Below are 144,179 nucleotides of genomic sequence, written 5' to 3'. Positions count from 1 at the left end.
TGAGGGGGCAGAACAAAGGAGAGAATCACGTCGACTCAGAGATGGAGAGTAGAAAGAAGTCCATTATTTTACTGTTCGCAATTTCTGGCAGCTTCATACTTCTGTGGTTGACAGATGTTACAGGATTCTTATATTATATCACAGCAGAAACAATTCTCTTCGAATTTCACTCATTAAATACTTTTCGTCGCGTTGGTTATATGCTGCAGAATTTAAGCTCCTGCACAAATACCTTTATTTATGTGCTGACTCAGGGCAAGTTCAGACAGCAGTTCAAGAGCGTGATGAAATATCCTATTATCATGACATTTAAATTAGTTGGCAAAAATTAACAATGAGCTCAATGCAGTGGCAGTGCTGACTGTTTCCAGTCCGAATTATAGAATGTAACAGAAGTATTAGGACATAGAAATCATGTTTAGTGTCAGGTGACCTTCTTGGTTTGCGCGTCATTATTGGTTCAGGTTCAGAACAGTCATTTTGATGAGATGCAGCTAAATTCTTCTGTTCATCAGTTCATCAATTGTGTGCAACAAAATATGTGTCACATCCAGAGTGATGCCTCACCAAAAAGTAGACAAACAGATCTGGGCAGCAGTTTAGAGATTATTTTTTGTAACAGATCATCAGTTTAATTTCCATATGAAGAAAAGCTGCCATGAATCTTGAAATTGTATTACTTAAACATGACAAATTCTTGAACAGTTTTATTTTTTCTTTACTTCTCAACTGGCACTTTTCAATTCTCATTTCGTTAGAAACGACTGTGCTAATGTTTTCTACACTATGAGGTCATACTGCCTCCAAGCTCTACCCGCAATCGGTGATTTTCTCTCTCTATTTTCTAAATGCAATTTCACTTGTTATCGAGTTCATACAGTCTAAGAGTCACAGAATCATTTATGGTACAGAAGGAGGCTATTCATCCCATGGAGATTTTGCCGGCATTCCAAGGAGCAGTCTGGTCAGTCCTTCTCCTGCCCTTGATGCCGGTATTCCCACAAGTCTACTTCCCTCAAGTGGTCATACAACTTCTTTTTCAAGTCATTGAATGTCACTGACTACACTACAGCTGTGTTTATGTATCTTTTCTGTAAAGTCAGTCTGCACAAGAGTGAAGGGACGTTTAAAAGATCCTTCCATGTAATTTACTTTCTAATCAATGTTTGGGTGACTTTCCATTAAAGCAAAATTGCAGCAATATTGCAAAGAGCTTACACTGCAATTTGACATGTTACCCTGAATGACGTGTATTCTCTTTAATGATATTTAATATGGAGGTTGAGCGAAACTCAGTATTATGATTAATTTACTTTTCAGGACTGTATCTGGTCCTGAAAACCGTGCTTTCATGCATATGGCACAGTAGGATAACTTCAAAATAACATATGCTATTTGATAGCAGATGGTGCAACATATTTTATGGATTAAACCTGTGAGGTGGAAACATATTTCTATTGGGCTGTTGTTATGCATTCTTACATAAGAAGGCGCAACACAGGGAACACCAAAGAAAAGTCAGGCTCCATTCCCAGGCCACGTGCAGAGCAGGAAGGTTATGCTGGAACTGCATAAATCATTGGTTACGCCACAGCTTCTGTTCTGCGTGTGGTCCTGGTCACCTCATTACAGAAAGGATGTAATTGCACGAGAAAGGGTACAGAGGGGATTTACAAGCAGGTTGCCAGGAATTTAAAAATGCAGCTCGGAGGAAAGCTTGGATAGGCTGGGGTTGTTCCCCTTGGAACAGATAAGGCTGAGGAGAGATCTGGTTGAAATGTACAAAATGTTGAGGTGTCTGGATTGAGTGGAGGTGAAAGGCCTCTTTACCTTTGCAGAAAAGTCAGTGAAGTCAGTGACCAGGATGCATAGATTTAAAGTGACTGGTAAAGAGATTAAAGCGGAGATGAGGAAAGGTTCTGCGATCGAGATGAAGGTGGGGGTCTGGAACCCACTGACTGAAAGGATAATTGAGGCAGAAACCCTCAATTTCTTCAAAAAATTCTGGACATGTAACTCGAGTGCCGTAATCTTCAGGACCACAGACCAAATGCTGGAAGGTGGGATTAGAATGGGCGGAACGTTACCCGGATGACACAGACACTATGGGCCAAGTGGCCTCATTCTGTGCCGTAAATTTTCTATGATTCTATGATTCCCATAGGCAGTTCAGAAGGACCTATGCCCCACTCCAACTATGTATAGGGAGAGGATGTTATTCAATATGATGCTAGAGAAATTGCGAGTGAGGCAACTGCACTTCAGTAAGGAGGCAATCGGCTGCATCTGTGATATATTTCAGGGGGACCTGAAGCCACGTTCCACAGGTCGCACTGCCTTGTAACTGACAATTAAGGTCAGCACGACAGATATTTTTATACATGCGGGACATTGCAGTCAGGTAATGGTGACATGTGATATATTTCCCAGAGCTCTGCGATGCCCTCCATTCACCAGGTCACAGAAGCCATTTTCCGCAGGGCTACTGATTTCATTAACTTTGGCACATCCCCAGCACAAGTGAAGGAGTGATCTGTCGCATTTCACAGGATCAATGCCTTCCCAAACTGCTCAGGGCCAGCTATGGGACACATATTACATTGAAGGCACTGAAAGGTGAACCTGTTTCACGCATTAACAGGAAAGAGTTCAAATCATTGAATGTCATGATCATTTGTGATGCCCAATTAAGCATCCTGAATCTGAATGCAGATCACCAGCAAGTGCTCATGATGCTTGCCTTGTCGGTATCTCAAGTTTGCAGAAGTCTATGAGCACATTAACACGAAGATTAGAATGGCCATTAGGTGACAAGTGCTATCCACTAAACATGTGGCTGAAGACACATTACCACAGGACCAATGGTACAGCACGAGAAAGGTGCAATCGTGTGCGTGTGTTAACATGTCGAATAGGTGGAGAAGATAATCGGGATGCTGAAATCACCTTCACGTGCCTGAACAGGTGACAGCATTCGCTTGCTAATGTGTCCAACATTGTGATGGCCTGTTGCCGATACCACAACTTTGCCTGTGAGAAGTACTGACCCTTCAATCGAAAGACGGGATTGTTCCAGAAATCAATGAATTCGTGGATTGCAGCATAGATGGCGTTGCAGCCATACCTCATGGAACAGTTGAGGAATCTCTGGTTGCAAACAACAGGATGGCTAGAAAGAAGCTAGTCGCTGATGCAGTTGAGATTGAAAATCACGGAATTCTTCTCTCTCTCCCAGAAATCAGATAAAAGTGTTTTCTGAAAGATAAACAATTGACATTTCATTTTATCAGGAAAGACTACTTGAAAGACATTTGACGTAATAAGTGCTGAAGAAGGTCAACTTCAGCTGCATAGTGCAAATCATTTTAGTGCAAATTGTGTTAATTAGCTATTGTTCTACCTCGTAAAAGTTTAATCGCTGAATTTTTTCATGTTAATGTAACTATTTGGAACAGTTTACATTGACTACAGCACAATGCGTTATAAGAATAGCAGTGTCGAATAGAGCACACACAGCACATTATTGATATAAGCCATAATAACTAACACCACATAAACCTGTCCTCAAAAACAAAAGACTAAATGACTTTGCCCTTGCATCTATGCCTGTGGTTCGATATCACAAAATGGATGGGGCTGGGTGGGTTTACTTAATGTATCCTATGTCATACGGATTCCTGCCCTGTGGCAGAGACATAAGCAACAACAGATTACTCGTCGTTGGAGTTTGGCTAGCCAGAAGCTGTATCCAGTAAAGGTACAGCTGCAGGCTCGTGGGCCTGCATTCTCTCTGCACTTGTACCTCCCAGGAGCGGTTCTTCTTGTGACCTATTCCCAGCAGCTGCATATCACCTCAGGTACAGTGCGATCCCTTAGCCCTGCCAACGACATCCACCCCCGCCCTAAACCCCCGTTCCGAGTCATAGAGCTCTCCAGGAGCCGTGGGGCAAATTCATTTAAATCGAGGAGACAGAATAAACTATCTACATGTTTGTCCTTGATGTTTTGCGGTGGACCTGTGCATACAGGGTTGCAAAAATTAAAAACAAATTCACTACTCTGCTTTCTTGCATGCAGATAAAAAGATAAGTGCTCATCTCTTCATCAGCCCTTTGTCCAAGGCAAATATGTTTTATGATAATTGCAAGAAACAACCTCCCACATTTCACCACCATGTGCACTTTTAGATGAATAATAAATTAAACAGTAAAAACAAGCATTGTATCTGTTCATGGCGAATAATTAGATGGCGCTCTGTTTCTGAGGTTAATTTGAGGGGGACCTGTTCACTGGGGCGAATTACATGGGGGTCTGTCACAGGTAGTAATCAGATGAGGGTCTGTTCACAGGTGTACTTATATAGGGGTCTGTCACAGGTAGTAATCAGATGAGTGTCTGTTCACTGGGGCTAAATAGATTGGGGTGTGTCACAGGTAGTAATCAGATGAGGGTCTGTTCACTGGGGCTAATTAGATTGGGGTCTATCACAGGTAGTAATCAGATGAGGGTCTATACACAGGAGGTAATTAGATGGGGGTCTGTCACAGGTAGTAATCAGATGAGGGTCTGTTCACAAGAGGTAATTAGATGGGGGTCTGTCACAGGTAGTAATCAGATGAGGGTCTGTTCACAGGAGGTAATTAGATGGGGGTCTGTCACAGGTAGTAATCAGATGAGTGTCTGTTCACTCAGGCTAATTAGATGGGGGTCTGTCACAGGTAGTATTCAGATGAATGTCTGTTCACAGGAGGAAATTAGATGGGGGTCTGTCACAGGTAGTATTCAGATGAGGGTCTGTTCACAGGTGTACTTATATAGGGGTCTGTCACAGGTAGTAATCAGATGAGTGTCTGTTCACTGGGGCTAAATAGATTGGGGTGTGTCACAGGTAGTAATCAGATGAGGGTCTGTTCACTGGGGCTAATTAGATTGGGGTCTATCACAGGTAGTAATCAGATGAGGGTCTATACACAGGAGGTAATTAGATGGGGGTCTGTCACAGGTAGTAATCAGATGAGGGTCTGTTCACAAGAGGTAATTAGATGGGGGTCTGTCACAGGTAGTAATCAGATGAGGGTCTGTTCACAGGAGGTAATTAGATGGGGGTCTGTCACAGGTAGTAATCAGATGAGTGTCTGTTCACTCAGGCTAATTAGATGGGGGTCTGTCACAGGTAGTATTCAGATGAATGTCTGTTCACAGGAGGAAATTAGATGGGGGTCTGTCACAGGTAGTATTCAGATGAGGGTCTGTTCACAGGAGGTAATTAGATGGGGGTCTGTCACAGGTAGCAATCAGATGAGTGTCTGTTTACTGGGGCTAATTAGATTGGGCTCTGTCACAGGCAGTAATCAGATGAGGGTGTGTTCACTGGGGCTAATTAGATGGGGGTCTGTCAGAGGTAGCAATCAGATGAGAGTCTGTTCACTGGGGCTAATCAGATGAGGGTCTGTTCACAGGAGGTAATTAGATGGGGGTCTGTCACAGGTAGTAATCAGATGAGGGTCTGTTCACAAGAGGTATTTAGATGGGGGTCTGTCACAGGTAGTAATCAGATGAGGGTCTGTTCACAAGAGGTATTTAGATGGGGGTCTGTTCACAGGGAGTAATTAAATGGGGGTCTGCTCACAGGGGAAAATTAGAGGGGAATCTGTTCACAGGGCCTGAATAGATGGTAGTCTGCTCCCGGGGTTTGGAATCAGTTGAGGGTTCTTTCACGGTGGGTAATTGGATTTGGGTCTGTTCACAGGGGGCAATTTGAATGGGCTTTGCTCATGGCGTGAAGTAAATAGTTGCGGGTCTGTTCAAAAGGTGGAGTAATAAGATGGCGATCTGTTCAGAGGGGGTTATTAGATTGGGGTCTGTTCACAGGGCTATGTAATAAGATGGGGTTCTGTTCACATGGGGAAATTAGATGGGTGTCTGCTGAAAGGTGGGTTATTGAAAGGGGATCTATTCACAAGGGCGTTATTAGATGGGGGTCTGTTCACGGGGGGAAGTTAGATTGGGTTCTGTTCACAAGGGGGAAATTAGACCGGAACTGCTGAAACCAGGGTGTGGATTATTAAATGGGGATCTGTTCCCAAGGGAGTAATTAGGTGGGTGTCTGTTCACGGGGGGATATTTAGATGGCGGACTTGCCAGGGGGTAATTAGATTGGCGTATGTTCCCGGGGTGTGGAGTTATTGGATGGGGCCTGTTCACAGGGAGGGAATTACATTGGGTTCTCTTAACAGGAGTGAAATTAGATTGGGTATGTTCACGGACGATAATTAAATGGGTGTGTTCACATGGGCTCATGAGATGGGGGTCTGTTCATAGGGAACAGTTAAATGGGATCTGTTGGGTGGGGTATTTAAATAGGTGACTGTTCACCTGGTGGTAATTAGATGGGGTTCTGTTCACGGGGGGAAATTAGATAGGGGTCGGTTCACAGGGGTTAATTAGATGGTTCTGTCACCCATACTCTCCGTGTCAAATAAAAATCGATCAATCTCAGTTTAGACATTTTCAGCTCAGCCCCAGCCTCACCAGCCGGCGAATTGTCACAGGGAGAACCAGATTAGAAGTCGAAATTTCGAATGTGAAAGTGTGGCGTGAGAGGTACGGGTGCCACTTCCTGAGCTATTGGTACCAGTACTGGGGAAAGAAGGAGCTGTTCAGCTGGGGCGGGCTCCACCTAAACCGAGCTGGGACCAGTATCCTGGTGAATTGAATAACTAGGGCACTGGGTCAACATCCTGGAACTCCCTCCCTGACCGCACTGTGGGTGTACCTAGCCCACATGGATTGCAGCGGTTCAAGCAGGCAGCTCGCCACAATCTTCTCAATGGCAATGAGAGATGGGCAATAAATGCGAGGCATTGCTAGCGATGCCCACACAACCGCAGAATAGATGATTCAAAAAATTCAAAAAATCCCCATTCCACTGTCAAGAAAAGACACCAGCAGCAAAAATGAAAGCTGAATGATGTGCTCATGGAATCTTCCTGCGCATCAACGTAGTCAGTAAGAACAGAGAAGAGGGTAAAAGAGGGGGTAGTGTGGCATTGTTAATTAAGGAAAGTATTACAGCGGCAGAAAGGACGTTTGAGGACTCGTCTACGGAGGTAGTATGGGCCGAGGTTAGAAACAGGAGAGGAGAGGTCACCCTGTTGGGAGTTTTCTATAGACCTCCGAATACTTCCAGAGATGTCGAGGAAAGGATAGCGAAGATGATTCTCGACAGGAGCGAGAGCAACAGGGGAGTGGTTATGGGGGACTTTAACTTTCCAAATATTGACTGGAAATACTATAGTTCGAGTACTTTAGATGGGTCTGTTTTTGTCCAGTGTGTGCAGGAGGGTTTTCTGACACAGTATGTGGACAGGCCAACCAGGGGCGATGCCACATTGGATTTGGTACTGGGTAATGAGCCCGGCCAGGTGTTCGATTTAGATGTAGGTGAGCACTTTGGCGACAGTGATCACAATTCGGTTAGGTTTACCTTAGCGATGGGCAGGGACAGGTATATACCGCAGGGCAAGAATTGTAGCTGGGGGAAAGGAAATTATGACGCGATTAGGCAAGATTTAAGATGTGTAGGATGGGGAAGGAAACTGCAGGGGATGGGCACAAACGAAATGTGGAGCTTATTCAAGGAGCAGCTAATGCGTGTCCTTGATAAGTATGTACCTGTCAGTCAGGGAGGAAGTTGTCGAGCGAGGGAGCCGTGGCTTACTCAAGAGGTTGAAGCACTTGTCAAGAGGAAGAGGGCGGCTTATGTTAGGATGAGACGTGAAGGCTCAGTTTGGGCGCTTGAGAGTTACAAGCTAGCCAGGAAGGATCTAAAGGGAGAGCTACGAAGAGCAAGGAGAGGACACGAGAAGTCATTGGCGGATAGGATCAAAGAAAACCCTAAGGCTTTCTATAGGTATATCAGGAATAAAAGAATGATAAGCGTTAGAGCAGGGCCAATCAAGGATAGTAGTGGGAAGTTGTGTGCGGAATCAGAGGAGATAGGGGAAGCGTTAAATGAATATTTTTCGTCAGTATTTACATTGGAGAAAGAAAATGTTGCCGAGGAGATTACTGAGATACAGCCGACTAGGCTAGATGGGATTGAGATTCACAAGGAGGAGGTGTTTGCAATTTTGGAAAGAGTGAAAATAGATAAGTCCCCTGGGCCATATGGGATTTATCCTAGGATTCTCTGGGAAGCCAGGGAGGAGATTGCAGAGCCGTCGTTGTTGATCTTTATGTCGTCATTGTCGACAGGAGTAGTGCCGGAGGACTGGAGGAGAGCAAATGTTGTCCCCTTGTTCAAGAAGGGGAGTAGAGACAGCCCTGGTAATTATAGACCTGTGAGCCTTACTTCAGTTGTCGGTAAAATGTTGGAAAAGATTATAAGAGATAGGATTTATAATCATCTTGAAAAGAATAAGTTCATTTGAGATAGTCAGCACGGTTTTGTGAAAGGTAGGTCGTGCCTCAAAAACCTTATTGAGTTTTTCGAGAAGGTGACCAAACAGGTGGATGAGGGTAAAGCTGTGGATGTGGTGTATATGGATTTCAGTGAGGCGTTTGATAAGGTTCCCCACGGTAGGCTATTGCAGAAAATACGGAAGTATGGGGTTGAAGGTGAGTTAGAGCTTTGGATCAGAAATTGGCTAGCTGAAAGAAGACAGAGGGTGGTGGTTGATGGCAAATGTTCATCCTGGAGTTTAGTTACTAGTGGTGTACCGCAAGGTTCTGTTTTGGGGCCACTGCTGTTTGTCATTTTTATAAATGGGGGCGGCACAGTGGCGCAGTGGTTAGCACCGCAGCCTCACAGCTCTAAGGACCCGGGTTCAATTCTGGGTACTGCCTGTGTGGAGTTTGCAAGTTCTCCCTGTGTCTGCGTGGGTTTCCTCCGGGTGCTCCGGTTTCCTCCCACATGCCAAAGACTTGCAGGTTGATAGGTTAATTGGCCATTATAAATTGCCCCTAGTATAGGTAGGTGGTAGGGAAATATATAGGTGGGGATGTGGTAGGAATATGGGATTAGTGTAGGATTAGAATAAATGGGTGGTTGATGGTCGGCACAGACTCGGTGGGCCGAAGGGCCTGTTTCAGTGCTGTATCTCTAAACTAAACTAAACTAAACTAAATGACCTGGAAGAGGGTGTAGAAGGGTGGGTTAGTAAATTTGCGGATGACACGAAGGTCGGTGGAGTTGTGGATAGTGTCGAAGGGTGTTGTAGGGTACAGAGAGACATAGATAGGCTGCAGAGCTGGGCTGAGAGATGGCAAATGGAGTTTAATGCGGAGAAGTGTGAGGTGATTCACTTTGGAAGGAGTAACAGCAATGCAGAGTACTGGGCTCATGGGAAGATTCTTGGTAGTGTAGATGAGCAGAGAGATCTTGGTGTCCAGGTACATAAATCCCTGAAAGTTGCTACCCAGGTTAATAGGCCTGTTAAGAAGGCATATGGTGTGTTAGCTTTTATTAGTAGGGGGATCGAGTTTCGGAGCCACGAGGTCATGATGCAGCTGTACAAAACTCTGGTGAGGTCGCACCTTGAGTATTGCGTGCAGTTCTGGTCACCGCATTATAGGAAGGATGTGGAAGCTTTGGAAAGGGTGCAGAGGAGATTTACTAGGATGTTGCCTGGTATGGAGGGAAGGTCTTACGAGGAAAGGCTGAGGGACTTGGGGTTGTTTTCGTTAGAGAGAAGGAGGAGGAGAGGTTAATAAATAGAGACAGACAAGATAATCAGAGGGTTAGATAGGGTGGATAGTGAGAATATTTTTCCTCAGATGATGATGGCAAACACGAGGGGACATAGCTTTAAGTTGAGGGGTGAAAGATAAAGGACAGATGTCAGAGGTAGTTTCTTTATGCAGAGAGTAGTAGGGGCGTGGAACGCCCTGCCTGCAACAGTAGTAGACTCGCCAACTTTAAGGGCATTTAAGTGGTCATTGGATAGACATATGGATGAAAATGGAATAGTGTAGGTCAGATGGTCGGCGCAACATCGAGGGCCGAAGGGCCTGTACTGCGCTGTAATGTTCTAATGTTCTAATGTAGCTCCGCCTCCATGCATCACACCTTGTTCAAGCCGCCGCCCCCACCCCCCACTACCCCCACCGCCAGATAGTCCTGTGGCAATGAGGAAGCTATTTGACTGCAGTAGCAGTCTCAATTAAAGAATTCTGGAACTTTTACTTCCTATTCTTTCGTTCGACTGCTGGGGCACATGGTGGGGAGGAGGGAGGGGGTGAGGGGGTGTTGCTAGGGGAATCGCATTAACCAGGGCTCCTTTCACTGCCTCGGCGGGTGGGTGTGGGTGGGTGCTGGAGTGGACAGCTCAGCTAGGTGTGAATATTCCACAGCTGGTACAGCTTTTAATTAACTGCTCTCTGGGTCCCGAATATTCCGCTCGCAGGATGAACGACGAACCTTTGGAAGGATGAGAGAATTCATGGCGTGCAAAGTGGATATTCAATATTGGAGGGCTGCACTCCAGCTCGCTCTTAAACTGGAGCAGTCTCCTTCAAACACATTTCCCTCCCCTACCTCTTCCGCACTCACTCTCTTGGTCCTTATCAGTGATTAGTTTTGTACTAAAGGATGAGTTTCTGAACTAACCAAGGATAATTTTCTGATGGTTGCTAACATTTTGGATTGTGCATGTAGTACCCCTTTGTGTTAACGACTTTATCTCAATGCATTCATATTTCGAGATTCTTCATCTCATTACAAGGCAAATCAAAACTGAAGCTGTTTTCGTTGCCTGCTCTCAAGGTCTCACCCTTGTCCTGCCAGTGAGCATTCTAAACCTTGAAATAATCTCTCAGAGTCTCTTCACCTTGACATACTGTATATACTCTGCCCTATTTTGTAAGTTGTCCCAATTTAACATATTACTAAGAAGGGTTCTAATAAAGCGAAATGTTGGTTTATAGTAATGAATTTGTTAGTTTATAATAACTAGAATTTAACAATGACTACTCTAGTTAGTAACTTTTGGTCACCTAATAATCTTACACAGATGAGTGACTGAGTGCTGTCAGTACCCGATGGACTGAGCCAGGGACAGAGGTCGGAGATGTTGTGGAGGTAGAAGGGACGTCATTTCTGATGGAGAAGACATCAGGTCAGAAAGTCAGGTCAGGGATGACTACGGATCATATTTTACTCAACACCGTATTCAGTCCGATGCAACGGCGAGGAATGGCAATGGAATCAATGGCAAGATTGTGGAGTTTGTGCTGAAGCCAAAGGTGGAGGATTCGCTCTGTCCCATTTTTAATTGGAGGAAATTGGAGCTCATGGAAAGATTACTGTTCGAGCGTGATAACACAGAGGCAGTGGAGGGTGAAGAGAGATGATGGCAAGCTGGAGCTGGGTGTTGTCAGCACACATGTGGAAACTAACATAATATCTGTAGATGATTTTGCCAGCGGGCAGTGGGTAGATGAGGAAGAGGAGGGGGCAAGAATAGAAAGTTTCGGGACTCCAAGGGTAATAGTGCTGGTGTGGGAAGAGAGGCCATTACTGAGATGCTCTGGTTACAATCAGATCAGTAATATTGGAACCAGATGGGGGCAGTCCCACTGAAAGGTACCAAAGTCAGAGATATGGGGAGATCATGGATTGGTTTGCTGCAGGTTTTGAGGAGTAGATGGAGATGTAGAGTAGTGAGGACATGAAAGAACCTTTAGCCAATGGTAAGAATCATAAATGTAAGTACTTAGAGGACTTGAAGTTATTGCAGATCAGTTAGGCTGAAGGTCTTGGGCGAGATGGACTTGGTGAGGGTTGGACATGGATGAAAGGATTTGGAACACTTGATCGTGAAGGAAGGTAGAATTTGGGTGTCTGCTCAGCAGTTAACGGGAGGAAAGGAGTCAGGAGTTGACACAGTTGTAATTTTACCAGAGCCAATATTTGCTGTAGAATAAACAGGAAAAAATCTGCAGTGATATAGCTGTGAGAGGGTTTACCTTTATTCTTTCATGTGATGTGAGCTCCGCAGGTATGGTCAGTATTGTTGCTCGTGAAAGCAGCAGGGCCGTTTCAGAGGGCAGTTAAGAGTCAGCCATATTGTTCTGGGTCTGTAACCATTTGTAGGCCAGACCAGATAAGGATGGCAGATTTCCTTCCTTGAAAGAAATTAGTGAACCATATTTTTTTACAGCAATCAATGATAATTTCATGGCGCCATTACAGAGACCAGCTTTCAATTGCAGACTTTTGTTAATTAATTGAATTTAAATTCCAGCAACTGCCATCGTAGGATTAGAACTCCAGTCACAAGACCATTGGGTTGAGCCTCTGGATTACTAGTCCAGTGATATTATCACGATGGGACTGCCTCTCCAATGGATGTGCACAGAGTTCGTCCTCTAATATCACCCTGAACATGGTTCCATAACAGAGACTCAAAGTTCACATTTTAACTGGAAAAATGCAGGTAAAGAGTGAAACAGCATTGCTTTTGTCCATGAATTTAGTGTCTACTGCAGACAGATCAGTTACATTTACAATAGAAAAGCCAGGAATGAACAAGGTCAATACAATGATGTGGAAAATGTAAATGATGCCACTCATAATTGTAGCAGCCGTCCAGTATGAGTACAGATTTCAGGTTTATTCCCGAGAGAGGTTTTACTAAGAAAGTGTCATTGACATTTAAATGATTGTGTTTTACCCACCACTTTATTTACATCAGAGGCAATGTAGCTGTTCAGGTGAGTGTAACTAGCAATGATCGGGGTATAACTGCGTCATGGAGACTAATCCCCTGTATATGAGGGAGTGTCCAGATGGAGGAAGCTGCGAGCTGTTTGGACAAGCTGTACTTTGGGTGGACTGGGTGTCTGAGTGACAGCTTCTGGGATATATTCGTTCAACATCAGTCACCATTCTTTATTTCAGTGCAACTGGCGTGCAAAGGTGAGTTTCTGTGTCTCAGTCTCTGTGTCTCTGTGTCCAGGCTAATTGGAATTGATTACAGTGTGTGTGTGTCTGTGTGTATGTGTGTGTGTGTGTTTGTATGTATGTGGGCGTGGGTGTATGTGTCTGTGTGTGTATGTTGGTGAATGTTGTGAGAGTCCATCCTAAATCTCTCTCTATCTCTCTCTCTCTGTCCCAGCCCTGACCCTGTTCTCCAATTCCCACCCAATTGCCCCCGTCCAGGAGCTTTTCCCCATGGGCGATCTGATGGAAGGTAGGTGTTCAGGTCCAACGATGGAGCGCTGACCGTGTGGGATGGTGAGTATCTCATCTTTATTGTTTCTCTCTGCCTTTCTCCCTCCTTCTGACTCAATCTCTCTCTTTCAGTGTTTCCGTCTCTCTCTCTGTTGCTCTATGTCTGATTCTCTGTATGTCTTTCTCTCTCACTGGCTTTCTTTCATTCATTCTTTCTCTCAAACTCTGTCTATCATTCTCCCTAAATCTCAATCTCTGTCTGTCTCTCAATCTGTCTCTCTCAATGACTCTTTCTTTTTTTTGTTTCTCACTCTCTCTATGTTTCTTTGTATGTGATTATCTTTGTGTGTCTCTCACTGGCTTTCGGTCTGTTCCTCTGGTGCCTGCAATTTTCTGGGAGTCTGTTTCTTTCCCTCCACTTTTAACACTGTCTTTCTGCCATTTCTGTGACTATTCTGTCTTTCTCCATTTCTATGACATTTTCTGCCTTTTCTCTGTTTCCCTGACTAGTTCTGTCTTTTCCCTTTTTCTTTGACTTTTTTCTGTCCTTTCACAGTTTCTTTGCCCTTTCTGTCTTTTCGCGATGTATCTGACGTTTCTGTCTTCTCTTTGTTTCTCTACTTCGTTTCCTGCCGTTTATCTATTTATCTGACTTCTTCTGCCATTTCTCATTTTCTCTGTCTTTTTACTGTTACTGACTTTTTCTGGCTTTTCTCTATTTCTCTGAATTTTTCTGCCTTTTCCTACAGGGTCTGGGAGCTTGGCAGTGACTAAACACTGCAGAACCCCCAGAGCCTGTGTGTCTCCCTTTGTGCTAATCCTGTTATTTCCAGCTTGTTCTCTCTCTGTCTCATCCTCCATTTATCTGTGTGTCTCTCTACATCTGTTTCTGCCTCATTGTAAAGCACACACAAACGCTGGTGACCCCCATCCCCTCTCCGGTAGAACGATAGAGAGATAAGACCACATTCTGATCCCTGAAAATCTGAATTGAAATGTCCCCACCCCCTTCCAGGTGTTGCATTCACTATCAATTTAAGACCACAGTCTAAAACACCAGCATTATTCGGGAATGGTCACAAACCTTTGCAAACCTTCATATTTCGGCCATTTATTTGCTGATTCACATTACACTCAACACATACGGTACCTTTATGATTTAACAAGCTAACATAGATTCTATTCATCCCAATGGGGCAAAATTTCACTGGATCAACATTCCCATCAAACATTAAAATATTCCAAAATTCAAGGCTCACAAATTCAACACAAGTTTTCCTTTTTAAATTTCTCCCTCGTTTCTCTGTCTGTCTCTCTCCACCTTCCTCTCTTCATCTTTCTCTCCCTCCATCTCTGACCCATTTCTCTCTCCCACTCTCTCTCTCTCTCTCTCTATCTCTCTCTCTCCCTCTCCCACCCTCTCTCTGACTCTCTCTCCTTCCCTCCCAGTCACTGTCTCTTTCCCTTCGTCTATCTGTTTCTGTCACTTTCTCACTCCATACATCTCTCTGTTTCCCTCTTCTACTCTCTCTGTCTCCCTTGCTCTGTCTCCCTCTCTCTCGGTCCCCCTCTCTTCTCCCTCTCTGACATTTCCCTCTCTCCCTCCCTCTCTCTGTTTATGTCACTCTCACTCCAGGCGTCTCTCTGTCTCCCTCTCTTACTCTTTCTGTCTCCCTTGCTCTTTGTCTGTCTCTTTTTCTGTCTGTTTGTCTGTCTCTCTCTGTCCCTCTCTCCTCTTCTCCCTCTCTTCTCCCTCTCTGACCACTCTCTCCCTTTCCCACCCCTCTCTCTCTCTGTCTATCGATTTCCCATCCACTCTCTGTCTCTCTATGCTTCTTCTCACTCTCTCTCTAGCTCCCTCGCTCTCACTGTCTCTCTTTCTCTCCCTTCCTCTCACTGTCTCTCTATGCCTCTCTCAATTCGTCACCTTCTCCCCCTCTCCGTCTCTCTCCCTTTCTGTCCCTCTTTCTTTCCCTCTTTACCTCCATCCCTCTCTCTGTCTCTCTGTCTCCCCCTCCCTCTCTCTGTCTCCCTCTCTCTCCCTCCCTCTCTATGTCTCTCAATGCCTCCCTCACTTCATCTCCTTCTCCGTCTCTCTGTCTTCCTGTGCCTCTCTCTCTGTCTCTCTCTCTTCCCCTCCCTCCCTCTGTCTCTCTAAACCTTTCTATCCCTCTCTCTATTACTCCCTCTGTCTCACTTGCTCTGTCTCCGTCTGTCTGTCTGTCTGTCTCTCTCTCAGTCTGTGGCCATCTCTTCTCCCTCTCTGACCTCTCTCTCTCCCACTCTCTGTCTCTCTCTGTCTCTCTGTCTCTCTCTCTCTCTCTCCCATTCTCTGCCACCCTCTCTCTGTCTGTCTCGCTCGATCTCAGTCTCCCTCTCTCTGAGTCTCTATGCCGCTCCCTCTCTCTCGCTCTGTCGCTACCTCGCGCTCTCTATCCCTCTTCTTCACCCTCCCTCCCTCTGTGTCCCTATGCCTCTCTCTCTTCCTCTTCATCTCGCTCTCCCTCTCCCTCTCCCTCTCCCTCTCTCTGTCTCCCTCTCTCCCCCTCCCTCTCTCCAATTCTCCCTCACTTCGTCTCCCTCTACCTCATTCTTTCTCTCTGTCTGCCTGCCTCTCTCCCTTGTTCTCTCTGCCTCCCTATGCCTCCTTATCTGTCTCTGTCTCTGTCTCTGTCTCTGTCTCTCTCTATCTCTCTCTCTCTGCCTCTCTCTCTCTATCTCTCTCTCTCCCTCTCCCTGTATCTCCCTCTTTCACTTTTTCTCCTTTTCCTTCCTTCTCTGTCTCTCTGTATGCCTCTTTCTCTCTCCCCCACTCTCTAGCTCACACCCCCAGTGTTTCTATCACTCCCCCAGGCTCTCTCTATCACTCCCCCACGCTCTGTCTTTCTCACTCCCCTGCTCTCTCTATCTCACCCCCTCACTCTCTCTATCACTCTCCTGCTCTCTCCCTCTCTCTTACTCCCCCCATCTCTTTCTCTCTCTCACGCCCAGCTATCTCTCTCTCACCTGTTGTCTCTCTCTCAATTCCCTGCTCTCTCTCTCTCACTCCCTGTCTCTCTCTCTCTCTCAGTCCCCGCTCTCCCTCTCTTGGCTGCTGTCTCTCCATTCCATTTCTCTCTCACAAACTCCCCGTGCTCTCTCTCTCTCCCTTTCTCTCTCTCCCTCTATCTTTGAGACTGAGTGAGACAGCAGGAGACAGTGTGAAACAGAAAGGCAGCGAGATTAAAAGCAAAATACTGTGGATGCTGGAAATCTGAAATAAAAACAAGAAATGCTGGAACCACTCAGCAGGTTTGGCAACATCTGTAGAAAGAGAAGCAGAGTTAACGTTTCGGGTCAGTGACCCTTCTTCGGAACAGGCTTCCGAGGAAGGGTCACTGATCCGAAACGTTAACTCTGTTTCTCTTTCCACAGATGCTGCCAGACCTTCTGAGTGGTTCCAGCATTTCTTGTTTTTATTTAAGGCAGGGAGATTGCTTGAGTCAGAAAGGGACAAAATGTTGTTGAGTGATTGTTAGGATGGATAGAAATGGAGAATGTAAATCCAATCATAATTTGATGTAATCTTGTGTAAACAGATATACAAGGGACAGGGTAAAGAGTGTTAAACATCAGGAGAGGGGGATAAATATAGATGGAGACAGAGTAACAGAGGAAAGGAGTGATAAACATTAAAAGAGAGTGCTGGAAATTTACTCTTGCTGGTAATCTCTCCATCTCTAACTCTCCTTCCTCTATCTCGAATTCTCTCAAGCCCTGTTTCACCTCTCTGTTCCTCTGTTCCATGTGTTATGGACGCTGCACTTTCATTCTCTTCTGTCTTCCCTCTTCATCTATATTTCTCCCTTCGTTACCCTCTGAATCCCAGTCTCTCTAACTCAGTGTTACCCTCTGAATCCCAGTTGCTCCCTCTCTGTTACCCACTGAATCCCAGTCTCTCTCTCTTGTTTTCCATATGGGTGAAGGAAATAGAGAGAGAGAGAGAGACAGGGTGACACAGATAGTGAGACATAGGGAGAGTTATGGACAGAGGAGGTGAGAAGGTGGTATATGTAGACAGAGCTTCACTGCATCTAATCTGTGCTTACAGGCGCTGTCAGTTTTAAGGACCGGTTAGACAACGCTTTACTCTGTATTTGTTCTGTGCTGCAGCTGCCCTGTGCATGTTTGATGGGACACTGTAGAGGCACCTTTATTTTCTACCATAACCCATGCAATACCTGCCTTGGGGATTTTGATGGGACAGTGTAAAGTAGAGGTCTGGGACAAATTTCCTCACGCGGAGGTCATAATGGCCCTCATAATTGACTAGTTCACAAAATGAATACCCATGGAATGAACGGGACAGTGACAGAGCAGATGCGACATTGGCAAAGGTACAGAATACAGAGAGTAGTGGTGAATGGTTGTTTCAGACTGGAGGGTGGTAGCTGTACAGGAAATAATTTTGTACACTTCTATTCAATCTCCCCTCAATCTCCTTTGTTCTAATGAGCACACACTCAGATTTTCCAACCGAACCCTGTAGCTAAAATCCACTATCCCTGGAACCACTCTGGTAAATCTCCTTTGCAACCGCTCCAGGACTGTTACCTCCTTCCTAAAGTTTGGCGACCAGAACTGGACACAATTCTCCAGTTGGGGGTCTAACCAGAGCTTTATGTACATTTAGCATAATCTCCCTGCTTTTGTACTCATGTATGCAGTGTGCTTTCCGCTACAGTGGTGTTCCCAGGGGTTTAGATTAGGAGCAATGATCTTTCCGAAATATATTAAGAACTTAGACTTGGGGTTACAGGCCATAACTTCAACATTGTGTCATTTTCAATGCAATAAACAGGATAGGGAATAGTAGCAGACTTCAGGAGGATAGAGGCAGTCTGGTGGAATGGACAGATGCATGGCAGGCGAATTTCAATGCAGAAAAATGTGCACTGATGCATTTTTGAAGGAAGACTGAGGAGAAGCGATATTAACTAAATGGTGCAAACTTAAAATGGGTGCAGGGAAAGAGAGACTTGGGAGCTCGTTTCTGTGTTATTTTTTCTTTTTAAAGATTCAATTTTGGGCTTAGAATCTGTCAATTAAATCTAGTGATAGCAAATGTGCTGGAAAATGTGTCAAAAGCTGTTTCCATTGAGACATGTCTGCATTGTGGAAGTGGGAGCTATCTTTGCAGAGATATGAAATAGCGGTGTTTGAATGGACTTGCATGTTTTGGTTGATGAAATTAGTTAAGAACGTAAATTGTGTCCGTTGCATATACACAGATTTGAAGGTATTTACAGGACACCACATGAAGGGAACAATATACAAATCCTCAGCCAGGCAGGCAATAGCAGTAGGAAAGTGAATCTCTTTTAATGGTTTTAATCTGAAGGCCTGAGCTGATGATTGTGAAAGCAGGAGTTCAATTCCCACACTGGGCTGTTGTGAATTTGAATTCTGTTCTTTCAGGAAAAAAAAGCATAAATCTGGAATAAAACAACTCCAGGATGGAATGATTCACTCCCGTCTGCTACTCCAAAACCTGTGTGTATCTCAGTTTTGCTACATTTATTAATGATTTAAGATGATGAGGCAGAATTAAGCATACCCCAGTTTGCCAATGACACAAAAATATGCAGCATTGTATAGTGTTGCAGGAGACATACATTTACAAAGAGATATTAATATCTTAAGTAATTGGACAGAACTGTGGTGAATAGATTTCAATGTTGGCAAAAAAAATACTAGAACAGAGTACATTATAAATGCTGAAAAACTGGGAACAGGGGAGGTCCAAAGAGGTTTTTTTGGGGGGCGGGGTGAGAAATGTCTATTGTAGTGCAGCGTAGACTTACCATAATGATAACTACACACCAATGGTTAAATTACGAGGTCATATTACACAAAATATGGACGTATTCCCTAGAATTTAGGAGGATCGGATGATTTTTTCATCGTTGTTAATGTTAAGGGAACTTGATGGGGTAATTTGGGATAAACTATTTCGGCAGGTTGGGGAGTTGAAAAACGTCTAAAATTTAGAGGCAGACCTTTCAGGAGTGAATTTAGGAAACACTTCTACACACAAAAGGTGGTATACGATTTGAACTGTCATCTGCAAGCACACACTGATGTTAAATCGATTGTTCATTTTTCAATGTAAGATTGACCTCATCAAATGCCTTTTGGAAATTTAAATATACTTCTCTCACGCTCTGTCCCTTAGTCATTCTGTTTCTGTGTGTGTGTTACTGTGTGTGTGTTACTGTGTGTGTGTGTGTGTGTGTGTGTGTGTGTGTGTGTGTGTGTGTGTGTGTGTGTGTGTTTTTCTCTCTCCTATCTCAGAAGCTCAGTAAAACTACGTATACATCTCTTTGCCATTTTAAATCGGCTACTTTATGGTGACACAACTGCAAAGGGTACACTTGCTTATGCTGGCTGGTCAGAAACCTACATCCGCAGCTGGGTCCAATGTTCCCGTGAAAATGTAGTTGTTGTTCGTGGCCTCTTTTTTTGTTTTCATGAGCAGTCCCTTGAAACATTTCAAGATTCTTGGCAGACGTGTGTAATTTATCACGGACAAGGATCTGCGTGGTACCTTCCAGGCTGCTCCATGCAGCTTTGTAGGAGCACTGACCGACAGTCTCCATGCCAGTACCTTCCAATTTCTCTCTTCCCTCTCTCTGTTATTCTCTTCCAATCTCTATCCTTGTTCTTTCTCACGGTTATTCTCTCCATCTGGAGGGAGGATGAAAAATAGAGGCATATATATAGGCATCTTTACTCTCTATCTATCCACACACTGTGCATGCCCCGGGAGTGTTTGATAGAACAGAGAAGACAGAGATTTAGTCTGTAGCTTACTCCAGGCTGTACTCGGCTTGGCAGCATTTGATGGGACAGCGGAGACGGAGCTTTACTCTGCATCCCTGGAGTTTAGAAGGGTAAGGGGTGAATTGATCAAATTTTATAAGATAAGAATGGAAACTCTTCTCACTGGATGGGGAGTCTCAGACGAGGGGCACAGTCGTTAATCGGACATTATAGAGCATATAACATAGAACATTACAGCGCAGTACAGGCCCTTCAGCCCTCGATGTTGCGCCGACCTGTGAAGCCATCTGACCTACACTATTCCATTTTCATCCATATGTCTATCCAAAGACCACCTAAATGCCCTTAAATTTGGCGAGTCCACTCCTGTTGCAGGCAGGGCGTTCCACGCCCCAACTACTCTCTGTGCAAAGAAACTACCTCTGCCATCTGTCCTATATCTATCACCCCTCAACTTAAAGCTATGTCCCCTCGTGTTTGCCATCACCATCCGAGGAAAAAGGCTCTCACTATCCACCCTGTCCAACCCTCTGATTATCTTATATGTCTCTATTAAGTCACCTCTTCTCCTCCTTCTCTCTAACGAAAACAACCTCAAATCTCTCAGCCTTTCCTCGTAAGACCTTCCCTCCATACCAGGCAACATCCTAGTAAATCTCCTCTGCACCTTTTCCAAAGCTTCCACATCCTTCCTATAATGTGGTGACCAGAACTGGACGCAATACTCCAGGTGCGGCCGCACCAGAGTTCTGTACAGCTGCAGCATGACCTTGTGGCTCCTAAACCCGATCCCCCTACTAATAAAAGCTAACACACCATATGCCTTCTTAACAGCTCTATTAACCTGGGTGGCAACTTTCAGGGATTTATGTACCTGGACACCAAGATCTCTCTGCTCATCTACACTACCAAGAATCTTCCCATTAGCCCAGTATTCTGCAATCCTGTTACTCCTTCCGAAGTGAATCACCTCACACATTTCCGCATTAAACTCCATTTGCCATCTCTCAGCCCAGCTCTGCAGCCTATCTATGTCCCTCTTTACCTACAACATCCTTCGGCACTATCCACAACTCCACCGACCTTCGTGTCATCCGCAAATTTACTAACCCACCCTTCTACACCCTCATCCATGTCATTTATAAAAATGACAAATAGCAGTGGCCCCAAAACAGATCCTTGCGGTCCACCACGAGTAACTATACTCCAGGATGAACATTTACCATCAACCACCACCCTCTGTCTTCTTTCAGCTAGCCAATTTCTGATCCAAAGCACTAATTCACCTTCAATCCCATGCTTCTGTATTTTCTGCAATAGACTACCGTGGGGAACTTTATCAAACGCCTTACTGAAATCCATATAGACCACATCCACGGATTTACCCTCATCCACCTGTTTGGTCACCTTCTCAAAAAACTCAATAAGGTTTGTGAGGCACGACCTGCCCTTCACAAAACCGTGCTGACGTTCTCTAATGAACTTATTCTTTTCAAGATGATTATAAATCCCGTCTCTTATAACATTTTCCAACATTTTACCCACAACCGAAGTAAGGCTCACAGGTCTATAATTACCAGGGCTGTCTCTACTCCACTTCTTGAACAAGGGGACAACATTTGCTATCCTCCAGTCTTCCGGCACTATTCCTGTCGACAATGACGACATAAAAAACAAGGACAAGGGCTCTGCAATCTCCTCCCTGGCTTCCCAGAGAATCCTAGGGTAAATCCCATCTGGCCCAGGGGACTTATCTATTTTCACACTTTCCAAAATTGCTAACACCTCCTCCTTGTGAACCTCAATCCCATCTAGCCTAGTAGTCTGTATCTCAGTATTCTCCTGGACAACATTTTCTTTCTCCACTGTAAATACTGACGAAAAATATTCATTTAATACTTCCCCTATCTCCTCCGATTCCACACACAACTTCCCACTACTATCCTTGATTGGCCCTAACCTATCTCTAGTCATTCTTTTATTCCTGATATACCTATAGACAGACTTAGGGTTTTCTTTGATCCTATCCGCCAATGACTTCTCGTGTCCTCTCCTTGCTCTTCTTATCTCTCCCTTTAGATCCTTCCTGGCTAGCTTGTAACTCTCAAGCGCCCTAACTGAGCCTTCACGTCTCATCCTAACATAAGCCTTCTTCTTCCTCTTGACAAGCTCTTCAGCTTCTTTAGTAAACCACGGCTCCCTCGCTCGACAACTTCATCCCTGCCTGACAGGTACATACTTATCAAGGACACGCAGTAGCTGCTCCTTGAATAAGCTCCACATTTCGATTGTGCCCATCCCCTGCAGTTTCCTTCCCCATCCTACGCATCCTGAATCTTGCCTAATCGCATCATAATTTCCTTTCCCCCAGCTATAATTCTTGCCCTGCTGTATATGCCTGTCCCTGCCCATCGCTAAGGTAAACCTAACCGAATTGTGATCACTATCACCAAAGTGCTCACCAACTTCTAAATCTCACACCTGGCCCTGTTCATTACCCAGTGCCAAATCCAATGTGGCATCGCCCCTGGTTGGCCTGTCCACATACTGTGTCAGAAAACCCTCCTGCACACACTGGACAAAAACAGACCCATCTAAAGTACTCAAACTATAGTATTTCCATTCAATATTCGTCTGAAAGACGTTCAAGAGTGAAATTAAGAAACACTTCTACACATAAAGGGGAGTAGAAATTTGGAACTGTCGTCCACCAATGACCCCTCCCTATCTCTGCAATCTCCTCCAGCTCAACAATCTTACAATTTCTGCGATCCTGTAATTCTGGCCTCTTGAGCATCCCCCATTTGAATCGTACCAGCATTGGTGGCCGTACCTTCACGTTGCCAAACCCTAACTCTGGAATCCCTTTCTGAAAGCTCTCCGTCTCACCACCTCTCATTCCTCTTTGAAGACGCTTCATAAATGCAGCCTCTTTGACCAGGATTTTGGTCTGCTCTTCAAATATCTCCTTAAGTGATTCGCTGTCAAATTTTTATTTTCTTTATTCATTTGTTTGATGCGTTACTGACCAGGCCAGCATTTATTGTCCATTCCAAATCGCGATTGAGAAGGTGCTGGCGAGCGTCCTTCTTGAAATACTGCAGTCCATGTGGAGTAGCTACACCACCGTGCTGTTAGGGAGTTAGTTCCAGAATGTTGACCCAGTGACGGTGAAGGAGCAGTGATCTCATTCCACGTCAGCATGTATGTGACTAATCACTGAAGGTGGCAGGGCAGAATGTGAAAGTGGTTAAATGGCATAAGGAGTCCTGGGCTTTATAAACAGAGAAATAGAATATAAAAGCATGGAGGGATTAGAGAGGATGCAGAAAAGCGAAAGTGGGTAAAAGGCATAAGGAGTCCTGGGCTTTATAAACAGAGACATAGAATATAAAAGCATGGAGGGATTAGAGATGATGCAGAAAAGATTCACAAGCCTGTTTCCAGGGACGAGGGACTTCAGTTAAGCGGTTAGATTGGAGAAGCTGAGGTTGTTCTCTGTGTCTCTCCCTTTGTCCCTCCCTCCTACTAACTCTGACACCAGGAGAGAAACAGAGGGAGAGAGGGCTCGATATGTAGTCAGAGAGAGGGCTGTAGAGAGGGACAAGGTTGGAGAGAGAGGTCGTTGGGGTCGATAGAAAGGGAGAATGTAATTTGGATTAATTTGATACAATCCTTCACTGCCGTCTGCATAAATATTTTCGAGATAGGTATGGAGAGAGAAACATCGGGAGAGAGGAGAAATGTAAAGGAGATCTAATTGAAATGTACAAACTTCTGAAGGGACAGGATAGCGTAGACACTGAGAGATTATTTCCGATCGTTGGGGAATCTTAAACACGGGGTTCCAGTCTCAGGATAAGGGGCCGATCATTTTGGACTGAGATGAATGGAAGATACTTCACTCAAAGGGTTGTGAATCTTTGCAATTCTCTATCCCAAAGGGTTGTGGATGCTCCATCGTTCAATACCTTTAATGCTGGGATAGACAGAGTTTTGGTCTCTCGTGGACTTGGGAGTGGGGGTGGGGGCGGAAGTGGAGCTGAATCCGAAGATCAGCTATGATTGTGTTGAATGGCGGAGCAGGCTCGATGGGCCATATGGTCGACTCTTGCTCCTATTTCTTGTGTTTTTATGTTCTCCGTCCGTCCCCCTCTCTCTCTCTCTCTCTGCATCTCTCTCCCTCCCTCTCACTAGTAATCTCTCTGTCTCTCTCTCTACCTGTCTATCACTTTCTCCCGACATGTGAGCTATCATTAGGGGTCGATTAAATCACAAAAAATAAACACTTCAACTGTCTGCTAGGGCATGAGTAGCAGATTGTGTGGATATTTTATATCAGCATTCATACAATATAGGCAACAAAGTATATATGTGCTGGGATGCTGCAAATTTTATATCTATTTTACTCAAATTCTTTGACTGAAAGCAATGAGTTGTTCCTTTCCATAGGAGCAGCGAGGACCTTGCCCGTGACAGAGAAACCACCGACAAGAACATCAGGTGAAATCTTTGTTTCCTGAAGTCCGTGTTTCCTGTTTGTTTCTGACTGTCGCAGCCACTTACAGCAGCAGGGAGCAGAGTGAAAAGGCTGAGGGGATTTGCAATTCATTTTTAAATGAAAAAGTGTACCAGAGCAAGTGTGTGTGGGTGTAAGTAATAGTGAATATAGGAGGAACACAGAATCATAGAATATTACAGCATAGTGTGAGGCGATTCGGCCCATTGACACTCTGCTGGCTCTTTTGTTGAACAATCCGGTTAGCCCCGCTCTCCCCACTCCTTCCCCCAGCCCTACGATTTCTCCCACCCCCATTCAATTGCTTCTTCAATTCTCCTTTTAGAAGCTACTATGAATCTTAAACACTCGTTGCATTTAAAAAAAAAATGTTTGTCCTCATGTCACCTGGTTCTTTCCCCAATCACATAAAGTCTGTGCCTTTTGTACATCGATCCTTCAGCCACTGGATTTTTTTTACTCTATCTAAAACTTTCCTGATGTTAAATACCTTTTTAGTTTCGGTGACTGCAGCGTTGATAGCAACGGAGGTGCGTGAACGGGCTTACAGCTGTGAAGTCAATTTCAGCGTAAGTTTAAAAGTGAATTCCCTTTTGTTTTCGGAGGACCAGGGGACTGCTGGGTAAGGAAAAAGTTATATATTTGTGTGGTTTAGAACCTCTTTCTTTTAGTTTCGGTGACTGCAGCGTTGAAAGCAACGAAGGTGCGTGAACGGGCTTGCAGCTGTGAAGTCAATTTCAGCGGAAGTTTAAAAGTGAATTCCCTTTTGTTTTCGGAGGACCAGGGGACTGCTGGGTAAGGAAAAAGGTATATATTTGTGTGGTTTAGAATCTCTTTCTTTTAGTTTCGGTGACTGCAGCGTTGATAGCAACGGAGGTGCGTGAACGGGCTTACAGCTGTGAAGTCAATTTCAGCGTAAGTTTAAAAGTGAATTCCCTTTTGTTTTCGGAGGACCAGGGGACTGCTGGGTAAGGAAAAAGGTATATATTTGTGTGGTTTAGAATCTCTTTCTTTTAGTTTCGGTGACTGCAGCGTTGATAGCAACGGAGGTGCGTGAACGGGCTTACAGCTGTGAAGTCAATTTCAGCGTAAGTTTAAAAGTGAATTCCCTTTTGTTTTCGGAGGACCAGGGGACTGCTGGGTAAGGAAAAAGGTATATATTTGTGTGGTGGCTGCACCCGAGACACTACACGTGTAGTGTCTCCCACCCACCCTCCTCCTCTAACCATAAAAAAAGGACTCTGGTGTGTTGATAAGGTAAGCTTTTTATTTAGGAAGTTCTGTCCGTTGGATTGCTAACCTAACAAGTTTTGACTTTTTGTTTTTTTTGGTTTTTCAGTAGATTTGTTGGGAATTTGGAATAGTGTGAATGGAGGTTAAGGCAGTTGTCTGTTCCTCCTGCAGAATGTGGGAGGTAAGGGTCGCCATGAGTGTCCCTGCTGACTGCATCTGTGGGAAGTGCACCCAACTCCAGCTCCTCGAGAACCGCGTTAGGGAACTGGAGCTGGAGCTGGATGAACTTCGGATCATTCGGGAGGCGGAGGAGGTTATTGAGAGGAGTTATGGGGAGGTAGTCACACCTCAGGTAAAACAAGTAGGTAGATGGGTTACCGTCAGGGGAAGGAGAGGGAACCAACAGGCAGTGCAGGGATCCCCTGTGGCCGTTTCCCTCAACAACAGGTATACCGTTTTGGATACTGTTGCGGGGGACGACTTACCAGGGGTAAGCAATGGGGTCCAGATATCTGGCACAGAGTCTGTCCCTGTTGCTCAGAAGGGAACGGGGAAGAGGAGCAGAACATTAGTCATTGGGGACTCCATAGTTAGGGGAACAGATAGGAGGTTCTGTGGGAACGAGAGAGACTGACAGTTGGTATGTTGCCTCCCAGGTGCCAGGGTTCGTGATGTCTCGGATCGTGTTTTTGGGATCCTTAATGGGGAGGGGGAGCAGCCCCAAGTCGTGGTCCACATAGGCACCAACGACATAGGTAGGAAGAGAGATGGGGATTTAAGACAGAAATTTAGGGAGCTAGGGTGGAAGCTTAGAGCGAGAACAAACAGAGTTGTTATCTCTGGGTTGTTGCCCGTGCCACGTGATAGCGAAGCGAGGAATAGGGAGAGAGAGGAGTTGAACACGTGGCTTCAGGGATGGTGCAGGAGGGAGGGTTTTGGTTTCCTGGATAATTGGGGCTCTTTCTGGGGTAGGTGGGTCCTCTACAAACAGGATGGTCTTCACCTGAACCAGAGGGGCACCAATATCCTGGGGGGAGGGGGGGGAGGTTTGCTAGTGCTCTCCGGGGGGGTTTAAACTAATTCAGCAGGGGAATGGGAACCTAAATTGTAGTGCCAGTGTACAGGATGTTGAGAGTAGTGAGGTCAGGGATATGGTTACAAGGACGCAAGAGGGCACTGGCAAGCAAGAACCTGGTTTAAAGTGTGTCTATTTCAACGCCAGGAGCATCCGGAATAAGGTGGGTGAGCTTGCAGCATGGGTTGGTACCTGGGATCTCGATGTAGTGGCCATTTCGGAGACATGGGTAGAGCAGGGGCAGGAATGGATTTTGCAGATTCCGGGATTTAGATGTTTCAGTAAGAACAGAGAAGATGGTAAAAGAGGGGGGGGGGGGGTGTGGCATTGTTAATCAAGGAGAGTATTGCAGCGACAGAAAGGACGTTTGAGGACTCGGCTACTGAGGTAGTATGGGCTGAGGTTAGAAACAGGAGAGGTGAGGTTAACCTGTTGGGAGTCTGTTATAGACCTCCGAATAGTTCCAGAGATGTAGAGGAAAGGATAGCGAAGATGATTCTCGACAGGGGTGAGAGTAACAGGGTAGTTGTTATGGGGGACTTTAAATTTCCAAATATCGACTGGAAATACTATCGTTCGAGTACTTTAGATGGGTCAGTTTTTGTCCAGTGTGTGCAGGAGGGTTTTCTGACACAGAATGTGGACAGGCCAACCAGGGGCGATGCCACATTGGATTTGGTACTGGGAAATGAACCCGGCCAGGTGTTCGATTTAGATGTAGGTGAGCACTTTGGTGATAGTAATCACAATTCGGTTAGGTTTACCTTAGCGATGGGCAGGGACAGGTATATACCGCAGGGCAAGAATTATAACTGGGGAAAAGGAAATTATGATGCGATTAGGCAAGATTTAGGATGCGTAGGATGGGGAAGGAAACTGCAGGGGATGGAAACAATCGAAATGTGGAGCTTATTCAAGGAGCAGCTACTGCGTGTCCTTGATAAGTATGTACCTGTGAGGCAGGGAGGAAGTTGTCGTGCGAGGGAGCCGTGGTTTACTAAAGAAGTTGAAGCGCTTGTCAAGAGGAAGAAGAAGGTTTATGTTAGGATGAGACGTGAAGGCTCAGTTCGGGCGCTTGAGAGCTACAAGCTAGCCAGGAAGGATCTAAAGGGAGAGCTAAGAAGAGCAAGGAGAGGACACGAGAAGTCATTGGTGGATCGGATCAGGGAAAACCCTAAGGCTTTCTAAAGGTATATCAGGAATAAAAGAATGACTAGAGTTAGATTAGGGCCAATCAAGGATAGTAGTGGGAAGTTGTGTGTGGAATCAGAGGAGATAGGGGAAGTGTTAAATGAATATTTTGCGTCAGTATTTACTGTAGAGAAAGAAAATGTTGTTGAGAATACTGAGATTCAGGCTACGAGGCTAGATGGGATTGAGGTTCACAAGGAGGAGGTGTCAGCAATTTTGGAAAGTGTGAAGATAGATAAGTCCCCTGGGCCAGATGGGATTTATCCTAGGATTCTCTGGGAAGCTAGGAGGAGATTGCAGAGCCTTTGTCCTTGATCTTTATGTCGTCATTGTCGACAGGAATAGTGCCGGAAGACTGGAGGATTGCAAATGTTGTCCCCTTGTTCAAGAAGTGGAGTAGACACAGCCCTGGTAATTATAGACCTGTGAGCCTTACTTCGGTTGTGGGTAAAATGTTGGAAAATGTTATAAGAGACAGGATTTATAATCATCTTGAAAAGAATAAGTACATTAGAGATTGTCAGCACGGTTTTGTGAGGGGTAGGTCGTGCCTCACAAACCTTATTGAGTTTTTCGAGAAGGTGACCAAACAGGTGGATGAGGGTAAAGCAGTGGATGTGGTGTATATGGATTTCAGTGAGGCGTTTGATAAGGTTCCCCACGGTAGGATATTGCAGAAAATACGCAAGTATGGGGTTGAAGGTGATTTAGAGCTTGGATCAGAAATTGGCTAGCTGAAAGAAGACAGAGGGTGGTGGTTGATGGCAAATGTTCATCCTGGAGTTTAGTTACTAGTGGTGTACCGCAAGGATCTGTTTTGGGGCCACTGCTGTTTGTCATTTTTATAAATGACCTGGAAGAGGGTGTAGAAGGGTGGGTTAGTAAATTTGCAGATGACACTAAGGTCGGTGGAGTTGTGGATAGTGCCGAAGGATGTTGTCGGGTACAGAGGGACATAGATAGGCTGCAGAGCTGGGCTAAGAGATGGCAAATGGAGTTTAATGCGGAAAAGTGTGAGGTGATTCACTTTGGTAGGAGTAACAGGAATGCAGAGTACTGGGCTAATGGGAGGATTCTTGGTACAGTAGATGAACAGAGAGATCTTGGTGTCCAGGTGCATAAATCCCTGAAGGTTGCTAACCAGGTTAATAGGGCTGTTAAGAAGGCATATGGTGTGTTAGCTTTTATGAGTAGGGGGGTCGTGTTTCGGAGCCACGAGGTCATGCTGCAACTGGACAAAACTCTGGTGAGACCGCACCTGGAGTATTGCATGCAGTTCTGGTCACCGCATTATAGGAAGGATGTGGAAGCTATGGAAAGGGTGCAGAGGAGATTTACTAGGATGTTGCCTGGTATGGAGGGAAGGTCTTACGAGGAAAGGCTGAGGGACTTGAGGTTGTTTTCGTTGGAGAGAAGGAGGAGGAGAGGTGACTTAATAGAGACATATAAGATAATCAGAGGGTTAGATAGGGTTGATAGTGAGCGTCTTTTTCCTCGGATGGTGATGGCAAACACGAGGGGACATAGCTTCAAGTTGAGGGGTGATAGATATCGGACAGATGTGAGAGGTAGTTTCTTTACTCAGAGAGTAGTAAGGGCGTGGAACGCCCTGCCTGCAGCAGTAGTAGATTCGCCAACTTTAAGGGCATTTAAGTGGACATTGGATAGACACATGGATGAAAATGGAATAGTGTAGGTCAGATGGTTTCACAGGTCGGCGCAACATCGAGGGCTGAAGGGCCTGTACTGCGCTGTAATGTTCTAATTCTAAGTATCAAATCTCCTTTTAAGCTTCTCTGCTCTCGGGAGAGCCGAAGCTTCTCCGGTCTACCAGTATACATGTAATGATATAATCACTGGGACTGTTCTAGTAAATCTCTTCCGTACATTCACATTGGGTAAGTGACAGGACACGGAGAGTCGTGGTGAACTGTGGTTTCAGACTGGAGGCAGATAAAGACTGATCAGACAGCCAGATTTGATGATCCTGAAGGAGTACCCTCCATTGTAAAAATCCAGCAAGGTATTGCCCCTCATGCCCTCGTGATATTGTATGCAGAAATCTTGAAATCTATGTCCCTGGTTATTGACGTCTCTGCGAAGGAAAATAGGCCCTTCCTATCGATTCGATTCAGGTCGCTCATCATTTTATACACCTCAATCAAATATCCCTTCAACCTCCTCTCTGCCAAAGAAAACAACTCCTCCTGTCCAATCATCCCTCATTGCAAGATTCTCCAATCCCAGCATGGAAAGAGAGGTCGGGAGCACTTCTTGCGGGAAATCTCTCTCCAAATGTGTCTCTCTCTTTCCCTCTCTTTTACTCTTTCAATTCCTATTTCCGTTCTATGTTCATCTCCCCGCTTTTCTTTCTCCATCTCTTCCTCCTACTGTCTATTCTCCAGTCCAATCTCTCCCTCTTGTGCTCCAGACGGGGAGAGGGGGAAAGAGAGACAGAGACATGGTGTCGCAGGCAGTGAGAGATGGGGAGACAGGAAGATTGAGCATAGGCAGTGTCGAGGGTGCTTTACTCTGGATCTAACAGCGTGCTTTACCTGTCCTGTAAGTGTTTGATTGGGACAGTGTAAAGGGAGCTTTCGTCTGCATTTAACATTGCCGAAGAGACAGAAAACAGAGAGTCGTTGCAAACGGTTGTTTCTCAGACTGGGCGGAGATGTACAGTGGTACATGCAATTGTGCACAGCAAGTTCCCACAAACAGCAATATGATCATGAGCAGGACCTCGTTGTTGTGATTTTGTTTGTGTGATAAGTATTGGCCAGGACACGAGGGAGAACTTCACAGAGCCCTCACGGGCACGATGGACGACTGGCCTCTTTCTCTATTTGCACATTTGCGATTTCATCAGTTCACAGTGGACTGTCCTAGTTCGTATTTAAATAAAACTGTTCCCTCTGGTTTGTGATTATCCCTCTTATCTCAACCCTTGGGATCCAGGTTTTATTCCACTCTGTTTATATCATCCAATATTTCACACTCCTCCGTAACCACAATAACTGCATCATACCCCTCTTTTATGACTATTTCGCAATAGTGTTGTTCCTGTATTAAAGGAACAGTGACAGTGGGGTTACAACATTGGGTAAGAGACAGAACATAGAGAGTAGTGGTGAAAAGTTGTTTCAGACTGGAGGGAGCTGTCGAGTGGTGTCCCCCAGAGTTTCGTTTTTGTACCACTGTACTTTTTGATGTTTCTGAATGACCTGACTTATGTTGCAGGGTAGAATTACAAAGTTTGCAGATGACACAAAACTTTGGAAATGTACTAAAGAGGGAAAAGAACAGTAGTAGACTTCAGTAGGCTATTAGCCGTCTGGTGAAATGGACAGCCACATGGCAGATTAACGTCAATGCTGAGAAATGTGAAATGATGGATTTTGGAAGGAAGAATGTGGGACAAGCAATCGTATTTAAATTGTACAATGTTAAAGCGGGTTCAGGAACAGAGAAACTTTACACATACAAGAGCTGACAGTGTCCTTCTCTCTCTCCCCCCTCTCTCTCTCTCCACGAATTTCACTCACTCTCTTCCTCTTTCAATACCAATCCTAACTTTTCGCTGACCCCTTCTTGGTTGAACAGTACCCGGTAATATTTCATCTCATTGTTTAAAGGAACAAGTTACATTTCTGTGGTATTTTTTATAGCTTAAGGATTCCATTTGGAGCTTGGGTTCTGTCAGGTAAATGTCATTTCTCACCATGAAAAGTGTCACAATTCGAATGGGAAATGTGTCAGAAGCTGTTTCCATTCGGATATTCCTGCATTGTGGAACTGTCAGTTATCTGTGCAAAACAGTATATAGGGGTGTTTGAATGGAGTTAAAGATTTTTTTTTGATTCAATAGGGTGTGAATTAATTTGTATATTGTGTACCTGAAGGCCTTCCAGCAGATGTCCTGAGAGAACGAAGTTGTTTACCAATGTCTGAATAACATCAAAAGCTTTAGACACATGAAGGAACAAGACTGGGGACAATATACAAAAGCTGAGAGAGGCAACAACAAGAGGAAGGTGAATGTCTGTTGTCGTTTTTAATCTGAAGGCCTGAGCTGATGATTGAAAAGCAGGAGTTCAAATCCCACATTGAGATCTTGTGAATTTGAATTTCTCTGAAAACAAAAATCTGGAATAATAAATTCTGCATTATACAGTGATTCACTCTTACTGTTCTGACACTGATTTACCTTCAAGTAGCGATTTCAAGTCCACTTTTGCTAAATCAACTTCCACCAGCCCAGCGTCATTCCCTGAGACTAATTGCAAAACTGACCCATCACTTGTTGGCCTTGCTACGTACTGGCTTAAGAAAAAGTGTCCCTGAATGCATATTTAGAATTCTGTATCCTTGCTACCAATACTGCACAGTCTTCCTCTTTAACTACAATGTCTGCATCGTTCCCTTTCTTGTATGAATACGGACACAAACTATTCATTAAGAACCAGGCCCACATGCCCCACCTCCAAACACGCATTCCTTTGTGGTCCCTCACAGACTATCCTTAGCTATCCTCTTGCTCTAATGCATTTATAAAATATCTTTGTGTTTTCCTTGATACTACTTGATGGTATTTTTTCTTGTCCTATCTTTTCTTTCCTAATTTGCTTTTTAAAATTTTCCCCTGAACTTTTTACACTCCTTTTGGCTTTCTGTGATACTGAGCTCTCGGTATCTGACATTAGCTTCCCTGTAGTGCCTTATCCTACCCGTTTTGATCCTTGACATCCAAGGGGCTTCAGATATGGGAGTCACACCATATTTGTTTTTGTGTTGACATATTTTTTACAACCCTCACTAACCCTCACTGCTCTGACTCTGATAGTCCTTCAAGTAGCTGTTTCCAGTCCACTTTGCGAAAATCCCCCATCCCTGGATCCACCATCTCCTCTGATCCCCCTGAGTGAATTATTTTTTCCAGAGATTTTTCCACCACCGAAGTTAAAATTACTGACCTAAAGTTGCTTCTGTCGTCTCCCCACTCCCTGTCTCTCGCTTTGTCTCCATCTCCAGCTTTGTCTATGTCACTCTCTCTCTCTCTCTCTTTGTCCTGTCTCTTTGTTTTTTTTATCTCTCTCTCTCTCGTTCTCTCTACTTCTGTCTCTTTCTGACTCTGACTTTCTCTCTCCCTCTCTCGGTTTCTCTCTGTCTTTGTCTCTAATCCTCCCTCTCTCTCCCTCTCTGCTTCTCCCTTTCTCTTGGTCTCTCCCTCTCACACTGTCTCTCTCTCTATCTGCCAATCCCTCTCTCTCTCCTTCTCGCTCTCTGTCTCTGTCTCTCCCTCTATCCCTGTCTCCCACAATCCCTGTCTCTCCCAATCCATCTCTCTCTGTCTCTCTCTCTCTCTCTCTCTCTGTCTCTCCATCTCCATCTGTCCCTCCGTTTCTCTTTCCCTCTCCCTCTGTTCATCTCTCTCTATCACTCAACCTCTCTCTCTGCCGCTCCCTCTCTGTCTGTCTATCCCTTCTTTTCTGTATCAGTCCCCCTGTCTTTATATAGCTCGTCTCCATTTATCTCTCCTTTTCTGTCTCTGTTTCTCCCTCTCTCCCTCTGTCACCGCCTCTGTCTATAACTCTGTCTGTGTCTCGCTCACACCATCTCTCTCTCTCTCTCTCTCTCTCTCTCTCTCTCTTCTCATCTCTCTCTTGCTCCCTCTCTCCTTGGACAGCAATGTTGCAGCCATTTCTTGGTTAATTTTGAGCCAGTAACTCTTTCCCTGAGAATAATAGAATCATAGGCAATTTAAAGCACAGAAAGAGGCTACTTGACCCATCGTTTCTGTGCTGTCTGAAAATCGAACTGCCAGTTCTCATCCCACCTTCCAACATTTGATCCGTGGCCCTTCAGATAACCGGACTTGAGGTGCATTTTGAATGTGTTGAGGGTCTCTGCCTCATCTACCCTTTCAGACAGCAATTTCCAAATCATCACCACCCTCTGGGTGAAAACGTTTTTCGTCATTTCCCCTCTATGTTTTCTACCAATCATTTTAAATCTATGCTATATCGTCACTGACTTCTCTGCCAACGTGAATGGATCCTTCACCTCCACTCTTTCCTGACCCTTCTAAATGCTATACATTTCAATCAGATCTCCCCTCAGCCTTTTCTGTTAGAAGAGAAACAACCCCTGCCTGCCCAATCTTTCCTCATAGCTGTATTTTTCAAGACCTGGCAACATTCTTGTAAATCTCCTCTGTACCCTATCTAGTGCAGGTACATCATTTCTGTAATAAGGTGACCAAAAATGCACACAGTACTCAGGTTGTGGCCTAACCAATGAATTATACAGTTCCAGCATAGCCTCTCTGCTCTTGTATTGTACACCTGCATTGTTGGGAATGGCACTGCAGTTTGAAAATATCAAACACTGAACCAACACTCACCCCTAAACACTCACACTAAACTCCCAATGCAGGACTGGGCAGATAGTGAGGATTGCTACTGATTGTTACAGCTTGCTCATCCTTTCTCTGTCTCTCCCTCTCATGCCTGCCTCTCTCCATCTCTCTCTCTGTCTCTCTCTCTCACTCACTCTCTATCTCTCTGCCTCGCCCTCTCTCTCTGCCACAGCCTCCCCCTCTCTCTTTCTCTGTCTTTCCTTCTCCCTCTTTTTCCGCCTCTGTCCATGACTCTGTCTATGCCTCTCACACACCATCTCTTCCTCTCTATCTCACGACAGAAATGATTTATCCATTTCTTGGTTCATTTTGAAGCTGTATATCTTGCCCTTGCTGGTAACATCACTGCATTTTGAAATTTCAAACACTGATCAACACTAAAGTCTCACACTAAACCCCCAACAGAGGACTGGGCAGATAATCCAGATAGTTACTGTGGTTCTGTAAAGGTCTCCTCATACCCTGTCTCCCCTTTCCCCTGCTTCTAACGTTTGTCAGTTTAATAATATTTTTCAACAGTATTAAATGTCACTGCAGTTTAAAAATATCAAACACTGATCCAGCACTTGCCCCCAGAACACTCCCACTAAACCCGCAATGTTTCCATTCAAATGCAGTTCTTACACACAGAGAGTTTAGATTCTTAATTTTATCGTTTTTACCACATTATTAGGTGTAAAGTGTCTCCTATAATCTCACCCTGTCATACTATCTCTGTTTGTCTCTCACTCTGTCTCTGTTTCTCCCTCTGTCTTTCTCTCACTCGCTCTCCCTCTTTGTCCCTTTCTCCCTCTGTATTTGTCTCTCTCGCTTCTCCCTGTATCTTTCCCTCTACATCCGCCTGTCTTCCTCTCTCTCTGTCTCTCTCCCTCTGTCTTTGTTTCTGCCTTTGTCACTCTCCCTCTAGCTCTGTCTATTTCTCTACCTCTGTCTCTATCCAACTCTGCCTGTGTCTTTTCCCCTCCATTTCTCGCTTCCTCCGTCCCTGGACAGCAATGCTTTGAGCCATTTCGTGGTTAATTTTGAACCTGTCGCTCTTGCCCTTGTTTGGAATGCCACTGTAGTTTGAAACTATCAAACAGTGATCCAGCACTCACCACTAAAGCACTCACACTAAACCCCCAATATTGGACTGGGCAGACAATGGGGATTGTTACTGGGGTTCTGCCAAGGACTCATTTGGCTACCTCTTCTGTCTCTCGCTATATTTCACTTCGACCCTCTCTACAGATTTTCCATTTGTTTTCATTTCTCTCTCTCCTCTGTCCTTCATCTCCCTCCACTTTATAGATAGAGAGGGAGCTTACTCCACATTATACGAAGAGGGGGAGCTCCCTCTATATTATACGTCGAGAGGGAGCTCCATCCACTGTATTCATCGAGAGGTAGCTCTCTGCACTTTATTCATAAACAGAGTGCTCCCTCCATGTTATAGAGAAGCCTAGAAAATAGGAGCAGGATTAGGCCATTCGGTCCTTCAAGCCTGCTCTGCCATTCATATGATCATGGCTGATCATGCAACTCAGTAACCTGTTCTCGCTTTCCCCCCACATCCTCTGATCCCTTGCGCCCCAAGAGCTATATCTAACTCCTTCTTGAAAACATACAATGTTTTGGCGTCAACTGCTTTCTATGGTAGCGAATTCCACAGGCTCACTACTCCCTGGGTGAAGAAACTTCTCGTCATCTCAGTCTTGAAAGGTTTACCCGTATCCTTAGACTATGACGCCTGGTTCTGGACTCTCCTCCCATCGGGAACATCCTTCCTGTATCTGCCCTGTCAATTCCTGTTAGAATTTTATAGCTTTCCAAGAGATCCCCACTCACTCATCTGAACTCCAGCGAAAATAATCCAAGCCGTCACAATCTCTCCTCATACGTCAGTCCTAACATCCCAGGAATCAGTCTGGAACACATTCGCTGCACTTCCTCTACAGCAAGAACATCCTTCCTCAGAGAAGTGGAGAGACACATTAAGAGGGATCTCCCGCTACTTTATACATAGAGAGGGAGCTCCCGCCACTTTATACATAGAGAGGGTGCTCCCTCCATTCCATACGTAGAGGGGGATCTTCCTCTATTTTATCCAGCTGTCATGGTTGGATTTGAACCCCTGCCCCCAGGCCATTAGGCTGGGCATCTGGATTACTTGACCAGTGATATTATCACTTTGCGGCGGCCCCCCCAATGGATGTAGACAGTGTCTGTCCCCTAATATCACCCACATTAGGTTCTAGGCAATAACCCTGAACATGGTCCTGAATCAGAACCTCAAAGTTCACATTTTAACTTGGAAAAGGCAGGAACAGAGTGAAACAGGATTTCTTTTGCCCTTGGATTCAATGTGCACTGCAGACAGATCAGTTGCATTTACAATAGAAACGGCACGAGTGAACAAGGTCAATACAATAATATGGAAAATGTAAATGACACCACTCATAATTGTAGCATCCGTCCAATGTGAGTGCAGATTTGAGGTTTATTTCAGAGAATGGCCATATTAAGAAAATGTCATTGACATTGAAATGATTGTGTTTTATTCACCACATTATTTACATCAGAGTCAATAGTGCTCATGTAATGTGTTTGTTCAAGTGCCACTAAAAGCAATGATCAGCAGTATAGCCATGTCAGGGGAGGCTTATCCCCTGTATAAATTAGGACCAATTGGAATGGATGAGCTCCGAGTGCCTGCAGAAGCTGTGGATTCCAGGCTAACATAAGTCTTTGCTTTTCACAGAAATGGGATATCCAGTGATATTTCAAGTAGAAGACATTTACTACCCTCTACTTGCAACAATTGGAGTTCCTGGTAAATCAGTATATCAGCTGTTAATGGTGTAATTCGATGCGAACTGTGCTACTGCGCTGGGTATATTTCTCACTGCGTGTGTTACACAGCCAACTGCTCTTTTCCAGCAATTTACTGATGCAATAACCCCATTGTCTACTCTTTCTTTCTTACAGGAGTTGTATTATGTCTATAATGATATTATTTTAAGAAACCGTGGCATTGTTACTAGATTACTCTGTGTATTGAATGTTTTTGGATCAGGTGCCACGGTTGTGATCAAGAATCAAACCATCAATAACTTTTAACAGTTTCATGATGTGGATCTAACCTGGAATATTTTTATGAATGTTTTTTTCAGTTTTTGATACTGAGACGTCTCACTGTCTCACTGCTACAAGGGGACAGTACAATGTCCTCCCTCCTCAATATCATGGCTCAGAGTAAATGGAATTTCAATGTATTTATTTGAATGTCACTGTTATCCAATATTATTTTATTTTGTGTGTCTCTGACGCTGCTTCAGAGGTCTGGCTACTAAACTGAGTTTTCTGCTGACACTTTCACATCTCCTTCTCTGTTTCACTGTGGAGCGTTCACTGACACTGGACGACATTGTAAAATAGAAAGAATTGATGTGATATTTTATTTGTTTACTCCCTAACAGTTGGAATCAGGAGTCTTTCCATTCATCTGAAGATTATCAGCTGCAGCGCTGATGTTGGTGTTTTATTAGTTAAACAATCCCATATTCTAACGAATTACTTTATAATTCCAGGAGAAGGAATTTCAATTATTGTGAAGTTTGACCGGAAGAAGCTTTCCATCCTGTTTATTCCATGCATTGGAGATGAAGTGAAGAGTGTAGGTAAACAGTGGAGAATTGGGAGTTCTGTAGACAGATTAAATTATTCACAAAGATTTTGCCGTTGAGCAAACTGACTCTGAGAAGAGAATAATTAAACCTGGGGCTGGAGAACATCACACAGGGACAGAATGTTAGGAATAAATCGTGTGTGAAAAGTCGCAATAAGTAGCAGTTTGCAGGGTGTGAGTCCTCCGGAGAGATAGGGAAGGAGAAAAGGAGCAGGGAGAACGAAACCGAGGGAAAGAGATAAGCAGAAGTAAAGAGAAAGGGTAAGAAGCAGCAGTGTGAATAATTCACGATCATAAAGTTCTGGAACGTCCAGAACAATTAGAGAGAGAAACTGTGAGTGGAAATTGACAGTTGTCAGATTGTGTTCATTTTCCTGTTGGACTTGATGCTTTGTGTTGATTTCTGTTAGGTCCTCATTTTGCTTTGTCGAAGGTTCCTGTTACTTACTTAGTGACTGAATAAATGGAATAGAATCAAGACTTCACCGATTGTCTTTCATTACTTAAATTCTGTGCTTTAAAATCTCGGTGACTGCCGAGTTCAATAAAGAGCGAGGCTGATGTCAGAAATATATTTAAATTTACATTTCATTGCTTGTACAAACTAAATACATTGACTATATTGTATAAACAATTAACTGTTCTGCAACACCAATGACCACAATACCTGTTTGAAAGTATTAATTGAGTTTTTCAACTGGGATCTAAATATTTGATTTCCTCCAGAACTCTTTTGCAGCCTCTCCCCGTGAATCTCAGCCTCTCCTCACCATATTGAATCCTCAGTCTCCTCATTCAAGCTTTAGTTTATCCACTCTCCCAAACCAGCTGTTCCAGTCTCCCCTCCTTTTCCTTCTCTCCCTCCCAACATCACTCCCTGGTTCCACCTACAGCTGCCTCGTCCAAACTGATAGGAATGTAGGAACATAGGAGCAGGAGGAGGACATTAGCCCTTCAAGTCTGCTCTGCAATTCTCGATCGTGGCTGATACTCAAACTCAGCGCTGCATTTTTCAGCATTTTCCCATTTGGTAACTGTTCCTGCCGTTTCACTGAACGCAGAGCAACAAATCAGCTACTCATCGGTTCTTCCGAAAACTTCCCAACCAACAGTCTGAAAACAAATTCCCAATTAACTCATTGGATTCCATCTTTTGTAAAACCCCTTCTCATTTCCTCACTGGCGTTGCATCCTCACTCAGTACTTCCAGTAGATCCGGTGTTGACTTTATTCACTTTCCGTATCAATTTCCCAATTCATTTTAAATAATTGTATTTTCAAACATTTCACTGTGGCAAAGCACTGCCCAGGTCAATGGAACAGTTTTCACTGCTCGATGCAGCAACAAAGCTGGAAATTTCAGCCCAGATACTGTCAAACTGCTGCTTTGTCTCTAGGTCTGATTAATAATTTCTTTGCTTCCTTTTCACTCTCTTCCAGTTAACTTGGTGGCAATTGTGATCCTGACCCGCGGAAAGTGCGACCTTTCCAAATGTATCACTGTCTACCTGGTGGGAATGGCAGTGGCTGATCTCCTGGTCGTTATCACCGATCCCATATTGATTTGGATTACTTCAATTTATTTCCCAGTTTCATTCCTGAGAATTACTCCCGTGTGTTCTCTCGTTGTCGTTCTTCTTTCTGCAGCCACCGTTGTTTCTGTCTGGCTCACAGTCACTTTCACCTTTGATCGATTTGTGGCCATTTGTTGTGAGAAGCTTAAAACAAAATATTGCACTGAGAAAACGGCGGGTGTCGTTGTCGGAACGGTTAATGTGATGGGCTGTTTGGAGTCTATCCCCTGGTACTTTACACAGGAAGCAGATTACATTATTGATAATGTTCCCATGGGTTGTAATTATAAACTGATCTTCTTTACTTCCCCCACATGGGGCGCATTTGAATTGTTTGAACGCACCATAACACCTTGTGTCCCGGTCTTTCTGATTTTGCTGCTCAATGTTCTGACTGTCAGACGGATTTTATTCTCCAGTAAAGTCCGCAGGGGATTCCGGGGCCACAGCAATGGAGACAATCACAAGGACCCAGAGATGGAGAATCGCAGAAAATCAATTATTTTACTCTTCACTATATCTGGCAGTTTTATACTGTTATGGGCGACCCGAGTTGTGTATAACATTTATGCGCGAATTGGAGACATTCAGTATTATTCCTCCGATACTGATGCTCTCTTCATCACAAATCAAACAGCACAGATGCTGCAGCTTCTCAGTTCGTGCACCAACACATGTATTTACGTTGTGACCCAGACTAAATTCAGAAAGGAACTGAAGAAGGCTGTCAAATACCCTTTCAATCTCATTGTTAAATTAGTGAAATCATAGAAAGAGATGAAGGGCTTCAAACACTGGAACTAAATCCAATTTAATATTCCTTTCCCAACACTCACCGTAGAACAGAAAGTACATTTGATATTCACAGCGTTGAAGACTGAAATGATATTAAATCTGTTCCTCTTGCTCTTCAGAAGATTTATGAATTGTTTCTCAAAAACGCTCGTCGAACAGCTCAACTGAATTCAACTAAACCCACCCTGAAACCAGAGCAAAATGGACTAAACTGCAAGTCACAGTGATTGTCAGATGGTGAGAAGGGCAGAAACTGCAGTGAGACAGGGACACCAGCAGATGAAGATGGTGAGAGGGTGCTGCAAATGCAGTGAGAAGGGACACCAGCAATTGGAGATGGTGGGAGGGGGGCAGTAACTGCAGTAAGTCGGGGACACCAGCAGATGGTGATGCTGAGCCATTGCTGAATGGAGATTCTGTGTGACTGAGAGTTTGAACGTTTCCATAAGTTTGATTTATTTACTTTATGTAAACTTGAGAGGCTTAGTAAAAGAATTACAATAAAATGTGTGTTAAATTGCTATTTTTCAACTATGCAAATACTTGTAGCATTAAACTCGTTCCTGTTCGGAAAATTATTTTGAGTGATTAAAGGTAAAGCCTAAACAAAGCAACAGCATCAAATGAAACTCAAACGATCATGTACAAATAAAAACTCTCTAAATAAGTTGTGTCGAATTCTTCATCACTAACGTTGTTACATCTCTGACTCTCACTTCTATTTCTATGCTAGCATCATCTCTACTATAACTAAGAGGAATTGAAGTTTTGATCCAATTGTCTTTTGAATGTTAATATTGAATCTGCTTTCAGAAATTTTCAGGCAATGAATTCCAGACCACACCAACTTCCTGCCTATTCGGTCCTCCTGCTAGTATATGAACTCCTAATGGTTCCAAACCGTGGGAAATATTTTGAATGCAAATAATTTCTCCAGTGCAGCAGCTGCAGAGGAGCTGGAACCTCCTCAATTTGGACAAGTGATGAACAGAAATCCCTCTGAATCCCCAAGGAGAGCAGAGGAAGGAAAGAGTCATGAAGCAAAGGGAAACAAGTGACACTTTATTGCAGCACTAATAATTCTTTTTTGGAATGTGGAGCTCCTTATCGTTGAACCTTATAGAAACTGGAGGTGAAAAGTGGAAGACAGTTAATACAAGTTGTGTTCTTGGCCATTTCGAGCTTTGTAAACCTTTGTTACATTAAAATGGTAATTGGTAAGAAATTCGTTTTCTCCAATGATTACAGGGGTAATGCATAAATGCAGCAGCGTCAAACAAAGTGCAAGCCAACGTTCTCTTGGTTGCATCACTAACCTGGCTCCAGTTCCATCCTTTGTCTCGGAGTGTAATTGAAGATCCGAATAAAATCTTCCTGTTTATACTGCAACCAGACCTCTCAAGCGAAAGCTCCTTGCCAGAATTTCAAGGTAACTGCAGTGAGACATTTTCAGTCAATTTCTGAACATTCTGTAAACTGGAGGTGAAAAGTGAAAGACATTTAATGCAATTTGTGTTCAATTGCCATTATCCAGACCGACCTCCGCTCCATGTTTTGAAATAACAACAGCTTTTTCTGCACCGTTAATGAGGTTTTGGGGGAGGGAGAGAGACAGACAGACAGGTTTCTGTCAGGAATGATCCATTTGTGATATGGCTGGAATATCCCTCCCTTCACCATTCCCTGTTTATACAGATATTCACAATGGACTGTTCCATATCTGAGAGGGAGTGTCCAGATAGAGAAAGCTGAGACCTGGTTGGATGAGCTGTCCTTAGGGTGGACCGGGTATTTGAGTGTCAGATTCTGGGATATATTATTTCAACATAAGCCACCATTCTTTCCTTCCAAGCGGCTGGTGTGTGAGGGTGAGTTTCTGTGTCTCAGTCTCCCTGTGCCCAGGTGAAATGCAACCTGATTACATTGTGTGTGTGTGTGTGTGCGCGCGTGCGCGCGCGCGTGTGTGTGTGTGTGTGTGTGTGTGTAAGAGAAAGAGAGCAGCCTGAATCCCTCTCGCTGTGTCCCAGTCCTTACCCTTTTCTTCAATTCCAACCCCATAGTCCCTGCCCAGGATCTTTTCCCCATGGGCGAACTGCTGGAGGGAAGGTGTTTGAGTACAACGATGGAGCGCAGACAGTGTGGGATGGTGAGTATCTGAACTTTATTCTCTCTCTCTGTCTTTCTCACTCATCTAACTCAATCACTCTTTCAATCTCCATATCTCTCTGTTTTCTTCTCCGTGTGTTTCTCCCTCTCTCTGTGTTTCCCCTCTCTGTGTTTCTATCTCTCTGTTTCTATCTCTCAATCTCCCTCTCTCCTTGTGTTTCTCTCTCTCTCTGTTTCTCTCTGTGTGATTCTCTGTGTCTTTCTCTCGCACTGGCTTTCGCTCGATTAATCTCTCAATCTCTCTCTTAATCTGTCTCTCTGAACCTTTCTCTCAATCTCCCTCTTTGTGTTTTGTCTTCTCCCTTTGTGTTTTATTCTCAGTTACTCTCTTTGAGTCTTTCTCCTTCACTGGCTTTCTGCTGCATATTTGTTGACTGCAGTTCCTTTGTGTCTCCATTCTTTCCCTCTACTTTTTTATCCCTCCCCTTTTTTCTTTGCTTATCTTTTTCCTGTCTTTTGCTGTCTTTTCGCTTTTTTAACATTTTCTCACTTTTCTCCATTTCTCTGACTTTTCTCCGCCTTTCCTCTGTTTCTCTGACTTGTTCTGCATTTGACCTTTTTGCCATTCCTCTATTTCTCAGACTTTCTTTCTGCCTTTTCTCTATTTCTCTGATATTTTCCGGCTTTTTTCTGTGTCTCTGACTTTTTGTGGCTTTTCTCTATTTCTCTGACAATTCTGTGTTTTTTTCGCTGTTTCTCAGGCTTTTGTCTCTATTACTCTGATTTTCTTCTGCCTTTACTCTGTTTCTCTGACCTTTCCTGCCTTTTCTGTATTTTCTTGAGTTATTCTGCCTTTTCTCTGCTTCCCTGAGTTGTTCTGCCTTTTAGATTAGATTAGAGATACAGCACTGAAACAGGCACTTCGGCCCACTGAGTCTGTGCCGACCATCAACCACCCATTTATACTAATCCTACACGAATCCCATATTCCTACCAAACATCCCCACCTGTCCCTATATTTCCCTACCACCTACCTATACGAGTGACAATTTATAATGGCCAATTTACCTACCAACCTGCAAGTCTTTTTGGCTTGTGGGAGGAAACCGGAGCACCCGGAGAAAACCCACGCAGACACAGGGAGAACTTGCAAACTCCACACAAGCAGTACACAGAAGCGAACCCGGGTCCCTGGAGCTGCGAGGCTGCAGTGCTAACCATTGCGCCACTGTGTCACCTTTTCTCTGCTTCCCCTGAGTTGTTCTGCCTTTTCTCTGTTTCTCTGACTTTTTCTGCATGGTCTCTATTTGAATTTTTTGCCTCTTCTATATTTATCTGATATTTTCTGGCTTTTCTCTACGTCTCTGACCTCTCGTGGCTTTTCTCTATTTCTCTGACAATTCTGTGATTTTGTCTGTTTCTCTGACTTTTCCTGCCTTTTCTGTATTTCTGTGACCTCTTTTTTTCTGGCTTTTCTCTATTTCTCAGACTTTTTATGCATTTTCTCTATGTCTCTGACTTTTTGTTGTCTTTTTTCTCGATTTCTCTAACTTTTTCTGCTTTTTCTCTATTTCTCAGGCTTTTTTTCTATTTCACTGCCCTTTTCTGCCTTTTCTCTATTTCTCTGACGTTTTTGCTTTTCCTCTATTTCTCTGTTTTTTTTTTGCCTTTTCTCTGTTTCTCAGACGTTTTTGTCTTTTCTGTATTTCTCTGACGTTTTTCTGGCTTTTCTTTATTTCTCTGACTTATTCTGCCTTTTCCCTGTTTTTCTGATTTTTCCTGTCGTTTCTCTATTTCTCTGACCTTTTTCTGGCTTTTCTCTAATTATCGGACTTATTCTGGCTTTTTTCTGTTTCTCTGACTTTTTCTGTCCCTTTCTCTGCTTTCTCTCTCCTTGGCTCTATCTGCTTTCTCTCACTGTGGCTTTTCTCACTTTCTGGATTTTTGCCCCCTTGCCGCAAAAAAATATTCTCCCAGCACATATTGTACACCCGCAAAATTCCCCCTCCACAAATTTACCCCTGCAAATTTACCCCCACAAATATCCCCACTTCAAATTCCCCCACGCAAATTCCACCCTCACAACCAATCTCCCCGCAAATACCCCCTTGTAAATTTACCCCCAACACAAATATTCACCCCGCTAATATCCCTGCCACAAATATCCCCCCAGGAAATCCTCACCCCACAAAATCCCCCTCTAAAATTCCCCCATGCAATCTTCCCTCCCTACAAAATTACCCGTTGCAAAATTCCCACCCCGCAAAATTTCCTCACCGCAAAATTCACCCCCGTAAATATTTCCACGCTGCCAGAAATTTCAATTTGAGCAGACCAGAAAAGTCCCCTCCCATTTTGAACCTGCAGAATTCCATCTGCCATTTGAAACCAGGTGACTTCCCCCTCCCATTTTAAACTTGGAGAATGCCCACTCCCATTTTAAACCTGGAAACGCCCTCTCCCAGTATAAACTGGGTGAAGACCTTCTCCCATTTTAAACCTGGAGAAGAACCCCTCCTATTTTAACGCTGGAGGATCTGCTCCAATTTTAAAACTTGAGGTCCCCCTGCCATTTGAAACCTGGTGCATCCCGCCTCCTGTTTTGTACCTGGAGAATGCCCCCTGTCATTTGAAACATGGTGAATCCCCCCTCCCATTTGAAACCAGGAGAATGCCCACTCGTATGTTAAACCTGGAGTAGACCCCCACCCATTTTAAACCTGGAGAAGCAGCCCTCCCATTTTAAACATTGCCGAATTACTGCTGTGAATATCGCCCCCTAAAACTCCTCCTGCCCCCATTGCAAACATCCCTCCCTTTCTAAATACCGCCCCTGTAATTGGAACGCCTCTCCCTCTACGAACTCCCACTCTGTATCATCTTCCCTGTGAACAGTCGCCCCGTGTAACTCTCGTCCGAGACAACAGCCACTGTGAAATTCAAACCACCATTGCTTTCCTGTGCGTGTCTCCATCTCCTCGCAGTCTTTAATTCCTGTCTGGTTAAGACACTGGAATTCTATCAAATCGCTCCCAGACCCCCAGCACCTTTCACTCATGTCTAGCTAAATACAGTTTCGGGCATAGAACAAGGACCCCCAGAGGCTAACTGGCTTTCTGAGCCTTTAACGTAGAGCAAGATCCCAACCCCAGGCACAACCTTCCCTGCAGAAAGGTGTATCACCTGTTCACCCAACTAGCCATTCCTACCCGTATCCCTCCAACCCCCACCCGCACCCCCGCCCCGCCAAGCAGGCATCAGAGGATCATACACACTCTGACACAAACATGTACACACACTGGTTTGCATAGGGACAAAGGAGGGCATACGGCCCTTTGAGACTCTCTCGTCTATGTTTGATCATGAATGATCTGACCCTTCCCCCATTGACCCACAAGAAGACAGGTAGAAACAGTCGGGAGCATATGCACAGAGAGGAGAGGAATCACTGGGCTGGCCTTGGACTTGATGCTCATGGTGCAAACCAGGGTTGGGGCGGACGGGATGGGGGATGCGGTGTTGTTGTGAATCGGCCGTCCGTTCTGAATCTCTTCCCTGTTTATTAACTCAATGGGAGCAAAACTCGGGCGTGTTGGAAAGCAGGATCCCGGCACATTATCACCTTGTACAACATAACGGCAGCGATTTCAAATCCATCCCCAGTCAGAGGGAGAGAGACACAGAAAGCAGAGATCAAGGTATTAGGACAAAACTTACCGAGGGAGAGAGAGAGAGAGAGAGAGAACCAAATGGAGAGGGAAATGGATAATAATCGAGAGTCAGGGAGTCAGAAAACAATGACAGTAACTAAGAGGAGAGAGCAAAAATAACAAGGAGGGCACAGACAGAAAGCGAGAGGGAGTGAGAGAGATGGATAGAGATGGCGAAATTCATCGGAAAAGCTGTAGCTGTAGCGAGAGAATGCAGCAGCAATGTAGATAAGAGAAATCCACCCCAGAGAAAGAGATAGATGCAGAGCCAGAAAGATGACAAGGGGCAGAGATATCAAGTGAGATGTAGATTAAGAATAGAGAGGGATGTCTCATGTCCGGGGGGTGGGTGGTAGATGCAGAGATAAACTTGCAGGAAAGGAGATGCGGAACTGAGAGAGAGAAATGGACAGAGAGACAGATAGTACGCAGAGAGTCGCAGAACGAGACTGAAAAGGTAGATAAATCCCCAGGGCCTGATGGAACCGACCCCAGAATACTGAGGGAGTCAAGGGAAGAAATTGCTGCGGCCTTGACAGAAATCTTTGCATCCTCATTGGCTACAGGTGAAGACCCAGCGGACTGGAGAATAGCCACTGTTTTTCCTTTGATTAAGAAGGGTAGCATGGATAATCCAGGAAATTATAGGCTGGTTAGCCTTACATCAGTGGCAGGGAAATTATGAGAGAGGATTCTTCGGGACAGGATTTACTCCCATTTAGAAAGAAACGAGCTTATTAGCGAGATGCAGCATGGTTTTGTGAAGGGAGGTCGTGTCTCACTAATTTGATTGAGTTTTTTGAGGAAGTGACGAAGATGATTGATGAAGGAAGAGCAGTGGATGTTAACTATATGGACTTCAGTAAAGCCTTTGACAAGGTCCCTGATGGCAGACTGGAACAAAACGTGAGGTGAGCTGACAAGATGGATACAGAACTGGCTCTGTTATAGAAGACAGAGGTAAGCAGTGGAAGGGTGCTTTTCTGAATGGAGGGATGTGACTAGTGGTGTTCCGCATGGATCAGTGCTGGGATCTTTGCGCTTTGCAGTATATATAGATGATTTGGAGGAAAATCTTGATGGTCTGATTAGTAAGCTTGCAGACTGCACAAAGGTTGGTGGAGATATGGATAGTGATGAGGATTGTCAGAGGATACAGCAGGATATAGATCAGTTGGAGACTTGCACAGAGAAATAGCAGAAGATGTTTAATCCAGACAAATGTGAGGTAATGCATTTTGGAAGGTCTAATGCTGGTGGGAAGTATACTGTAAACGAAAGAAACCTTCGGAGTATTGAAGGGCAGAGAGATCTGGGCGTACAGATCCAGAGGTCACTGAAAGTGGCAACGCAGGTGGATAAGGTAGTCAAGAAGGCATATGGTATGCTTGCCTTCATCGGTCGTGGCATGGAGTATAAAAAATGGCAAGCCATGCTGCAGCTGTACTGAACTTTAGTTAGGCCTCACTTAGCATATTGCGTGCAATTCTGGTCGCCACAATACCAGAAGGACGTGGAGGCATTGGTGATGGTACAGAAGAGGTTTGCCAGGATGTTGGCTGGCCTGGAGGGCATTAGCTATGAAGGGAGGTTGGATAAACTCGGATTGTTTTCACTGGAACGACGGAGGTGGAGGGGTGACATGATAGAGTTTTACAAAGTTATGAGTGGCATGGACTGAGTGGAAATTAAGAAGATTTTTCCCAGGATGGAAGAGTCAGTTACTAGGGGCCATAGCTTTAAGGTGAGAGGGGCAAAAGTTTAGAGGGGATGTGCGAGGCAAGTTCTTTACACAGAGAGTGCCTGGAACCTGCTGCTGGGGGAGGTTGTGGAAGCAGTTACGATAGCGACGTTTAAGAGGCATCTTGACAAATACATGAATAGGATGGGAATAGAGGGATACGGTTGCTGGAAGTGCTGGAGGTTTTAGTTGAGGCAGCTTCTCTACAGGGGCTGGGAGCTGGGCAGTGAATAAACACTCCCTTTGTGTTTACCCTGTTATCTCCAGCTATTTCTCACTCTCCCGCTCTCACTTCATTTTTCTGTGTTTCTCCATATATATGTTTCGGCCTCATTATAGAAGCACAGAAACACTATTGACCTCCATCCCCTCTCCAGTCGAAGGATAGAGAGACAGCATCCACATTCCAGTCCCTGCAAATCTGAATTCAAATGGCCCCCTCAGGTACTACAATTCACTGTCGAATTCAGACCAGAGCCTAAAGCATTATTCGGGAATGATAACAAACCTTTAGAAAAGTTCGCATTTTGGCCATTTAATTGCTGAGTAACAGAAGAATTTGACAATTAATTACTTAAGTTTAAAGTGGTCGTCACTGTTGCAATGTTGGAAACACTGCAGGCCATTTGTGCACAGCAAGATACCACAAGCAGCGGTGTCATAAAAGGCAGATACACCTCCTCTTCCCCTCTGATTCCCTTCGTGTTTCCCTCACTCTCCTGCGTCGCTCTCCCTCCTGCTACTCTCATTCAGTGGGAAAGATGGAGAGAAAGAGAGACAGGGAAATCCACTTTCAGATCTTATTCAAATGGCTGCTGCACATTTCATTTAACCCTCAGATACACGGCACTGCCAAAAACACCAGCATCATTCGGGAATTATACCAGCTTCAAGCACAGGACATTGATTCCAGGCCTTCAGGAGAGCTTTGCAGACAAGAATTCACTTCTGAAATATAGTCACTCATACAATGCAAGGTATTCTGCTGACAAGCTGTGAACAGCAAGATTCTGCAGGAAGAAATGTGATATGATACAGATTACCTGTTTATTGATGTTAGTTGAGCGATCCCAGAGGCAGGAACATTCCTGCAGTGTTAACATTTCAAACACCCCTCTCCCTGTCTTTCTCCTGCAACCCCCGCAACGGCCCCCCACCCAACTCCCCCCCCCCACCCACCACCACCACCACCACCCACCTCATCCACATCTGCTTCTTTTTCTTCCGATGTCGGATTTAGTCTTGATTGAAACGTCCTCTGAACTGTTTCTGTCATCGTTTCAAACAACCACATGTCACATTGTGGCTCCTATTGATTAATGGTTAAAATACAGAAAGTGCGGGGGAGAGCAAAGCAGAGGAAGATGGAGAGAAAACAAAGAGAAATCCACACTCAGACCCTCATGAAGTTGAGTTTTAAAGTTTCCTCATTGTTGTCAGGCAGAAAATGCTGCAGAACACTGGATGCACAGCAATATCCTGCAAGTAGCGGTGTGATAAGATTCAGATTGCCCTTCGTCCCCCGATAGGGCACATTTCCCTCTTTATATTCCTTCCGGAAATATTTTTTTCCCAACAATCGGGTCCCACGAGTGATTATTTTTTAAATCAGACCTTTAAGTCAGGTCATTGATGAAGCAGCTGAAGATGGTTGGGCCAAATATACTACCCTGAGGAAATCCTGCAGTGATGTCCTGGGACTCAGATGATTGACCTTCAACAACCACAACCATCTTCCTTTGTGTTCGGTATGAGTCAAACCAGCGGATTCCCACTGATCTCAATTTTACTCGGGCTCCTCGATGCCACACTCGGTCAAACGCTGCCTTGATGTCAGGTCACTCTCTCTTCCCAGTAGCAGACAGGAGTAAACGGTCCCTTTTACCCGTTGTGTACTGAACATGCTCTGTTTCTTCAAAGCCTGATACAGGACTGTTCATGGCCGATTAACATAGCCCATCAAACACTCCCAGAGCAGGTTCAGCACATCGTAGGAACAGAGTACAGTTCCTTCAACATTCTCTCTCTGTCTTCCTCTCTCTGTCTCTCCCTCCTGCTATCTCTGGCACTAGGAGAGAGACAGAGGGAGAGAGGGTTAGATATGCAGACAGAGAGAGGGCTGCAGAGAGGGACAAGCTTGGAGAGAGAGAGAGATAGTTGGGGTGGATTGAAAGGGAGAATGTAAGATATATTAATTTGATGCAATCCTTCACTGCTGTGTGAACAAACATGTAACAGATAGGTATGGAGAGAGAAACATCAGGGGAGATCCAGAGGGAATATTCTCCATTTTGAACATCCATCAAGCTATTCCACTGTGGGAGCCATCATACCGTCAGGATATCGGTTGTGGAAATTTTGAAATCTATGGCCCCGCTTATGGACTTCTCTGCTAAGGGAAATATGTCCTTCCTATCCACTCTACCTAGGCCCCTCAAAACTTTATGCACCTCAACCCAATCGCCCCTTAGCTTGCTCTGGTACAAATAAAACAACCCCAGACTGTTCAATCATTCCTTTGGATTTCTTTGCAATTTTGGAACTCTCTTCTGCAAATAGGGATTCATGCTGGCTTGATTGTTAATTTTTAAATCTGTGATTGATAGATTCTTGTTAACCAAAGGTATTAAGAGATAAGGGGGGCAAAGGTGGGGTATATGGTGTTAGTTAGATCACAGATCAGCCCTGATCTCATTGAATGCTGGAACAGGGTTGATGGGTTAAATTGCCTCCTCCTCTTCATCTGTCTCTTTGGTGTACGTGGTCTACCTGAGGGCATTTGATACAGAGCCGCACAGCAGACTTGTGAACAAAATTACAGCTCGTTGAATAAATGGGACGGTAGTAACATGCATATAAAACTGGCTGAGTGACAGGAAACAGAGAATAATGATTCATGGATGTTTTTCGGTCTGGAGGAAGGTTTGTAGTGGAGCTCCCCAGGGATCAGTGTTGGGACCCTTGCTTTTCCTGATCTATATTATTGTCCTAGACCTTGGTGTAAAGGGCACAATTTCAAGATTTGCCCATGATACGAAACTTGGAAGCATTGTGAACTGTGAGGAGAATAGTGTAGAACTTCAAAAGGGCATAGACAAGTTGGTGGAATGGGCGGAGAAGTGGCAGATGAGGTTCAATGTGGAGAAATGTGAAGTGATTAATTTTGGTAGGAATAACATGGAGATACAATATAGAATAGAGGATACAATTCTAAAGGGGTTGCAGGAGAAGAGGGAACTGGGTGTATATGTGCATAAGTCATTTATGATGTCAGGACAGGTTGAGAGAGTGGTTCATAAAGTATACAGTATCCTGGGCTTTATGAATATGGGCATAGATTACAAGAGCAAGGAAGTTATGTTGAACTTGTATAATACACTAGTTTGGGTTGTCACCAGAGAGGATTGGAAAATGATGGTCAGAGCCTCCTCTATTTCCTCCCTTGCTCCTCTTAACAATCTGGTGAATTATCAGCTTTCAAAGATGTTAAACCCCTTAATATTTCCTCTCAATATGTTTATCCTCCCCTCTTTTGTGAAGACAGATGCAATGCATTCATTCTGAACCATGCCCACATCTTCCACCTCCACAGGCAGGAAGAAGGAGGAGAGGCAATCTAAACTAAAGAATACAATTCTAACAGGGGGTGCAGAAACAGACAGATCTGGGGGGTATTTGTGAACCAATCACTGAACGTGGGAGGGTAGGACACCACACTTTTGATGACAGCACCACTTCTGGACACCACACTTTAGGAAGGATGTGGGGTCATTAGAGAGGGTGCAGATCAGATTCACGAGCAAGGTTCCAGGGATGAGGAACTTCAGTTACATGGATAGATTGGAGGATTTGGAGTTGATCTCTGTGTCTCTCTGTCCTCCTCCCTCATCTCTCCCTCCTGCTATCTCTGACACGAGGAGAGAGACAGAGTGAGAGAGGGTTAGATATGCAGACACAGAGAGTGCTGTGGAGAGGGACAAGGTTGGAGAGAGGGAGATTGTTGGGGTGGATTGAAAGGGAGAATGTAAGATATATTAATTAGATATAATCCTTCACTGCTGTGTGCACAAACATGTAACAGATAGGTATGGAGAGAGAAACATCAGGAGAGATCCAGAGAGAATATATTCCATTTTAAACATCCAGCAAGCTAGTCCACTGTGGGAGCCATCATACCCTCATGATATTGGTTGTGGAAATTTTGAAATGTATATCCCCGCTTATGGACCTCTGTGCTAAGGGAAATAGCTACTTCCTATTCACTCTATCGAGGCGCCTCATAATTTTATACACCTTAACTCAATGTCCCCTCTGTATCCTCTGTTCCAGAGAAAACAACCCCTGCCTGTCCAATCATTTCTTTGGACTTCTTTGCAATTTTGTAACTGTCTTCTGCAAACAGGAATTCATGCTGGCTTAATTGTTAACTTTTAAATCTGGGATTGATAGATTCGTGTCAACCAAAGATATTAAGAGATAAGGGGCAGAGGTGGGATATATAGTGTTAGTTAGATCACAGATCAGCCCTGATCACACTGAATGCTGGAACAGGGTTGAGGGGTTTCATTGCCTCCTCCTCTTCCTATGTCTGATGTTAAATATCCTTCTTCCACTCTCAGTCACCCTGTCTGTCTGTGTCTCTCTATTTCTCTCTTTCTGTCTCTCTCTCTGTCTGTTTCGGACAGCGCAGAGAGGGATTCACTCTGTATTCAACCCATGATGTCCCTGCCCTGGTAGTGTTGGATGGGACAGTGTAGAAGGAGCATTGCTCTATATCTAATCCTTGCTGTACCTCTCTGGGGAATTTTGATGGGAGAGTGCAAACAGAGAGGTCTGGGAACAGGGTCCCCATGGGGAGGACTTAATGGTGCCTCCAAATTGACTCGTTAACAATACTAGTGCTCCATGGATGAAAGGGGCAGTGGCTGAGTGGATACGACGTTGGCTGAGAGAGTGGACAATGGTTGTTTCAGACTGGAGGGGGGTATACCGTGGAGGTTTATATTAGGACCACTGCTCTTTTTGATATCTCCTAATGACTTGAACTTGAGTGTACAGGGCATAATTTCAATGTTTGCCAATGTTTGTGTCATCTGCAATGTAAGAAACAGGGAAGGGACTAGTAGCAGACTTCAGGAGGATAGAGGCAGTCTGGTGAAATGGAACACACAAGAACACAAAATGCCGAACACAGGATTGGAAGAGAATAAATAGGCCAATATAAAGATCAGCAATAATAATGATCTGAATAGGGAGGAGATCGAGAGCAGGGAGATAGAATAGGGAGGCGAAGTGGGGACAGAACATGTCACAAACTGAGCTACCCTGTGACGTTGATATAATGTAACACATTGGCAGAGATCCTGTTTTGTTTGGTAAACGACCTTTTCAAGGAAGAAAAATGTAAATTCCTCTCTCGTTGACATCTTGTACCAGAGACAGCCTCTCTATTATTTCCAAACTCAAAACAGTGCCAGATTATGAACAAATACTGTATTTCTCACTTAACCCTTTCTACCTGTTGGACTCTGCAGATTATGCAGCAACACACAGCACCAGTTCCTGTTTCTGTGCTTGCTGCGGCACGGACTTCTCTCCTTCTTCTTCTCTTGCTGTGTTTTCTTGACTGTATTCTATCTTCTCCTTCTAAGTGCAAAGGATGTTCTGTTACCCCTCTCTAAGTGTGTTGACGATATGCTGTAACACCCTTTCTTTTATCCTTCTTGTGGTGCAAGGATGTAACCATATTAGTTGTGAATTGTTCCAAGTGCCCTAATTGGTCCAGGTCGACATCATTGTTTGACACGAGTTAGTTAATGGTTTAATCTACACACATTACAGGCGCTTCCTGTTTCTTTCTATTTTATTAAGGAGCCTAAAGGTTACATTTTCGTTAATGCCAGCCATTTTTTTTAATTCTGCAGTTTCACGTTAATCTCATCTCGCTCCCTGCAAAGGGTGTTGGTGTCTTCGACCCATCTCTCCCATTGTTCTGACACAAAGGTTTAAACAGAGTATAGCCGTGAAAAACCATTGTATAATTATGCAAGCATCAGCTCAAACATACTTCAATATATTGATGTACAAAGCATATAATTAGTCCCATTATAAATAAAAACAAGGAATGCTGGAACCACTCAGCAGGTCTGGCAGCATCTGTGGAAAGCGAAGCAGAGTTAACGTTTCAGGTCAGTAACCCTTCTTTGGAACTGACAAATATTAGAAATGTCACAGGTTATAAGCAAGTGAGGTGGGGGTGGGGCAAGAGATAACAAAGGAGAAGGTGGAGATTGAACAAGGCCACATAGCTGACCAAAAGGTCATGGAGCAAAGGCAAACAATATGTTAATGGTGTGTTGAAAGACAAAGCATTAGTACAGATAAGGTGTTAACGGACTGAATATTAAACAGCAGCAAGTGCAAACATGAAAAAAACACAGTGGGTAAGCAAATGGAACAAACTAAGATGAAATGAAATAAATGATTGTAAAAAATGTAAAAAATAAAAAAATAAAAAATAACTATAAATGAAAGTAAAGTGGAGGGCTGTCATGCTCTGAAATTATTGAACTCAATGTTCAGTCCGGCAGGATGTACAGTGCCTCATCGGTAGATGAGATGCTGTTCCTCGAACTTGCGTTGATGTTCACTGGAACATTGCAGCAATCCCAGGGCAGAGATGTGAGCATGAGAGCAGGGGGGAGTGTTGAAATGGCAAGCAACCGCAAGCTCAGGGTCCTGCTTGCGGACTGAGCGGAAGTGGTCCGCAAAGCAGTCACCCAGTCTGCGTTTGGTCTCCCCAATGTAGAGGAGACTACATTGAAAGAAGTACAAGTAAATCGCTGGTTCACCTGAAAGGAGTGTTTGGGGCCTGGGATAGTGAAGAGAGAGGAGGTAAATGGGCAAGTATTACACCTCCTGCGATTGCAGGGGAAGGTTCCATGGGACGGGGACGAGGTGGTGGGGGTAATGGAGGAGTGGACCAGGGAGCCGCGGAGGTCCTCTCTGTGTTATCTGAGCAAGTTCTCCTTTCAGCAATATGGATTGGGGGGGGGGGGGGTGACATTTGATAGAGGTGTTAATGAGTTGAACAAGGATAACCTGTTCCCATTAGCTGATGGTAAAAGGACTAGGAAACACAGCTTGATGGTTTTTGGAAAGAGATGCAGGGGAATGTGAGGAAGAACTTATTTTTTACCTGTTGGAACTCCCTGTCCACAAGTGTGGTGGAAAAAGAGCCAATCAATGATTTCAATAGGAGATTGGATAAACACTTGAAGGAAACAAACTTGTTACAGGGCGACGCTGATCAATCAGGGGAGTGAGTCTGATTGGATGATTAGAATACTTTGTCATCTTCCATTCAGTAAAGACTTTGACATTTTTCGTTTGTACGAAATGAGGCAAAGTTGCAGAATTGGGACTGACTTCAGATGGGGCATTGCAATGGCCAAGAATCGAACCCGGGTCAGCTGCTTGGAAGACAGCTATGCCCACTTCTAAACACCATCGCTTGCGTTAGGGGACTGCTCACTCTTCATTTGCAGAGCATACACACCGGAAGTGTTTGGACCTGTAATGTAATTGATGAAATACTTAGCAACCATTTCAATCTGCATCGAAACAGCACGTTCATACGCCCATTAGAGGATGGGTTCATAGAATAGTGACAACACTGATAGCGGCCATTCGGTCCGTCCAACAGGGTAGTTTTCACACTCACACACTGGAGTCTAACAGATACAGAGTGATACCTACATTTAATTAGAAGGAGTGGTCAGGTGTTGTGTCAAAGCCTCTCATCCATATCCATAATGCAATATACAAACATAGTCTCACACTTTAGAAACTGACAGATAGAGAACAAACCTGAGACTCACATACCAAATACATATCGAAGAAAATACATATTTGCCTAACAGCAGCTAACAGGTACAGGATAAAACACACACTCACAACGCAGAAGCTGGCAGGTACAGAACAAATAATATATTTACATGCAAGTAACTTTCAAGTACACAGTAAAACCCACAATCACAGACCAGAGACTGCCAGAGACAGATTGAAACCCACACTCACAGAATCACAGATGTGTGAAAGCACAAAAGGACACAATTTGACCTGTCGTGTCTGTGCTGGATCTCTGAAGGAGACATTTACCTAGTGTCAGTTTATTGCCTTTTCCCCATAGACCTGCACATTGTTCATTTTCAGATAACAATTCAATTCCCTCTTGCATGCCTGATTGAAGCTCCCTCTACTGCACATTCAGGCAGTGCGTTCCAGATTATCACCAGTTGCATTGGAAAAAGCTTTTTCCCCCTCCTGCCACCGTTTCTTTCTGTGCCAATTACCTTAAATATGTGCTATCTTGTGCTCAATCCTTCCAACAATTTGATTTTTTTCCTTCTCCTTATCTGCCCTATCCAGGCCCTCATGACGTTGAATAACTCGATCAAACGTCTTCTCAAACTCCTCTTCTCCAGTATTTGCAATTCTCCAGTCCTCTGGCACCACCCCCGAGTCAAAAGGAGACTGGAAAATTAGGACCAGTGCCTCTGCAATTTCCAATCACACTTCCCTCAGTATTCTTGGATGCATCGCATCCAGTCTTGGTGCCGTATTAACTTTCAGTACAGCAAGCCTATCCAGTATCTCCTCCTTATCAATTTGAAACATTTCTAGTGTCTAAATTACAGTCCCGTTCAGCATTGCCTGGGTTGCATATTTTTCCTTCGTAAATGCAGATACAAAGTATCAATTTAATATTTCAGCCATGTTCCCTTCCTCCATGCATCCACCGCCCTTTTTCCATAATTAGCTCAATCACAACATTTAACAATCTTACTATTTAATGCCTATAAAATAAATTTACTTTTAAGTTATCTGTCTGACCCTGTTCCATCTTTGCTTCTTTTATTTATTTGTTCACTTCCCCTCTAAACCTGCTAAATACCAGAAACTGACAGACATATTGATAGATGAGAGCAGTAGTTCCAATTATTAGTCCTATTCATAGAGTTACACAGCACGGAAACAGGCCCTTTGGCGCATCATGACTGCACCAACCATCAAACATCTATCTATTCTAATCCCATTTTCCAACACTTGGCCCATAACCTTGTATACTATGGCGTTCCAAGTGCTCATCGAAATACTTCTTAAATGTCGTATGGGTTTCTACCTCTACCACCCCTTGAGGCAGTGTGCTCCACATTCCAGCCACCCTCTGGGTAAAAATAAAATCCTCAAATCCCCTCCATACCTCCTGCCCCTTACCTTAAATCTATGTCCCCATTTATTGAAAACTCCACTGAGGAAAAACGTTTCTTCCTATCTATATTACCCATCTCCTTCATAATTATGTACAATCAGGTCCTCAATCAGGTCTTCCCTCTGCCTTCTTTGCTCTAAGGAAAACAACCCGAACCTATCCAGACTCTCTTCATAGCTGAAATGTTCCAGCCCAGGCAACATCCTGGCGAATCTCCTCTGTACCCTCTTCAGTGCAATCACATCCTTCCTAGAGTGTGGTGACCAGAACTGTACACAGTACCCCAGCTGTGGCCTAACTAGCGTTTTATGCAGCTCCATCATAGCCTCCCTGCTCTTATATTCTATGCCTTGGCTAATAAAGGCACGTATCCAATATGCCTTCCTCACCACCTTATCAACCTATGCTGTTGCCTTCAGTGATCCATGGACAATCACACCAAGGTTCCTCTGACCCACTGTACTTCATAGAGTCCTACCATCCATTGTATATTCATTTGCGTTGTTAGTCCTCCCAAAATTCACCTCACACTTCTCAGGATTAAATTCCATTTGCCACTGCTCCGCCCACCTTACTAGCCCCTCGATATAGTCCTGTAATCCAAGGCTTTCCTCCTCACTATTTACCGCACCACCAATTTTCGTGTCATCTGTGAACGTACTGACCATATTCCCGTCTAAATGATTAATGTACTCTGCAAACAGCAAGGATCTGAGCACCGATCCCCGTGGTACACCACAGGTCACAGGCATCCAATTGCAGAAACAACCCTCGACATCATACCCTGCCCCCTGCTAGTAAGCCAATGTTTGATCCAATTTGCCAAATTACCCAGTATCCAATGAGCTCTTACCTTCTTGAGCAATCTCCCATTATCGCCCTTATCAAAAGCCTTAGTGAAGTCCGTGCAGACGACATCAACTGCATTATGCTCATCTACACACCAATCACCTCCTCGAAAAATTCAATCAAGTTAGTTCAACACGATCTCCCCCGACAAAGCCATTCTGACTATGCCTGATTATGCTCTGCCTCTCCAAGTGGATGTTAATCCTGTTCCTCAGATTTTTTTTCTAGTAGCTTGCCTACCACTGATGTTAGACTCACTGGACAGTGATCAGCTGGTTTATCCTGAATAATGGTACTACATTCGCTGTCCTCCAGTCCTCTGCTACCTCTTCTGTGACCAGAGAGGAATTGAAAATTTGTGTCTAAGCCCCTGCAATCTCCTCCCTTGCCTCGCATAACAGCCTGGGATACATCTTCTCTGGCCCTGGGGTTAATCCAATTTTAAGGTGCGGAAGGACTGAAGAAACCGGATTCAGCAAACGATATCGGCACTAACTTTATCCCAGTTGTAATACTGAAGATTCGAATCCAGACTAGCCCTGATCCTGGCCAAGCCTGGCCATCGCATCTACCCGAGAATGTGCAAAGTATGTCCTATCCCCAAAAAGCAGGACAAATCCATTCAGGGAAATTATAGCCCCATCGGTTCACTCAGAATCATCAGTCAAGTGATCACATATGTCATTGAGAGTGCTAGCAAGTGACATTTACTCAGCAGTAATCTGCAAACTGATTCTCAGTTTGGTCCCGTCATGGTCACTGGTTCCTGACCTCATTACAGCCTTATTCCGAATGTACTGAACATCAGAGGTGAGGCGCAGGTGACTGCCCTTGAAATGAAGAAGCATTTAACCGAGTATGACATCAAGCATCCCTATCTAAACTGAAGTCAATGAGAATCAGCGGGAAAACTCTCAACCGTTTGCAATCATACCTAGCAGAAAGGAACATGGTTGCAGTTGTTGGAAACCCATCATCTCATCAGTATGACATCACTTCCGAAGTTTTACAGTGTAGTGTGCTGGTCCTAACAATCTTCAGCTGCTTCATCAATGACCTTTCTCCATCATAATATCAGAAGTGGGGATGTTCGCTGATTAATGCACAGTGTTAAGGTACCATCCACGACTCCTCAGTACTGAGACAGTTTGTCCCCACAGGCAACAAGAAGTGGACAACACTGAGGCTCTGGCTGATAAGTGACCAGTAATATTCTCGCCAAACAAGTGCCAGGCAATGACAATCTGCAACAGAAGAGAATTTAACAATCTCTCCTTGACATTCAACGGTATTACCATTAGTGCACACACAACATCAACATCCTGTTCTTACCATTGACCAGCCATGTAAAAACTATGGCTACATGAGCAGGTCATAGGCTGGGAATTTTGGACGAGTAACTCACCTCTTGACTTTCCAAAGACTATCCACCATCTACAAGGCACAGCCATGAATGTGACGAAACACACTCCGCTTGCCCAGATGAGTGCAGCGGTAAAAATAGTCAGGACACGCGAAACGATCTGAGATGAAGCAGCCCACTTGATTAGCACCCTATCCACCGATTTTTACATTCAATTCCTCCACCACTGCGCAGAACGGTAACAGTATGTCGTATCTACAAGATTCACTGCAGCAACTCTCCAACATTCTTTTTACAGCACCTTCCAAATCCGCCGCCGCTGAAAATTTGGAAGGACAAGGGCTGAGATGCACGGGAACGTGGCAAGGTTTAGAGCATTTTCCTGACTTACTTTTATGAATAACTTTGTAATATCTATTATACAAGAACTGAAATGTCAAGGCTGGATTGCAAAGCATGACGGTCGTCTTCGCAGAGATAAGCAAAATATAATGTTGAGAGATGTGTCCAAGTAGCCTAAAAGGGAAATGGATAGTCATGCAGCTGGTGGAGGGCCCACATTCTGGGGGCTATGGATCTTGCTCTGTTTTAGGTTTGTGAAAAATAAGGACAGCTAAACTAATCAGGCTAATTATATGCGATGTACATTCATATATTGAAGTCTGTTTGAGCTAATGCCTGCTTTATTATTTTTTTTTGTTTCAAGCCTTTGTTTAAGAACAGTGGGAGAGACGAGACGAAGACCTCAGCACCACTTGACACGGCGGTGATGAGATAAATGTGATACCGCAGAATTGCAAAAATGATTGCTTTCAACAATAATGTAACCTTTAGGATCCTAGCTATCACAGAAACAAACAGGAAATAACTGCAAAGTGTGTAGATTAAATCATTAACGAACTAGATTGTAACAATGATGTCACTCTGGACCAATTAGGATACTTGGAACAATTCAGAACCTAATATGGTAAGATTCTAGCACACCAAAAAGTATTTAAAAAGGTGTTATGGGACAGTTTCGACACTCTTACAGAGGGGTCAACAGAACATTGTTGGCACACTTGGCAAGAAAATATAGATCACGGTCAACACAACAAAGCAGGAGGAGACGAAGTAGAGAAGTCCGTAGCCCAGCAAGCTCAGAAGCAAGAACCGCTGCAGTGTGTTCTGCATACGTATTACATTTGTTAAGTATTAACTTTGTATATTTCAGTTAAGCCTAATAAAACCTGACTTGATCACACAACTTGAGTCTGTACCCTGTAGGTCCATCTTGGTCAAGAATCCCAAGGTGAGACGGGTTGGATATTTTCTGTCTCATCTCTATCCAGGTAACACCTATCTGAAATGTACAGCACTACCACGTGCAAGCTCCCCTCCAAGTCACACATCACCCTGACTTGCAACTATATCGTTGTTCCCTCACTATCGCTGCGTCCAAAACCTACCACCAGCGATGCTCACATCTCGCGAAGAATAAAAACGTCATATCTGCAGATGGAAGCTCCAATGAAAGGCATGCACACGAGGAAGAACAGTGGTCTAGGATTGATCTGTGTGGTAAGTCTTAATAGGTAACGGTGCTGCTGTGATAAGGTGAGCGAAAGCCATTGCTGAAGAGTCTCTGACTCCGATCAGAGAGGTAAACCTGGAAACAAGCAACTGAAGCGGCTAGTGATGGCAGAACAAGGAGGTGAATGGTTCGAGCAGGAGGGGGGAGATCATGGAGATTACAACTGCTTGATTGAGACCTTCAGTGGAAGAGGCCAGCCATGTTATGTGGTTGGACGTGGAGGATGGAAAGGCTATAAGTTCAAAAGCTCATGTTTGGGATCACTATGGTTAAGTGGTTACAAAAACTCTTCCGTATGAAACATCAGCCAGGAAGAGGGATGCAATCGCTGGCAATATTATACTGGTTAATAACACGATTGAGGTTTCAGCCTTTCCAATTACTAATTGCTGGATTTACACCTCATGCAAAATACGACTGCTGCAGTCTTAAAGGATAGAGGCAAAGAATGGACAAGTGAGATGGTGACAACCTGAAACTGGGTTTTGTCAGCTCACTTGTACAAATTAACCTGATACCTCTGGTAGATGTCACCAGAGGGCAACATGTGGGTGAGGAAGAGCAGAGAGCTGGAATGGAATGTTCAGGTATTCCATAGTTAATCTGCAAGGCAGTGTAGAGAAGCCATTACTGGGGTTGCTCTGCCGACAATCAGATAGGAGAGGCTGGAATCAGAACAAGGTGGTGCCGCTGAAAGAGGCCATTTTTAGAGGTTTGCAGAACTCAAGAACTAGTTTTCTTTATGTTTGGAGGAGATCGTGGAGATTGGAAGGAGTGAGGCCAGTGAGGGATTTAAACCCATGGATAAGAATTTAAAATTTAAGGGTATTGATGTGATTAAGAGTTAATGAGTGTGATTGAAGGTGAGTGTGGCGGCTGAGCGGTGTTTGGTGAGGGTTGGGCATAGAAAGCAGAGTTTTTCATGGGTTGACACTGAAGGAAGGTGGATGTTGTGTGACTGTCTCAGTGTGAACTGGAGGAATCAAGTCAGGAGGTGACACATTTGTAATTTTACTGGAGCCTTTGACCATTGAGGAATAAACAGGCAAACATCTGCATCAGAACAACGGAGGGAGGGATGCCAATGGCGTAATGCCATTCTCCGTCCCCTAATATCAAGCACACTAATTTCTAGACTGCAATCCTGAACATGTACTTCAATAGTCCTTTGTCAAAGAGTGAAACTTCGTACTTTGACTCGGAAATTGCACAGACTAAGTAAAACGGATCTGCTTGTGACTTTGCATTCAGTGAATATTGCGAAACAATCGGTAATATAATGAATGGACAGGACTGAGCACGGTCACTTATATGAGAACTGCAAAGGAGGCTATTTGTTATTATTGCATCGTTCCTGCAGCTTACAGCTTTCAACATTATTCCCAACAGAGGTCTAATTATGTTCATACCCTATTTTTGCGTTTTTCCACCAATTTATTTACTTTGGAGTCAACGCTGATGATGTAATCTCTTCGTTCAAGTGACTGTAAGTAATAATAATGATCAGGGGTATGACCATGCCAGTGGACGATTATTGCCTGTATAAATCAGAGTTCATTTGAAAGCACTAGCTTTGAGTACATGCTGGAGCTGCTGTTTTCAGTACAAACAAATGTTACAGCTTCTCATAAAATGGGAACTTCTGCTATTATTCTGATAGAACACTGTTACTATCCTCTTCTTGCTGTAGTTGGAGTACCTGGTAAGATTTTATCTTAGCTATTAATGATATAAATCAGTGTTAACTGTGCACTTGGCAATATTTCAGTCGCTGCATTTCTTTTAATCGATTGCCAGTTTTGTTCTGTCGGTTGAATGAGGGACTAACTCAAGCCTCTGTACTTTCTGTCCTCTAATTGCTGCATTGTATATTAAATGATCCTTGTGTACCCAAACCTAAAAATGTCAATGGACGAATCTCTCTACTGGAAATACTGGATCCAGTTAACGGGCCGAGCAGCATGTATCGGGCCATCAGGATAATAGCATTTTCATGTTCAGGAATCGACCATTCTGAAATATTTATTTACAAATGTATTTTCAATGATTGATTGGGAGAAATAGCTAGGTTTCAGTGTCAGAAGGAGGAAGCACAATGTCCTCTCTCCCCAATAACAGGGTTCACTTTACCTGGGAGTTCGATGTATTTATGGGTTACTCCAGCTATGACACATGATTCGATTGTGTGTGTGTGTGTGTGTGTGTGTATCTGATGCAACTCCGGAGATCTAGCTACTGAAATGAGTTTGTTGTTGTCTGTTGGATATTTAATTCTCGGATTCAATGAGTGTTAATTCACTGATTGCTGTTGGATGTCATTATGAAACAAAATGTTTTGATATTATGTTCCATCATTTTACATAGAAATCATAGAATCATACAATGGTTGCAGCTCAGAAGGAGATCATGTCGCTTGTTGTACCTGTTTTTGTTCCTGCATAAGGAAAGAAGCTAATCGATTCCCCTGCCCGTTTTTCTTGGCCATGCGTTGTTTTTCTCTTCTCCTGCTTATCCAATTTCATCTGAAAGCAATGGTTAAATCTATCTCCCCATACTCTCAGCCAATGTATTCCGGATTTTAACCACTCACTGCAAAAACGAAAAAAAAACGTAATACCGCTTGTCGCTGTTGTGTTTTTTTTTTGCCTTGCATCTAACATCGGTCTCCTCAAGTTCATGGTCCTTCCACAAATGGGCATACTTCATTTCTTTCTACTCTGTCCAGACCTATCATGATTTTCAATACCTCGATCAAATCATCTAACCTGTTCTAGAAGGAGAGCAATCACAGATTTTCCTATCTACCGACTTAACTGAGGTCCCTCATCCCTGGAAACATTCTTGTAAATCTTTGCTGCACCCTGTCTCATGCCTTTACATCCTTCTTAAAGTCTGACTCCCTGGCAATATTCCGGTTGAGGCCGAATCAGTATTTCATAAAGATTCATGATAGGTCCTCCCTTTTGTACTGAATGGCTCTATTTATAAAGGCCAGGACAGGATAAGCCATTTTAATCAGTTCCTCAATCTACCCTACCGCTGTCAACTACATGTGCACCTATACCTCAAGGTTCCTTTTCTCCTGCACCACGTGTAAGATTTTCTCCCTTATTTTATATTGACTCTCCTCGTTCTTTTTTGCAAAAATGTATCATTTCATACCCCTGTGCATTAAATTTCGTTTGCTACAAGTCTGTGCTCTCCAGCAGCCTGTCTATGTCATTTTTGAAGTCTAAAACTATCCTCTTCACAGTTCACAATACTTCCAGCTTTTGTGACATATATAAATCCACTATTTAACTTCCCCTAGTCTGAAAATAACCTTTCACTAGCTTTCTCTGCTTCCTGTCACTCAGCCAACTTCATATCAATATTGCCACTGTCCCTTATATTCAATAGGCTTCAATTTTGCTGGCAAGCGTATCATGTGGCACTTTATCAAATGCCTTTTCGAAGTCCATGTACACCACATTATCCACATTACCCTCTATATTCTTGTCCATAAACTCACCAAGATAACTCAATCAAATTAGATAAACAAGATTTGCAATTAACAAATTCGTGCTGGATTCCTTACTCAATCAAAACTGGTCCAAGAAACTTAATGTGCCAAACTATCATTTATATTCAACATTCCGATCACAGAGGGTACACTGACTGGTCAGCATTTGTTCGGTGTACCCTTACACTCTTTTTGAACAAGGGCGTTACATTTTCAGTTCTCCAGTTCTCTGGCACCACTAAGACATCAAAGGACCAGGTGCTGGAAAATGGGATTCGAAAAGATAGGCTTGATGGCCAACGCAGACACAGTAGGCCCAAGGGCCTGTTTCTGTCCTGTATAGCTCTATCGTTCTATGACTGTAGTATGACTTCGTCAGCATCTTCTTTCTTTTATAAATAAAGATCAAGTTACTCATTTACTATCTCACCACGTCGTCAGCATCGATGAGTACTTCTTCGTTTTCTTCTCAACCTGCCCTCATTTTAATGCTACTCTATTATTTATATAGCCAGATACGATTTGTGTTTCTTTTTTTAAGTCAGTCTCTTCTCATACTCTGTCTATACGTCTCGTATTTCCTTTACTGAAGAGAGTGTTTTTCCATTTTGAAATATTTTATGATCCGTTTTACTTGTACAAAAGATAACATCTGAATTAAAAATAACTGACATCGTGTAAACAACGTCTTATATAATGGACGTCGCAGAGAAGAAAATGGATAAAGTTAGAAATAACAGACCGATAAATGGAGCAAATCGTGGACAGAAAATAAGCGGACGGAATGGGAGAAATGTACAGACAGAAAGGGAGAGGGAAAGGCATACAAGAGTGGAGAAAAATGAGAAAAAGAGAGATAGGAGGAACAGCCACAAACAATGGAGAAGCAACCAGAAGAGAAAGGGCCACAGGGACAAAAAGAGAGTTTGGCAAAAAGTATGGATCTACATTGAGATGCAAAGAGAGCAACGCAATGGGTAACATAGAAAATAGCATTATATAGAGAGTCATTGGAAGAAACGTGAAGTATTGGGCTGGATTTTACCTTTGGTGGACGGGCATTCGCCAGCGACATTGAAGTCGGTGGCCAACTTGCTTCCGCCTAGCCCAGGGATCCGTCACACAATTTATGGGTCCCCGGGCTTTAGGTGTCAAGAGGCGGGACTTCCACCCACTTGAGGGAGGAGGTCCCGTGTTAGTGAGCTGCCGGCCAATCAACGGGCTGGCAGCTCGTAGTCCCAGCAACGCCACCGGGTGCGATAGCCACTGCTGGGACTGCAGCCCAGCTGAAGCCATGGAGCCAGGATGGAAGGTAAGTAGGGAGATACCTCACCAAGGGTATCGGTTCTTTCTTGGTGAGGCTGGAGTGGACGTCTTGGGTCACGGATGTGGGTTGTGAAGTGGGGGCGGCAATCAATTGGGCACCCTGTGCCTGATTGCTATGGCAACCCCCGGGCCGAGGGATGGCCGACAGCTATCACTGGGCGGCATTTCACGCCCCCTTACGTCCACTGACCACGGCTAAAATACCCGTGGAGGCGGGCGAATGCATTTAAATGGGATCTGAGTGGGATACATTCTCAGCTGCTGGGCAAAGTAAGGGTATAAATTGCAGCGGTGATGGTCACAATGTTCCAGTCCCTCATACATATAGACGTGGTGCCAGAGGATTGCAAATTTTGAAATCTTGTTCAAAAATACGGAAAAGTATAAACTGTCAATTGCAAAGGTTGGGTGGTGAGTAAGCTTTCAGAAACAAAAATTCGAACATACAAATTAGGAGCAGGTGTAGCCACTCGACCCTTCGAGCCTTCTTGGCCATTCAGTAAGTTCATGGCTGAACTGATTACTCCACATTTTCACCTACCCCAGATAACATTTCACCCCCTTGCTTATCGGGAATCTATCTACCTCTGCCTTAAAAATATTCAAATATTCGCCTTTTGAGGAAGAGATTTCGAAAGACACAGGACACTTTGAGAGAGAAAAAAACTCTCCTCATCTCTGACTTAAACAGTGACCCTAGTTCTAGATTCTCCCACAAGGTGAAACATCCTTTCCACATCTAAACTGTCAAGACTCCTCAGGATCTTACATGTTTCAATCAATTCGCCTCTTACTCTTCGAAACTCCAACCGATACAAATCTAGCCTGTCCAATGTTTCCGCATAAGACAGACAGCCCATTACAGGTATTATTCTAATAAACCTTCTCCGTACTGCCTTCTACGCATTTACATCCTAATATCCAGGAGCAAATCATTTGGGCAAGGTTTGAAATGATAAATAAAAGCCTGCACGGATTTGTTAGCTGCAAATCCATGCTGGACTAACCTGATTAAGGTTTTTGATTAGATAATATGTGACTTGAAGTGCGCACAGAACTTGTACATGGGTTTCCCGAATGTGTTGATATTAGGCCTTTTGGCAACATAAAAACCATGAAATAAAATGAGAAATTAGCAGCATGACCACAAAATCATTTGAGGCACAGAAAACAGAATTGTGGCGAATGGTTATTTTTTGGATTTAAAGGAGGAATTCTCCGGTGTTCTCCAGCGTTCTGTACTTGGACTACTGCTGTCTTGAATATACAACAAAGATTTTAAATGGGTGTGCGGTGGTGGTCAGGGGGGTTGGGTGGGCGGGGGGCGAAGGGTCAAAATCGAAATTTGTAAATGACATGGAAATTGTAAGCAGTGAGGAGGATAGTAATAGAATGATAGACTCAGAAATGGTTACAGCACATAAGGAGGCCATTTGGTCCACCATGTCCATGCCAAGGCTCTGGAAAAGAAACTCACTAGGCCGACACAGCTGCTTTTTCACAGTCGCCCTGCAAGATTTTTTTGCTTCACATAATTATCCAAATAGTTTCCAAAATCAGCGATTGAATCTCCCTCCAATACCCTCTTCGGCACAGAAATCCTGATCCTAACAACACACTGCAAACAAAGGTTTTCCTTATGTCACCTTTCTTTCTTTTGTCCATCACCATAAACTGGTGTCGAATGGTTCTCGGACGTTCCACTAAGAGGAACACCTTATCCCTATCTATTCGTCCAGACTGGTCATGATTTAGAAAACGTTTCATATCTGCTCTTAATCTCCATTTCTTAAAGGAGAATAACCGCAGCATCTCGAATTTATTCAAGTAACTAAAGGTACTCATGACAGGAATCGTACCAAATGCACCCTCGCTTGTGCCTTAACATTGCACAGTGGCGCAGTGGTTAGCACCGCAGCCTCACAGCTCCAGCGACCCGGGTTCAATTCTGGGTACTGTCTGTATGTAGTTTGCAGATTCTCTCTGTGTCTGCGTGGGTTTTCTCCGGGTGCTCCGGTTTCCTCCCACAAGCCAAAAGATTTTCAGGTTGGTGGATAAATTGGCCATTATAAATTGCCCCTAGTATAGGTAGTTGGTAGGGAAATATCGGGGCAGGTGGGGATGTGGTAGGAATATGGGATTAGTGTATGATTAGTATAAATGGGTGGTTGATGGTCAGCACAGACTCGGTGGGCCGAAGGGCCTGTTTCAGTGCTGTATCTCTAAACTAAACTAATAGATGGCGCTCAGAATTGGACGCAATACTCTAGTTGAAGCCAAATCATAGTACTTCCCATGTTCATCATGCTTCCTTTACTTTTTCTACACCATGTCCTTTTCATAATTCCCAGAATCCTGTATGATTTATTGGCCGCTTTCTCAACTCTCCCTACCGCCTTCAATGATTTGTGTATGGATACACCGATGTACATCTGCTCCTGTGCCGCCTTTGGAATGATCGACTATAAGAAGACATAGAGAGGCTGGTGGAATGGGTGGTCATATGGAAGATGAAATCTGGGTCAGAAAAGTGTGAGCTGATTCATTTTGGTGGAATGAACGAGTGGAGACAGTTCAAGTTGAATGCTGTGAATTTTTTAAGTGGTGCAAGAATAGAGAAAGCTCGGCGTCTCTGTGCCCAAATTGTTGAAGTCGGCAGTTCAGATTAACAAAGCAGGTAACAAATACACATGGTATCCTGGGCTTTTAACAGAAAGGCGTATATTATTGTAGCTAGAAAGTAATGATAAATCATTGATAAGACACCTGGAATATTGTGTCTCTGTGGTCAGGTGAGGAGAAGTCAAAGGGCTTCCTTTTTTTCCCTCTCCTTGTTTGACTACAACAGTTTTAATTATTTCTTACAGTCGATGTTTTGACCAATACCGCAGGCGTTTTATTACTTAACTGCTATGATCATAACAAGGAACAATCTGGCAGGCTTTCTTGAGTTAACAAAGAAAGAGGTTAACTTTATAGCACCTAAACAGAACTAAGGAATTAATACACATCACATCAACTTTCACTCACAGACATACACACGCACACATGCAGTCAAATAGTCCGAGAGTCACAGAGAGACACAGCACTGAAACAGGCCATTAACCCCCCAAGTCTGTGCCGAACAACAACCACCCATTTATACTAATCCTACACCCACTCTGGAGGTTTACACACAGAGAAACCGGTTACAGAATGGGAAAAGCTGGATTGCCTGAGTTAGAGTGCAGAGGGAAAAAATACAGCCATGGAGTTTGGTGATTCTGCTGGCTTCTTGCTAAATTCAGTGGTCCTGTGACTTTTAGTTTGTAGAGGTAGATGACTGGTTCTATGTGTCTCCATGTTACGAGTACAGCTCATGAGAGCCTGTGTGATGCCTCAGGAAGACCTAAAAACCTCCCTGACAGCTATGAAATGGCAGGCGGATAAAATATGCAACTGTCAGCATATTTCAGCTCGGGGACCATGTGCTAGTGCTATTACCAATACAGAGAGAACAGTTGAATATCAGGTTTATTTATTTTCTATTTTTGTTAGAGTTACAGCACTGAAACAGGCCCTTCCGCTCACCGAGTCTGTGCCGACCACCAACCACCCATTTATACTAACCCTACACTAATCCCATATTCTTACCACATCCTCACCTGTCCCTATATTCCCCTGCCACCTACCTATACTAGGGGCAATTTATAATGGCCAATTTACCTATCAACCTGCAAGTCTTTTGGTGGTGGGAGGAAACTGGAGTATCGGGCAGAAACCCAAGCAGACACAGGGAGAACTTGCAAACTCCACACAGGCAGTGCCCAGAATTGAACCCGGATCGCTGGAGCTGTGAGACTACGGTGCTAACCACTGTGCCACCCATGGTGCAGTGACCCATACAAAGTAATAAAGATAATAATGTCATTGACACCCCAGACCATCGTATAAAGCAAAGGCTATGCCAATTGAATATGTGAGAGCTTTATCACAGCCGGGAAAGGAGCACACAAGTGCAAGTCTGTCAGGCCGTCAGAAAAGAGGAGGGTGAAAGGGACAGAGAGGACAAGTTAGAGGGAGTCCTGGAGAATTCTCAGATCGAACCCTCTACTGCCTGCTTAGTTTTACCTGAAATGTTAGGGAAATTAGATCGTGTACTCTCCTATTTAAATGCCGAACAGAGTGAAGACATATCAGAGCTGCTCACAACGTTTAAAGGAATTGGTAGGGACAAACAAGATTATACAATTCTCGCCTTATACCATGTAGGAGAGACTCCCTCCCATTAAACAAAACCTCCACTGCTTATGTCCCAGGAAACTCACCCATGTTCTAAAGGATATTCAGGCAGAAGACCTAGAAATTAAAGATTAAATATTGAAGGGAGGTACTGAACAGTTCATAAGCCAAATGAAAACGCTAAGGCAAGAAAAGGAGTTTGTGCCAAATATCGAGGGTGGTGATGGTGGTTGTGAATGCAAGGCAAGTATCCTAATGTAGGACGAATTGTAGAGCACAGCGTTGTCCAGCACACTGCCAGCCACTTCCACTGTTTATCAAGCGTTTTAAAAGTGATGAAGAAAATGCTTCCACATCCCCTCATTAGACTTTACTATCTACTGGGAGAGCTTTAAGAGTTCAGCACCTGGGCCTGAGCTCGGGGTAAATCCCTCACAATCGATGCCTTCATTGAGTACGTTGGGTCTTTCCCTATTCAGTTCACGCTGCCTTACTTCCCTTTGGAAAGTTCTTTCTATTTTTCATTTCCTGGAACTTTCTCTCCTTTTCTCTCTCTGGAAAGCTTGTTCCTTCTCTCTTCAATGATATTCTGATTCTAGTCTCCTCTGTTTTACTTGTACCTTAGCTAATGTTACTTTTTCTGTTTCAGATTTTACGCCTGTCTCTGGTTCTTCAGTGTCAATATTAAAACGATTGTCCTCACGTTTTAGGAGTTCAGACTTCCTCGCTTTTGCACGGATAGTAATCTCTAACAGCCCAGCTACATTCCTCAACTCATCAACATTTTAAGCTTTTAAACAGGCCCAAGATACTTCACGATGGTAGTGGCCTAGAATGTGGACTTTTCAGTACTCTAGTACTGGAAACTACCAGAAAACCTGTACTGATTTTAAAAAAAATGCTTGGGGTCAATTTGGTTTCCCACCTCCAATTTTCCATTTCTCTTTGGGTTTGATCCCAGACTTGTGCTCCCAAATTTCTGTTATGGTCAGGTGCCGAGGAGTCGAAGGGCTTGCCTCTTTTACCTCTCCGTGTTTGATCACAACAGGGTTAATTCATTCTTGAATTAGATGTACTGGCAAATTCAGTTTGTGTTTGATTAGCTGCTTGTTATGACCATAACAAGAGTCAGTCGGACAGGTTTTCTTCAGTTAACAAAGAAATAGGTTATTTTTATTGTATCTAAACTGAACCACTAAAACAATAAACGTGACTCCAACGTTCACGTACACGCATACTTTGGGGGTTTACACACAAAGAAATAGGTTACAGAATGAGAAAAGATTGCTTGAGTTAGACTCCATAGAAACCAAACGTATATACTCTGCAGTGTTTGATGTTTCAGCTGGCTTCTCTCTGAATGCAGTAGTTCTGAGGTTTTTAGTTTGAAGAGGTAGATGACTGGTCTGGTAGGTATCTTTGGCGACAGAGATATGGGTGAATTCCTTTAATGTGTTTTTTACTTGCAGTTGGAGTATGCAAAGATGGTCAGTCAACATAGAACATAGAACATTACAGCGCAGTACGGGCCCTTCGGCCCTCGATGTTGCACCGACCTGTGAAACCATCTGACCTACACGATTCCATTTCCATCCGTATGTCTATCCAATGACCACTTAAATGCCCTTAAAGTTGACGAGTCTACTACTGTTGCAGGCAGGGCGTTCCACGCCCCTACTACTCTCTGAGTAAAGAAACTACCTCTGACATCTGTCCTATATCAGACAAGATTTGAAAGGGTATACATATTAGATTGAGATACTGTGCTTGATGGAAGTGCGTGTAGGCGACTGTCACTAGAATCTGCCTAGCATATGTATTTCCAGGCAATGTTGATGATCAGTTTGTGTAGGCTTTCCATGAGATGCAGCTACTGAGGCCTCACATAGGTCTCACAGCAGGAATACAGAAACAAGGTTTCAGTGCCACGCATTCGACATGCAAAGGTTTCTGCAAACAAGCAGGATTTCTTCAAATCCAGGAGGAAATAGGAATTTGAAACAGAAGAGATACAGGATTGGTATTCAAGATAGAGATGAGCAGGGTCTTCTTCTGTTGAATGCGAAAAGCACCAACTGACTGTTCTAACATTTTGAAATGAAACCAAAAACTTTCTAGATGTCTCAGTCTCGTGAAATCTATAAATCGTGGCTTGTTAGTTATTTGTAAACATTTCCAAAATTAAAACAACCTGAGCTGCGTTCTTATTTGAAAACAGGAGCCTTCCAGTAACTGTTTACATTTCAAACTCAGTCCAAACCTTCCAGTAACCGTTTACATTTGAAACTCAGTCCAAACCTTCCTTGAAAGAAAAACACCCAAAGTTCAAGCTTCTATGGAATTCTTTTCAGTTTTAAATGAAAATTCTCAAAAACTTAACAACAAATGGAAATAATCGTAATAGTACCCTATTAAATATGCAAATATAGATTAAATTCATTTGCTGATATGCTCATTATTCTACTGAACTACATAATGAATTGACTTCTAAACAGTTCTTGAAATCATTCTTTTAAGTTACCGGCCTTCCACAACTTTATTGATTCCTCTCTCCTGCTGTGATTACTTGTGCTGTGTTTGATTAATTTCATTTTCAGTTGCTGAGTTATTTCTGTCAGTTAAAAAGTGAAGCATCTTAAAACTTGGAAATGAATTCATATAGGCTGTCCTGCATTTTACTATGCGACCATAAAGAGACAGGATATTGGCAGGTGACGATCAGTGGAACCACTGGTGCAGTAGTCAAACACATTGTTTCACAGCAGACTGCAGGAGCATTGACAGATAATAACCAGAGACGCCATTAGTAGAGTAATTGTTTGTTGAATACAGTTACTCCATCTGCAGATATTAACTATAATAGTTCTGTTGTTGGCTTATCCACTTCTAATTTGATGTTAGACTTTGTAACTCATGATAGGAAGGGCGGCTTATTCCATTCAGAACACATTTCCCGGTCTATTTCCTGTCACTGCCACTATAGTCGCTGATCCAATTTTGCTTAACAATCTTTAACCTACGGTTCGGCGAGTAGATATTTGGCATTCAACATTTGGACTGTAAACAGTTGTCTTGTACAATAAAGAGAATTTAAATAAATGTTTTATATCAATGAACCGATGATCGTGGTTAACTAATAAATATTTTCTCCTATGCATTTATCTAATTATTAATCGAATGTCCAGTTATACGCGTTTCAGAATTCTATCCCATCTCCTGGCTCTGAATTACCATTCCCTACTCCATTCTACCCCATCTCTTCAGAGGAGCGTTGGCTTTCTGAAGAAGACGCTGCTTAATCCATAGATTCCATTTGTATTTCTGCCCCAAAGAAACATACTGTGGATGTGGGAAATCTGAAATATAAACAGAAAATTCTGGAAATCCGGCTTCGGGTTAAAAGTGCCTGAGCAGATATAAACCGAGTTAATGATTCAGGTCTGTGACGTTTCATTCGAACTGGATGCTCTTGCAAATGTACCAGGTTTTAAGCAAGAATTGAGAGAGAACAATAGGGAATGTGAGTAAAGAAAACATATAGATGGGAAGGTCTACGATGGGGCGGAAGTGACGAATTATTAAATTAAAAATGAGTGATGGTTCTTGGTGGACGTGTGAGATAATTAGAACTGAAAATAAACAAAAGGTGGACTTTGTCGAACTGCAAATGGCATCAGCTGAATTATGACCAGCAGTTGATCTTTGAAAGAGGTGGGAACAGTGGCTAGAATCTGAAATTATTGAGTCTGGGAAGTTGTATAGTTCGTAATAGAAAGATGAAGTACCGCTCTTCTAGCATCCGTTCAGCTTCACATAAAGACTGCTGGAGCCCGTGGAGAAAGAGGTTAGAGTGGCAGTGAGGCAGAGGATTAAAATGGTAAGTGAACAGAAGATCTGTGACATTCTTGCGGACTGAACGAGTTGTTCAGCCGAGCAATGAACCAATTGGCATTTGCTGTCCCCGGTGTCGGGGAGATAATTTTTCTTCAGTTTTGATGAAAGGCCATTGACCTGAAATACTAACTCCATATTTTTATCCACAGTTGTTGAAATGTAGCCTGAAGTGGTTTGTATTTGGAGAATTTTCTCTCTCTGACTGTTGTTTCTCTCCATTTTAGTCCCCCAACCCTGATCGAAATTGCAGGAACCTCCTGCCTTCTTGAAAGTCATTGTGATTGTTGTCTCATGTGGCAGACAATGTCAATTCATAACCACCGCACTTTTACCTCCACCGTCCCCACATTCGTGAAACCCACTTCAAATGTACTGGTTACTGCAATTCATGCTGAAACTTCCTTTCCCTTACTCTACTTTATTTAATTGAACTTGTTCACCCAATTACCAACTAGTTTTCGAATACTGCATTATACTTAAAAGGCTCTGCTTAAACATCCTTCTTGGATGCAGACAGAAGGCTTTGAATTTTATACTAGGTCCTGTCAAACACCTCCGGGATTGGAAATGTGACAGGACTCTGTGATCGGAGTGAAATTGTCTCAGGATGCTACTTCTGCTACCTGTGCAATGACCGTGCCGAGCTTTACTGGGTTATTGTCGCTCTGTAACATCCCCAATCTCAAATATGCACTTTATAGATTCAGGGGTAGTTGGAATTCGGGGGTATCAGAGTCAATTAACCCATGAACTCCTTATTCTCAAGTAGTGAAATTTTTGGACGTGATAACCTTTATTGGTCACAGGGATTATATTTTATTTGGTAAAAGTAAGGTCTGACACATTCTGATGCTGAGCATTGGTATCCAAGTGCAACAACAGTTCGACTGCACGCTGGGGAGAAGCGTGATGGCCACAAAACGGCCGGAATTTTACGCCGCCCTAACTGGTCGAATGGGGGCGTGGAGGTGGCATAAAGTTGAGCGTTTGATTCTGGGAGGCCTACCCTCCCCGATTCCGCCTTCAGACAAGTTTACAGAGGTCAGGCGGGGGCGGGGGACGTGGGGTCTCGGGGCGGGGGGGGGGGCGGGGTGGGAAACGGCCTGCACACCCGAGGCCAGTCAAGACCCTTAAGTGGCCACTTAAGGGCCCACTCCCGCTTCCACGGGTATTTTACACGTGGCGAGTGGCTGTGCTGGGGACATGAAAGGTCGCCCAGCGATAGCTGCGAGCCTTTGCGTGCCCACGAGGGGGGGAGGGCTTGGCAATCGGGCACAGGGTAACCGATTGAGGGCGGCAACCGCCTCCCAGCACTCCCACAGGATCCAAATGGCCCCCTCCCACCAAACGACCACCCTAGCCTCACCAGGGCACGACTGATTCCCCCTGGTGAGGCAAACCAAACTTACACACTCTCGAGAGTCCATGGCGTCGGCTGGGCTGCAATCCCAGCAGTGACTACCACTCCAGGTGGTGCTGCTGAGACGAAGAGATGCCGGCCTGCTGAATGTTCGGCAGCTGACTGAGGCGGACATCCTCCCTCAAGCTATTTTTAAGACCTGTCTCAGGCCAAGTAAAGCCTGGCAATCCTGAAAATACGGGATGGATCCCCAGGTTGGGCAGAAGCGGTTTCGTCACCAACATTTACGTTGGAGTCCGGCTGCCGTCTGCCCACTGTAAAATTCCGGACAACTATTCCTTGATCGTGCCCCAGGTACTATCTTATCAGTCAATGCAACATGTGATGCATCTACAATGGCTGTACTGGTGTAATCTTCTGTTAAACGTTTTCTTTTGCACAGTAAAATCTACTGAATCCGATTTAATGCAATTAATACTTCGTGATTATCTAAAAGGCCCACTTTCGAAACAAAAAACCATCTTCAATCTCAAGATTGGTGACTTCTCACGCTCAGATTCCTATCAGCTCATAAAAAAATAAATGCCAGTTGCTGGCCAAAACAGGGGAAAGAATATTGTCTTAGTTTTGCTATTTTGTCCCAGTTCTACTCACATCTCGGCCTCTGAGGCTCTCTTAATGCCGTTATCTTTTGGTACTCACGCTGTAGGTCGTCTGTTTTTTTCACTCCTGGTGTTTTACCTTTTTATGATTTGGTCCCTTTGGTATGAAAAACTCTTGCTCATTTAAGGTCCATACCACCAATTTTGCATTAAGTCACCTCATTGACTCGTTCACCTAGGGTTGAATACGAGCAGGATTAAATATGAAGTTCAGTACAAGGTTCATTAAAGCAATGAATCGAAGAGTACAGTCAGTCATAGCATTTAAGTTAGTTTTTGTCAATTAGCACAACGTAATGTACTGATTCCCACGATTTTTACAGTGTGTCGAATGCTTTGTCGAAATTGATCAATAATTTCTGACTAATTTCCCCTCTCTCACTTGCAGTTAATTTGATTTCCATTGTGATTCTGTCCCGCGGAAAGTGCGGCCTGTCGAAATGTATCACTCTCTACCTGTTGGCTATGGTGGTGACGGATCTATTGGTCATTATCACTGAAGTCATATTGTTTCGGATCAGTTATGAATTCCCAGGATCAATACTGTTCATCACCCCTGTGTGCAGTGTCATCGCTGTCCTGACTCGTGCATCAAGAGACAGTTCAGTCTGGGTCACCATCACTTTCTCCGTTGATCGTTTTGTCCTTATTTGTTGCCAAAAACAGAAAACAAAATATTGCACAAAGAAAACTGCGTATGTGGTTATAGCAACGACGTGCATTCTGCTGAGTTTGAAAAGCATTGTTTGGTACTTCATCTATGAACCTCAGGAGATTATTCACAATGTACCTTGGTTTTGTAATATAAAACCCAGTTATTTTACTGAGCCCGGATGGGTGGCCTTTGACTGGCTTGATACGATTTTAACCCCGATGCTCCCATTTGCATTAATTTTGCTGCTGAACGCCCTGACTGTCAGACACATTTTAGTGGCCAGTCGGGTCCGTAAGGGCCTGAGGGGACAGAACAAAGGAGAGAATCACGTCGACTCAGAGATGGAGAGTAGAAAGAAGTCCATTATTTTACTCTTCGCAATTTCTGGCAGCTTCATACTTCTGTGGTTGACATATGTTACAGTATTCTTATATTATATCACAGCAGAAACCATTCTCTTCCAATATCACTCATTAGATATTCTGCTTCGCATTAGTTACATGCTGCAGAATTTAAGCTCCTGCACAAATACCTTTATTTATGTGCTGACTCAGGGTAAGTTCAGACAGCAGTTCAAGAGCGTGATGAAATATCCAATTATCATGATTGTTAAATTAGTTAGCAAAAAATAACAAGGAGCTCAATGCAGTGGCAGTGCTGACTGTTTCCAGTTCGAATTATGGAATGTAACAGAAGTATTAGGAAATGGAAATCATGGTTAGAGTCAGGTCACCTTTTTCGTTTGTGTGTCATTTTTGGTTCTGGTTCAGGACAGTCATGTTGATGAGATTCAACTAACTTCTTCTGTTCATCAGTTCATCAATTGTGCTCAACAAAATATGTGTCACATTCAGAGTGATGACTCACCAAAAAGTAGACAACCTGATCTGAACTGCAGTTTAGAGATTCTTTTTTGTAACAAATCATCAGTTTCATTTACATTTGAAGAAAAGTTGTCGTGAATCTTGGAATTGTACTGTTTAAGCATGATACATTCTTCAAATTATTTCTCTTTACTTGGCAATTGGCACTTTCCAATTCTAATTTAGTATGAAGCGCCTGAGCTGCTGTTTTCTACACTGTCACATATTACTGCCACCAAACTTTACCAGGTATCGTTATTCCTCTTACTGTATTTATGAAATGCAGTTTCATTTGTTCTCTAGTTCATACAGTCCAAGCGTCATAGAATCATTTACAACACAGAAGGAGGCTATTCATCCCATGGAGACCTTGCCGACATCCCACAGAGCAGTCTGGTCAGTCCCACTCCCCCGGTTGATCGCTGTAGTCCTGCAAGTCTATTTCCATCAAGTGGTCATACAACTTCTTCTTCAAGTCATTGATGGTCACTGAGTACACTACACCTGTGTTTGTGCAACTTTTCTGTAAAGTCAGTCTGCACAAGATTGAAGGGAAGTTTAAAAGATACTTCCATGTAATTTGCTTTCTAATCAATGTGTGAGTGGCTTTCCATTTAAAAAAAAAAGTTAGCAGCAAATTGCAGAGACATAAAAGAACGTTCGATGTAATTTGACATTTTATCCTGAATGATGTGTATTCTCTTTAATGATACTCAATATGGAGGTTAAACGAAACGCAGCATTAAAGTTACTTTTAAGGACTGTATCTGGTCTTGAAAACCATGCTTTCATGCATATGGCACTTTAGGATAGCTTCAAAATAACATAGGCTGTCTTGATAACAGGCGGTGCAACATATTTAAATGATTAAATCTGTGAGGTGGAAGCATATCTCTTCTATTGGGCTGTTGTTATGCATTCTTTCATAAGAGGGTGCCACACAGGGAGCAACAAGGAGAAGTCAGGCTCCATTCCAAGGCCACGTATAAAGCAGGGAAGTTATGCTGTGTTTACCATGTTTGTGCTTGTGGCGGTTTAGGTTCCAGTCCGTTAACACTCTATCTGTACGAATGCTTTGTCTTTCAGAACATCATTAACATGTTGTTTGCCTTTGCTCCATGACCTTCTGGTTAGCTCTTCTGTGACCTTGTTCTGTCAACACCTGCTGTTTCGTTATTTTATTCAGAGATACAGCCCTTCTGCCCACCGAGTCTGTGCCGACTAAGAACCACCCATTTATACCAACCCTACAGTAATCCCATATCCCCTACCACCTACCGACACCAGGGGAAATTTACAATGGCCAATTGACCTATCACCTGCAAGTCTTGGGCTGTGGGATAAAACCGGAGCACCCGATGAAAACCCACGCAGTCACAAGGAGAACTTGCAAACTCCACACAGGCAGTACCAAGAATCGAGCCCGTGTCCATGGAGCTGTGAGTTTCTGGTGATGACCACTGTGCCACAGTTTTGTCTCTTGCCCCACACCACTTTACTTGCTTAAAATCTTTTACATTTCTTATATCTTCCATTTTTGGAGAAGGGTCACTGATCTGAATCGTTAACGCTGCTTCTCCACAGATGCTGCCAGAGCTGCAGAGTATTTCCAGCGTCTCTTGTTATCATTTCAGATTTCCAGCATCCGCAGTATCTTGCTTTAATTTTGGTGGTTATGCTGGAACTGCATGAATCATTGGTTCGGCCACAACTTAAGTATTGTGTGAAGTTCTGGTCACCTCATTACAGAAAGGATGGAATTCCAATTGGAAACAAACGAACATATTAGCGAGAGACAGCATGGTTTTGTGAAGGGGCGGTGGTGTCTTACTAATTTGATTGAGTTTTTTGAGGAAGATACGAAGATGATTGATGAAGGAAGGGCAGTGGATGTTATCTATATGGACTTTAGTAAAGCCTTTGACAAGGTCCCGCATGGCAGACTGCTACAAAAGGTGAAGTCACACGGGATCAGAGGTGAGCTGGCAAGATGGATACAGAACTGGCTCAGTCATAGAAGACAGAGGGTATCAGTGGATGGGTGTTTTTCTGAATGGGGGGATGAGACTAGTGGTATTCCGCAGGGATCCGTGCTGGGACCTTTGCTGTTTGTAGTATATATAAATGATTTGGAGGAAAATGTAGCTGGTCTGATTGGTCTGCGGACGACACAAAGGTTGGTGGATTTGCGGACAGTGATGAGGATTGTCAGAGGATACAGCAGGATATAGATCAGTTGGAGACTTGGGCGGAGAAATGGCAGATGGAGTTTGATCCGAACAAATGTGAGCTAATGCATTTTGGAAGGTCTAATGCAGGTGGGAGGTATACAGTAAATGGCAGAACCCTTAGGAGTATTGACAGGCAGAGAGATCTGGGCGTACAGGTCCACAGGTCACTGAAAGTGGCAACGCAGGTGGATAAGGTAGTCAAGAAGGCATACGGCATGCTTGCCTTCATCGGTCGGGGCATAGAGTATAAAAAATTTCGACACAGCGGGTGGTGAGTGCCTGGAACTTGTTGCCAGGGGATGTGGTGGAAGCAGATACGAGAGCGACGTTGAAGCGACATCTTGATAAATAAATGAATAGGAAGGGAAGAGAGGGATATGGGCCCCAGAAGTGCAGAAGGTTTTAGTTTAGGCAGGCATCAAGATCGGCGCAGGCTTGGAGGGCCGAATGGCCTGTTCCTGTGCTGTACTGTTCTTTGTTCTTTGTTCTTTGTTCTTTGCACTAGAAAGGGTACAAAGGAGATTTACGGGGATGTTGCCAGGACTGGGAAAATGCAGCTATCGGGTAAGATTGGATAAGCTGAGGTTGTTCTCCTTGGAACAGAGGAGGCTGAGGAGAGATCTGACTGAAATGTACAACAATTTGAGGTGCCTGGATTGAATAGCGGTGAAAGGCCTCATTACCTAAGCACAGAAGTCAGTGACCAGGGGGCATAGATTTTAAGTGATTGGTAGAGAGATTAAAGCGGAGATGAGGAAAGGTGCTGTGATCCAGATGAAGGTAGGGGTCTGGCACCCACTGCCTGAAATGATAATTGAGGCAGAAACCCTCAATTTGTTGAAAAGAATTCTGAATAATTAACTCAAGTGCCATAATCTACAGGACCACGGATCAAATGCTGGAAAATGGAACTGGCATGAATGGAACGTTTCTCGGCTGACACAGACACAATAGAACATAGAACATAGAAAAATAGAGCACAGAACAGGCCCTTCGGCCCACGATGTTGTGCCGATCCTTTGTCCTCTGTCAAGGACAATTTAATCTATACCCCATCAATCTCCTTTATCCATATACCTATCTATAAGCCAATGGTCCAAGTGACCTCTTTCTGTGCCATACATTTTCTATGATTCTATGATTCACATTGGCAGTTCATAAGGATCTATTCCCCACTCCAGAGTATGTGGGAGAAGAGGATGCTATTCGATATGATGCTAGAGGAATTGTGAGTGAGGCAACCGCACTTCAGTAAGGAGACAATCGACTGCCTATGTGACACCTTTCGGGGGACCAGAAGCCACGTTCCATAGGTCGCACTGCCTTGTAACTGGCAATTAAGGTCAGCACGATAGATATTTTTTATACATGCGAGACATTTCAGTCAGGTACTGCTGAAATGTGAACAATTTCCCAGAGTTTTGCGATGCCCTCCATTCACCTGGTCACCGAAGCCATTTTCCATAGGGCTACTCATTACATTGACTTTGGCATATCCCCAGCACAAGTGAGGGAGCGATCTCTTGCATTTCACAGGATCGCTGTCTTCCCAAAGTGCTCAGGGCTGGCTATGGGACACATATTACATTGAAGGCACTGAACGATGAACCTGTTTCATACATTAACAGGAAACAGATCAAATCATTGAATGTCATGATCATTTCCGATGCCCAACGAAGGATCATGAATAGGAATGCAGATCACTGACAAATGCTCATGATATCCTCATTCTCGATATCCCAAGTTTGCAGAAGTCTATGAGCACATGAACTCAAAGATTAGAATAGCTATATGGTGACAGGTCTTATCCGGCAAACATGTGGCTGATGATACATTAACACAGGACCAATGGGACAGCACGAGAAAGGTACAATCGTGCACGTGTATTAACATGCAGAAGTTGTGGAGAAGACAATCGGGATGCCTGCACAGGTGACAATATTCTCTTGCTAATGTGTAGAACATTGTGCTGGTCTGTTGCAGATTCCACAACTTTGCCTGTGAAAAGTACTGGCCCTTCAACGCAAAGACCAGATTGTTCCAAAAATCAATGAATTCGTGGATTCCCAAATGGTTGGCGTTGCAATAATGCCTCATGGAACAGTTGAGGAATCTCTGGCTTCAAATACCGGGCTTGGCTGGAAAGCAGTTACTGGTTGATATATTTGAAGTTAGAAAATCCCTCTCTGAAAGTAAAACAACTGACATTTCATTTTCTCAGGAAAGACTATTTGAAAGACATGTGAGGGAGGATGTGCTGAAGAAGGTCAACTTCAGCTACTTAGTGCAATCCACTTTAATGCAAATTGTGTTAATTAGCTGTGAATCTATCTTTTAAATTTTTAATTGCTGAATTGTTTCATGATAATAGAATTATTTGGAACAATTTGCAACGACTACAGACCAATGTGTAGCAAGAATAGTAGACTCGAATGGAGCATAAACAGTAAATTATAAATATAAGTCATAATAACTAATACCGCACAAACCTGTCCTCAAAAGCAAAACAACAAAATAATTTGACCAGGCATCTATGCCTGTGCTTTGATATCACAAAATAGATGGGGCTGGGTGGGTTTACTTATTGTCTCCTGTGTCTTCCGCATTCTTGCGACTTGACCTGTCCTGTGGCAGAGGCATAACCAGCAGAAGAATTCTCGTCGTTGGAGTTCGGCTAGCCAAATGCTGTATCCAGTAAAGGTACAGATGCTGACTCGTGTGCCTGCATCCTCTCTGTACCTGTAGACCTCCAGGCGCGGTTCTACTTGTGACTGATTCATTCGTGCCAAACCAGACACATATATTGGTGCTGCCTCAAGGTAATTTGCAGCATTCTGATTGAGTTGGGTCTGAATTGCAGCGCCAATGCATCATTGAAAATTTATGTAGAAAGAGCCAGCTGCTGACAAAGTGTTGTGTTCCATCCTCACCTCCTGCTTCAACTGCACCACTTCCTGCTTCAACTGCATCACCTCCTGCTTCAACTCCATCACCTACCGTTTCAAATCCATCACCTCCTGCTTCAACTCCATCAACTCCTGCTTCAACTGCATCACCTCCTGCTTCCACTCCATCACCTCCTGCTTCAACTCCATCACCTACCGTTTCAAATCCATCACCTCCTGCTTCAACTCCATCAACTCCTGCTTCAACTGCATCACCTCCTGCTTCCACTCCATCACCTCCTGCTTCAACTCCATCACCTTCTGATTCAACTCCATCCCCTCCTGCTTCAACTCCATTACCTCCTGTTTCAACACTCTCACCTTCTGACAAAGACTTGTCTTCAAATCAAACATTGAAGTTGCCTGCTATGTTCACTGCGCAGTACTTCCTCACCCTTTAAAAAAACATCTCTTACTCTGAAGTCTCAACATGTGTCTGAGGTCGTCCATGTGTTCCTGAAGACTGGTAAACAAGTGTTTGAGATCTTGCAGGCCCATCACCAGCCAAATATTCGGACAGATGTGCCAGACATCCTGGTAAGGACCCCATAGCACCAACTGTAAGGCTGCCAGAAGGTATCATCTGTGCCTCGCTCAGCAGGTGACATGGAATTTACTCACTCCAATGTCTGTTTGACCACTCCTCACTACAGGGTTACGAATTCCCAGCAGCTGCTCTTCAGGTACAGCGAGACAGGCAAATGTCATCCACCCCTGCCCCCCCGCCCCCAATTCCAGTTAAAGAGCTCTCCATGAATGATGGTCCATATTCATCTAAATTGAGTGGACAAAATGAACAACGATACATTTTTTTCATGTCTTGTGATGGAGCTGTGCAGACAGGGTTGCATATACTAAAAACAAATTCACAACTCTGCTCTGTTGCAAAACGATTTAAAAAAAGATAAGTGCTAATCTCTTGGTCAGTCCTTTATCCAAGGCGACTGTGTTTTTACGATAACTGCAAAGAACAACCACCCACATCTGACGACGATGTGTACTTTCAGATGAATGAGAAATTAAAATGTAAAAACAAACATAACTAATTATATTAACCCTGGCAGAATGTGTTAAGTCATTTATTTGTTATTTCCAACATTGCTCTGCCACACGTGGAACGCTGCTAATAACAGTCACTACATCTGCCACTTCCTTCTATGCGAAGATACTAACTTTCCAAGATACTAACGCTTCAGACTTCTCTTCACCGATAAGTTGGCAAGACCTCACGAGCAGCTGTCGAAGCAGTATGTTGAGAACTCCACCAATAAAATTATGAGAGCATTTCTGCTCATTCACCTTCTGTGCTGCAATCATATTTTCTGAAAGCAAGTAATTAAGTGCATTTGACATATCTGTTAATGTTACTTATTTCAGTAAGCTGGACCTTTAAAAGACGACCAAATGCACTTTCCCATTTGTTTCATTTATTTACTGATTTCATTCATTAAAAACTTATTCTTAGATTTACTACATGAAGTCAAAGGTTACATAAACTTGTAAAACCAATTAAAAGTGCTGAAAAGAGGACAACTGCTTAAATTCACCATAAAACATCTGTAAAACACTGAAACACTGCTGGACCTCAAAGATCTGGAATTCTTACAATAACGTCAATGGGGACGTTTCTTCCACGACGGTACGACGTGCTGCTCAGTCTTGTAATGCGACAGTGTGGAGGCCAAGTTGGGTCATAATTATTCATACATTCTGTTTCAGAAACCACAGCTTCGCCTCTGACAGGCAGAGGAAGGCCGTTGTTATGTTTGTGCCTATATTGTGCACCATTTGTCTGCCACTTTCATCCGCGTTAGGACAGTGACTACTCCACAAAAGTACTCCATTGGTTGTGAAGCACATTTGAACGTGCTGAGGATATGAACTGTGCTCTAACTGCGCCCCTAGCCAAGCGGTTCCAGTACAGCTACAACACTGGCATCTACCCTGCAATGTTGAAAATTGCCCAGGTATGTCCTGTACACAAAAAGCAGGACAAGCCAACCCGGCCACTTACCGCCCCATCAGCCCACTCTCAATCATCAGTAAAGTGACGGAAGGTGTAATCAACAGTGCCATCAAGCGGCAATTGCTTAGCAATAACCGACTCAGTGACGCTCAGTTTGGGTTCCGCCAGGGCCACTCAGCTCCTGACTTCATTACAGTCTTGGTTCAAACATGGACTAAAGAGCTGAACTCAAGAGGTGAGGTGAGAGTGACTGCCCTTGACATCAAGGCAGCATTTGACCGAGTATGGCATCAAGGAGCCCCAGCAAAACAGAGGTCAATGGGTATCAGGGGGGAAACCCTCCTCTGGCTGGAGTCATACCTAGCGCAAAGGAAGTTGGCTGAGGTTGTTGGAGGTCAATCATCTGAGCTCCAGGACATCGCGGCAGGAGTACCTCAGGGTAGTGTCCTAGGCCCAACCATCGTCAGCTGCTTCATCAATGACCTTCCTTCAATCACAAGTTCAGAAGTCGGGATGTTTGCTGATGATTGCACAATGTTCAGCACCATTCGCAACTCCTCAGATACTGAAGCAGTCCGTGTAGAAACGCAGCAAGACCTGGACAATATCCAGGCTTGGGCTGATAAGTGGCAAGTAACATTCCCGCCCCACAAGTGCCAGGCAATGAAACATCTCCAACAAGAGAGAATCTAACCATCTCCCCTTGAGATTCAATGGCATTGCCATCGCTGAATTCCCCACTATCAACGTCCTAGGGGCGACCAGAAACTGAACTGGAGTAACAAGATTAATGCCGTGGCTACAAGAGCAGGTCAGAGGCCAAGAGCCCTGCGGCGAGTAACTCACCTCCTGACTCCCCAAAGCCTGTCCACCATCTACAAGGCACAAGTCAGGAGTGTGATGGAATACTCTCGACTTGCCCGGATGGCTGCAGCTCCAACAATGCTCAAGAACCATCCAGGACAAAGCGGCCCGCTTGATTGGCACCCCATCTACAAACGGTCACTCCCTCCACCACCGACGCACAGTGGCAGCAGTGTTTACCATCTACAAGATGCACTGCAGCAATGCACCAAGGGTCCTAGACAGCACCTTCCAACCCCGCGACGTCTACCACCTCGAAGGACAAGGGCAGCAAATCCAAGGGAACACCATCACCTGTAAGTTCCCCTCCAAGTCACAGACCATCCTGACTTGAAACTATATCGCTGTTCCTTCACTGTCGTTGGGTCAAAATCCTGGAACTCCCTTACTAACAGCACTGTGGGTGTACCTAACCCAAATGGACTGCAGCGGTTCAAGAAGGTAGCTCACCACCACCATCTCAAGGGCAATTAGGGATGGGAAATAAATTCTGGCATAGCCAGCGTCGCCCACGTCACATGAATGAATATTTTTTTAAATGAAAATGGTAAAATTATAGAGTCTTCCATTCCTTCGTTGATGGAGGCTATATGAGAGAGGTGACCAGTAGCTCAGTCAAAGCGATAGGTTATATAAAGGGTACAAAAAGAGAAAGAAGGAATAAAAGGCCAATGGATTTTGAGGAAGGAAATCCAAGACCAATCGGGTTAGGTCGGGAAGACACCTGAAATCACTGTTGCGAATGTCTGGGTAACTGCAAGAAGCTTTGAGTCAAGGAATTTAAACACTTGCCTCAAACCCCCCATCACCAACGCGCTTGTCTCCAATTCAGTTTACCTTTGAGTGTTTTTATTTTTGGTGGGGGGGAATCTTGTGGAAGAGAATGTAAGAAAAGATATCTGAAAATTCTCATTGAAGACGAGATTAGCTTCTTAACTCAAAGGTAGTTGTTTCCTTGGCTCATATTGCAGTGTGACGAAGAAAATTAGCAGGGATTTAATCAGTTTCAGAATTAGGCACTTCAGCTTTGTGGCACCAAGTTGGAAGGTAGTTGAACATTTGATATATTTGTTTCTAAAAGATGAGCAATGCTAGTACGTATTTGCTGCTGCATGAAGTGTGGCCGTCTTCAGTAATTCATAAGTTAGGTTTATACAGGGAACAGGTAAATATCGAGGTCACATATTTCTATATTGGTACCAGGCGACAGATTTAGCACAATTCACCTCACATTTTGCCTTCGTGGTATTTGAACTCCAGGCTCTGACCATTTCGTCCACTTGCATAATCTGCTTCTCAGGTGAGGATTTCGAGTTTGATTCTTTAACTGCTGACCCATCCTGACGATAAGAAGGGTGAACTTCGTCTTGTGGCGTCGCGGAAAACGGGTGCTAGTGCATAACACATGCTCCACATTCATTGCCCTCAACAGATCACATGCGAGTCTGAGCGGGACAAAAAACGGTTTGTGAGCGCGATCACTCGCTTTACACTGCTGCATAAGATGGAATGACGTGTGGGAGGATCAGATATAACCAATATTCAGCATGACCAGTGGACCCCTTTCTGAAAGATATAAGTGAACCACTTCGATTGTATTAAAATTTTTTCATGGTCATCTCTCTGCTGCTTTGTCACAATGATGTGGTGTGGTCGGGTAGCAGGTAATTTCTGGAACTGGACTGCTCTGTTAATGCAGATAATTCACTGTCAAACCCGACCATCGAATCGATTCGATTTCAATGTAGTTGCAGAACTATTAATAAGAAGCTGATTCCGATCAGTATTGCCTGCTTTTGGTTGCATTGGCCGGGAGTGGAACACAGACTACTCGCCTCAGAACCACGTATTCTACTTCTGAAGCAACAACACAAATCATTTGCAAAAAAAAAAAGTATTGTAGATGCTGGAAATCTCCAGTAAAAGTGGAACTGATGGAAATCCTCAAGAGGACAGGCAACAGTTGTAGGGAGGGAAACAATGTTAATGTTTCAGGTTGGTGATGTTTCATCATTTCATCACAGTAATTGACCATCTGGTTCGTTAAATATCACCGATGACAATATCAATTGCAGCAGCAATTAATGATCTGATTCGGAGAGGAATTGGAAGAGGTGTTTATGCACCAATGTTGCTGCAGATCTCCACAAAGTACGAAAGCAGCAACATTTGCAGTCATAATGAATTAGAAAAAGAAAACTAATGGCTGCACTGCCTGTTACTCTATGAGGTAACTGCAACCAGGAGCCATCAAGTAGGACGTGAACCCATGTTCATTACAAGTATTAGAAAGCAGATTTTCTCAGTTACCAGCATCACCAAGGCAAACATTAAAAGCTTTCAAGTCTGCCAATATGTTTCCTACTCTATTGTTTATAGCTCAATCTCCAAGCCTCCCAATCAAAATGAAGCTGAACTGGATGCATTGAGACTGGACTAACAATTCTTCTATTCTCGCTGATATCGACAGCTCATAGAATTTGGGTGATTTTTCACATACTGACTGAGTTAACTTAATAAAAATACCCTCCACATTCTCAAGATTCAGAAAGATGGGCTGTAAATGTTATACACATGAGCGACGTCCACATGTCAAATTAAATTCAACAAATGTTGAGTAGACAGCTGGGGGAATTTCTACTGGAGCAAGTTTTTAAAAGAGTAAAAAAAAAGATTGTTTAATTTTAATAATTGAGAGGGAGAATGTAGTGGAAAGGCTCTCTATTCTTAGGATAGATGCGATACCTGGTCCGAATGGACTGCATGCCAGGGTGCTAAAAGATGTGGGGGTCGAGATAGCATCAGAGCTATGCGTAATCTTCTCATCCTCACAAGATATGGGGACCGTAGCAAACGATTGGGAAGTGGCAAATATGGTACCTTTATTTATTTTTATTTATTTATTTATTTAGAGATACAGCACTGAAATAGGTTCTTCGGCCCACCGAGTCCGTGCCGACCAACAACCACCCATTTATACTAACCCTACATTAATCCCATATTCTCTACCACATCCCCACCATTCTCCTACCACTTACCAACACTAGGGGCAATTTACAATGGCCAATTTACCGATCAACCCGCAAGTCTTTTGGAGGTCGGAGGAAACCGGAGCACCCGGCGGAAACCCACGCAGACACAGGGAGAACTTGCAAACTGCACTTATACTAGAAAGGGTATAAAGACAAGCCCAGCAACGGCAGGCCAGTTAGCTTAGCATCGGTTGTGGTTAAGGTTTTAGAAATAATAATCATGGAAAAAAATCAAAAGCATTTCGTTACATTTCAGTTATTTAAGGAGAGCCAGTTTTGTGAAAGACAGATCATGCTTGAATAATCTAATTGCATTCTTTTGAAGATTTAACAGAGAAGATTGATTAAGAGAATGCAGTGGATGTTGTCTACATGCTATTTTTAAGAAGTGTTTAGGAAAGTACCACACAAAAGGCTGTGCAACAAAATTGAGGCTTATAGAATAAGAAGGTCAATGTCCAATCGCATTTTTTTTTAAATGGCATGGGACAGAAAACAATGCATCTTGGTAAATGGCTGTCTTTTTTTCCAGACTGGAAGGTGCTAGACAGTGCTGTTCCCGAAGGGACAATTCTAGATCCACTATTTTATAGCTATATCTATAAATGATTTGAATCTTGGATACAGAGCAGAATTTCAAAATTTGTCGCTGAAAGCAAAATAGAAGGAGTTCCAAAGAGTAAGAATGATATGAAGCAACACAGGTAGCTATCAGATCAGGCAGAGAAGTGACAGATGTAATTTAATACAAACGAGTGTGAAGTGATACATTTTGACAGAAGGGATACGTGAGGTAATATATACTTAATGGGTCTGTTCTGAAGAGTGTGCAGGAACAAAGGGAACTGCGGTGCATGTGAATCCATTATTGAATGTGGAAGGACATATTGAGCAAGTGGTTAACAATGCGTATGGTACCTTCGGCTTCATAAATAGGGGCATTGAGTAAAAAGCCGGGATGTTGAGCTGGATGACATAAAGCTCTTGTTAGGTTCCCAACTAGAGTTTTGCATCCAGCACTGGTCAGCACACTTTGGCAAGGATAGAGAGTCCTTGAGAGGTTGCAGAGGAGATTGTGCAGAATGGCTCCAGGGTTGGAGGATTTTTGTTACAACGTTAGTCTGGTAACGCTGCCGTTGATCTCCCTGCCGCAAAGGAGATTGTGGGGAGATTTGATAAATGTGTGGAAGATTATAACAAGCTCATATAAGTTAGACAAGGACAACCTGTTCCCACTAACTAACGGTAGAAGGAATAGGGGACACAGATTAAAGATTATAGGCGCGCAATGTAGGAGGAACGTGAAAAATAACTATTTTAATACGCAGTGGTTGGCCATGACATGAAGTTCGCTAACCACGAGGGTGGTGGAAGTGAAAACAATCAATGATTTCAAAAGTGGCACAGTGGCGCAGTGGTTAGCACTGCAGCCTCACAGCTCCAGCAACCCTGGTACAATTCTGGGTACTCCCTGTGCGGAGTTTGCAAGTTCTCCCTGTGAACCGCGTGGGTTTTCGTTGGGTACTCCGGTTTCCTCACATATTCAAAGACTTGCAGGTTGATAGGTAAATCTGCCATTATGAATTGCCCCTAGTATTGGTAGGGGAAGGTGGGGATGTGGAAGGAGTATGGGATTAGTGTAGAGTTAGTATAAATGGGTGGTTGATGGTTGGCACAGACTCGGTGGGCCGACGGGCCTGTTTCTGTGCTGTATCTCTTAAAAAAAGTAAATTATACGGGCAATGATGGTATCCAACCTTGCAGGGTTATGGAATTCGAGCAGGGGGTGGAACTGATTGGATTGCTCTGCAGACAGCCAGATTGATTGGCCTCCTTCTTTGTGTTGAATGACTCTATAAAGAACAATTGCTAAAAAAATAAAATTGCAACAAAAGGAATCATGCAATTTCCGGCGAGTCAGCCATTTGGTAGTTCAACAGATACCGCTGGGATTTGAACTTTAATTTCATTTTTAAACAGCACAAATATATTCAGCTATCACTACAAAATAGTGAGGAGCATTAACGGTTTGGAACTTCAGCAGACAGAGCAGAGGACCTGGCCGCTAAACCTGCCACATGCCATGGTGACTGTACGATATTTATTTATTTAATTTATTTGGAGATACAGCACTGAAATAGGCCCGTCGGCCTACCGAATCTGCGCTGACCAACAACCACCCATTCATACTCACCCTACATTAATCCAATATTCCCTACCACATCCCAACCATTCTCCTACCACCTACCTATACTTGTGGCAATTTACCAATCAACCTGCAAGTCTTTGGCTATGGGAGGAAACCGGAGCACCCGGCGAAAACCCACGTGGTCACAGGAAGATCCACAGGAAGATCTTGCAAACTCCACACAGGCAGTGCCTGGAACTGAACCCAGGTCGCTGGAGCTATCAGGCTGAAGTGCTAACCACTGCGCCTATTGGTTAAGTACCTACTCCTAACCCCCACTTCCCACACAACGGCACAGGTGAGTCATCCCCTATAAGAGTCACAAATCAAGAAAAACCAACCGTCAGCAAAAATGGGAAAATACTCCTGACAATTGCGCCTTTTCCGCCAACAAAAAGTGAACAGATCAGTGGAACACATGGAAGAAGTGGTATCTACACTGGAACTTAACACATATGTATTTAGATCTCTGCTGCAGTCAAGAACTGGACCAGCAGGTAGGCATGAAGATAGTTCGCACACATCACTCCCAGCCAACAATATATACCAGAGAGTCGCAATTCTCCAGAAAAAGAAGAATCGACTAACATCCACTCTATTCCTACACCTCCATAAATTAAACCCGCACATCTGGGTCCTCCACAATCTTTTATACTGGAACAATCTATTGATGGGGATGTTATGCGGCTCCTTAATTATTTATAGAGCTTTATCAAGCCAGCGAAAAAAAAAACTACACTGTTGTAAAGTAAATAGATCAACGTCCTGGAACCAAGATATCATGATCCCATCTATGATTTTACCAACAATGGATGCCAGGTTGATAGGATCATAGTTCACTTGCTCTGAACTTTATGAAAAAGCTTTCAGTCTAAGCCCATTTACTGCAAGATCAATTGAACTCTTGAAGATTGACAAACTCTCCCATCGTTTTACTGACCATTGGATGCATGTCACTGCACCAGGAGTCCTATCAAGTTTCACATTTCCTAAACTATCCAGGATTACATGCCTAACTCTTTTGTTATTAATAGTTTTGCTCCTAACAAGGGACCATCCATTGTTCATATAAACATACATTATAAGGGTATGACTAATGCAGAATAATCTGTTAATAGCTCTGCTGCAACTGGAGAATCCGTTTGAATCTTCCCTGCAGTATTACCTAACTGTTCAATACTGTCCTTAATGATATTCCGTCTTCTAAAATAGTTGTAAATTGTGTTATTGTCACTGCAATAATTGCGCACAATCTTCCTTCAAGGTGTATCCTAGCTAATACACCTATCTGCACCTTCTCCTTTGTTATCTCTTGCCCCACCCCCACCTCACTTGTTTATAATCTGTGACTTTTCTAATATTTGTCAGTTCCGAAGAAGGGTCACTGACCCGAAACGTTAACTCTGCTTCTCTTTCCACAGATGCTTCCCGACCTGCTGAGTGACTCCAGCATTTCTTGTTTTTGTATCCTAGCTAATCTTGCAGCTGTTTCCTCAATTTCTTGTGGTTGTTTTCACTACTCTCCTGTGAGTTGAACCCCTTAAATGTGTCAAATCCCAGCCGTTTGAATTGAATTAGCATCGACAATATCTTTGTGAAACAGATTGTTCTAGTTTTGTTATCGGTTGTTCTTTTACCCATTGGGACATACGTGGCATCCTTCCGTTTGGGAATTAGTAGAATTTGAGCCCATCCTCTTCATCACCAGAATGCTTATCAAGTAGTGCTGCACAACCATCTTTTTACAAGATCTTCAGCCATTTGAGGAAATTAATGACGTTTACAATCTAGGACCAGCATCATTAGCCTTTGGAGTGTATTTTTAGATGCCCAATATTCTCTGCATAAAGACAATGCATGGGAACACCACCAGCTGAAGCGGCCCCACCAGAGTACACATTATCCTGACTTGGAAATATATAGGCAATTGCTGAACCGGCATATGTTCAAAATCCTGGAAATCCCTCCCTAACGGTACTGTGGGTGTACTGGCTGCAATGGTTCAAGAATGTAGCTCACACTAACTTCTCAATCCCCAATTGCCCTTGTGGCGAGTTCCAGGATTTTGTCCCAACGACAGTGAAGGCACGGCGATCAATTCCAAGCCCAGGCAGCGTGTGAATTGGAGAGGAACTTGCAGGTGCTGGTGCTCCCGTGCACTTGCTGCCCTCTTTCATCTCGGTTGTGGACTTCGCTGGTTTCGGAGGTGCTTTTAAAGGATTCTTGGCGTGTTGCTTTAGTGCATCTTGTAGATGGTATACACTGTTGCCACGTTGGTGATGAATGGAGTGTATGTTTAAGGTGGTCGGTTACTTGCCAATCGAGCAGTTTGCTTTGCTTTAGATGGTTTCGAGCTTCTTGTGTCTTGTTGGAGCTGCAATCAGCCCAAGTAAATGGAGAGATTTCCACCACACTCTTGTCTTGTGCCTAATAGATGGTGGCCAGGCTTTGTGGAGACAGGGACTAATTCAAGCCTCTGACTTTCTCTTCTGCTGCAGGAATGTATGGTGGTTGCACTTAAGTTTCTGATCAATGCTAATCACCAGACTGTTTATGGTGGGGCTGCAGCTATGGCAATGCCATTGAATGTCATTAGGAAATGTTCGTTACTTCAGGAGGGCTCGAATAAAAATGATTGCAGTTACGTTATATTTCTAGAAAGCTCTGGTGATCTGATGATTCCTCATTTAGAGAACTGCATTCAGCTGAAGGAACTGAACGTCAGGAAGTACGTTAGACTGGTGGAAATGCATCACAGTTCCACCAGAATAATAGCAGGCTGAAAGGCTTAATTTATGAGAACGTGCTGCCTAGATTTGCCTTGTATTCCCTTAAATATTGAAGATATAGATTTGATTGCATGGAGATTTTTAAGATGATTAACTTCATTGAAAGCGTCGATAGAGTGGAGAAGATTTCCTCCGGTGGGAGAGTCAATCAACAACGTGCGAAATTGCATTAAAATCGTTGTTGGCGATGTCAAAAAAGATTTCTTCGCAGTATTGGCATTGGAAATCTCGATCTACAAGCAGCTAGTGAGGCTATGCATCAGTGGAACATTTCGTTAGGTAATGCTTAAAACGCTTCGGAAATGAAGGTGGGTAGGTGGTTTTAAGAAACAGACCAGTCATACGTTCATTAAACGGCATAATCGTCTTGAGGGGACAATATTACACTTCTTTTTTTATGTTTCTATCTTCTTAATCCTAGACCAAGCAAGCTTTGACATCATTCCCAAGTCTTGACATGTTGCCTGCGAAGATCAGTTCCTACACCCGCGCTTCATAAAGAAAAAACAACTAAATCTGCAGGGAACTGAAAGGATGTAACATTATTATTTTTGGTCTGTTACATCCAAGGCGGGAGTAATGCATTGTTAATTCAATCCCACTACTCCACAGGTCAAAGCATATTAGTAAACTTTCACATCTACCGGCAAGTAACCAAATTAAACACACTTTTTATCCCCTAGAATGAAATACACCAAACCAGGTTTCTTTAAACAGCAACTAAATTAAGTATTTACTGATTAACTGACGTTTAAACAATAATGAGATAAATATATATGTGAAAATAAATCTTTTAAAACGTTTTTTTCTTCCTAACCCTCATGCACACACATACATATACAAAAAAAGGATATGGGTATAACTGGGGAAAGTGGTAATGTGCAAGACCCAGATATGGAACAGAAATAAATGGACAGAAGCTACTGCCATGTCACCACAACTCAGCCACACTGACAGACAGATACATAAACCCCAGTCCAAACTCACTGTTAAATTATCACTGTGTCATCCCTACAATATTGCAGCCTTAGCTCCAAGTAAGATACCAGATGGGGCTGACAAATGGCGCCTGTTTGAATCCAAATAATGTATCCCGAGGCACCAGTTCAAAACTCAGGCATATTTTGAGTTAAAAGGTAGCAGTATTAATTCCCAAAGCGTGTCCTTATATGTAAGTTAGAAACAAGTCCAAATCTGTTACTGTGATCAGATTGAGATATCTGGAAATACAGTTAGCCCTGAAATACAAACTCAGATGCCAGTTTAAAACACACGCATCATGTCAAACTGAAAAGTACAATATTAATTCTGTTAGTATAGCCTGGATTTAAACTGCAAACCACTCCTGAAACATCATACAGTATCCATGTTAAATACACTGCATTAATTCCATGAGAGCAGACTGGGTTCCACATAACATGCAAGCTCGCGGTCATAGTCATATTGAATGTCACAGTACTAATAAAAACTATGGAGCCTGAGAATTTCCACTCACAGAAGGAGGCCATTCTGACGATTGTTTCCGCGCTGGATGCAAAAGTGTTATGCAGTCTCATCCTAAATTTCATATTTTGGTCCTTAGTCATGGACGTTACAGCACTTCAATTGCACATCTAAGATTTGTTTTCTTGTAATAAGAGTTCTAGTGCCCTTTCAGGCAGTGAGCTCTAGACCACCCACTACCCTATGGATGAAAAAAAAATACTCCTCAGCTCTCCTCTAATCATTCTGCCGATTACTGTAATTCGTATGCCCCTTTGACAGTGACCTCTCTGCTAAGTGAAATAGTTCTTTGCTATTTTTATGGCACGACCGCTCAGGGCAAAGCCCTCAATAAAAATATATGATTCTGATTGCGGTGGGAGCAATGCACTGTCAGTTATGTCCCGCTGTCCCACAGGTTGCATAACATATAACTTTAAGCTTTCCAAATCCAAGAAAGCAGCAGCCAAATTAAACATCCTAGTAACCCCTGAATGAGCCAAAACAAACCAGTGATTTTAGATATCAACCAATTAACAGTTTATTAGAAAAAAAACTAAATCTTAAACAGTACTACGATAAACCAATACATAAAATTAGAAATAGCTGTAAAGTCCTTGCAAATTTAAGCTTCCTGATGAACAGTCCTCTGATTCAAAGTCAACTCGCAATCTTCCAGGGTCCGATGAATCCGACAATAGGAATTCAGCAATTCAGTTCCACATTTGAAGCCTTCCTCTTTCCGGTGATGACCACAACAGATCAACAATTCACAACAACTTTCAAAAGAATCAGTCTGGCTTAACTTTTAGAATTTTGAAAGTTAAAAATAGACAGTTTAAATTCGCGTCTTTTAGTTCAAATTGACTGAGAGATCGTTCCTTCAAAACATGCTGGCCCAGGTGTTTTTGTCAGAACAGTCTGTCTCTTAACTATCTCTACAAAGCCAGTTTTTTTCTTGTTTTTCAAACGTCAAATGCAACATCGTGTGTCCTGCTCTCACTCTCTGTATGACTGCATCCAGGGCAACCAAGATTCACCTTCTGGCAACTTCAAACCCGACTGCTTTAAAGAAGTACTGATCTGTTACAGCCTTAAAGGTACACCATATATTTCCTGAAAAACAAACAAACAAAAATGGAAAAAAAGAAACAGTATCATGACAGCTCCGCACCGGGCAAAATTAAATGTCGTTCCAGAAATGTGTTTTCTTGCAAAGTAAAAAAAAATGGAAAACTAAAAATATTAACATATTTTTCTACGCTACAGGTATACAAATTTTTTCAAATGTTAGGACTACAGCAACAAGTCACAGCAGAACATTTTCGGCTTCAAATTTTCAAAGGTGGCCCCATCTAACCTATTTCAAATTTTGAAGCATAATCTTCCAGATGTATCATGTCATCCATCATTTCAGTCAGGTGAACAGTATAGCGAGGACCACTAACCACAACTAGGTTCACTATTCTCAGGGCAGTTTGTCGAGTACCCTTTAATCTGCGTGGCGTCACTTGATACTAGGAAACTCCGTCTGATGGAACAGACGCTGACTTTTTCTTGTCCAAGTGTGTCAAATGAATTTGACAGTATCCCGCCAACACATGTTTCTCTTTAAGACACATTGTTGCCCACTCTGTACATACAGTCTTATAAATGATAATTTGGGTAGGAGTCTGCCTTCTTGACCGCAGTTCCATTTCTATAGTCTATGCAAGTTTAAGCTGACCCACCAGGTTTAGGTATCAGGACCACCTGCGAGTACCAGCGGTCCTGACTACATTCAACTCAGTTGCCCTTCTGCATGCATTATACCTCTGCGTCCACTTGGGCCTGTCTATTTGGACCGAAGTGGCAAGGATGGTGGTTTAAAGGAACGGTTCCCCTATATGCACAGCATGTGTGGCTGAGATTGCACATCCTGGCTTATTACTGCAAACTTTTTTAAACGTGATGAAAAGCCTAGTTAGATCTTCACGTTCTTTTACCTCTAAATCTAAAAACATATTGTCTGATTTTCGTAACCATTCTGCATTCGCTAATCTGATAGTTGGAAGTTCAATCTATGAATTGCCGAGGCCTGCTTCTGCCGCTTCCTCACTATCCTTTTCCTTCTCAAAAGTCCCGATTACTTGACATACCTGCACTGGTTTATCCTCTTCCCTGTGGTACTAACCTTTTAGTATATTGATGTGACACAACCGGTTCTGCTTCCAGAGATCAGGGTTATTAATCAAGTCATCAACTGTAACCACTCTTTGGATCACTCGCCATGGGCCACTGAACCATGCTTTTAATGGGTCTCCTTGTAATGCTAACAACACTAATATTTCATCCACCGGTTGAAAAGCATGGGCATTTGCATTCTTGACTTCCCATTTTTTCATATTGGCTTGGGGTCCTTTGCGGTGTTCCTGAGCTACACCAGAAGCTTTTGTGAGCCTTTCCCGGAACACAGATACATAAGCTAGTATTGAATATTCATCATTTTTCCATGAATCTCTGTTTTATAAGTTTTAGAGGATATCTTACTTCATGTCAGTAAATCAATTCAAAGGACAGAAGCCTGTCGAATCATTCGGTGAGTCTCTGGTGGCAAGTAAAATAAAGTTTCGTCCTTTATCCCAGTCGTGTGGATATTCGTGACAGTTTATTCCAATCATTGTTTTGAGAGTCACGTGAAATCTCTCTAAAGCTGCCTGTGCCGTGGGTAATATGTTAACGTCCTGAAATATCCTAAACATGAAAGTAGAACCTTTATCTGATTGAACCTCACGTGGCAACCCATAACTATTAAACGGCTGGGTTAACCTTTCTACTACTACTCTTGCAGTAATTGTCCTCAAAGGGATGGCCTCTGGAAATCGAGCAGCCATTCCATGATAGCAAGTATGTATTGATGCCCCGCTTTTGTTTTTTGGCAAGGGTCCCACACAGTCTATCAATAGTCTGCTAAATCGTTCCTCAATCACTGGTTTGGGAACTAGTGCTGCTGGTTTCATGATAGATTGTGGTTTATACATCATTTGACAGGGATGGCATGTCCTACAAAAGTTTCTCACATCGTTTGTAAGATCTGGGCAGTAATAATGCTGCCTTATGCGTGATTTGATGTTCCAAATTCCCTATGTCCTGCAAAAGGAATGTCACATGCTACCCTTAATAATCCTTGGCGATATTTAGGTGGTACCACTGTCTGCTCCAAAACTGGGCTGTCTTCATCGAAAGGTCTATGGGGCGGTCGCCATTTCCTCCTCAAAACCCTGTTTTCCATCTAATAGACTCATTTCAACTTAGCTTCTGCCAGAGCCATCTGTGCCATTCGGTCATATCTCTGGATCAGCTTGCTGTGCTGCAATGATAGACGATCTGTTAAACATTTCATTTGGATTATCTAAATACCCAAATAAGGTTTCAGATACTTGGCTATCTTTTTGTGGTGCCCCTTTCACCTTCAACAATGGATCATGTTTAGCCATTGCATGGGAAACTGCAGACACAGAAAATATTCCCAGAACTTGTTGCTCTAATCACTTTGTTTCCTTAATTTCCCTTAGCTCCTCTGTAATTATAGGGAAACCTGATACTTTGGATCCAGCCAAACCATTTCCTTGGAGCAAACCACTACCGGAAAGCTGTGGACAACCCCGACAGTTACTATCCCAGATAATAAGTCACTCTCTCGGCGTCCTTTATGCAAATATATGGGTATATACTCAGTATCCTCAGTACCTTTCTCTACGGCAGTGAGACCTGGACAACGTACATCATCCAAGAGCGACGTCTCAATTCATTCCATCTTCGCTGCCTCCGGAGAATCCTTGTCATCAGGTGGCAGGACCGTATCTCCAACACTGAAGTCCTCGAGGCGGCCAACATCCCCAGCATATACACCCTACTAAGCCAGCGGCGCCTGAGATGGCTTGGCCTTGTGAGCCACATGGAAGATGGCAGGATCCCCAAGGACACATTGTACAGCGACCTCGTCACTGGTATCAGACCCAACGGACGCCTTGTCTCCGCTTTAAAGACGTCTGCTAACGCGACATGCAGTCCTGTGACATTGAGCATAAGTCGTGGGCGTCAGTTGCCAGCGATCGCCAGAGCTGGCGGGCAACCATAAAGGCGGGGCTAAAGTGTGGCGAGTCGAAGAGACTTAGCAGTTGCCAGGAAAAAAAAGACAGAAGTGCAAGGAGAGAGCCAACTGCGGAACAGCCCTGTCAACCAATTTTATCTGCAGCACCTGTGGAAGAGTCTGCCACTCTCAAATTGGCCTTTATAGCCACTCCAGGCGCTGCTTCGCAAACCACTGACCACCTCGAGGCGCTTACCCATTGTCTTTCGAGACAAGGAGGCCAAAGCGGAAGAAGAAGAAGGGTATATACTCCCCTCCAGTTCCATTAACAACAACTTTAGCACTCAAGGCGTTCTCTTGTGGAACCTTCTATCTTTCTCCAGCAAGAATGTTTAGATTGCTCTTGTATCGCCGAGTATGATAGCGTTCCCTGTATCAGTTACAGGATATGGAGTTACTCACCCTTTGACAAAAATTCATTGTTACTCGCGGGTCTTTTATTCTTAACCTCCACACTCTGTTTAGTTTTACTATCTGGTTTTACAACCGTCCTTAAAGCTACAGCCTGATCTGTTATAATTCAGTCATAGTTTTTTTTCCCTCTGTATTAATTTTTTGCACCCCAACAAGTCCTCTGGGTTTACCTCACAGTTTCCAGCACTCTGAACAAAGATGACCCGTCTTGTGTCAATTACAGCACTTTGGCTGCGAGCCTCACTTCTACCCTCAGCACCTTCCTCTTTGGCCTGAGGAGACAATTCTGTGGAATTCCCAGCTGTTCCTTCTTGTCGCTGACTGGGTGGGTCTGTTATTCTTGCATCTCCAAAATGCCCTGCCTTAGAGTGGTGGAGGCAGGTTCGATTGAGCCAATCAAGAGGTAATTTGATTGTTTTGTGAAAAGGAAGAAGGTGCAGTGTTATGGGGAGAAGTTGGGGCACAGGCACTAGGTTAGTTGGTCGTTTGTAGTGCCAGCAAAGACACGATGGGTAGAATGACCTCCTTCTGTGCCGCAAAAATTCCGTGATTCTGTGACTATCTGCTTAACTGACATGCACCTGATTCTTCGAACATGCAGCACGAACTGGGGAATGTCCAGCACCGGGTTGCAGGTGGCTCCATAACTCAGGGTTAGAGCTGGTCTTGTAAATGAGAGTCTGTGAGTTCAAATAACCACTGAGACAAAACATTTTGTTCAGGTTTTAAGTTCACCTTCAAAAAGCAAATCATTCCCTTTTATATTCTAAATAGTTCCAAGTCCAACCCGGGAGAAAGAGGCTCTCTGCCTCTCAATTTCTCCATCTGTCACCATCTGCTCTCTCTCTCTCTCACCTGCCCCCTTTCTCTGTAACCAGAGGACGGAGATTGAATATAGATACATACAAACATTTTTGCATAGTAGGGGGAAATTCAGCCCTTCATGTCCGTGCTGGATGAAACATTTTATTTATTCTCAGCTTCCAGCTCTTGGCAACAATTGGCCAAAGAGACAGTGAGAAAGGAGCTGAGGGTTTTTCTTTAACACTGGGGCGGCACAGTAGCGCAGTGGTTAGCACCGTATCTTCATCGCTCCAGAAATCCGGGTTCGATTCTGGGTGCTGCCTGTGCTGATTTTGCAAGTTCTCCCTGTGATCGCGTGCGTTTTCGCCGATGTAAATTGCCCCAAGTATCGGTCGGTGGTACGGGAATTGTGGGGATGTGGGATTAATGTAGGATGAGGATAAATGGGTGATTGATGGTCGGCACACACTCGGTGGGCCGAAGTGTCAGTTTCAGTGCTGTATCTCTCAATAGATAAATAAATAAACACTGTGAGTTCTTGTGATCTGGAATGTGCTGCCTGAATAACTGGTGGAAGCAGATTCAATGGAATTACACAAAAACAGGCCATTATTCCCAGCTGGTCCGTGCTGGTGTTAATGCCCCATACGAGCCCCACCTCATCAACATATCCGTCTATTCCCTTCCCCTTCTTTTGTTTGTCCAGTATTGGTAATATTCACCTCAACCACTCCCTGCGTTAGTGCGTTACACATTCTCAGCAATCTCTTGGGAAAGAACCTTCCCCTGCTGATTCGTACAGCAAGTTTCTAAAGGGAAGTGGGTAAATAGTGAAAAGGAAACATTTGCAGGTCTGTGGGGAAAGAGTAAGGGTGCTAATGGGAGAAATTTGATAGGTCTTCTAAATGGCAGGGCAGAATGGATGGACTGAATGGCCTCCTTTTGTAATGTATTATTCTTGGATTGCTTGGTGATGAAGGATTGTGAAGGCGTGTTTGGACCGCACCTCCTTCTTAAAAACATTAAGCATTAAGATAGGATTTTGCAGGGCTGGTGGTTTCATATCTTGCAGGTTAGATCACTGGACGTAGACAGCAGAGGTCAAAAATTCACATGTCACTGGAACCTGATTTCAGTTGTTTATCTAAGATCCATATTTATTGATCCCCCTTAATCCCTGTGTTGAATAAAAATCTATCAAACTCGTGCAGTTTGGACATTTTTAGCCACACTAGCACGCCTAATGGCACAGGAAGAAGCAGATTACAAGGTTAAATGTGGCTGTGAAACAATGGCGTGAGAGGCAGGGGTTTCTCTTTCTGAGCCACTGGCACCAGTACTGAGGAAAGAGGAAGCTGTTCCACTGGGACGGGCTCCACTTAAACCGACCTATGACCAGTAACCTGGTGAATGGAATAATTGGTACACTGTGTGTAAATCCTGTAACTCCCTCCCGAACAGCACTGTGAGTGTATCTATCCTGCGTGGACTGCAGCAGTTCAGGAAATCAGCTCACCACCATTTTCTCATTTGTAATTAGAGATGGGCAATAATTGCTGGGCCTTGCTAGCGATGTCGACACAAATGCAGAACAGATGATTCAAAAAGAAAAATCCCCATTCCACTGTCAGGAAAAAAAAACCACCGTCAGCAAAAAAGAAAGCTGCAATATGAGCTCATGGGAGTTTCCTGTGCATAAAACTGGCTCGCTCTCCATGTAACGCACCTTGTTCAAGTTCTTTTGAATATCTGAACAGCACCTCTGCTGTAACAAGCCGCACGCCACCCGCCCCCAATCCCCCCCAAACCCGCGCAGTTAGTCCCGTGCCAATAACGAAGCTATTTGACAGGAATGGCATCCGACAGTTCTCAATTAAAGAATTCTGAAACGTTCAGTTATTGTTCTTTCTTTCGAATGCTGGGCAGGTTGTGGGCAGAGAGAGGAGCTGAGAGGGGTGTTCGTTGAGGAATTATACTAGCCGGGGCTCCTTTCACTGCCTGCGATTAGGTGGGGGGAGCTGAGGTGGGGGTGAATATTCCCCAGCTGTGACAGCAGTGCCAGAGGAGTCCGGGGGTCGAACGATATGTCGTACACGGACCCTTTCTTTCCGACAAGTGGGATGGCGAGCGGATATGGTGGACAAGACAATCATACTTGAAAGGATAGCTCTGATCCCAGTTCCTGGTTCTTTGTGAGCGGTGATAATCAGCAGAAGTAATTTGTCCAGCAGCATCAGGGTTGCTTGGAACGTTATCCTTGTTTTAACCCTCATAAAGCGGGCTGAAAATATCAGGGTGCCCCGTTCCCGAAGATATGAAGCAACTTATGAGCACCGAGGATGTGAACTAGCATCTGGACCCAGATGTGTGAACTGGTTTCTGGAATACAAGGATGTAAACTACTGTTGGTCGCTGAGGATGTGACACTGTGCCTTGGCTCCGAGGATGTGATCAAGATTTATGGTTCACGAGATTGTGAAGCAGTGTCTGAGCCCCGAAGATCGACGCCAATGTCTAGGCCCCGAGGATGTCACACAGTGTCTGGGGCTGGAGGGTGTCAGCAAGTTTCTTGTTCAGTTTCAGTGACCCTTCGTCAAATGTCTGAGAAACTGGGAGTTTGCACTGTGCGAACCGAGACTTTTTCATTCCATTTATGAACACTGCGTCTTTAAAGGGACCACTGAAGTAGTGAAGGAAATTGCTCCTCTCCCCGTTGAACCTCCCTGTGCCCTTTCCCTTTCCCTGCAATATCTATCAAAGGACCTGTATCTGATCCTAGAGCGCAAGCGATCTGCCTGTGGAGGCACAACAGGCTGCAGTGGCTCAGCTCCACTCTCAAACTGTGCTCTGAGGCCAAGTTCCAGATGAGCCTCGGAGTGAGGGGCTGCAAAACTGTGACACTTCCAATTATGTGGACTTTGCTGCTTTGAGCAAACAGAGTAAGACAGCAATGTAACAAACACCCAAATGCAGCCCACCACCCCGCCCCCATTCTGGTTTGCAGAATAATAGGACTCGGATGCAAGATTCTTTCACGTGTTGGAAAAATGTAAAACGCAGCTATCCTGCAATACAGTAACGATGAGGGTGAAATTCAAAACAATGCGTGCCGCGGTCAATAGATGCGCAGGACCATTATTTTAACCTGTCAGCCACCTCGTAAAAGGCATTTCCTCATGGCAGCATGGCCGAGTGGTCAAAGGCGCTGGATTTAGGTTCCCTTTCACAAAACAATGTTGACTGTGCCTGATTTCCTTCATTTATTCTAGGTGCCCTGCGAAAACGTCTTTAATAATAGCTTCCACCATTTTCCCCAACACAGATGTTCAGCTAACTGGCCAGGACTTTCCTGCTTTCTGTCTCCCTCCCTTTTTGACTTAAGGAGTTACATTCGCTATTTTCCAATCTAATGGAAACTTCCCCGAAATCAGGGAATTTTGGAAAATTAATAACAATACATCAACCATCTCACTGGCCACTTATTTTAAGACCCTAGGATGAAGTCTAGCAGAACCCGGAGCGTGTCAGCCCGTAGCTCCAACAATTTGTTCACTACCACTTCCCTGGTGATTGTAATTTGATGATTTGGTGTTTTCCTCCCTCCCTCCTTTTCATTTTCTGACTGACAGCTAATTCGGGAATGGTACTTGTATCATCTAGAGTTAAGAAGGATGCAAAATGCTTGTTTAATTCATTTGCCATTTGCTTATTATCTATTATGAATTCCCCAGACCCACTTTCTATAGAACCAACGTTCACTTGGTTAACGTTTTCATTTTCTTTTTTCTGAAGTATCTATCGAAACTCTTGATATCTGTCGTTATATTTCTCGCTAGATTTCTCTTGTATTCGATTCTTTGTCCTTCCTTATCAATCTTTTAGTCATTGTTTGCTTTTTTATGTTCTGTCCAACCTGTTGACCGACCACCCATCTTTGCATAAATATATGCTTTTTTTCTGCATACGTTTTATACTATCTTTACCTTTTTAGTTGACCAACGGATGGCGGGCCCTCCTCTTGGAAATTTTCGTTCTCGTAGGCATGTAACTATTATGTCTATTCTGTTATATTCACTGAAACGTCTGCCACTGCATCTCTATTGACCTATCCCTTAACCTAATTTGCCAGTTCACTTCTGCTAGCTCTGCTTGCATGCAATCACATTGTCCTTATATAAGTTTAAAATACTAGTCTTGGACCAGCTCTTCTCTCCCTCAATGATTAAAACCCCCATGATTATGGTCGTATCTTTCTGACAAGCTTCCACTATTTCCTCCTTGATACCCTTTCCTACTGTGTGGTTAATGTTCGGCGGTCTGTCCGCCGCTCCCACAAGTGACTTCTTGCCTTTATAAAGTCTCAACTCTGCCCAAACTGTTTCTAAAGCATTGTTTCTTGAACTTAGCTAATTCATCTCTATTGCGCTAATACCATCATTAATTAACAGAGCACCCCTCCACCTTTTCCTAGCTTCCTGTCCTTCCTAAATGCTATGGACCCTTCAATATTCATGTCCTCCCAATCTGTGGCACCCTGAAGCTGTGTATCAACTGTGGTGAACAAAATAAGTTAAGGATTTCATTAGATCAGAGGAAGTGGCTTATTCGGTCGCCAGAAAAAGTGGTAAGCCGAGGGTTGGGAGCAATTTGGAGACCAAAGGAGGACCAAGAAACTGATAAAGAAAGGGACAAGAGATTATGAATGTAAGCTAGTTAGAGATATAAAGCCGGACTGTAAATGCTTCTTTAGGGATGTGAGAAGGAAACTATTAGCCAGGATGAATGTGGGTCAATTGCAGGTCGAGGCAGGAGTGCTTGTGGTGCAGAATGAGGACATGGCAGAGAGACTAAGCAATTACGTTGTGTCCATCTTCACCGAGGAAGAAGCAGAAAATCTCCCAGAAATGCGAGGAAACGAAGGGATTTGTAAAAATGAGGAACTGAAAGAAATTAGTACCAATAAAGAGGTAGTACTCGAAAGATTAATTGGATTGAAAGTTGATAAATCCCCTGGAACGGATAAGCTGCACCCCAGTTTCATGAAGGAGGTGGCTATAGAGATAGTGGATGCATTGGTTGCGATCTTTCAAAATTCTATAGATTCTGGAAGGGTTACTGATGATTGGAAAATAGTAAACGTAATCCCACTATTTACGAAGGGAACGAGGGTGAAAATGGAGAACTGCAGACCAGTTTGGTTGATCGAAGGGAATATGTTTGAATCTGTTATAGAGGATGAGGTAACTGAACACTTGGACAATAATAATATGATTGGGCTGAGTCAACATGGATTTGTAAAGGAAAATCATTTTTGATAAACATGTTGGAGTATTTTGAGGATATTTCTTGTAGCATAAATAAAGAAGAACCAGCGCATGTGGTGTATTTAGATTTATAGAAGGCTTTTGGTGTGGTGCCACACAGGAGGCTAGTAAACAAAATTAGAACACAGGGGATTGGGGGTAATGGATTGAGAATTGGCTAACAGGCAGAAAGCAGAAAGTAGGCATAAATGGATCATTCTCAGGCAGTCAGGCTGTTACTAGTGGGATACCGCAAGGATCAGTGCTTTTGCCACAGTTGTTTCCAATCTATATAAATGACTTGGCTATGGGGACCAATTGTAATTTTTCCAAATTTTATGAAGACACAAAATAATGAGGGGATTTCGACGGGCCAAGTGAATGGGCAAGGACATGGCAGATGGAATATAATGTGAATATATGTGAAATGACCCACTTTAGTTAAAACAAAAACACAAAGGCAGAATATTTCTTAAATGGTGAGTGTTTGGAAAGTGTTTCTGTCCAAATAGACTTGGATTTCCTTGTTCAGGAGTCATTAAAACTAGTATGCAGGTGCAGCAAGCAATTAAGAAGGCATGTGGTATGTTGGCCTTCATTGCAAGGGGCTTTGAGTGCAAGAGTAAAGATGCATTGCTTTAATTGTATGAATCCTTGGTGAGACCGCACCTGGAGTATTGTGTGCAGTTTTGGTCGCCTTTTCGAAGAAATGATATACTTGCCATAGAGGGAGTGCAACGGAGGTTCACCAGACAGATCCCAGGGATGGTGGTATTGTCTTATAAGGAAAGATTGCAGAAACTTGTCCTGCGTGCTCTAGAGATGCGAAGAATGAGAGATGCTCTCATTGAAACTTATACAATTCTTACAGGGCACGACTGGGTCGGTGCGGTTAGGATGTTTCCACTGGCTGATGAGCCGAGAACAGTCTCAGAGGAAGGGGAAGGCTTTTTAAGACTGGGTAAGGAGAAACCTCTTTACTCAGAGGGTGGCGAATCTGTGAAATTCTCTAACCCAGGGGGTTGCGAAGCACAAACAGTGATTATGTTCAAGACAGAAGTCGATAGATTTCTGGACCACAGCAACATCAACAGTGGCGTAGCGGCTAGCACCGCAGCTTCACAGCTCCAGCAACCTGGGTCCCGTTCTGGGTACTGCCTGTTTGGAGTTTGCAAGTTCTCCCTGTGACTGCGTGGGTTTCCTCCGGGTGCTCTGATTTCCTCCCACATGCCAAGGGCATGCAGGTTGATAGGTAAATTGGCCATTGAAAACGTTTCTCCGAGTGTAAGTAGGTGGTAGGAAAATTGAGGGAAGGTGGGGATGTGCGAGGGGAAAAATGAGATTAATGTAGGACCAGTAAAAATTAGTGCTTGATGGTCGTGTGGACTCGTTGGGCCGAAGGGCCTGTTTCGGTGCTGTATCTTTCTACGACTCTTGCTATCAAGTGGTATGGAGATCGTGGGGGAAAATTACGTAGATTTGGATGAACAGCCATAATTCGTTTGAATGGCTAAGTAATCTCGACGGGCCGAATGGCCCATCCCTGCCCCTATTTCCTATGACCGTATGCATCCATGTCTCTGTAATGGCTATCAGATCGTACTTATACATTTATTTCTATTTGCACTCTCAGTTCATCTGTTTTGTTCCGAATGCTACGTGCATTCAGATACAGAGCGTTTAATTATTTCTTTGTTTATTATTTTTGTTACCTCTAGCCTTATCTGTTGATTTAATCTAAGATTTATACGCTCTGTCCCTTTCTGTCACAGTCTGTTTATTATTTCCCATCCTAATAATTTTCTCTCTTGCCTTGTCTCTACTCCTTGATTTACCATATCTTCCTAAGTTCAATCCCTTGCCACCATTATTTAGTTTGAAACCCTCTCTATTTCCCTTGTTGTGCTGCTCGCTGGAACACTGACACCAGCACCGTTCATGTGTGGACCATCACAACGGTACAGCCATCACTTTCCCATTACTGGGGCCATTGCCCCACGAACCGGAACCACTTCTACGACACCAGTCTTTGAGCCATATATTGATTTCTCTAATCTTATTTGTCCTATGCCAATTTGTACGTGGCTCAGGTAATAATCCAGAGATTATTACCTTTGAGGTTCTGCTTCTTAATTTGGTGCCTAGCTCTTCGTACTGACTTGTCCTGGCTATGTCGTTGGTGCCTACATGGACCACGGTGACTGGATCCTTCCCTTCCCATTGTACATTCCTCTCCAGCCCTGAGCAGATGCTGCCTGACCTGCTGAGTATTTCCAGAATTGTTTGTTTTTATTTCCACATTCCAGCATTTGCGGTATTTTGCTGTTCTTTAACAAGTATTACTGTGGTCTGTGTATGACGACCACAGCAAATTTTCTGGAGTTGCGACCATTTAATGTTTAATACTTTGCGGTGTGGTCGCAGCAACGCCAATTCAAATCGGAAACTAGGCACACATTGTTTTCTGTTTAATTCCCTCTGCCATTCTGCGAATAGAATGCAACAGGAAACCAATGTTTACCACATGAAAATATATTTGATCTTGATAGTGAAATTCGACTGTTCTCCTTTTACATTCTCTCACTTACACATGCCTGTGCTTCATGTTCCAATATTCAAACCCACCTCTTCTCTCAGCTTATTCTTTCGTCCAGTATTAATACTGAATGTTTCTATTTCATTGACACTTTACTGCAGCCTATCCTACTCTTTCCATTCATTTTCATAATGTTACACCATTAAGATTGTTCTGTTTCGACCGCTGTTGCTGGGAGACATGTTCTATTCTCATCAATTTATATTTGCACCTTGAACTCAGTCCATACATTTAACTCTGAGTGATTCCACAATAGGCAAGCTCCACGAAAGCAGCGCTGGCCTTCGGAAGGACAATGGGCGCATTGTTCACAAAATGTCCTTGGAGAAACTTCTGATGCAGGGGTTGCTGACAGAAAATCTCGTGTTTTGTTTTTACTGGGTAGCAGGCAGTTGACATTTTTCTTTTTGGAACCGTTGTAGATGAGGTGCAGTGCTACATAGCTGCCAATGAGAGTTTAAGTGTGTCGTTTGGCATGCTGGAGCACTCCCTTGATAGTTTCTCCACGCTTTCTAAAATTTATGATTGCCTCCCAGAAGAGCTGCGATTGTAAGATGTGATCTACATGAAGTATCGATGAAAGTATTAAGTGAGAAACCGGTAAAGTGAGTATGTGCTGACTAAAACGAGTCTTTCTTGAGAATCTTTTTTCATCACTGGGTTAATACACTCTGGATTTCTCTGTTCCTTTCGGGGCATCACACTTTAGGATGCAGAGACGTTTTAGACAATGGGACTAGTTCTGCATTACTTCAGGTCTGTTGAAAATAAAAGGTGATAACAATGTTCACCATTACACAGAGTCGGTCAAGAGGAGATATGGGAGAGATGTTCAAGGTCAAGAATCGTTTTTATAGCGGAATCCCTTTCATGGCAGAAGGGAGGGTAATCAAAGAACACAGATTTAAGACTATTGGCAGCGTAATCGGGAGCTGGAGCTGGATGAACTGAGGATCATTCGGGAAGCTGAGGGGGTGATAGATAGAAGCTACAGGGATGTCGTTACTCCACAAAACAAAGGCAGCTGGGTAACAGTTAGAGGTGGGAAGAGGTCAGTGCAGGGATCTCCTGTGGTCGTTCCCCTCAACAACAAGTATACAGTTTTAGATACTGTTGGGGGGGGCGGCCTATCGGGGGCAGGCTGCAGTGAACGGGCCTCTGGCACGGGGTCCTGCACTGTGGCTCAGAAGGGAAGGAGGGAGAACGGGAGAGCACTAGTCATCGGGGACTCGATGGTGAGGAGTACCGACAGGCGGTTCTGTGGGAGCAAGCGAGACGCACGGATGGTTTGTTGCCTCCCTGGTGCCAGGGTCCGTGATGTTTGTGATCGCGTCTTCAGGATCCTTAAAGGGGAGGGGGAGCAGCCAGAGGTCGTGGTGCACATTGGCACCAACGACGTAGGAAGGAAGGGTGGCACAGATGTTAGAAGTGAGTTTAGGGAGTTAGGCTGGAAGCTGAAAGCTCGGACGGACAGAGTTGTTATCTCTGGTTTGTTGCCGGCGCCACGTGATAGTGAGGCTAGGAATAGGGAGAGAGCACAGCTGAACACGTGGCTGCAGGAATGGTGTAGGAGGGAGGGCTTCCAGTTCTTGGATAATTGGACTGCATTCTGGGGAAGATGGGACCTGTTCAAACAGGACGGGCTGCATCTGAACCAGAGGGGCACCAATATCCTGGGAGGGAGGTTTGCTAGTACTGTTCGGGAGGGTTTAAACTAGTTTGGGAGGGGGATGGGAACCGGACTTGTAGTCCAGGGACCAGTGGGTCCACTCAGAAAGACAAAGAGTGTAGTGAGGTATTGGGGAAGGTAGCACTGTCGCAGAGGACAGATGGGCACGGAGAAGGGTTGAAGTGCGTATACTTCAACGCAAGAAGCATCAGGAATAAGGTGAGTGAATTGAAGGCGTGGATGGGCACTTGGGACTACGATGTTGTGGCCATCACTGAAACGTGGATAGGTGAGGGGGAGGAATGGTTCTTGGAGGTACCTGGTTAAAGATGTTTTCATAAGATTAGGAATGGTGGTAAAAGAGGTGGGGGGGTGGCATTGTTAGTTAGAAATAGTGTAACAACTGCTGAAAGAATTTTCGAGGAGGATCTGCCGACTGAGGCACTGTGGGTTGAGGTCAGGAACAGGAAAGGAGCAGTCACGTTGATGGGAGTTTTCTATCGGCCCCCCAATAGCAGCAGGGAGGTGGAAGAGCAGATTGGGAAACAGATTTTGGAAAGGAGCAGAAGTCACAGGGTAGTAATTATGGGGGATTTCAACTTCCCAAATATTGATTGGCAACTCTTTAGATCGAATAGTTTGGATGGGGTAGTGTTTGTGCAGTATGTCCAGGAAGCTTTTCTGACTCAGTATGTAGACTGCCCGACCAGAGGGGAGGCAATATTGGATTTGGTACTAGGTAATGAACCAGGGCAAGTGATAGAGCTGTTGGTGGGCGAGCACTTTGGAGATAGTGATCACAATTCTGTAGCATTCACTGTGGTAATGGAGAGGGATAGGTATGTGCAACAGGGCAAGGTTTACAATTGGGGGAAGGGTAGATATGATGCTGTCAGGCAGGAACTGAGGAGCATAAGTTGGGAGCATATGCTGGCAGGGAAGGGCACGGTCGAAATGTGGAACTTTTTCAAGGAGCAGATAGTAGGGGCCATTGATAAGCATGTCCCTGTCAGACAGGGAAGGGATGGTCATGTGAGGGAACCGTGGTTGACAAGAGAGGTTGAGAGTCTTGTTAGGAAGAAGAAGGATGCGTATATAAGGTTGAGGAAAAAGGGCACAGGCATAGCTCTGGAGGGATACAAGATGGCCAGGAAGGATCTGAAGAAAGGGATTAGGAGAGCTAAGAGAGGGCATGAAAAATGCTTGGCGGGTAGGATAAAAGAAAACCCCAAGGCCTTTTACGCGTATGTCAGAAATATGAGGATGACTAGGGGGACCGTAGGTCCGGTCAAGGACAATAGCGGGAGACTGTGTGTTGAGCCGGAAGAGATAAGTGAGGTTTTGAATGAGTACTTCTCTTCGGTATTTACGAATGAGAAGGGGTGTATTACTGAAGAGGACGGTGTGAAACAGACTGGTAAGCTCGAGGAAGTGCTCGTTAGGAGGGAAGATGTGTTGGGGTTTTTGAATAACTTGAAGATAGACAAGTCTCCCGGGCCTGACGGGGTATATCCAAGGATGTTATGGGAAGCAAGGGATGAAATTGCAGAGCCGCTGGCAATGATCTTTTCATCTTCTCTGTTGACGGGGGTGGTACCAGGTGATTGGAGGGTGGCAAATGTTGTGCCCCTGTTCAAGAAAGGGAATAGGAACAACCCTGGGAATTACAGGCCAGTTAGTCTTACTTCGGTGGTAGGCAAGTTGATGGAAAAGGTGCTGAGGGATAGGATTTCTGAGCATCTGGAAAGACACTGCTTGATTCGGGACAGTCAGCACGGTTTTGTGAGGGGTAGGTCTTGCCTCACAAGCCTGATTGAATTCTTTGAGCAGGTGACCAAGCAAGTGGATGAGGGTAAACAAGTGGATGTGGTGTACATGGATTTTAGTAAGTCATTTGATAAGGTCCCCCATGGTAGACTTATGGAGAAAGTCAGGAGGCATGGGATAGTGGGGAATGTGGCCAGTTGGATTAAGAATTGGCTAACTGATAGAAGGCAGAGAGTGGTCTTAGATGGTAAATACTCAGCCTGGAGCCCAGTTACCAGTGGCGTGCCACAGGGATCAGTTCTGGGTCCTCTCCTGTTTGTGATTTTTATTAACGACTTGGATGAGGAAGTCGAAGGGTGGGTCAGTAAATTTGCAGATGATACAAAGGTTGGTGGAGTTGTGGATACCGAGGAGGGCTATTGTCGTCTGCAAAGGGACTTGGATAGGTTGCAGTGCTGGGCTGAAAAGTGGCAGATGGAGTTTAACCCTGAAAAGTGTGAGGTCGTCCATTTTGGAAGGACAAACACGAATGCAAAATACTGGGTTAACGGTAGGGTTCTTGGGCATGTGGAGGAGCAGAGAGACCTTGGGGTCTATGTGCATAAATCGTTGAAAGTTGCAACTCAAGTGGATAGGGCTGTGAAGAAGGCATATGGGGTGTTAGCGTTCATTAGCAGAGGGATTGAATTTAAGAGCCGTGAGGTGATGATGCAGCTGTACAGGACCTTGGTAAGGCCTCATTTGGAGTACTGTGTGCAGTTCTGGTCGCCTCATTTTAGGAAGGATGTGGAAGCCTTGGAGAGGGTGCAGAGGAGATTTACCAGGATGTTGCCTGGAATGGAGAATAAGTCTTACGAGGAAAGGCTGAACATTCTAGGCCTCTTCTCATTAGAACGGAGAAGGATGAGGGGTGACATGATAGAGGTTTATAAGATGATCAGGGGAATAGATAGGGTAGACAGTCAGAAACTTTTTCCCCGGGTGGAGCAAAGCGTTACAAGGGGTCATAAATTTAAGGTGAAGGGTGGGAGATATAAGGGGGATGTCAGGGGAAGGTTCTTTACCCAGAGAGTGGTCGGGGCATGGAATGCCTTGCCTGGGGAAGTTGTTGAGTCAGAAAATTTCGGGACTTTCAAACGGCTTTTAGATAGGTATATGGATAAAGGAGAATGATGGGGTATAGATTAAATTGTCCTTGACAGAGGACAAAGGATCGGCACAACATCGTGGGCCGAAGGGCCTGTTCTGTGCTGTATTTTCTATGTTCTATGTTCTATACATGGAGAAACTATAGTTGAACAGTGAGTTATTATGCTCTTGAATGCACTGTCCGAAAGCTTGGTGGTTTCAGATTGCATAAAACACTCAAAAGATAATTATATAAATACTTCAAAAGAAACAAAATACAATGCCAAGGGGAAAGAACAGAGAATGGGGATTTGTTGAGTATCTCTTCCAAAGAGACAGCACAGGCTTTATGCATTCGATACGTGTTATACTCAATACATTTTTCAGCGCCTCTCATTGTTTTTGTCCAGCATTGCTTGTTAATAACTCATCTGAGCTTAACGTGTTCAGTTTACATCTCATTCTGGCCATGTCTGCCTTACTTCACAGCACCATATGTCCTGATACAGGAATGTCATGTGCTAACCTTAATAATTCCCGGTGTTATTTATTTGGTACCATTACCTATCGCGTAATCATCCAGTCTTCATCCGCCAGTCTATGAAGCGGTCTCCATTTCCATAGTAGTTTTCAACATAATAGCTTTCTGGAACGCATTTTGTCTCAGCTTCTTTCAGAGATGACTGTGCTATTTTATCTAACTCTGGATCAGCTGGTTGTGCTGTGATTACAGAAGATTTGTTAAACATCTTATTTGGATTATTGAAATCTCCAAGCAAGGTAGAGATACTTGACTATTTGTCTCTGGTGCCAATTTTACCGCCAACAATTGAAATTGTTTAACCGTTGCACAAGTTACTACACGTGCAGGAAATAACCCTGGATCTTGTTCCTGCAATTGTTTCGTTTCTTTAATTTTGCTTGGTGTCTCTGTGACTACAGGAGAAACTAATACATTTGCTCTGGCTAAATCATTCCCGAGCATTAGGTCAGATCCCTCTATCAGCAAACTATGGATATCTCCTCAAGTTACCATCACAGACATTAGGCCACACTTTCGATGCACTCGACACAAAGGTACGGGTATATACTCCCCTACAATACCATAAACTAAAACTTTTGCATTCAGTGCGTTCTCTGGTGGAAATGTTATATCTTGCCCCAGCAAAATTGTTTGGGTTGCTCCTGTATCCCTAAGTATAGCGATAGGTCTTTCTGCCTCACTTAAGGAATATGGAGTTCGAAAAAAAAGAACAAAGCACAAAGAACAGTACAGCACAGGAAGAGGCCATTCGGCCCTCCAAACCTGAGCCGATCTTGATGCCTAACTAAACCAAAACATTCTGCACTTCCAGGGTCCGTATCTCTCTATTCCCATCCGATTTAAGTATTTGTCTAGGGACAGAAAGGCTGTGAGGCCTGATCTCTTCAACAGTTGGTTGGAGCAGCTTAAGACAGTTATTCCAAAGTTTAAACTTCCTCTTGCCTTCCAGCTGTTGGAGGAATCTTCGCCAGGATCAGCTGGCGCTGTCTGGTACTCTCTTCTTGCGATGTGACACTAGGTTTTACACGAGGGCTTTCTTCAGGAGGACAGCACCAGTTTTCCTGAGGCAGGCAATTGGCGAGGGGCAGCAGATCCCTTAGTGCAACATGGGAAAAAAGAACACTGATACACGCTTTAGATTTTCACAGCCCCACTCTTGGGTTTTCCATCCTCTGCTCACACTCCCAACAGTCCATATAAAATTGTCATTCCGGAGCTCCAAACCCACCTTTCCAAACAGAATTGTTGCAAAGAGCAAAGAATAAAGAACAGTACAGCACAAGAACAGGCCATTCGGCCCTCGAAGCCTGTGCCGATCTTGATGCCTGTGTAAAACTTTCTGTACTACCTGGTCTGTATCCCTCGATTCCCATCCTATTCACGTATTTGTCAAGATGCCTCTGAAACGTTGCTCTGGTACCTGCTTCCGCAAACTAACCCGGCAGCAAGTCCAAGCTCTCACCACCCTCTGTGCAAGAAAAAACGTGCCTCACAAATCCCCTCTAACCTTTGCACAGTCACCTTAAACCTATGTCCCCAAGTAGCTGATTCTTCCACCCTGGGAAAAAAAATACTTCTGACTATCCACTCTGTCCATTCCACTCATAACTCTGTAAACCTCCATCAGGCCGCTCCTCCACCTCCGTCGTTCCAGTGAAAAAAAATCCGAGTTTATCCAACCTCTACTCATAGCTAATACACTCCAGACCAGGCAACATACTGCTAAACCTCTTCTGTACCCTCTCCAAAGTCTCCACATCCTTCTGGTAGTGTGGCGATCAGAATTGCATGAAATATTCCAAGTGCGGCCGATCTAACAGATGCAGCATGACTTGCGAATTTTATACTCTACGCCCCTAACGATGAAGGCAAGCATGACGTATGCCTTCTTGACTAACTTATCCACTTTCAGTGACCTGTGGACCTGCACGCCCAGATCTCTCTGCCTGTCAATACTCCTAAGGGTTCTGCCATTTACTGTCTACTTCCCACCTGTATTAGATCTTCCAAAATGCATTATCTCACATTTGTCCGGATTAAACTCCATCTGCCATTTCTCCGCCCAAGTCTCCAACTGATCTATATCCTGCTGTATCCTCTGACAATCCTCATCACTAACCACAACTCCACCAACCTTTTTGCCGTCTGCAAACTTACCAATCAGACCAGCTACATTTCCCTCCAAATCATTTATCTATGCAACAAAGAGCAAAGGTCCCAGCACTGATCCCTGCGGAGCACCACTATTCACAGCCCAATCTTTCAGAAAAGCACCCTTCCACTGCTACCCTCTGTCTTCTATGACCAAGCCAGTTCTGTATCCATCTTGCCAGCTGACCTCTGATCCTGTGTGACTTCACTTTTTCTACCAGTCTGCCATGTGGCACCTTGTCAAAGGCTTTACTAAAGTCCATGTAGACAACATCCACTGCCTTTCCTTCATCAATCATCTTCGTCACTTCCGCAAAAACTCACTCAAATTCGCGAGAACACGAGCTCCCCTTCACAAAACCATGCTGCCTCTCGCTAATAAGGTTGTTTGTTTCCAAATGGGAATAACTCCAAGAATCCTCTCCAATAATTTCTCTACCACTGACGTAAGGCTCACCGGCCTATAATTTCCTGGATTATCCTTGCTACCTTTCTTAAACAAAGCAACAACATTGGCTATTCTCCAGTTCTCTGGGACCTCACCTGTAGCCAATGAGGATACAAAGATTTCTGTCAAGGCCCCAGAGATTTTCTCCCGTGCCCCCTTGCCTCCCCAGCAAGTGCAATCTCCTTCATACCTGCAAATCTCCCTATTCTCTATCATTTCTGCTCTCTCCACTGCAGTTGCTGCTCCCACAGACCGCTACATGGGCAGCTGTTTCCCCTGATTGCAGGCAGAAAATGGTCCAAATTCCCCAGCACTCATAGTCCTGGGGGCACTAGATGGTGACAGTGTAGAGGGAGCTTTACTCTGTATCGAACCCTGTGCAGTACCTGGCCTGGGACTGTTTGATTGTATTGTTCAGAGGGAGCTATACACTCTATCTGAACTGTGTTGAATCGGCCCTGGGCGTAGATATTTCGACAGTGCTGCAGTAACTTTTCGCTGCATCTATCAGTGCTGTCCCTGCCCTGTGATTGACTGATGCGACTGTGTGGAGCGAGCGTTACTCTGTACATAATGCCGTGATTATCCCTGCCATGGGAGTGATGGATAGGAATTTGTACACCGCGGATTTGCTCTGTGTCTAACCCCGTGCTGTACCTGTCCTGGGGGTCTTTGATGGGCCAGTGAAGTAGAATCTTTACTCTGCATCAAGCCCATGCTCTACGTGCCCTCAGAGACGTTGAAGGGACAATGGAGATGGAGGTTTACTCTGCAGCCTGTCCACCATCTACATAGCACTAGTCAGGAGTGTTGCAGAATGCTCTCCACTTGCCTGGATGGGTGCAGCTCCAACAACACTGAAGAAGCTCGACGTCATCCAGGGCAAAGCAGTCCATTTGATTGGCACCCCATCCACAAACATTCACTCCCTTCACCATCGACGCACAATGGTAGCAGTGTGTTCCATCTACAAAATGCATCGCAGCAACACACCAAGTCTCCTTAGACAGCACCTTCCAAATCTGCGACCTCTACCAACTAGAAGGACAAGGGCAGCAAATACATGGGAACACCCCCATCTGCAAGTTCATCTCCAAGTCACACATTATCCTGACTTTGAACTCTCTCTCTCTCTCTGTACAATTTTACAGGATACATGGAATTAGAATGTTACAGTTAATGATTAAAACTAATTCAATAGCCCCTGTATAGCGAGTTAAAGATATTATTAACAGTTAGTTTGGACTTGATAACAATTCCACAGGGTATATCACATTAAAATTGGTCTTGATAACCAATGCACACTGTTATTAAGCTTAAATTCAAAGTTCATTTGATTATGATAACCACTACACAGGTGACTGATTTTGAACTTAATTGATATACATGGGTTTTATAACCAGTACAAACGGGACTCATGTCCCAGTAAACTGATATATTAGGCTTGAAGCCCAGTACACAGGATACTGATATTACCCTTGATTCTAACACTGGATTTGATAGACAGCACATAGGAGAATAATGTTACAGTTAATTGTAACATGGGTCTTGATGTCAACTACACAGAGGAATGATGTCACAGTAAATTATAATATTGAATTCGATAAACTATATGCAGCGGAATGATGTCATGGTAAATTGTTATACTTAGCCTGTTAACAAGTATCAAGGGCAATACTGTTAGGTTCAGTTGATATATTGGTTTTAATAACCAATTGTTATAATTAATTGTTATATTGAGTTTATTTACAGAACAAAAATGAATGCTGTCACTATTAATTGTAATATTGATCTTTATAAGCAGTACACAGGGTAATGATACTGCAGTTTATGGATAATCTGGGCTTCATAGTACACAGTGGAATGATGTTACAGATAATTGTTGTATGGTGTTTTAAACCAGTGCTCGGGGATATGATGTTGCAGTTTATTGTTTTATTGGGTTTGATAACCAATACATAGCGGAAGGATTTTACTGTGAATTGTTATATTTAGTTTGATAATCAGTCCACAAGAGAATGATGTTACGCTGAATTGTTATGTTGCACCTGATAACCAGTAAACAGGGGAATCGTAAAATTGTAACATCAGAAAAACAACAGTGTTATGCCAGATCTGCAAAAAAAATACCTTGTTCCACTTCCCCTTCTTCTCCCCATATCCCTGAACATTATTTATTTTCAGATAACAATCCAATTCACCCTTGGATGTCTCCATTGAACCAGCCTCCACCATCGTCTGAGGTTGTGCTTTCCAGATCCTCAACACTTACTGCATGGAAACTGTTTCTTGTTATGTTGTCATTGCTTCTTTTTGTCAATTGCCTTAAAACTGTGCCTTCTTGTTGTCGACCCGTCCACCAATGGGAACATTTTATTTTCGTACGTACTCATCTCCAGTGGAAAACAACCTCAAGTTCTCCAAACTAACCATGTGATTGAAATTCCTAATAACTGGAACCATTCCAGTCAGTATTTACTGCACTCTCTCTCATGATTTCACACCTTCACAACTCCAGTTGTGGCTGTAACCGTGTTCTGTACAAGGTTAACATAACTGCCTTGCTCTTGTACTCTATGCCCCTATTAATGAAGACGAGCATACGGTGTGCTCTATTATCCTCTCTCTCAACCTAACATGCCACCTTCCATGATTTATGCACATAAACAGTCATGTCTCTCTGTTCCTGCATCCCCTTGTGAACTGCGCCCTTTATTTTATATTGCCAATTTTGAAATTGTGCCTGAATGTTCAGGTCCAGGTGATTAATACATTTCAGGAACAGCGGGGCTGTTCCAAACCGACCCTTGTGGAACTCAACTACAAACCTTACCCCAGTAGAAAACCAAAATCCATTAACTCTCTGTTTCCTGTCACTCAGCCAAAATTGTATCAAATATCATTACTGTCCATTTGTTCCATGAGTTACAACTTTGCTCACAAATCTGTTGTGCGGCATTGTATCAAATGTTTTTTTTTGGAAGTGGAGGTACACCACATCAACAGCATCAACCTTATAATGCATCTCTGTTACCGCATCCAGAAGAAAAATACAGCTGACTGTTACAAAATGAGTTTCCTTCAAAAACACGTGCTGGCTTTCCCGCATTTGCAGAAGTTACCGTTAATTTTGTCCCCAAAATTATTTCTAGAAACTTCTGCACCACCGAATTTACACTGACTGTCTTGCTATTGTTGGGATTATCTTTACACGCTTTTTTGAACATGGTTGTAACATTGACAATTCTCCAGTCCTCTGGCACCACCCCTGAGGTTACGGAAGACTGGAAAATTATGGTCAGTGCCTCCTGAATTTCCGCTATACTTCCCTCAGTATCTTTGGATGCATCTCATCAGGTCCTGGAGTCTTATTAACTTTAAGTACAGCTCGCATATCTAATCCATCATCCATATCAAATTTAATCACTTCAGATGTCTGAATTACATCCTCTCTCACTAAGACCTGCGCAGCATCTTCTTCGTTGGTAAGGACAGATGAAAATTGTTCATTTAATACCTCAGCTATCCACCCTGCATCAATGCATAAATCCCCTTTTTGGTCCATAATCGGTCCTACTCCACCTTTTACCACCATGTTAATATTTTATGATCGAAAGAAGACTTTTCAATTAACTTTTATATTTGCTGTCACTCTCTTTAAATAATTTTGCTTCTCTTGTTTTTTTTTTCATTTTCACTCTAAACCTTCAGTATTCTGCCTGGTTCTTATTGTATTATCCACCTGAAATTACACCTGTGGCTGCACTTCAAAAAGTATTGCATTGGTTGTAAAGTACTTTGGGATGACCACTGTGATGGGTAAGGCGCTACAGAATTGCAAGGCTTTTTGTTTATCTCACTGCTTGTGCCTTTAGGCCAGTCTATAATATTAAGGGGGAAAATGACGACACATTATTTTTAAAACTAATTATTTCACCACGTTTAATTCATAGGTAGATTAAATTAAACCTTTACCTGTAACATGAACCACTGCAATTTTGAAGACAAAAAAACATTTTCCACAGCACTGACGACCCACGCAAAAATATCTCAATCTTTACATTCTGTTTGTGATGCATTCCATTTATCACCAATCTGTGCTGTACAGTATAGACCAGAACCAAAGAACTGTGTACAGTTCTGAGCACTGCATTGCATGAAGCTTGTGGTCGAATTAGAGAGGGTACAGATGAGATTTACAGAAGATGTTGCAGGGACTGGAGAATTTTTAGCAATGGGGAAAGACAAGATAGACAGGACTGTTCTCTTTGGAACAAAGGAGGATGAGGGGTGATTTAATCCAGCTGTCGATGATTATGAGGCCACTAAATAGAATAGAGATGACATGCTTATTACCCGTAACAAAGAGACCAGTAATCAGGGGGATTGATTTAAAGTAATTGGCAGTAGGATTAGAGGGAAGATGGCGGTGGAGCGGTTACAGAACTAATTGGCTGAGATGCTAGTAGCTGTCGGCACCTGCATTGCTTTTTTAAATAAAGTGGTGATTCACTTTAAGGGCTGTCACCTACAGGAATGCAATCAAGGAGCTGGAAAAATGTATGAGGTTAAATAGTTCATTGTTTGTTTGGCACAGGCACGATGGGCCGAATAGCCTCTTTCTGTACCATACATTTCAATGGTTCTGTAATTCTATCCTATTTAATATTTTGTGTACTGTGTTAGTTTGAGGAGATGTGTTGCTTTGTGTTATTGCTCTAGTTTGAGCTATATCGTTGAGATACATTATTAATTGAAAGTAATACATTAGTTTCACGTGCTATATAAGTTTGAATTGCTTTATTGTGTGAGATGCTGACTAAGTCAAGGTGAATTACTAGTTTTTAGACTGCTTTTGATCCAGGTGACTGATTATTTCAGTTATTGTATTATTAAGAGATGCTGCATCAGTTTGAATATCTCAATTGGTTGGAGGGTTGTTTCACAGAGAGAGCAGGCATGAGTTGGAATTGATGCATCACTTGAGGTGCACAATTTATGTAAAGTACTTTATTAGTTTTATCTGTTTTATTAGATTGTGATGTTGTATCACTTGTGGTGTTGCTTTGGCTGCAGATTCTGTATTTGTTGAATTTGCAAATGCATAGCTGCAAAAACACATACATCGGACAACGCATTCCACATGAATTAACTAATGAAAGTTAGAATCTGCATTCCACCAGCAATGAAGTTGTTCGTTCAAATACCATCAGTCCTTGGCAGTGGGAGGAATCTGGAGCACCCAGCGAAAACCCACACGGTCACAACGAGAACTTGCAAACTCCACACAGGCAGTATCCAGAATTGTACCCAGGTTCCGGGAGGTGTGAGGCTGTGGTGCTAACCACTGCGCCACTCTGCCGACCGTGCTACATGGTATAAGTTCGTACAGTCCTATCTCTGTGATAAAACTCCGATGTATGGAGGTTTTGAATCCAGTCTTAGAACCAAATATACTGGAGCAAAACACGGACTGAACTCGATGTCATAATCTGTGCCATTAAGAAACAGTTTGAATGATGTGGCAACCTCAATTTCCCAGTGGAGATCCCACAGGGTATAAATTACTGGCTCTGAGAATGTGTCACCTTGGAGTTTAATGCAGACAGATTAGGAGCAGCACAAAAGAGCAGATCACTTCACAAAGAAAATGTATGAAACATTAAACAGTATCGAGAAAATATATTACCTGATCCTTGCCATCTTTGGTGTTCCTGGTAAGTTATGTTAGCCAATCAAATGATGTAAATATTTGGTGAGCTGGTTTCTGGTTTTAATCCGTGACTGATAAGAACACATGCTGACACAATAGTCAACATTATGAAGACAAGTCATTTATTTTATTTTTATAGATACAGCACTGAAACAGGCCCTTCGGCCCACCGAGTCTGTGCTGACCATCAACCACCCATTTATACTAATCCTACAGTAATCCCATATTCCGATGACCTACCTACATTCGGGGCAATTTACAATGGCCAATTTACTTATCACCTGCAAGTCCTTGGCAGTGGGAGGAGACTGGAGCACCCAGCGAAAACCCACACGGTCACAACGAGAACTTGCAAACTCCGCACAGGCAGTGTCCAGAATTGTACCCAGGTTCCGGGAGGTGTGAGGCTGTGGTGCTAACCACTGCGCCACTCTGCCGACCGTGCTACACGGTATAAGTTCGTACAGTCAAATGTACTCCATTATCTCTGTGATTTTATTTCATTACCGAATTATAACAAAAACATGTGTTTGTAACTCACAGACTCTTAGAATTAACGAGTTGAGTGGAATATCATAAACGAGACCTCAGTGAAGGCAGCACTCTGCGTGAAAGTATGAGTAGAAATATCAATCAGTGTAAAATCATAGCAGCCATGGGTCACTAACCAAAGTAGAACTCCTGATCCCAGTGATCATGTACGACTGGGAGCATCTGCTACTGCAAACTTGTACTGACTGTGGGTTACTTACCAGAGAGCAACAGCTGATTCCAGTTGCCTTGTTTTACTGTGGGTTTCTGTCACTGCAGAGTGTTACTGAGTGTGGATCACTGACCAGAGTGCAACAGCTATTCCCAGTGGTGATGTATTACTTGGAGTCCCTGTCAGTGTAGGATTGTACTGACTGTGCATTAATAACCAGAGAGGAACACCTAATCCCAGTGAGTATGAATTACTGGTAGTATTGGTCACTGTAGAACTGTACTGACTATGGGAGAATAACCAGAGTGGAACAAGCTGGTTCCACTTTAAATCCTCACTCCATGGAGCTGCCTTCATGATTTACGAAAACAATCGATTGCAAAAGTGATGATTTTTGCTGTTGCTTGAAGTTGTTTGGTTGTTTGATATTGCTCTGTTCCCTACTTAACTGCTCAAACTGAAACGGATAGCCACTGCTTACTGATAGGTAAGCAGCAGGATACCGCTGTTACCATATTCAGATCCTCTGTATAATGACTTATTCTTGTTCTGAGTATAGTTACTGGAATAACCTTAGTTATTTTAGTGTTAATTAATCTCCTTCACCCATCACGGTCCTGAGAATTTGTGGGTCATAAATGCTGAATTTTGTTCTCTTGCTATTATGCCGGTTGAACGGTGGGCTACAGTTATTGAGTATTCCACTTCTGTAACTGATTATAGTCTGGTGATCGATTTCTTATCTGCAGCTCAGAGACTCTACACATGTCATCTGCAGCGATCTCTGCCCTTAGCTTAGGGAGGAGTTCCACTGTGAGGAGCGACACGTCTGCAACTGAGGAACATGCTTAGCGGCTTTTGATCATGCAGAGATCAGTCCAGGGCATTAAATTACAATATTAATACACAGTTAATACTAAAATAAATAGTTCACTGCTTCAGTAGATAACGCACATCAAAATCTGCAATGTTGTGACATAACTGCTGACTCTGATTAATAATCACATTCCAGAGAATTTTATAGAAGTTTCAACACAGCAACGTTTTTTTACATCTGTCTCTCTGCTCTGCATGCCCCTCTCCACATGCCTGACCATCTAGACCTATTCGTACGACCAAGGCAGAGGAGTGCACTGGTGATTGAGTCTCACCTCTCCACAGATCATAACATATTTTAAAACAATGTCTCCCACTTACTGAAACAGGCAATCAGATGCATTATGTTTCCTCAGAATAGTGCACATTGACCAGATTTCTTTACTGAACAACAACATTTACAGTTTATTACAAAACAAGACTTAAATAGTAATGAAGTAAAACAATATCATACAGATTTTGTTTTAATCCAACATTACATTTTTCAAAGCCCCCTTTCTACCGTAACCATCGTTTTAAAGTCTCGTTTTACCTTAGTCGCTTTGCATTCACACACGCACATATATAACAGTTAACCAAAAAAAAAGCATTTTTCGATCAGAGCTCTAGTACAGACAAAACAAAGCACACCCGGGCCAATAACATGATCACCCTTGAAGAAAAACAGATGACACAAGCTGCACAAAATTGTCACACTGTCGAACCACGGAGCACATGCACACAGGTCACCAAGATGCCCAAAGAACAGTTCTCTTCAGGGGGCACTGATAATTAATTTTTACCAGACTTTTTTTCAATACAGGAAATAAGATGAATCGACACAGTGGGCTTCACAGGATCTTTAATGGAATTTCTAGGAAGCGAGCTGGGTTGATGTCTTCTGTCAGTTTTTGACACTTCAGCAGCACTTGACTTTATCTGCTTCCAGAAGGTAACACAGACACAAAGACACACAAACAGGAAGTTTCTCGTTTATTCTGCCCATCCCAGGTGTTCTCTGTTGCTACTGGGCTTGTCCAGTCAAAGGAGAGCTGGTCATATTTCTGCCCTGTTACCAGGGTTTCTGCTGTATGCCTATCCCGAGCCATGTGAAAACCAGAAACGTTGTTGCCAATCCGGCTCCCAAAATCCCCTTGATGGCTTCCTTGAAAACAATGTGTTCAAACATTTATTCAGCTTAACCATAAATATCTTTGAAAAATATTTTAACTAAAAAGAATCATTTTCATAACACCTTCACCCTCGCAGGACGAAACATCATTTTAAATGTGTTTCATTGCAAAGTGTGGGAAAAATAGAAAACACATTTTCATACTCATTCTTATTCAAACCTTTTTTTCAAATAACTTGAACAAAGTTAGATTCTCGATAAAGCTTCTGCAATAACATTATTTTTGTCCACAATGTGGATAATCCTTAAGTGATAAGGTTTTAACTGCTTGTAGGACCTCATCCCGTTTTTTACCTAGATCATTGGTTCCTATGTGCACAACAACAACTGGCTGTTCACCCTCCCCCTTCAGAAAGTTCTGCAGCCGATCTGAGACATCCCTGACCCGTGCTCCTGGGAGGCAACATACCATTCGGGAGTCTCGTTTTCCACCACAGAACCGCCTATGTACTCCCCTTACAATCGAATACCCTATGACTAGAGCCCTTCCACTCTTTTTGCCGCCCTTCTGAACAGCAGAGCCAGCCACGGTGCCATGAACCTGGCTACTGCTGCCTCCCCCTGGTGTGCCATCTCCCTCAACAGTATCCAAAACGGTATACCTGTTGTGGAGGGAGATGACCGCAGGGGAGACCTGCGCTGCCTTCCTGCTCTTTCTCTGCCTTTTGGTCACCCATTCCCTTTCTCCCTCCGCAATCCTAATCTGCGGTGTGACCAATTCGCTTAACGTGCTATCCACGACCTCCTCAGCATCGCGGATGCTCCAAAGTGCGTCCATCCGCAGCTCCAGAGCCATCATGCTGTCTAACAAGAGCTGCAGCTGGACACACTTCCTGCACGTGAAGAGTCAGGGACATCAGCCATGTCCCTGAGCTCCCACATTGAGCAAGAGAAGCATAACACGGGATCTCCTGCCATTTTTAATCTTAAACTGAACTTAGTCTGAAACTTTGAAAAAATTAAAAAGGAACGAAATGTTTTTACCAATCACACGATTAAAAAGAAGTAGAAAAAGCCTTACCTTATCAACACACCACCGAGTCCTTTTTTTGGTTAGAGGAGGAGGGCGGGTGGGAGACACTAGCCTTGTAGTTTCTCGGGTTCAGAAAAGGCCCAAATATATAGGGTTCCACTTACCCAGCAGCCCCTTGGTCCGCCGAAAACAAAAGGGAATTAATTTTAAACTGAAACTGACCTTCCCAGCTGCTCACTTGCTCACACTCTCTGCTCCCGAAAAAGATGCTGCAGATAGCTTTTGCTTTCTGTTTTGAACATGCTCAATGATTGATCTTCCACAGCCCTCTGGCGTAGAGAATTCCAAAGTTTCCCCACCCTCTGCGTGAAGACATTCCTCCTCATCTCAGTCCGAAATGGAATGCAACTTCTTCTGTGACTGTGTATACTGGATTTAGACTCAGCGCCCAGGGCAGACATCCTATCTACATCCACCCTCTCACGCCCTGCAAGAATTTTCCAAGTGTCAATGAGATCATCTGTCATTCTTCGAAACGCTAGATAATACAGGCCCAGTTTCCTCAATCACTTTCCATCGCACAATCCCACCATCCCACGGATCATTCTGATGAACCACTGTTGCACTCCCTCTTCAGCAAGTATATTCTTGTTAGATGAGGAGACCAAAACTGTACACAATATTCCAGATGCGGTCTCACAAAGGCTCCGTACAATTGCAGCAAGACTTATTTCCTCCTATACTGAAAACCACTTGTGATGATGGCCGAAACGCCATTTGTCTTCCTAATTGTTTGCTGCATGTGCCTGCTCGATTCTAGTGTCTCGCGAACAAGTGCAGACATGTCCTTTCGACATCAACACTTCCCAACCTTCTATCATTTAAGAAATACCATGTATTTCTGTTTTTTGTACCAACTTGGATAACATCACACTTACTCACACTATATTCCATCTGCCATGTTGTGGCCCATTCTCTTAGCCTGTCCAGGACCCCAAAGCCTCCTTGCATCCTCCTCACAACCGATACTTCCAACTAGTTTTGTGTCATCAAAAAATTTGGAAATATTACATTCAGTCTCGATATCCAAATCATTTATATAGATTGTGAACAGCTGTGGCCCCAAAACTGATCCTTACGGTACCCCAATAGTAACAGGCTGCCATCCTGAGAATGACACCTTATTCCTAATATCTCTTTTATGTCTGTTAACCAAATATCACTGCATACAACTGTATGACCCCATATCCCATAAGCTCTAATAGTTTTTCCTAACCTCCTGCATGGAACCTTATCAAAAGCTTTTTGAAAATCAAAGTGCATCACACCCACTCGTTCTCCTTTGTCTATGCTACACAGAACATCCTCAAAGCACTCCAGCAGGATTGTCAAATGCGATTTCCCTTCCACAATCCATGTTGACTCGAACAAACACAACAAAAGTTTCTCAGCGTCAAGCTATCACATTCTTTACAATAATTTCTGACACTTGCCTTACAACTGACCTCAAACTAACAGGTTTGTAGTTCCCCATGTTCTCTCTCCTTTAATTCTTAAGTAGTATGGTTAACTTGCTACTTTCCAGTCTCTGGAACCTTTCCAGAATCTACTGAATTTTGAAAGATAACTGCCAATTTATTCGCTATCGCCATAGCCATCTCCTTCAAAACTCTGGGAGGTAGTTCATCTGGTACAGGGTAAAAGCCTTCTCGGGTGTATAATTGAAACCCGACCCAGGCCCGGCCTGATCACATCCAACCCGAACCCGACACAGATCCGAGCCATTTAGTTTTTGCGTCCAACACGACCAGACCTAACCCGGCACGACCAGACTGCAGGCATAAAGTTACTGATATCAAATAGGTTATTGTGATCTACCTTGTCCAAATGTTGTGATCCGGTTGATCTGTTCTGGCAGTATGACCCAGGCAATTCCTGCAGATGGAGTTGTGGGCAATCTGACCCTGATTCTGTCACCAGGAACCAACGCCCCAATCCCTAACATTCGCACACGAGCACTTTGTGGCCGAGCTTATTAGGCAGTGATCAGGGGTAGTAACCTCGCTATTTCCTTACCCGCTCCCTTATTTAGTCAACACAGTTTTCGGATAGTTGTAGGTCTGTACAGATTTGGAGTTCTTGGCGGAGGTGCGGGGTGGGGAGGGGGAGGGTGGAGGGGACGGGTGTGCAAGGCCATGAAGATTTGAACATGAGCAACACACAGGCCAATGATCATTTTCTTACTGCTATTTCTAAACTCAATGAATTCACTTCAGTGAGATTGGACTGGAAGGTAAATTTCAATGAAAGGAAAGATTGATTGATTGGAGAAATGGCAGATCAGATAGCAGGCTTTCCCAGTGCTGTTTGATTGTTAATGCACCGTACTGCAGACTTCCCGTATTGTCTGATCATCAGTCAACAATACTGCGTTTGATTGACATCTTCTGGTTGATCAGAATACACATAATGGCTAGCAGCTCGAATAGAATGCAACGCAAAAAAAAATATTGTTGACAAAGTATGTTGAACAATTTCTTGCATTGACATTTTAAACAATTTTACATAAAGGTTCGTATTACTCAAAAAATGCATAAATGGCCTAGATTATTTGATGTCACGAGTGACTCTCAGTCCTCCAAATATTTCAGATTGTCCATCTATCCTTTGAGATCTTTTTAAGTTTTTGTAGCACTGCCAGATAAACAATCAGCAAGTGCTGCTTGTTAATTGCTTTTACACACTGGACTGTCTTGTTCCTCTATAAGATTACAATTCAGTCATAGAAAAGACAAAGCATCCCAGAAGCCCTGATGTGAAGTATTAAAATGCAAATCAAATAATCTAAAAGCGAGCAAAAACGTTATGCATTTGTTGAACATCTTTCTTCCAACTCCTTCAGTACATAAAATTAAAGATCCCAACTCGAGTAGCCGAACTAACTTTTTGTAGATAACTTTCAAATGCACAGAGCGTTTCTCTTTTTCTGTCAGAAATATCATCCTGTCCCTTCTGAGAATTTCAAACAACGGCTTGACTCCCTCATGAATTTTAAGTAGAGTTCTCATGAGATTATTCATTTTTATCTCTACAAAGAAAGACTTGCTCTTCTCTATCACCTTTCACAATCCTTTTGCGAGGAGCAGCCTTGACAGAACGAGGTGCGGAGCGGACTTTCAGCTGAGCGGTCAATTTCAGTAAGTTGCAAGTTAATCCCTTTTTTGTTTCGGAGGACCGGGGACTGCTGGGTAGAGGAAAACTATTTATTTGGGCAGTGGCAGTACCCGAGACACTACACGTGTAGTGTCTCCCACCCACCCTCCTCCTCTAAGCAAAAAAAAAAGGACTCTAGTGTGTTGATAAGGTAAGCTTTTTATTTAAAAAGTTCAGTCCGTCGGATTGCTAAGCGAACAAGTTTTGACTTTTTTTTCGTTTGGTTTTTCAGTAGATTTATTGGGAATCTAGAATAGTGGGAATGGAGGTAAAGGCAGTTGTATGTTCCTCCTGCAGAATGTGGGAGGTAGGGGTCGCCAAGAGTGTCCCTGCTGACTGCATCTGCGGGAAGTGCACCCAACTCCAGCTCCTCGCAGACCGCGTTAGGGAACTGGAGCTGGAGCTGGATGAACTTCGGATCATTCGGGAGGCGGAGGGGATTATTGACAGGAGTTATAGGGAGGCAGTCACACCTCAGGTAAAAGAAGTAGGTAGATGGGTTACCGTCAGGGGAAGGAAAGGGAACCAGCAGGCAGTGCAGGGATCCCCTGTGGCCGTTTCCCTCAACAACAGGTGTACCGTTTTGGATACTGTTGGGGGGGACGACTTACCAGGGGTAAGCAATGGGGTGCAGGTCTCTGGCACAGAGTCTGTCCCTGTTGCTCAGAAGGGAAAAGGGAAGAGGAGCAGAGCATTAGTCATTGGGGACTCCATAGTTAGGGGAACAGATAGGAGGTTCTGTGGGAACGAGAGAGACTCACGGTTGGTGTGTTGCCTCCCAGGTGCCAGGGTACGTGATGTCTCCGATCGTGTTTTTGGGATCCTTAAGGGGGAGGGGGAGCACCCCCAAGTCGTGGTCCACATAGGCACCAACGACATAGGTAGGAAGAGAGATGGGGATTTAAGGCAGAAATTCAGGGAGCTAGGGTGGAAGCTTAGAGCGAGAACAACCAGAGTTGTTATCTCTGGGTTGTTGCCTGTGCCACGTAATAGCGAAGAGAGGAATAGGGAGAGAGAGGAGTTGAACACGTGGCTGCAGGGATGGTGTAGGAGGGAGGGTTTTGGTTTCCTGGATAATTGGGGCTCTTTCTGGGGTAGGTGGGACCTCTACAAACAGGATGGTCTTCACCTGAACCAGAGGGGTACCAATATCCTGGGGGGGAGATTTGTTAGTGCTCTTCGGGGGGGTTTAAACTAAATCAGCAGGGGAATGGGAACCTAAATTGTAGTTCCAGTGTACAGGCTGTTGAGAGTAGTGAGGTAGGGGATAAGGTTACAGGGACGCAAGAGGGCACTGGCAAGCAAGAACTTGGTTTAAAGTGTGTCTACTTCAACGCCAGGAGCATCCGGAATAAGGTGGGTGAGCTTGCAGCATGGGTTGGTACCTGGGATCCTGATGTTGTGGCCATTTCAGAGACATGGGTAGAGCAGGGGCAGGAATGGATGTTGCAGGTTCCGGGATTTAGATGTTTCAGAAAGAACAGAGAAGAGGGTAAAAGAGGGGGGGGTGTGGCATTGTTAATCAAGGAAAGTATTACAGCGGCAGAAAGGACGTTTGAGGACTCGTCTACTGAGGTAGTATGGGCCGAGGTTAGAAACAGGAGAGGAGAGGTCACCCTGTTGGGAGTTTTCTATAGACCTCCGAATAGTTCCAGAGATGTAGAGGAAAGGATAGCGAAGATGATTCTCGACAGGAGCGAGAGTAACAGGGTAGTGGTTATGGGGGACTTTAACTTTCCAAATATTGACTGGAAATACTATAGTTCGAGTACTTTAGATGGGTCTGTTTTTGTTCAGTGTGTGCAGGAGGGTTTTCTGACACAGTATGTGGACAGGCCAACCAGGGGCGATGCCACATTGGATTTGGTACTGGGTAATGAACCCGGCCAGGTGTTCGATTTAGATGTAGGTGAGCACTTTGGCGATAGTGATCACAATTCGGTTAGGTTTACCTTAGCGATGGGCAGGGACAGGTATATACCGCAGGGCAAGAATTATAGCTGGGGGAAAGGAAATTATGACGCGATTAGGCAAGATTTAGGATGTGTAGGATGGGGAAGGAAACTGCAGGGGATGGGCACAAACGAAATGTGGAGCTTATTCAAGGAGCAGCTAATGCGTGTCCTTGATAAGTATGTACCTGTCAGGCAGGGAGGAAGTTGTCGAGCGAGGGAGCCGTGGTTTACTCAAGAAGTTGAAGCGCTTGTCAAGAGGAAGAGGGCGGCTTATGTTAGGATGAGACGTGAAGGCTCAGTTAGGGCGCTTGAGAGTTACAAGCTAGCCAGGAAGGATCTAAAGGGAGAGCTACGAAGAGCAAGGAGAGGACACGAGAAGTCATTGGCGGATAGGATCAAAGAAAACCCTAAGGCTTTCTATAGGTATATCAGGAATAAACGAATGATAAGAGTTAGAACAGGGCCAATCAAGGATAGTAGTGGGAAGTTGTGTGCGGAATCAGAGGAGATAGGGGAAGCGTTAAATGAATATTTTTGTCAGTATTTACAGTAGAAAAAGAAAATGTTGCCGAGGAGATTACTGAGATACAGCCTACTAGGCTAGATGGGATTGAGATTCACAAGGAGGAGGTGTTAGCAATTTTGGAAAGAGTGAAAATAGATAAGTCCCCTGGGCCAGATGGGATTTATCCTAGGATTCTCTGGGAAGCCAGGGAGGAGATTGCAGAGCCGTTGTTGTTGATCTTTAAGTCGTCATTGTCGACAGGAGTAGTGCCGGAGGACTGGAGGATAGCAAATGTTGTCCCCTTGTTCAAGAAGGGGAGTAGAGACAGCCCTGGTAATTTTCGACCTGTGAGCCTTACTTCGGTTGTGGGTAAAATGTTGGAAAAGGTTATAAGAGACAGGATTTATAATCATCTTGAAAAGAATAAGTTCATTTGCGATAGTCAGCACGGTTTTGTGAATGGTAGGTCGTGCCTCACAAACCTTATTGAGTTTTTCGAGAAGGTGACCAAACAGGTGGATGAGGGTAAAGCCGTGGATGTGGTGTATATGGATTTCAGTAAGGCGTTTGATAAGGTTCCCCACGGTAGGCTATTGCAGAAAATACGGAAGTATGGGGTTGAAGGTGATTTAGAGCTTTGGATCAGAAATTGGCTAGCTGAAAGAAGACAGAGGGTGGTGGTTGATGGCAAATGTTCATCCTGGAGTTTAGTTACTAGTGGTGTACCGCAAGGTTCTGTTTTGGGGCCACTGCTGTTTGTCATTTTTATAAACGACCTGGATGAGGGTGTAGAAGGGTGGGTTAGTAAATTTGCGGATGACACGAAGGTCGGTGGAGTTGTGGATAGTGTCGAAGGGTGTTGTAGGGTACAGAGGGACATAGATAGGCTGCAGAGCTGGGCTGAGAGATGGCAAATGGAGTTTAATGCGGAGAAGTGTGAGGTGATTCACTTTGGAAGGAGTAACAGCAATGCAGAGTACTGGGCTAATGGGAAGATTCTTGGTAGTGTAGATGAGCAGAGAGATCTTGGTATCCAGGTACATAAATCCCTGAAAGTTGCTACCCAGGTTAATAGGGCTGTTAAGAAGGCATATGGTGTGTTAGCCTTTATTAGTAGGGGGATCGAGTTTCGGAGCCACGGGGTCATGATGCAGCTGTACAAAACTCTGGTGAGGCCGCACCTGGAGTATTGCGTGCAGTTCTGGTCACCGCATTATAGGAAGGATGTCGAAGCTTTGGAAAGGGTGCAGAGGAGATTTACTAGGATGTTGCCTGGTATGGAAGGAAGGTCTTACGAGGAAAGGCTGAGGGACTTGGGGTTGTTTTCGTTAGAGAGAAGGAGGAGGAGAGGTGACTTAATAGAGACATACAAGATAATCAGAGGGTTAGATAGGGTGGATAGTGAGAGTCTTTTTCCTCGGATGAGGATGGCAAACACGAGGGGACATAGCTTTAAGTTGAGGGGTGAAAGATATAGGACAGATGTCAGAGGTAGTTTCTTTACGCAGAGAGTAGTAGGGGCGTGGAACGCCCTGCCTGCAACAGTAGTAGACTCGCCAACTTTAAGGGCATTTAAGTGGTCATTGGATAGACATATGGATGTAAATGGAATAGTGTAGGTCAGATGATCGGCGCAACATCGAGGGCCGAAGGGCCTGTACTGCGCTGTAATATTCTAATTCTAATTCTAATTCTAAGGACATCCCAAACCACTTTCCGCACAATGAATGTATTTGTGAATTGTGGTCACTGTTATAAAGCAGGAAACACAGCAGCCATTGCCCACAGCAAGCTCCCACAAACATCACTGTGACAATAACCAGATAAAACAGAAAGAAATAGTGTCAAACCGCAGATTAAAAAGAAAACAAATAGCTTACTCCAATGAAGCAGCCAATCAACAGTTAGATGAACATTTGATTTCTTAGCAAGTAAGTAGTCTCAGTTACAGACATAGCAAAGAAGGAAAAGAACAAAAGGTGTCATAAATAGTCATGTAAAAGTTAATAGAGTCAACAGTGGAAGGCTTAAGGACAGTCCTCCGCTGGTCGAATGTCCGTTAGGCTATGCCAATGATCCTCTCACTGCTGCCACTGCTCGCCGGAATGCAAAGTATACTTCGAGCTAGCCTGACCAATTTAGGGTATGTAACACTGTGTTCCTTCCACCAGCCCAACAGATCATGCTCGCTTTCCATCGCCAACACGACAGGTCTCTGTGTTGTGTATTGCTGCACTTCCTCATTTGTGTCCACTTCTTCATGAACATTCTCCCATTCAATAAATTCGGTCAGTGCTTTTTTTGGTAGCTGTCTGTTCATCAGCAAGCACTGTCGTTTTCTTCACAGTGCCTTCTGTTTTAATGTTGTTGGTACGTCTATGCACTTCATTTATTTATTTAGCCATACAGCACTGAAACAGGCCCTTCGGCCCACCGAGTCTGTGCCGACAAACCACCACCCATTTATACTAATCCTACATTCCCCACCACATCCCCACCATTCTCCTAACACTAGGGGCAATTTACAATGGCCAATTTACCTATCAACCTGCAAGTCTGCAGCTGTAGACGGAAACCGGAGGAAACAGCGGAAACCCACGCAGTGACAGGGAGAACTTGCAAAATCCACACAGGCAAAGCCCAGAACTGAACCCAGGTCGCTGGAGCTGTGAGGCTGCAGTGCTAACCACTGCGCCACCCAAGTCAGAACAAATTACTTCTCTGTCATGGCTGAACAAACTCCGCAGATGATTATATTTAGGCCAGAGAAATGTTGCTATCTTTTGCATGTCATTTAGATCAAATTTCGTCAAAAGCCACTCTCTGTGCCGTTGCCTGACAACTGCTTGCATTGGAGCATCTGAAGAAAGTGGCATACAGTGTCGTTTAAGCTTTTCAAACCATGGAATTACCAGGTTCGATGCAGGATACTGGTCTCCCTCGTGTTCCCTCTGAGCTTCAGAAATTGGTCGGAGGAAATCAACCAAAAAATGCAATACATTGGGGGCGATGATTGCTCGCTTGTAGTTTTCCCCACACTGTTCCAGTTTCTCGTGCAGCTCATGATACATGTCCTAAATTGAATTCAGTGTCAGGTAAACAGTACTGTACCTCGTTTACTCCATTGGATTTACAGTTTTAGACAACTGTACAGCAAGACCAGACTGTTTAACAAAGGTCATCAGGGTATAGTTTGTACAACATCTGGAGCTTCGCAAGCTCATTCCTTTGGATCAGGTGAATGCCGAAGCAGCGTGTAATATACATGGTCCTGACAATCAGGACGTCAATACAGTCTAATAGCAAGCACTATGTTAGCGCTTTGATCTGTCACCCAGAATAATATATTTATATTTGATGGGTCGAATTCAAATGTATGCACAAGCAGCTTTAAAATGTCATGCCTGATGTTTTCACCAGTTCTGGCGTTCTCCAGTGGAAACATTGCTGGTGTTAAAACTTTGGCACTGTTTAAAATCTACTGTGATGCAATGCAAAGTGATCAACATGCAATCGATTTTACTGTACAAAGAATAAAGACCAAAGAACAGTACTGCACAGGAACAGGCCATTATCCCTCGATTCCCATCCTATTCATGTATTTGTCAAGACGCCTCTGAAACGTCGCTATCGTACCTGCTTCCAGCACCTCCCCCGGCAGCAGTTTCCAGGCACTCACCACCCTCTGTGTAAAGAACTTGCCTTGCACATCCCGTGTAAAGTTTGCCTCTCGCACCTTAAACCTCTGTCCCCCAGTAACTGACTCTTCCAACCTGGGAAAAAGCTTCTGACTATCCACTCTGTCCATGCCGCTCATAACTTTGTAAACCTCTATCATGTCGCCCCTCCACCTCCGTCGTTCCACTGAAAACAATCCGAGTTTATCCAACCTCCCCTCATAGCTAATGCCCTCCAAACCAGGCAACATCCTGGTAACCCTCTTCTGTACCCTCTCCAAAACCTCCACGTCCTTTTGGTAGTGTGGCGACCAGAATTGCACGCAATATTCTAAATGTGGCCTAACTAAAGTTCTGGACAGCTGCAGCCAATTCTTATACTCTATGCCCCGACCGATGAAGGCAGGCATGCCGTATGCCTTCTTGACTACCTTATCCACCTACGTTGTCACTTTCAGTGACCTGTGGACCTGTACGCCCAGAGCTCTCTGCCTGTCAATATTCCTAAGGGTTCTGCCATTTACTGAAGACTTCCCATCTGCTTTAGACCTTCCAAAATGCATTACCTCACATTTGTCCGAATTAAATTCCATCTGCCATTTCTCCGCCCAAGTCTCCAACCGATCTATATCCTGCTGTATCCTCTGACAATCCTCATCACTATCCACAACTCCACCAACCTTTGTGTCATCCGCAAACTTACTAATCTGACCAGCTACATTTTCCTCCAAATCATTTATATGTACTACAAAGAGCAAAGGTCCCTGCACTGATCCCTGCAAAACACCACTAGTCACATCGCTCCATTCAGAAAAGCACCCTACTACTGCTGCCCTCTGTCTTCTATGACTGAGGCAGTTCTGTATCCATCTTGCCAGCTCACCTCTAATCCCGTGTGAATTCACCTTTTGTACCAGTCTGCCATGAGGGACCTTGTCAAAGGCTTTAATGAAGTCGCCCGTCCACATGTCATTCCCACATTCACATCCTTCAGTATGTCAGTAACATGAGAAATTAGTTCTTTTCTCTTTACTTCCGCCACATCACGACACCTTCTTGAAACTGTACTTGGATTTCCTAACACACATGATACCGATTCTCGACCGTATGTAGCATCCACATTGATAAGCTCTTGTGCTCGCTCAACAGCCACAACACCAGAGACAGTTTTGAAAGATCAAATATCCTTGCAACAGAGACTCACATATGTGTCTGTAATTTCTGATTTTTTGTGAGCGGGTACATTTTATTCCTCCCTGCCTGTGCAAACTAAGTTAAATACGACTGACTTGGCCCTGCTGTGGTTCAGTACATCCTTTTACAGTGCGTCACGTCAAAGATGAATTTCCCGTCTGATTGCTGTGATATTTTAGTAGAAGTTTGCAAGATTTGCATTGTACAAATCCACTTGAACTTTTATTATTGCGGAAAACAACAACATTGAAATGTTTCCAAATGGAAGATTTATATTTTCCAGTACAGGACTTTCCACTGCGAAACATTCTCCAGTAGACATCATACGTTTTGCATCCATAGTGTACTGTAGTGTAAAATCACCTTTGGACACATGTAGTCGGGTTATTTTTATACTGCAGCCATTTGTTTCTGCTGTTGACTGTCCAATAACAATGAACAGTGAGAATCTGGATCTGAACTAGGAACATTCATTACGGTTTGTCGAGAGAAAGCTGCAATGATTTCTCGCACTCCCTGTTGAATGATTGATGGACAGGATTTATTTCAGCCTTTGGCCTAGTTGATCATAATTTGCTGTTCAATCATAGCATTATTAAAACAATTAATGTGAAATTCTGTTCACTACTCAGGTCTTGAACTAGATTTGAGCAGACCAACTACTGAGAAATTCAGGAACTTTCCAGATATCACAGCCAGACCTGGATAGAGGGTCTCAGGGTTTAATTCTGAACACACACAACAGAAGGAGTGACAGTCACACAGGGATGCTAACTACTCTCGTTTCTGTCGCCTACTCACCCAACAGGCACAGTTAGAGACTGATTAAACATCCAACCCACTGCAGTTCAGTACTGGAGAAATACGGAGGCTCTTCCACTCCATCCTTCCCTCCCGTACACTCGGCAGATTCTTTTAGTGTGAGGGTTTTAGGGGTAACTGATGGATCAGTGTTTGATATATTCAAACTGCAGTGACATTCCCTGCAGTGAAAGGTTCAAAATTAACCAAGAAATGGCTCAAAACATTACAGTCCAGGGATAGAGGAAAGGAGAGAGATGAAAAGAGAATGACAGAGGCAGAGAGAGTAAAAGTTCAATATTGGGGGAAGGCAAATTTTACGAAGTTTTGAGTTGAAATGGATACAATTACTTAATGGAAAATCAGTAGCAACGCAGTGGGAGGCATTCAATGCAAGATTCTATGGGCACAATATAGACATATCCCCACAAAGAAAAAGGGTGGTACTGCTAAATATGGAGCTCCCTGGTTATCTAGAATCATACGGTGTAAGATATGTTCCAATGTTCCTATGACAAAGCAGAAAATTAAATTTTATGACAGTCACTTTAAACTTGATACTTCAGAAAGCTGAAAGGAGTATAGGAAGTGTAGGGGTTAAGTAGAAAGGAAATTAGGAAAGTAAACAGAGTACATGAAAAATATTGGCACGTAAAATAAAGGAAAACCATAAGGTGTTTTATCAGTACATTAAGAGCAAGAGGATAACAAGGGATAGGGTAGGGCCGATCAGAGATGTGCAAGGTAAATTATGAGTGGATGCAGAAGATGTGGGCAAGGTTCTTAATGAGTACTTTTTACTCTGTCTTCACAAAGGGGACGGATGATGCAGACATTGTTGTTAACGAGGAGATGTGTAAAATATTAAATATGCAAAGCACAATGAGAGAGGAAGTACGAGAGGGTCTGACATTCTTAAAAGTGGATAAATTATCAGGACTGGATGGAAAGTATCCCAGGTTGTTAATGGATGCCAGGGAGGGAATAACGGATGTTCTGAGGATCATTTTAAAATCCTCACTATATAGAGGCGAGGGGCCAGAGGGTGGAGGTCTGCAAACATTGAACGATTGCTTAAAAAGGATGCAAGGGATAGTTGAAATATCTATAGGCCTGTCAGTCTGACCTCAATGCTAGGAAAAGTATCAGAATCAATTCTGAGAGATAGCATAACTGTCTTGAAAAGGCATAGATTAATCATGGATAGTCAGTATGGATTTGTTAAGTGAAGATCGTGTCTTACTAACTTAATTGCGTTTTTTTGTGGAAGCCTCAAGGAGACTTGATCAGGGTAGTGTAGTGGATGTTGCCTAATAGATTTTAGTAAGGCATTTCATAAGGTCCCACATGGCAGATTGGTCAGAAAAGTAAAAGCCCATGGGATACAGGGGAATGTGGCGAATTGGATCCAAAATTGGTTCAGGGACTGGAAATATATGTTTATTTTTGTGAATGGAAGGTGCTTTCCAGTGTCATTACAGAGGTCTCAGTGTTGGGTACCTTGCAATTTGTGGTATATATTAATGATTTTGACTTAAGTTTGGGAAGCATTAATGGAAACTTTGCAAATGACACAAAAGTTGGCCATGCAGTTGATCGTGAAGAGGATAGCCATAGACTACAGAATGATATAAATGGTTTGGTTAATTAGGCAGAAAAGTGGCAAATGGAATTCAATCCAGAAAGGTGTGAGGTAATGCATTTGGGGAGGACAAGCAATGCAAGGGAATACACAATAAACGGGAGTATATTGGGAAGGGTAGAAGAAGTGAGAGACTTTGGACTGCATGTCCACAGGTCCCTGAAGGTGTCGGGATAGGTAGACAGAGTGGTGAAGAAAGCATATGGAATGCTTTCCTTTATTGGCCGAGATACATCGTACAAAAACAGGGAATTCATACTGGAACTGCATCAAATGCTCTTTAGTCCACAGCTGGACCCTTGTATACAGTTCTGGTCACAACATTACAGGAAGGACATAATTGCTCTGGAGAGAGCACAGAGGACATTTACAAGAATGTTGCCAGGGTCTGAAAGTTGATTGGATAGGCTAGTGTCGATTTCCTTAGATCAGAGAAGGCTGAGGTGTGACTTAATTGAGGTGTACAAAATGATGAGGTGGCTCGATAGAGTAAACTGGAAGGACCTGTTTCCCCTAGCAGTGATGTCAATTATCGCGGGCACAGATTTAAGATGAATTGGTAGAAGGATTAGAGGGGGCATGATGAAAATCTTTTTCACCAAGATGGTGGTGGGTGTCTGGAATTCACTGCCAGGAATGGTAGTGGAGGCAGAAACCCGCAACTCATTTAAAAGGTACCTGGTATCCAATCAGCTAGGCTACAGACCAGGTGATGGAAGGTGGGATTAGAATGGGCGGCTATTTTTTTTTCAGCTGGCACAGACATGAATGGCTTATTTCTGTGCCGTACCTTTTCCATGATGTCAACGGTCTGTCAGCCCAGTAACATAACCCATTTGCAAACAAGCACGTTTTCAGGGAATTGGAGAAGAACAGTGACCCTTTAGAGAGTCACTGTGTGTACTGTGTGAGACACGGGCCAGATTCACACACTTACAAACCTGTTGCATCCTTTCTTAGTCAGAAACTTGCCCCAGTGACAATACGGGAGACAGCCAATTCTAGGTAGTGAGGAGAGATTCCTTGTCTCAGAGGGTTGTGCGACTTTAGAATTCTCTGCCTCAGAATGTGGTGGAGGCTCTATCTCTCCCTCTCTCAGTTTCTCCCTCCCTATCTCCCTTTCTCTTTGTCTGTCTCTCTGTCTGTCTCTATCTCTCCCCATATCTCTCTTTGACTCTCCCTCTGTCTCTCTCTCTGTCTCCCTCTGCCTCTCACTCTGCCTCTCCCTCTAACTCTCCCTCTATCTCTCCCTAGATCTGACTCTGTCTCCATCTGACTCTCACTCTGACTAACCCTCTGTCTCACGCTGTGTGTCTGTCACGCTGTGTGTCTTTCACGCTCTTTTCATCTCTCTCCCTCCCTCTGTCCCTGGACAGCATGCTTTGAGCCATTTCTTGTTTAATTTTGCACCTGTAATTCTTGCCCTTTTTTGGAATGTCACTGCAGTTCGAAAATATCAAACACTGATCCAACACTCAACCCTAAAACACTCACACTAAACCCCATCGCCAGACAGGGTGATAATCGGGATGAGGGGGTGATTCTCCTGCTCCATTTAACAAGTTGTTCAATATATTACCCTATGTATTCCTGATATTCAGTTCATCAATTAACTATAACTTTATTCCAGCCAGGGAGAGACAGAGCGGGGGGAGAAGGAATGGGGCCGAGTGGCCTCCTTATGCTAATATTTCGTATGTTCGTATGTTTGTTTGCATGTTGAAAGCTATTAAATGGTTGTTGGGGAACTGAAATGTCCTGCCAGACAGAATGACAGAAGCAGAGTCTATGATAACTTAAAAAAGAGGAAGTCCTTTAAAGGTTTAAAAGAAAGAGGAGCAAACATGTCTTTATCATTTTTGCTATTTGAGAAGCTGGGATTGTTCTCCTTCCAGCAAAGAAAGTTAAGACGGGGATTGACCAGAATGGTCCCAGGGCTGAAGGAATTCAGTTAATGTGGATAGACTGGAAAAGCTGGGATTGTTCTCCTTGCAGCAGAAAAGGTTAAGAGGGAGATTGACCAGAATGGTCCCATGGATGAGGGACCTCAGTTCATGTGGAGAGACTGGGAAGGGGGGAATTTGGTCTCCTTGGAGCAGAGAATGTTAAAAGGGAAATGGACCAGTATAGTCCCAGCGATGAAGACCTTCAGTTAATGTGGAGAGACTGGAAAAGCTGGGATTGTTCTCCTTGCAGCAGAAAAGGTTAAGAGGGAGATTGACCAGAATGGTCCCATGGATGAGGGACCTCAGTTCATGTGGAGAGACTGGGAAGGGGGGAATTTGGTCTCCTTGGAGCAGAGAATGTTAAAAGGGAAATGGACCAGTATAGTCCCAGCGATGAAGACCTTCAGTTAATGTGGAGAGACTGGAGAAGCTGGGATTGTTCTCCTTCGAGCAGGGAAGGTTGCATTTGAACATGCTACACTGTATGTTCTGATGCATTCTGTACTAAGATCCACAGACGAAGTTACTTGGATTATATTGAGGCAAACAAAGCGAAATGGCTTTACAAGGTGAAGTCAAATCATTACATTACATCTTGGAGGACGGGATTTAGTGGCTGTGACGTGGGCAAGATGGTAACCATTTTAACGTGTGAACAATAAACTTAAATCTGGTTTTAGGATAAAAAAAAAGCCAAGGAATTGAAAGTTTCCAGATTCCAGATGCTACCTGATGCAACATTGAATTAGGACAGCAGACTCCGATGTTAAAAAGCAGTCACATGGGAATATTCACCTAAGGAGACTGGCAGTAAACAGGGGGGAATGGGACTAGCCCAAAGTTCCTTCTTAAATCTCATTTCTCGTTAATCTGACTGGCGAGGCCTGGGGTTTGCTCACTTCATCTTCAGTTGTATCAGGTCTGCACACTGCAGTGCTGGTTACTTGCTTAGAGCGGGGAAGGAAATTCCCTTAAGTCTAGCGAAGCATTGAATTGTTAAGGCAATTCGTCCATTGTAGATTAAAGACTGTCCGTAATGCCTGAGATTAAACTGTTTAGGGAGGAAGGAACCTCCTTAGGCAGTTCTGCTCGTGCACCACTATTCTTATCTATTTGCTACCACCCTCTAACAGTATGTCTGCCCTGCTGCCTATGTTGCTTAGATCATAAGAACATAGGCAATAAGAGCATTAACCCAGTCTAATCCCACCTTCCAGCATTTGGGCAGTAATCCTGCAGGTTACTGCACTTGAGGTGCATATCCAGACTCCTTTTAAATGAGTTGAGGTGTTCTGCCTCTACGGTTCTCGACACTTCCGCTAATGGAAAGCGTTTCTCTCCATCTCCTCACTCCAGAGCCTTCATGGTTTTGTATATCTGCAGCAAATTAGCCCTCAACCTTCTCTTCCCGAAGGAGACAACGCCAGATTCTCTATGTACCTGCACCCTCCCTCAAGCCTTCACATCGTCCCTATTGTGCAGTGCCCAGAATTGAACACAATACTCCAGTTGAGGCCGAACCAGTGTTTTATGCATGTTCATCGTAAATTCCTAATTGATTCAATCATGCATCAATTGTTTCATTGGATATTGACTTAGTACCTGGGACCAGGGAAATGTTTCATTAATGACAGATAGTGGCTATGATTACAAGATCAAAACTGCACATGAGTGGAGAGAACATCCTACTTTCTCCAGAGACACTGACTGATTGGTCGCATGTATTTAGCATCTGACTGTTCTCAGCTGGCCCATGAAGTGCCTCTGTTCAGTACGGGATGGAAACTCTGCCATTGAATTTATCCTGCTCAATGGAGAATGTCCTAAATCATCGGCCCCTCAAGAGCCATTTCAGAGCACTGGCCAGGGCTATTGAAGCAGCACCTGATGGGGCTTGGAAGGAGGCTTGAGAGGAGCTGAATAAGGAGGGAAAAAATCCAGCAAGACCTGGGAGGGAATCGACATTTAGATCAGGAACATGAATCAACAGAGAGGAAAAATGATTTCAGAAAATCAATGTGTTTCACTGTATCTGATTAATTCCGTCTCTGATCCAATCTAATAGTGGTAACTGATAATTATCAGTAGGAATGGAAATAGATCACAGATCAGGGTAATTACTGTGAGCTAATGCCCTGAGGAGAAGGGAACAGTCTCATCGACAGACCACTGACTTTCCCGGTGCATCTTCACCCAGTGAGTCACGATTTCAGTGGAAATCGCTGCTGCACTGAGTCTTTGGGAGTTGCACTTGCTGATTACACAGAGGATGTTAGTGAATGGTGGCAAAAGTTGAATCCCATTGGGTAATTAAAGACAATGCACGGTGACATCAATTCCCAGTTACCCAATCAAAATGAATATAGAAATTGGTGGGAATTGCTCATCAACTCTGGCAGCAACTGTAGAAAGAGAGAAACCCAGTGTCCAGATCAGGAGCATAGCCCTCCCCAGCATTTTCTGGGAGCTCCAAGTTATCGGTGTTGCTATGGTAACCCGCAAGGGTCCTCACTATGCCTTCCTTGCTATGGGATGTGTGGAACATTCCTTGCTGAGTCCGGCTCAGACCTCTTTTCTCACCCCTTCTTCAGGTACATTGATGACTGTCCCGGTGCCTCTCCCTGTTCTCGTCCTGAGCTGGAAAATTTCAGTCAATTTGTCTCCTATTTCCACCCTTCTCTCACACTCACATGGTCCATGTCCTACCCTTCCCTTCCTCGAATTCTCTCGCTCCATTTCTGGGGAAATCCTATCAACCAGTGTTCATTGTCAGCCAATGGCCACTCACAGCTACAGGGAATACACTTCATCAACTACACTTACTGCAAAGATTCTATTCCATTCTCCCACTTTCTCCATCTCCATCGCATTTGTTCTGATGATCCAGCCTTCCATGCTAGCACTTCTGATAAGTCTTCCTTTCTCATCACCGAGGATTACCCCACACTGTGCTCGGCAGGACCCTCCACTGTGTCTGAATTATTTCACTCACTTCCGCACTCACCCCTTCCCCTCCCTCCCAGAAGCGCAATATGACTCCCATTTTCATCACCTGGCACCCCACCAGCCGCCATTTTCAACAGATTATCGTCTGCATTCGCGCCACCTTCGGCGTGATGCCGCCACCACTCACATCCCACCACCACTCACATCATCCCCTCAACTCATGTTGCAGCATTCTGTCACGTGCTTGCTCAGGTGTCTCATTGCAGTTACTACCACCTCTCACCATCTCCAGCTGCCGGTGTCCCTGTCTCACTGCAGTTACTGCCACCGCTCACCATTTCAATCTGCTGTTGTCCCTGACTCACTGCAGTTACAGTCCCCTTTCACCTGCTCTATCTGCTGGTGTCCCTTTCCCACTGCGGTTTCATACCCTCTCAACATCTCCATCTGCCAGTTTCTCTGTCTCACTGCAGTTACTGTTCCTCTCACCATGTCGATGTGCTGGTGTCCCTGTCTGCCTGCAGTTACTGAAACTTTCACCATTTCCATCTGTGGCTCTCCCTGTCTCACTGCAGTTACAGTCCCTCTCACCATCAACAGCTGCTTGTGTTCCTGTCTCACTTCAGTTACTGTCCCCCTCTCACCATTGCAATCTGCTGGTGTCCCTGTCTGACTGCAGTTATTGTCCCCACGCTCACCATCTCCATCTGCTGGTGTCCCTGCCTTACTGCAGTTACTCCCCTCTCACAGTCTCCATCTGCTGGTGTCCCTGTCTCACTGCAGTTGCAGTCCCGCTCTCACCACCTCCATCTGCTGGTGTCCCTCTCTGACTGCAGTTAATGAC

This window comes from Heterodontus francisci, chromosome 21 (genome assembly GCF_036365525.1).
Source record: "Heterodontus francisci isolate sHetFra1 chromosome 21, sHetFra1.hap1, whole genome shotgun sequence".
Lineage (NCBI taxonomy): Eukaryota > Metazoa > Chordata > Chondrichthyes > Heterodontiformes > Heterodontidae > Heterodontus > Heterodontus francisci.
The sequence above is the reverse complement of the archived record's forward strand: the minus strand, read 5'-3'. Positions refer to the sequence as shown.